Source organism: Anoplophora glabripennis, unplaced genomic scaffold (genome assembly GCF_000390285.2).
Source record: "Anoplophora glabripennis isolate ALB-LARVAE unplaced genomic scaffold, Agla_2.0 scaffold5, whole genome shotgun sequence".
Taxonomy (NCBI): domain Eukaryota; kingdom Metazoa; phylum Arthropoda; class Insecta; order Coleoptera; family Cerambycidae; genus Anoplophora; species Anoplophora glabripennis.
This window is the reverse complement of record NW_019416525.1, coordinates 566-112,263: the sequence shown is the minus strand read 5'-3', so window position 1 is coordinate 112,263 and position 111,698 is coordinate 566. Positions and strand designations below refer to the sequence as shown.

Here is a 111,698-nt window from a genome sequence, read left to right as displayed (position 1 = left end):
CTCCAAAGCGCACATCCAGACAAGCATAATGGGTCAGAAACGTCGATAACCTTCCAGTACTACGCATGCAACGCGCCTAACCCATACTATAGAAAAAAAAATGTGCATGAAAACAGCGTTTGCGCAACCTCGCCAGCGTTTGTGAAGAAATATTTACCTATCCTCGTTATGTAACAGCTTGTGGTGTGTGACCTTAAAATCTCTGACGGTGTCATTTCCATTTGTGAAATATGTTTGTATATTAAGCCGGTTCTGCTCGCAAAGGCCATAATTACCAGTTGGTTCGATGGGCAGCAGGCATGGGCGCCGTTTTGGGGGAAGAGCAAGGAGAGGTTCAGCTCTCTCAAAAGATATTCAGGATATTATATTCAGAACGCCTTTTACTTCTTCAAGCATAAATATGTAGCCTTTTTTACTTTGAAATATTGAAACCGATTGAATATTATTTTCTGATCTCGACAGACAACTTCTGTCTTTCGGGTGCAAACAAAAAACATAAAGGAGGTAGAGCCGTTTCATACATGTCATACCCTTAACTCAACCATGCTAGTGTGATATGTTTGTTATTAAACCAGATGTAAGTGCAGCGGAAGCCATTAAATAAATAAAAGCTATGTTTCCTGTTTAGATTTGTGCGAATAGATCTGTTTTCGATATCTGTGTACAGCAATTACAACACGTGTGGGAGTACATTTTGCTGTTTGCGTCATATTACCAACCAATGCAATCTTTAAAATATTTAATACAGTATATATATTAAATATCAAAGTGGAAGCGTACACATTGCTTTGTTATGAAATCAATTTGACGAAACAAATAAATGGGTAGATCAGAAAGATTTAACAATTCACGTCTAAAATTATGGTAACGATCGTGTACTTGCTGTTTGGACTACAATTTTTCTTTCGGCACGCGGATTTTTTGCATGTTGCCTTTACAGCCGTTTGTTGACGAGTCCCTCAGCAAAGTTAACGTTACTTTCCAGTCCGTAGGTACTCAAGGAAGGTACGTAAGTGATTCTTCATTCGTTCACGTACTTCCAACTCCAGGCAGAACAGGCATTTCGAATGACAAGTGCGTATGCTATCGATGACAGGTCCGCTTCACTTCAAACAACGGACGGTCGGGGTGAGTGCCCGCACGGCCTACTAGGAGGTATTTTGAATGGAGTTTAAGAGGCCTACGTTTTGTAATCGGACGCGAGATAGCCTCTTACCATTTAATGCACGGCAATCTTTATTCATTCGATATTCAGTGTGGTAAGGTGTAATTTTTTTTTAATTATATCAAACCCTTTCCTGATAATTTTTTGGATTCTAGTGCTCATACCTGGTGCATAGCCCTCTTAATGTTGGGTTCAAGTAACTAACATCTTAAAGAAAGGTAATAAATAGCCCTTTTGTTATGATGCAAGTAAATATTTTCTTGTTTGACTTGATGGTTGATTAAAAGAATAATGAAGTTGTTAAAACTGTTTCTGTGCGCCAAAAGTGTCATATACGATTGGTAGAAGGGAAAAATTATGCATATTTATTTATTTTGAGGCAGTAATCTATTTTTTTTAATAATATGGGCATTTAAAAATTATATTAAATAACAAGCACTTAATTGCATGTTATATATTACAGTTAGTTATCAAAAACGCCGTATAGAAACCTTGTACTTTCTTCGATAATAGACCTGCAAGATATGTTATGCTGTGGGATATCTACTCGAGGCTTGATTATATGTTGTGCAACTTAACCAGTGTCAACCACAAGTTGCGATAAAGTAGAAAACGATGCCAAATCAAGGTTATTCGTCGTAAACTAGGGAAACAAATACAATTTCTCAACGTATTTGTTCGAGAACTGGTTCGTCCCTGTGTACATTTGAAGAAATTATTTGGCTATTGACTAATATTCGAAGTGATGTTACATTGAGTCACCGCCTGACATCATAAATCATGCCTATTTTTATCAGTTGGCACTGCACGCCCATAATTATTACGTCAATAGTCCACGGAATGGGAAAAATAGACAGCGCGGTTTCTATTGAAAAAAGACAGTTGAAATTGTTCTTTGCGAATCCTAATAATAGTAAAGCTTATTTAATATTTTATCATTTTCTGACAAAAAGCAAGAACTAACCGTATCTGGTTCGAAACGATTGTTCTAGCTCGTACTATACCTGCCCGTCGTCGATTTATGGCTGGGACTGTACAAGGGCAATTTGTTCAACAAACGTTAATCAGCAAATTCATTACCGTATATCTTGCCGTGTAATTACATGTTAATTGCGATGCTGATTAGTCATTCATGAGTTAGCAATAAATGGCACCAAAGATAGTAGGTACATGAAATTAAAGTATGAGAGTATGATTGTTTAATATATCTGATAAAAGATAGAGATAAACGCTGTAAATCGTATGTCATGCTTAGATGCAGATGCTCGAAATGGTGGAATTTGAGTTGTTGACAAGGTAAAGTTGATTATTAATGCACACAATTCATTGGAAGGTTACTATGATGTTTAACAGCTCGAATTTTATTATTAGTCCGGTCACTGAAGCAATTTGGCTACCAATTTTTTCGGATGGAATGGATTGACGTGAAATTTGAACTGTGGCTAGAGTATAGCCCAAGAAACAAAAGTTATATAGTGCCGATGTGTGCTTTTACCCTAGGGGTAGATGCCATCTCTTCTGGAGGGTGGGAATTTTTTATTAAAAATAACCTCGCGATTCGATAGAGGGACGAATTATAGGTAAAAAATGTTCTATAAGAATATTTGTACATTCAATACTTTTTAAGTTATTTGCGCCTAAACATGTTCGTTGTAGCCTAAAAAATGCATGTTTTTGAGCTATTTTTCGCGAATATCTCAAAAACTACAAGTTTTATCAAAAAAATGATCATAAGCAAAAATAAAGGTAATTAAATAGCAAAGAGACTGCTTTTTTATTTTTGTAGGTGGTACATATAGAACCCGAGTTATGACTCCCAAAAGTTGAAGTCAATTTCGAAGGAAGCTATAATTGAAACGTTCAACGTTCTGTAGCGGAAAAAATAAAGGTTTTTCGAGGAAAACATATATAACACCTATTAAAGTTCTTGAAAAAAACCTTTAAATTGAGTGGCGGTAGAAGTCGTTAGCATGAAAACTGATAATAATGAATAAAATCATTGTCTTGATTTTTGAGAACAAAAAATCGGTATTAAAATTAATGACTTGACGGAAAAAAAGTTAAACGTATTCCTGCTGCTATTTACTTTATTTATGTACTAATAGTAGATTCTGGGAATTTGAACGATTTCAGAAGCCTAAATTTAAAAAAAAAAATCATTTACTTTTGAATAAAATTTTTAAATTTTTAAAAAAATCGCCTATCAAAATATTTTAAAAACTAACAAAGTTATAAAAAAATATAGAATCAAAAATTGTAGGTTTTTTCTTACTGAACAATTTGCTTTTCTTTAAATTTTCGTAGGACAAAATTTGACTGAGTTGTGAGTGTTAGAAGCTCAAAACTAAGGTCCAAGACTGCCTTTCCTGAGCCCTTTTAGCTTACAAATCTAAAAAACGAAGGGCCCAAAAAAACTGCAAATCAAAGAACTTAAAGTGCTTTAAATTCCCTACAAAATGTTTTTTTGAGTAAATTTATAACTTTAAAATTACAAAAGTTATGGTAAAAAAATTAATCGCATTTTTTTCGGTAAAATTTTCGGTGCGGGTAAATTACCATCATCTTTGTGTATTTTGGAGCACTTGTGAACTATAATTTTTAGGAAATTTTTCTATAAGGGTTAGGGTTTTCTATAAGGGTTTTTTTGGGTGGCTGAAAAGTTGGAATATCATAGATCATTTAAAAATCAATAAAAAGTTTATAATTCAACATATATTATGCATACCATTAAAACATCTCAAGCTTTCAATAATATTTTATTTTATTATAAGGGATGATTTTTAAGGATTGCAACTTTGTAATGAGTCGTAAGCTTTCTAATGAATAACAAAAGAAATGTAATACATTGTGAATGGACCAAAAGAATATTTTAAACTTTTAAAAACTTTTTTTTCTATTTTTTTTGGCCATGGAAGAGTAGTTTTTAAGGATTTTTAAGGGTTGAAAAGTAAATAAATTTCATAAATTATATTAAAAAACATGAAAGGAATTTTGGCCTTATTAATAAATTTGTCTGCATTAACTACACATTTTTTGTTTGGCTTCGGTAGAAATGTACAACGATTTTATTAAAAGTTGGCCATGCCACGAAACTGAAACAAGTGAACTGTTTATTCGGCTAAATCAAAGCTGCTGTGCAATTTCTAATCCGTTCCGTTGCCTCAATTGATTCATTGTCTTTTTAGCAGCTTTCATAGAACTTTGATAATAATAAAAAAACAAGTATGAATCGATTATAAGCGAAACTTGTTGGGAAAATATAAAAGTAATCTGCACAACACTGAACCAAATGCCAAAGAAAATGATGTTCTCCTTCGTTATTGCGGGCGTAAATTGCTTTTGTGCTTTTACCTTGATACTTGACACAATATAAGAAGGTTCTTAAAGTTTTTGTAACATTTCAGATACCAGTATTCGCTAAATCTTTCGGATGCCGCATTTTCTCTTATTGCATCAATAGCGTTTCAGTCACGGGATGATTTTTTTGATGCTTCTAGAACACTTGAAAATCCAATAAATGTTTGTGAACGAAAATTGTTTTAAAAGATTAAGTAAAATGTTTGGTGAACGTATTTTTCATTGACAAGTGTGTTGTTTTTCCGAAAATATAGCAGTTTGCGTCATAAGTGGGTATCAGTAATTATATTATAGACTGAAGTATCGGTACTTAAATTTAATTTTGTACATTAAAAATTTATTTTGCACAAAGTATACGAAATGATAGAATATGTGTGATATGTGCGATGGTGGTGTAATGGTCAGCATAGTTGCCTTCCAAGCAGTTGATCCGGGTTCGATTCCCGGCCATCGCATTACTTTTTTTTTATCACGCTCTCAACATTTACACTTAACGTCCATTTTGATGGATTACATAAACGTGATTTAAAATTGAACGTGTATTGTTTAACTTGTACGTTTATAAACAAATACAAACAGTGACTAATTATCCCATTTAATAAAACCTGTTTCTAGTCGCCTTTGGGAAAGTACCTACGCCGGAGCAGGTGTATACTTTTACTTTTTGTTGTTTTATTACTGTTACGTAGTCAACGTTGATGTGATTATAGCTGCTAACAAATATCAAGCGATTTAGCCGTTATTTAACTAGGTATATTTAATAAGCGATAATTTATAAGCGAGCGGTTCACCCCTAAAAAGATGCTTCTAGATGAAGGTAACCGACTAAATTTTTAAAACAAAAACCCACAGCATGAGACATTTTTATTTCATAAAGTGTATTTTTCTGATAATTTACATATTTTTTTTATATTTTTCGGCGTGGTCAGTCAATTATTATAAACAAAAAAGTTGTAAAAAAAATTACTCGCCGAATGGCTTTGAAAACAGTTTTTTAATATAAAATGGACCAAAATAAACATTTTTTGTTCTTTCACAAAAATTTGAAAAATTCTTCGTTTCCGAGATATTTACAATTCAATGTGGAAAAAGTGACGAAATCAACAAACTTTCGGAATTTTTTTCTCAAAAACTACTGAACAAAGTTTAATTCTAAAAAAGTATAATAATGGGCAGATCTTCTACTTTAAGATATATTTTTTTGGTGTAGGTCAATTATTTTATTGAAGGTCTAAAGCGAGTAAAAAAACAGTCTACAAATAGTGAAATTTTAACTCTAGATCCATCGACACATGGATGGAAAATCGAAAATGGTTGTTTGGATTTTAATTATTTTGAAGGAGAAACTGCGTTAGATATGCTTCAAAAATATTTTTGTTCACGTAGTGGAAAATGTTCTACGAAAAATTGTAAATGTTTGTCATCGAACCTGGAATGTTGTGCAGTCTGTGGGTGCTCAGATGAATGTCATAATGTTCCATCCAAAATTGATGATAAAACGCTTAATTCAAATCAAGAACTTGTCGAGAATAACGAATAACTTATTATTTAAAAATTAAATAAAAAAGAAATTAATATACTTTTATTGCTCTTGATATTTTTGTAAAATAAAAATAAAATAATTATCCTATACAATAAATTATCCAATAACTTTTTTATTTTTCGAGACCGCTAGATCAATTATTATTATTAGGTTAATTTTACGATTTAAAAAGCTTATTTAGGTTAGTTTTGGTATAACTTTCAAGTCAATTTTAGCCATTTATAAAACCAAAAATCGAATATTTAAATTTTACTAATTATTTGCAAAAACCTTACTCCGGCTACAGAACCAAACAAAATGATCTTTTGAACATTTGTAGTGTTAACATAAATCGATTAAAAAAATCATAATGTTTATTGTAAATATAATCTAATCCAATATTTGTAAAAAGAAAATTTCAATTTAAAGTGATAATTTTCTTTAAAAGATTTTTTACTCGCTTTAGACCTTCAATAAAATGATTGACCCATACCAAAAAAATATATCTTAAAGTAGAAAATCTGACTACTATTATGCTTTTTTTAGAAATAAAATCCGTTCAGTAGTTTTTGAGAAAAAAGTTTGTCGATTTCGTCACTTTTTTCACATTAAATTGTAAATATCTCGGAAACGAAGAATTTTTCGAATTTTTGTCAAAGAACAAAAAGTGTTTATTTTGGTCCATTTTACAAAACTATTTTCAAAGCCATTCGGCGAGTATTTTTTTACAACTTTTTTGTTTATAATTGACTGACCACGCCAAAAAATATAAAAAAAAATATGTAAATTATCAGAAAAATACACTTAGTCGTTTCATGCCTTTTTTTAGGGGTGAACCGCTCGCCTATTAGCAGCAATACTAGATAAAAAAAGTAAAGATTTTTGTGGAAAATTTTATATTTTATAAATAAATGTGGTGAAGTTTATAAAATTCTAGTAGAAACATTTTTAACAAACCCTTGAACACAAAAACAAAATAGAAACTATTGCTAGAAACTATTGGAGGGGGTATAAATGACATCTATATGGAAGTATTAGTGTAAATACGAAATTTTAACAAAATTTTAAGTTATTTGACAAAAGGAAATCATAATTTTTAATCAAAGTTGCCCTCTAGCGGTTAGCAACTTTGAATAGAGATAAGTTCAGTTAAGCTTATTTTGATCCCATGGAAGATTGGAACACCCTGTATAAATTTATGCTAATCGTTTAAATGCAAGTCCACAATGACTGAATTTAATATTTTGTACTTTTTGTTGTACAAAACGAACGTACATCAAAAACTGACGAAATACATGTTGGAAAAGATATAAAAAATAGGAAACGACTCCATTCAACGGTGAGAGAAGTAGTACGAGTAGTGGGTACATGTATCAAATCAGCCTTGAGTGACCCGGAAGACTTTTCGCTTGGATATATCTGCTTAACGAACTAACTGTTTATTGACGAATTATTCCGTAATTCGTAATGAAACCAGTCACGTTTATAAAATGTTATTACTTCATCGGTAACAGAATCCCACTGGACTTAGTCTCCTTGACTTTAACATACAAATTTAACGGTGAAAGGACGTTACGTCATGTCATTGTTTCCTTTTAATTCTAGAGAGAGGATGCCAAAGGTGAAAACGGAACGCTGTGGCGTCCTGTTTTGCCGAAATAAACATTACTCTTTGATCAAAAAATAAGTACATTTATAACAATTATAATAATGGCAACCGGAGCATTTTTCTCCGCCACGCCTATGATTTTAATCCGAGTGATGTATGGTGGTACGCTGATACAAATTTAACCCACTTTGATGAATTACTCGAAGCAGAGCGAGTGACTCATCCGGCTTTTTACGTTATTCGCACATACTACATACATTAAAGTTGGCCGGGAAAGACAGTCGAGTAAACGAAACAAACGCACGTCCAAACACAATCCTATCGCGTTGTTATCTCTCTCGGCATAGTACGTCGCGGCACAATTGCGCAACGTCCCTCATCTAACAATATACTACGTTCCCCTGAGCGGCACACATGGCCTACTATTTGCATAACCTACATTTTCAGGAAAAATAAGCAGGTTGCATAAATTTGTATTTAAATTGTTAATTATGAGGATCGAATACTTAGCGCAGTGTGTGAGTGTACGCTTTTGTGTGTGCTGTAGAATTATTATGACCAGTTGGGGAACTAGCGTTAGAGTTAGAGGGAATTGGAAAGTTGTAATATGCGACCTTATTTTTCAGCTGGTAGTCTTTTAGAACCGGCACGTAGAGAATGGTCGCCCAAAATTGGCATCAACCTTTTAAAACATAATGTAAATCCACGAATCTAAGCCACGGCGTGTGTAAACCAGCAAATTCAGACGAGCGGAAATCGTTCGACGCGCATAGAAGACGGCGCATCCTTTTCGATCTGTAGAGACCCTGCACAATTCGCCAGATATGTATAACAGAGCCGTATTTAAAAATTTTTAATTTTAAGCTTCTATGGATTCTCTAAAACCATAAATAAGAACAACATATACAGGGTAGCTCTTAAGTATGTTTTGATAACAAATGATAATCTTCAGGCAATCGGTACAAATTTAGTGGAGCAAAAAAGTATACAAGAGGCCAAACAATCATGAAATTGAGAAATTGATCATTCGTACGCCCCTTGGAACATATTTCCCGGCGCCTATGTCGCATAGTAAGTCATATCATGAATAATGACGTTAAATTAGTGAAACGCTGTTACAAGGCAACGAAATGCTAAGTGAAATTGATGAAGATATTCCAACGGCCTGTCTTCGTTTCCATTATATTTCGACAGTTACAAAAGTATGTCATGTCTCTGAATAAATCCTACTAACGCTCTCTATTTTTTTATTTTTTTCAAATACGGATAATTCTCTCGTCTCTATTCAATGACATTTGCTAAAAAGAACAATGGCAAGTGAACAAACAGATGTGGGCGTTGCTTTAAAGCGGAAAAATTTCATTCCGAGTCTCGCCTTGTGTCAAGTAAGTCCCACATTACGCACAAAGCACGTGAACAACTACTTTCGGTGTTTACCTAGTTATCAATATTTGAAAGACAAGAACGCGAGTTGTAGGTTGCTACATTGTAAACACTAGAGGATAATGAATACGACCGCCCACTCCTTTAAATGATATCATACCGCGCCGTCAGACACTGCATATGGAGGAAAACGGAATTATGATGGTGTTTTCGAAATAGAAGAAGTATTTTTGAACTGGCTATACTCATCACTTAAGTAATTATTAACTAACTTTCATGAAATATGTTACATAAATAAAAATTAAAGCTATTCTCACAAGACAGTTATTCCAACTTCTCCAGTTCAAGGAATGATAAAGCTCTGATAAAATCAGAAGATAGGTGATTTTTTTGAACATAAATAGCATAATCTTGGGAGATTATCATGTAATTTGCCAGAGTCATATGACGTTTTTATTAACATATCAAAAAGTCTGCCCTAAATCAGATGATTCTGGTTCGAGTGACGTGTGGAAAATTAATTTGGAGAGGGAAGTTCTATCAATGGAATAATTGATACTTTAATAATAGTTACTTCGGTTATTTTTGATATATCGGCAAATTTTCCATGAAATATTCAGCTATAGCTAAATCAGCATCAATATCGGCCGAATGACTAAGGAAACAGTCCGCTGAATAACAATTATCGAGTGATGTGGAATATTAAAGAGATAGTGGAATATATACATACAATCAATTTGACCGGGAAAAAAATCCGTTCGTGGAAAAACAGGAATCAGAATTGTCTATGAATTATACAACGAATCAATTGAATTAAATCAGTTTGTTCCTACTTTTGTTTACTCGAACAAGGAATGCTGTTTTTTTTTGCTGTAAATTCCACACAAGCTAACAAATACAATTTCATTAGTCAATTTCATTCTCAATTGGAAATTTGCAGCTGTTCTAGTTTAGTAGGACCTTACAGAGAAACCAACCAAGGCATTATTCAAACGTGATTTTTGTACTTCTCGTATGAACATAAGCTTTGTATCTTGTCAGCCCTTATAGAGCAGACGCTGATAACAGTATCTCATATAGATCCAAAGGAGATTGAAGATATATAAAAATAATGTTGTAAGATTTTCGAAGAGCAAATAAGAAAGCCAGATAAGAGATAGTGTTGTATCAGTGATAAAAAAATCGTAAGGCACGTGTATCAATAATAAGTGAAAATTAAGAACGTATTTATGACCGATTAGGTGATTTGTACACTATTTGCAAACATTTTTTTCACCAACGACGCCTATTTTTTTAAATTTATACAGGATGGCAGTTTTAACGCTGGAGTATGTGAAAAGGTAGATAATTTTCAGGTTCAGTACACTTTTAGTTTGATATAATACATTTGCTTAATATTTGATTAATTTGGTTCAGTAAACATGTTTATCGTAAAATTCCTTACTAAGAAATGAAGATTTAAACAAAAATAAAAAATTCTACGAACTTAATGACGTTTTATTCTTAAAACGTTTTAAATTCTAAATGTCTGTTTCAGAAAAGTTGCCATCATATCTACTCCACCATATTTTGAGTTCGACAGTCTCAAGAAATGAGCTTATCCCTGGAATACTCCATTCGGCTTCTGTCTTCAGACTTACCAAGTTCGTCTCAGTAAGGAAACATCCTATACATTCATTATATCCAATGTTATAAAAAACAATCCTCTACGAGTTGTTTATCATGACACAAACATGGACCTCGCTTTCTTGTGATGCAATAGGAAATACAATTCTTTCTGTGGAAACTATGCACCGGTCAACAGTCAACTGATTAATGGTGGCGTAACTGTGGATTGTTCTTTGACCCGTTGCCACATAGGATTATCTAGATTCTCGATAGCTTTTTCCCTTGTGGTGTTTGAGAAATATGTGTCGCTTTGGTTTGTGGAAGGTTGTTCTGGTTGTAAGTTTCCTTGGGCTCTAAACTTAAGCGTTGTGATAATGATATGATAATTACAGGCCGGATCAAAGCGATTCGTGACGTCGGGGACAGGGTCGGCGCTAGGGGGCAGCTCACAGGGTCGTTTTAAATAATTTCTATAAAATATTTCAACATAAACGTTGTAGATATAGCTAACCACTGCCGTTGGCCGATGTTGGCTCTACCGACGTAATAAGATAAGACAGAATGTCTTGAAACTTAATTAATTAATTTATTATACAACATTTATTACTGGGAATTTATTTTTTAAAGAATTTTAAAGCTCTAAACATCAGCAAAATGTTTATGCTCTAACAGAAATCTAGTTTATATTTGAAAAAAATACGCAATGAATATGTAAGGTCCTTTCATCGATATAATCAAAGTTAGAGGAGAAATAAAAAGTTTCTCTAATGTGACACCCCAATTTTCTTTAAAGACTGTTGGTGTACCTGTTGTCAGGAATAATTGAGCTTTAAGTACCAATTATCTGGTCATAAACAGATAAAATGTTTCTCTCTTATGTGAGGTGATGTATTTGTCAACATCATCTGTATTAGACAATAAAATTTATTTATAACTCCTAATTACTAGCGTGAGATAATCACTATTTTTTATTTTTGTGTGTTAGATATCCGGGGAAAATTTTCAACCACTTGGAATAATAAACTTAGGCGTAAATTTTGTAGAGATGCTGTTGAGCATTTTAAGATACGGGATGTTATAGCTTATTCATGTTAAACAATTTTAATAGACTCGTAGAAATCTTCATTAACTAGTAATTGCAATTCATACAGTACAACCAGACTAAGGAACATGAAATTGTCTACAAGGCTATGTCCGAGCACAACTACATCGTGACGTCAATTTGCAGATTTTTCCTCCAGTTCCAGGGACCCTTTCAGTTAAATTATTATTTGTTTATTTCGCATAATGGTTTAAAGCCATCTGCATAGTGCATACATTAAATGGTGTACCTGTAAGTCAGCCACGATGTCATTTATAAACAAAACAAGAAGTAAGGGTTCGAGTGTAGAACCTTGGGTCACGCCAGATATTTGATGAAACTTGTGCGACTTAAAACTTATTCTGTAAATATGATTGCGAAACTTGCAATACTGAGTAAGACACACCGAATCTATCCAGTGGTTGAGTCTGCCAAAAGCCTTAGTGAAGTCGGTATCAGATAATAGTTGATCTGCCTTTAAAGAAAAAAATTGGCCTGTAATGATGCAATGGACGCACTCTAGATAATTTCCAGGATTCAGGATAACAGGAAGTTTTTATTAATAAATTAAAGATAGTTGTTAACGGGGCAGCAAACGCAGAGGCACAGTCTAATAAAAAAAAATAATTAAACATTCTAATTCTTCGGAAAAGTCCATTCCTGTGCATTCAACAGAAACGTGTGCCCTACGCGACCTTCTCCTGACGCATAACATCTCCAGCGATCAGTCAGCCCTCCAAGGACGTCAATCGCACGAGGCAAACAATACATTAGGAGTTGGTAATTATAATGTAAATTGAATTTTGCATAACATATTGTTTTTGTTCAGCAACACGCCTCTGGATAACGTCTAAAATGGGAACACTGACGGAGAGGCGCGGTCTGTGCCACAAAAAAATCCGTACTAAGTTGGTTGAAACTAAACGAACGCAAATTAATGTTTCAGCCTTTACAGAAGCATTAGGACGTCTTCCATTTCACGTAATAGTGGAATATTGATTACCACGGCAAAACGTGATGGCATTTTAAGCAACGTACAGTAAATTTTAAGTGAAAAGGAATTGCAAATAAACCTAGAGACCTTACAATTCTAGAAAAGGCCGGAATTATTGGGAAAAAACTGTTTTTCCAAAGAAAAAATTTGGAAATATTGAGAAATTGAATATACTATAAATAAAAAGACTTGGAAAATTTTTATTAAAATATTTATCCGGATATATTTTGCTACGATATTTTTGGTTGTGCCAAACTAGTTTTGGCACAAGGGTTATTAATTTTTAAATTTATTAATAAATAAGGTGGCAAAATATCCAATAAATATACAAAGAAATATATTTATATTTGCAAACATAGTGGCTAGAAATTTTAACGAATTTCTTCGTATTTGGTTCAAACTTTTCTGAGAAAAATCGGTTTTTTCGACGTCCAATTTTTGTTTCTTTTTATAGAATCAGGAGAGAAGTGAAGTAAAATTTATTTGGACAATTGTCAAATTTGAAAGATAAAGCCTACTACTGACTTTTTTATTGATTGATTATTTTCTAATGAACACTTATAATTTTGTGATATTCATTATTTTTTATATTCAAGGACTGTCAAGATTGGAACTTGATAAATGCAAAAATACTGTTTTGACCCTTCTGGGAGACTTTCCCACCGACGCCTATGTCTGCAAATGACCTTAACTCTATTACATTATAAAAGAAACAAACTTTCAAGGAGCAGCGTAATATTTCTCTTCCTATTTACGACATTTACACACGATAAATCCCATTACTACGAGGCCTTGCTCACTCTTACATTATCTTGGATCTTAATATAGAGATGGAGTTGTGGCACTCGCGTCTCGCTAGCGGTAATTAACCATTTGTCTATTATACCTCGGTGTACCGCGCAAATATTTTGCTGGGGATACAACGATGGACCTGATTTTTCAATTAAAAAAAAATGAATACCATTTTCCAAGTTCTTTTAAGGCAACATGGGTGACTAAACGTTGATAGGTCCTTGAAATTTCGATTGAATAGAAAATAATAGTTTTAAAAACATGTAAGCCCTACTATTGCGCCTTGAATTGGAATCAATGTGATTTTCTGTTCCCATTTATCTATAATTATATTTTTAACATCAATTATATCCACTGAAACGTTATTTCCAAGATCACTTATTACGCAAAGCCGCCGTTGATCATTAGACATAACTAATTTATAATGAAGATAATGATACAGTTCTGTATATAATACATAAATCATTTTCACCCACTACTTGAGGTTTTTCCATGCATAAATACAAACCGTATGATAAAAAAGCGTTCCTAAAGCTTTTTTGGGTTGGTTCATCTACTCTTTTGTAACGTACGTCACTGGAAGATTAAATTCCAAGGCCCAAGTCATCATAGCAGAAATAAATTATTTATAATTCATTAATTGCAGAACATGGACATGAACTTACGGAGTTATTATTGCCACAACCGTTGCTGTATCTTGGGTAATTAACGTTATTCTCCAAATAAATATGCGGAGACTCGTTTTAAGAGTTCGCTTCATATTTATATCGTTAGCAGTAATACTGTAATAGTAATTAAATACGAATATGAATACATTTAACACTGAAGAATGCATGAAACGTTGGTAAAGTACTAAATTAATATTAGAAATAAATATTTATCTAATAAGCAGGTTATTTTGACTACACAACCAAAATAAGAGGACAAGAAAATATCTTGCACGTACTTAAATTGTTTCTAATACACAAATTTTTAAAATAAAAGAGGAAAATTGATTTATACCGATGGTTTAGGAGTTTAGGTGTTTATATTTAACAGTCAAAGCAAAGAGTTAAAATGAACAGGGAACTAACGGTATTTTACTTATTTTTGTTGTTTTTTTTTATACGATTTTGGTTATTGACACCCTGTAGAAGTTTAGCACCCGGATTAAGGAACACTCTTAACACTGAAAGGTTTTTATAAATACATAATAAAGTTTCCCTGTCATTAACGAGTAAACGCTAGAAACAAAAGTATTTTTAAAATACTTAACAAATCCGCCATATAATATGTTTTATAAACATCTAAACTTCTCAAGAATCGTCTGTTATTCAACGGAATTTGCCCACAGGAACAGCAAATGGACGCCGATCTCCCGCGCTATTTCTAGGCGGCGTTGCCACTTCGACAAAATTTCCCTAGATCTGCTACAATTAAATAACGGCCATGTAAAGGTACTTAAGTTACATTTCAAACTCGCGCGTTCTTGGAAGTTGGCAACACTGTCGCCGCAGGAGCGTTTGCGTATTCGCACGTGATATTCGCCGAATCCAACCTTGAGAAGCGTTCCGTTTCGACTGAGGCAGCGGATTCCCGCCAAAAACGACTGCCTGCACCGGCCCGTCAGCTCCAGGAATCGCTCGGCATAAATATGCAACGGCTCGTATCTGATGTAACAGCGGCCATCGCGCCAGTTGCTCTTGGCGGCGCCCTTCCTCCTTCTACAGGGTGACCGCGTATTTTCCGATTTAGACCACCCGTCGCTACCAAAAAGACAGTGTCTACTGAAATATGCAGTGCACGAAATTAAATTTACAGGTCCACTAAATAAAGGTGGCGTGTCAAGAAACATCAGGCGTTGCTTAAAATCTCTATCAATAAAAAATATGGCAAAAAACACACATACTCACATTTGGCTGTTCCGAACGGGTCTCAGCTGGTGGGTCTCAACCATCATTTATAAGTGATTTATTTTTGCATTCAATATTTAGTTAAATAAAAACCAAGTCTGAGTGTAAAATGATTCAATTTTAGTTAAATTTAAATTATATTAGAGAAAAAGTCAACTCTAAATTGGTTTTATAAACTCAGAATAGAGTCAAAAGTCGCCCTCTTGATAGTTAGCAGTAACTCGGATTTGGGTAAAACTATTGTATAAGTAAATATATTTACAAACGAAGTTAACGGTTCTATAACAATTTCTATTTTTCAAACTCCATTATTAAGTCAAAAAAATTGCTGACCCTGTAATTTCCTGTTTGACCCTGACCAAACCGCAGATTAGTGAGATCATTTCTTATTAATAATGATTCTCTTATAGATTACCAGAAGCGTATGAAAGTAGTCATAATAACCAACTGTATGACGAATTATTGGTAGGGAAAGAAATGAAATAATACCTGTTACATTGCTTTCTAATATTATTTGTGTGCTTAACATCACGTCCTGTTATGTAAGACATATGCAAAATAACCTGCTGAAAGCTAAATAGTGAATATTTATAGCAGATATTTCTTTTATTTCCACTTATGGATATACAGATGCTTGTCGGACGGACACGAATAACTTTGAACTATAAATTAGGGCAAGATTTCAACAAATTGCTTTTTATACTCATTGTCACTGATATAACACGAATTGGACACGCAGATTTAAAAACGCAAAGTGTTTTTACTCTTGCGATTTGGAGATCTTGAATAACGTCTCTATAATCGGCAATCAGTGTCAATTTCCAGAAAACCGCAATTATAGAAAAGCGGTTGCACCAACCAACAATTACGTATACTCTCTAGTCACTCTATTTAAAGAAATGATTACATATATACATACATACGTATGTGCCACACAAACAATTCTCAACGTTTACAAACAAGGACAGGAGACGACTGTGTTGCACTATAATTTTTATAATTTCCACCTACCTGAAGCTACTGTATAAAACGTATACTCCGCAACAAAGCCAATATTTTTGAAATTACACCCCGCACAGGTCCAATTTAATCTAGTAAACAAATTTGCCACGTCAATGAGTGCATCCTTGTTTGCTATTTCATGAAAAAAATTCTCATTCCACGCAACAATGTCTTAATTGTGTTTTTCTTTGAAAACCTCCGTTAGTAGAGCAGATAGTCCCTCAAGGATCCATGTCAGGGCCTGTTTTACATAATATGCTACAGTACAATTATTTTTATATACAGAAAAGGATGATACAAATTAAACAGATAAATTATTTCTGTAATATAATAACGAGAACTAAAAAAATGAATATAAGTTGATTTATGCGTACAGTGGAATATATAAGTTGAAGAAAAAACATTGTAACTCATTTTTAACGGAACTCTAAACACCTAGAATTGTGACCTTGAACGGGCGACAGCCTTCCTCTTGGTTAAATGCCTTAGCCACCTCTGATCTAAAGCGAAGAATAAGAAACCGCATCGATCAATACTTTGATTGCGCAACAAGGAAACGATTTATAATGGTCGTACCTTGTGGAGTACCTGTAAATGATTTTAGCCCATAATTTTTCATCCAGTGTCGTACTTCAGGGTAAATGGAAAGGTAGAGATTAAATGGAATAAAAAAACAGTAACACCAACGTGTTTATTCGTAATAGATTAAGAATTGAAGACAATAAAACAACAAATGTGACCTATTTGAGAACAGCAGCAGATAAAAAGTACAAACAAACACCTAAAACATGCAACCGCATAAATCAAAGTAATATAACAATGTTTATGGTATTTTGTACCTAAATACGAGTATTTTAAAGGCCTTGGAATATTTTGTAACACAATGTCACACGGTTATCGTAATTTCTGAGTAAAATATGGCAACAGTGTACATTTTAATTAATTTCTTGTACGTGAACAGGTGCGCCACTGGCGCTGATATATGGCACAGCTAACAATTCTGAGGTGGCCGTAAGATTTGCAATTGTTACTGAAACCCGTTTCCTTTTTTGCTGGGCTTGTAAATTACCGAGATAATATCTAAATTTCCTGTGGCCTGATGGCAATTTCTGCAACTATCCGCGTTTCGTACAATAACGCTGGGAATTATTAGCCGAGTCGGCAGTGGCAGAGTTAATTAGAGGTACGCATCGTGTTCTGTTGGATTATATTATTATAATTGAACCGCAGTTGCCGTTACTGCGAGCTGGACAATTAAAAATTGTGTGTTTGAGTTTAATTAGACTTTTCTATTAACACCACTTTCAATATATAACAATTTTAGGCAACTTCGACGTAGTTAACAGTATCAGTAGTGCCAACAGCATTGTTTGATATTGATCTCAGCTCTCAGCTTCGGATGCGCAGTAGCAAAATATGCTGCCTACATTTCCATCTCATTTTACGACAAGTCGCTCTTTCTTTTTCTTTTGCGCATTTTAAGGTTCAGTAAGTGGAATTTCTCAAGTAATATTCTGACGCAGTCTGCCGCGGATATAAAGTGTATTATATTTTAAACGTCATGTTTAACGTTTTGGCTCGAGTCAGTGCCAAAATTTCGTTCGGGTAAAGTTTTAAAATCGGTAGAATTAATTAGAATTGGGCTTGGACTCATACGTGTCATTAAAACAAGAGAAGGATGCCAAGTTCTCTTCAGTCACTTTGAAGTGTAAAATACAAAAGAAACAAGTCAGCATCTTGCTGACGTTGAAAACAAACGAACTTCAAATAGCTCAAATGGAAACGTATTGTATAGGAAGTATATTTGATTGACAGAAATCTATTGAGACTTCAGTTTATCAACATATTAAAGCACTGTCCTTAAGGTGAATTCGATCATGGTTTCTATTCTATTGCTCAAGCCTCGTATTTCAAGGTTTGTATAAAGCCATCCAATACGTCTTCCCATAAAGAAAATATTTACTGCAGGAATTATTTTCGCTTCGTTTACAATTTGTGGAGGATCATAATTTACACTGGTTTGAAGTAAACAAAGGTCTGGCGTAATGCATAATACAAAACACCGTTGCCAGTATAGCGCTCGTACTCAGTCGAATTAAAGTTTGAAAGTGAAAAAATTATTAGTAGACATTTCATTGCACTTTATGACGGGGAAGGATATGTAGAAAAAAAGTAACTCGAGAAAAGTGACGCTAATTTGGCAAATTTACGTGTTTTTTTTTCATTTTTTTTACTCTCCACGAAAATCTAGACGACCTATTGGAAGATTAGTCATTTTCTGCTGTAGGCAATTTAATTATCTAAAATTTAAGGTATCTAAGGTCATATTTCACCAATTTATTAACTGATGTTGATGAAATTTAGGAAAAGACCAACATGTGTGTCAAAGGCCGAATCGATTGACCTTGAAATTGTTGCTTCAGGTATTTGTTAACTAATTTAGTTCATTTTTTTATAACTAATTGTTTAACTACTAAACGTTAATTTTAGGAATTAATATCATAGATATAGGTTCTAATTGATTCAAAGAAACGTACCTATCTAGAAAGAAAAATTTAAAAAAATTGAAACGAAATAGGACGTTCAAAACAGCGTCATAAACAAATTTGTCTCAGGGTTACGCAAAAGCCGCTCGGGAATTCGCTCTTTTTGCAAAAACGAGGAGTAATCTACGCCTCTTTGTTTCCAAGATAACTTTTTTTTATAATGTTAATTGTTAATTAACTATATTGGATGCAACTGACCAGGACTTTAGAGATAAAGAAAGGGTTAATCTTTAATTTTCAGAAAGTTCAGAGACCTCATATAATAAACGCGCTAGCAGCAGTAAAAGTTACATTAATGAACGGGCATGTGGAAGGAGCGCCGAGTCCGCGCATGCGCGTGAACATCGCTCTCGTCTCGCGCGAGATTTTTGACTTGAACATTTCAAATTCAACCAAGGAGACTGCACTCTCTTTACTTAAATTAAAAATAAGATGTCATAAAAGTTAATTGAATAGTTTTTTGAATCACTATATACTAATGTTTCTCTTGACCTAACTATGAAAACACCAGTGAAAGTAATAATATGCTTATCACTCTCAAAACCGTGAAGCCGCCATTGGTAGCACGTCTAATTATTATTGACATAAACCAAATATCCCGCGAATAAACTCTCTCATCTGGGCGTTCGAAGCGGTGATTCGGAAAAGTTGGCAACACTGGAGGAAACAACGCCCGCAGTTTTAGGCACTCTACCAACGGCTCGGCCTGTAGAACGTCCATAGCACTGCCGCATTACATAAAGCCGAGTTCCATTGTTTTTTTGCACGGTGACCTTGCCTGGAAGTCAGTTTGTCAGCTCAGGCCTGTCGGACCGGATAAAAAATTTATTTGATTAACAATCCCAATCCCACGCCACTATTATGCAACGCGGGATCGCCACGAATTTTTCAGGACAGTGGCGCCAAGCCGAGGGGTGGAATTTCATCGACACCACAAAAAAAAATGTGAAGTTTCCTTTCATCCACCACCACCACGACCACATCATTTTGTAGTTGAACAGCTTAGCTGTGCAATTAAGTACTATGAGTTTAGTTTTAAAATAATAATACCCCCACCTAAGTCACCTAGTCGCGGAAAACGGCAGCCTTTGCTCACAATCAGATAAGTTGCAGTCTTTGTTCCCCGTTCAACCATATTGATACAAATAGTAGTGTGTGGTATAATGGTTGTCGTACGGAAAAAGCCGAACAATCAACATATGTAAATACGAAATATATCCAAAAGAAAATATGTATATTTGTTAATGCTGTCTACATTTCAGCTAGTGTTAATAAAAGAGCTGGAATCTATGAGTAGATAATGAGCGTCAATTTAGCAGAGTTCATGCTGGGTAAAACCAATAAATTGTTGAAAGAGAGCCGCTAAAAATGCTGACTAGCTTTTGCAATTAACTTGGTAATTATTAATAATTGATATCTAAATGTGTGGGATTCTTAATCAATTCTAGATTGAAGGATAACGTTATTGCAATTTTTATAGCGTTGTGAAGTTACAAGTATTTTGATTCAAATGTGATTGAAATTCCGATAATGATAACAATATTAAAGTAGTAGTGATGCATTTTGCTAAACATTTTTGCAAACTTACCGTTACTAAGCGAAACTGTTTATAAATTCATCGTTCCTATATTATTATTAATTTAAAAAATTTATTGAAAATATTAATCAGATTGTAATCAGGGCTGCAAAACTTGCTGAGACGGTCCTGATTGATCAAAACAAGCAATTTTAAATAATCTGGCATAAGATCAAAGTACGTAGTATTTTTCAGGAAAAGCGAGCACTAGAAAGGACTGTAGTTCTTGTAATGTAACAAAAATGTAATGTTCTAGCTCGTTTACGAATATAATGGATTATAGACAGGGTCGGCTTTACAATTTTTAGACAAGACAAATGAAAGTAAAGAAATTATTAGTTGTCCACGACTTCTAAATTAAAAAATAAGTACCCACTTTATTTTTTACCAATGTTGGTTGGTTACTTATGTAGTTACAATTCGATATAAAAGCTCCAGAAACATACACATTAATAAATTTGGACAAAATACAACGCAGTTAAAAGTACAAATTTAGTATTTTATACCTAGATATATTAGAATAACAAAATTAAGTTGCCAGTGTTACTCAAATTAAATATTTACAGAACTTTTAAACTTCTAATTAAATTTTAATTACGTACTCAGGTTTTTTTAGTCACATGAGGAACTAGTTTAACCACGCGTTTTTATGCGGGTTAATGGAAACCGACCAGATTTTTTTTACTGATGTACAATTCCTTCGCGAACTCATTCAAGGACATCCAACACGGAATATACCAGAAGTAGACTTGGAAGAAGAAACAAATTAATAATAGGAATCACACAGAGAATCAAATAACGCCACGCCACCCTAGATTGACGATTGTCCAAGAAAACATCGATACGTGATATAGTGTCATGAAAAAAAGGCTTTATTGTACATCTTCCCAGGTAGTATTGTCAATTTTTTCAAATGATTTGGATTAGAATTGGCGTGTTGCGAGTAATTGCGCTCCACATCAACAAAAAGTCCCTCACCTAAATCTTTTTTCGTCTATTTTTCACGTAATAAAGCATTGTTTAAACCATTTATCCAAAAATCGATTTGCCAAGTGTTAATTTTAGAGAGGGCTCTGCATTTTTCGTGAGATACCACTGTTTGTGAACACACCGGAAGTAAAAAAGTGTATCACGTTTATTAGCCCTTCCGCCTTTCTATAACACGTCATTTCAACCGCAGATCATGGTGATGATAATGTATGTGTTGGGTTACTATGATATAAATATTACGGTTTCTGCAAATAATTATAACGATGACGAATCATAGTGACAACATTTTTAACCTGCATGGGGTATAAAGAGAAAGATATTGTCTATAGTATTTGCTTTGTTGCTAAAATCTGACTAGAGGCTACTACTATACTCAAAAACGTAGCCGGTTTATAACGCAAGTAAAAGTTCTCTAAGGGCATTAAAAAGAATATAAGTTTATTTTTAGATTGCGTAACTTAAAAGAAATGCAAAAAATTGTAGTCTTGAGGTGTAGTGACGTGAAAATAAAGAGAGCAAGAAAGAGCCAAACAAGACGACGCCGGCAAAATCAGGGTAAGCAACTTGAAACAGCTGCTTTTAATGGATTTTTCCTCTTCCGTCATTTTGAAGTTGCCTGTAGCAATTTATCTCTATCTTTCTTTCGGTTAGAGTTATACTGGGTGATTTTTTAATTATTTGTATGTTATCCAGTAGCTGGGCCTTTAATGTCGTATTTAAAGAAAAAAAGTTAAATTTAACAGTATTAAATGTCTACATATTTTCACTAATTTAATTTATTACGTTTCGGTTTCTCCCCTAACAGAATCTGTGAAACAAATAACTTTATCAAGTAATTAATCTCCAAATCTAGTAGGAATGTATTTAATCCCTCAAACGTAGAAAAATACTCGTGTCGACGCCTACTTCTTTAAAAAATCAAGCGGCCCACACAAATTTTACATTGATTTATAATTTCATCTACGCCAAAGCTGCTTATTGCAGGTTACAGGATATTTCTCGCCTATTTTTAACTATTGATGCGTAGTTCGTGGAATTTGTCCTTTTATTCATTTCCCGTCGAATTCGTAATTTCGTACTACTGCAAATGCGTAGGCAGAGTTAAGAGTAAATGAATCATATGGTCATAAAAAGATTTGTCACATATGTATCATGCACGATGTAGTCGCAGATTGAGAAAGTGACACGATGCAGGATTAATAAAAAAACAAGCCTTGAGGATATTAGTTAATCTTCTAAGGATATAATACCAGCACATAAAGACGTTGTTCAACTGTAGAATTTGTCCTTGAACTGTCTTTTTGAATTAAAAGAACGATTTTTTTAATAACCCTGTATCTCGAAATCCAAGCATTTCCGGACTAGAGATTTAACAATTCAAGGAAAAAACTAGAAGAGAAGTGGTTTTCTTTCCTCTTCGAAGCAAAAAAATTAAAAAATTGGAACAATTAAAGAAACTCGAAATAAAACATTGGAAAAAATATTTTCTCAGGTATATTTTGCTAAAAAAAAACATTTAAACTGTTTTTTAACTAAACTTAAAAACCTATCTATGAAAATTCACTTCAAGGAAAATCTTCAGGTTTCAATCGATGCATACTATTCTACATAGTTTGCAACGCATCTAGAACTTTTATATTCCGAAAGTTTTTAGAATTACGCGAAACTAAGTCTAAATTTTTAATTGTAGACTTGGTTTTTCTAAACCGATATGTTCATCAAACGATAATCTAGCGTCAATGTAACACTAAGGTCAGTAGATTGTGTAAATATAAAATGGAAATTCACTACCTTCGTAATAAAAATCTAGAATAGTTTTGTTTCGACTTTAGGACATAATTTTATAATTGCTTGCATTCAGAAGTAGATTATTATTTGAACATAAACTATATATGTAAGTTGTGAAGATTATCTATACAATCAATAGGTTTAATTTACAAAAACAACTTAAGGTCGTCCGCATAAAGTAAGTAATTGACGTCAAGACATTCAGTTCGAACATTGATAAAAATGACAAACTACAGTGGCCTTAGGAGTGACCCTTGCGGAATCCCTGAATATTGATGGAAAGCACGAGATTGGACAAATGATATCTGTTACTAAAATAGGACTTAGATAAATACACTAATGCAAACAATTAAAGGGTTAAAAGAATTTCCGAAATTTTTCCGTGATTTTTGACAGACTGTATTTAGGTGAAAAATGGTCGTATCGGGAATTAAAAAACGCATTTTGAAGCTCTAAGATTCTAGATTTTTGATTTTTCGGTCGAAATTTTTTAGGAGCTACTGTTTTCATGGAATTCTAGGAAATAGCGCGACAATATTTTGCAAAAGGACTTGGAAATTTTTTTTTCAGCTAAGCCATTGCATGGACCAGATAGCTTGTTTATTCAGCTTCAATATCCTTTTTTTTTTAAATTTCGATACGACCATTTTTCATCGAAATATCGGACTTTTAATGGAAAAGGATCCTTTTGTCTTCAATGATCGACATCTCGACGATAAATGGTCGTACAGGCAATTGAAGGACAGTTTCGAAAACTGGAATAAATTAACTATAACATGCTGGCGCAACTTTTCGGAAAATTTTTTTTTTCATCTTTTACACAAATTTAAAAAAACAGAAAAAAAAAGGTAAATTATGGTTTTCTAGAAAATTGACGGCTAAATTAGAAATATTCACGAAATGACTAATGTTAAGCATGACTTTTACAGTTCGATATACACAGAAGAACTGTTTTGTTTCAAGCAGTCAAACTTTTGAAAAAAATTAACGGGTTACGTTTTTTCTTTTTCAATAATTTCAATGGTTAAAAAGATATGGAGGGGCTTTGTTAGGTCACGTTTTAAGTCATGTGACTCTTTAAACAGGCGAACAGCCCGTAACTTTTTTATTTCTCCACCTAGAAGGGTGCGGTTTGGTTTGCTGGAATCCTCGAATGAAATGCTAGAGGGACGCCAGAATTAGTTTTTCGATATTTTCAACAACGGTTAAAAAGATATGGAGGGGCTTTGTTAGGTCACGTTTTAAGTCATGTGACTCTTTAAATAGGCGAACAGCCCGTAACTTTTTTATTTCTCCACCTAGAAGGATGCGGTTTGGTTTGCTGGAATCCTCGAATGAAATGCTAGAGGGACGCCAGAGTTAGTTTTTCGATATTTTCAACGGTTAAGTTTTTCGATATTTTCAACGGTTAAAAAGATATGGAGGGGCTTTGTTAGGTCACGTTTTAAGTCACGTCACTCTTTAAATAGGCGAACAGCCCGTAACTTTTTTATTTCTCCACCTAGAAGGGTGCGGTTTGGTTTGCTGGAATCCTCGAAAGAAATGCTAGAGGGACGCCAGAGTTAGTTTTTCGATATTTTCAACGGTTAAAAAGATATGGAGGGGCTTTGTTAGGTCACGTTTTAAGGCATGGGACTCTTTAAATAGGCGAACAGCCCGTAACTTTTTTATTTTTTTATTTTTCGACCTAGAAGGGTGCGGTTTGGTTTGCTGGAATCCTCGAATGTAATGCTAGAGGGACGCCAGAGTTAGTTTTTCGATATTTTCAACGATTAAAAAGATATGGAGGGGCTTTGTTAGGTCACGTTTTAAGTCATGTGACTCTTTAAATAGGCGGACAGCCCGTAACTTTTTTATTTTTTGACCTAGAAGGGTGCGGTTTGGTTTGCTGAAATCCTCGAACGAAAATCATGATTAAATTGGAAAAAAAATGTTTGGAGGTTTTCTCACATTTTCCACACACACACACAAAAGAAATATCTGTCAAAAATCATGGAAAAATTTCGGAAATTCTTTTGACCCTTTAATTGTTTGCATTAGTGTATAACAGAGCAATAATATATTACATACTTATCAAAACTATTTTTTCGGACAACCAATTTTTTCCAGAAACCCAGTCTACACGCTTACAGGCGTTTATGTGAATTTTTCCGTTAATTTGACATTAAAGTTTAGCGAAGGATTTTATTTACACCATGTACAATTATTAAATTAGTGACTTTAGGACTACATCCTTCACGTGCCACAAAATACCTCCAAACATTTCAATTTTTCCTACCAGTTGGGAATATTTCCGTAGGAATGTCCAGATTGCCGATAAAGCTAGCGATTTTTAGGATTAGCCTGTTACGAAGGCTACAGTTACGTCACCGCAGGGCAAGGCGCAGATGCGACAGCCTTGAAATTATTTTTAGTGCATAATTTCGATGCACAAATAAACATAGGAAACTGGTTCTGTGCAAGTCGATGCGGCTTCATTTCTACTAGGAAGTGCTCCAGTCGGAATATTTCGATGGGAATGTTCCTTTTCATCGGCCAAGAGTAACGGTTGACCTTACTCGAATGACTTTCTACTTTACGCAATTAGGAATGGTGTGTAAACGTGTAACTTTGCTTCCAAAACACTGGCACGATCGATTTTGCCGCAAAATTGCGTCCCCCGGTGCCCACTTACTTCTAGAATTATCTCTCCACGAGCGCGCTTTCGAATTTTTGGGAAGGGGTCCGTAGTTCGCGAAAAAATCGGGACAATTTAGGAAATCGCAAAGAACTGTCAACTAAATATTTCTTAGAGTTGAGGTCTCCATGAAGATACAGAAGCTTTTCACAATTCGGCATACGAGTACTGTCAAGACCATTAATAGAAAAAATAGCGGACCCAAATTCGAACCTTGAGGAACTCCCGATGCAGCTTCATAGGCATTCGATGTGATACAGGATAAATGTGACATATTACATTCTATTATGAAGCACTCCATAAATTGTACTCTTGATTACAACATAAAGATTCATTTGAATCCAAGTACCCACATAATGACATATTCTGTACAGTTTTTCTTCAAGAATTTAGAAGAATTTCGATGAAACTTTAACAAGATCTTTGGAAAAAGTGTTCAACGCCACAGAAATTTTCAAATAGAATAGAAAAATCCTAATACGATTTCCGAAAACTCAAGACGAAAAGAAAAAATATCAAGCTTCATGGTGACATCAAAACTATGACACTTAGTTCTGTAGACAAATTAAGACATCAATAATTTATTCGCTGTAATATAATATTTGTATTATAATTGTGTATTATAGCATTGGTGGGCAGGACGCTATAGGTGCCACTTTTTTTAATGGGACTCGTTAAATGCAATTGCGATCCGCATTAAAATAACTATTATATAGTCGTGACTCACGCAACTGTGAAATTTTGGCAGAAACTTTTTGCCAGAAGTGTAATGGTCGACAGCTCGCCGCGGAGTTGCCACGTTGCCATCCATTACCTGGTAGAGTCTTTCCGAAGTCAGTGAACGTGTATAAAAACGCCTAGCAATAAAATTCAGTGAGTTTCATAGGCGTCCCTAAAAAAGTTTTCTGCTGAAAGTAAAAAATTATAATAATTTGTGTATAACGTGTAGAAAATTTCTATTATATGTTCATTTGATCAACAATTTTATTATATTGATGGTAAATTTCGTTTTGTTCCTTTTCAAAAGGTTATTTCTCCTTTTCGCAATAATTATAATATGAATGATTAATAAAAGGTGCCTATAATAAATTAAAATACTTGAATCACACCAAATTCCGCATTGTTGCACTGCACTGATAGGCCATTTGACGACAACTGAATTTATGGCCAGGTCGTCAAATGCGGTAGTGTTTGTGCCGCGTTTGCCCGCATGCTCATTCTTCAACTGGGCGACCAGACTTGTATATGGGTATAGCTAAATAAATATGGGAGCAAGTTTTTCAAATATTTCAATGCCGAATTGCTGCGTCAGCGACCGAACCTGGTACATACTGCCAACCTCTTGGTTCTTCAATTGAGATCGGAAAGACTATACCAACATATTCGGAATTTTTTCAACGTCACCAATCTAAAATAAACCTAGAACCTTCTAAAATGGACAGAAATTCCACTTCTTCTAAAATTGCAAGCGTGTATTTCATTTGGAGGAATAAAAGACAGTTGCTCTGTAAACTTTTGTATCTCTTACCGTTTCCAAGATTTCCCAGGTCTAGAGAATCGGGACTTCTAACAGTAATTGCTGTCGGTTGGCTATAAGACGACATTTGCAGTAATATTATTGCTCAAAGTTAAAATTAAGGTCATTTGTTCATCACTGATCCTTGTCGTCACAGAATACAGAAAAATTTTGTCGATTATTATGTCATTTTAACACCCAAAACGTTTTTACCTTTTACCTACAAATTGTATTATTGTAAAATACGTTTAAAAAGAACTATGAGCTGCAGTACGTTCATATATTTAAATCTCTGTAAGTCGAGGAGCTGGCAACGCCGCGATCGTGTGTTCGCTCGTTTCAGCATGGCCGCCCACCGCCCGGCAATGCAATGATGTCATCCTGACGCTGACGTCACTCCGTTACGCTAATTTTATACCTACGATCGAAAAATGGTGGTCTATTCATCCTCGGGCCCGTTTTTCTAGGAAACCAGATAAGCGGAATGAAATGGCGCGAAGTTCTATTGCAATTCCCGCCTAATGGCAGAATGGGAGATTCGTGTACGGGACAGGCTTATTGAAAGCAATTTGTGGCTGCTACCCAGGAAGTAGATTCTGTGTGTGAGCGCGAATTGTTGCAATCTCGGCGAATTTTTATACTAGAAACCGCGTTCCTATGGAGTTGTTCACGCAAGGATAACGCTGATGCAAAGAATTTGAAACAAAATTAAGAAAATAAACCAATATACTGTAGTAACCTGATTTAATTAAATATTTAAAAAATCCCGCGTGATTCGGATAAGAAGAAGAGGAGATCTGGAGATCTTAGGCTTATGGTTAGTTAGGAAAGAAAGAGAAAGAGAGGTTATGCATTATTATGTTATGTGTGAAAAGAAGCGTTGTTCAGATTTATGTATTTATGGAACAAATAAAGTTTTAGATAAAAATATAGTGTGCCTTCCTGAAACAGCCACCCAGACAGAGCTATGCTATTGAAGAGAAACAGTAAAAAATAACATTTAAACGTTTATTTCCCGTTTTTGACATGTAAAAAATCATTATAAATAGCTGAACCAAGTCAGCTTTCTGTTCTTGGTACCTACATAAATGGTGACGTAGTACATTAGATTCCATCGACGTGCTTTATCTGGGTCATGACGAATCGACGTCGTTTCATATTTTATAAACGTAATTTACTAAGTACATGGATATTAAATTGTTATTGATTGAAAATGTAATTCAAGTTTTATGCTGGTCTTTCCAATGCCGTTGTAGAAACACGGTGGCACGCCATGTACCTTCCCGAAGTATATACAGTTTTATTGACGGCTAGACGTTATAAAAATGTAGTGAACCCCGGGGCTAATTCAACTAAAAGTTTCAGGTTCTGTACCACATCCAGGGAAACGAACAGAAAAAACAAGTAAAGTCATGAGCGTATCAAGAAATTTAGAAAAAGATGATTCAATAACGGCAAATGAAAAACGAAAGAAAGGTTTTCCCTTCGACTGGCCTCTGCGATACGCCACTGATGACCCCTGTATGGACGAGGTGAAGAGTCAGACGGAAAGATGAGTTCACAGCAACAACGAATTTTACGTGAAGGTCACGCCAAGGGCACAGCGCGATTTTTTATGTGCAGTGGATGAAAATTGAATAAAACGCAGTTTCCAGAACGTCGCCTTTTCGTTATTTGAAATAAACCGAAACCACACATCATCGTTTGTTGATTTAAGTCACGTGACGAGCATTCAGACGTACGCCAGAGGCGTAACGTCGAGGCACAACCAAACGTTTATTGTTAACAAATAAAAAAGCATAGAAATTGTTAAAAATTAGGAGGAACAAAATTTCAGAACAAATTAACTCTGTTTAATTTTGTGGGGTTTATAAGGGGTTATCTCGAAAACTACGCGAGGGTGTGTGCTCCCTAACCTCAATTTTAGAGAATAAAAAACAGAGAACCAAAAAAAACAAGGCCCGTCTATTAGATCGTTTTGTGTACCATTAGATGTACCAGAAAACACAGTATTTGCAATAAAATAGTGTCAGTTATTTTATATCGAAGATGGATAGATTTAAAGGCCTGTAGGCCAATTTTTTGTTGCTCTTTGCTTGTTTTTAAAGAACACAGTGATGTGTATAAAGAATCTATCTTCTTCTATAACAAGATGAAAAGAATTTCAATTTTTTCATATGTTGGAATAAAATCAAAATTACACCAATATATTGTTAGAATTGTTTTGTCTGTTTTATTTTCTCCGTATACGGGCAGTTTCGAGGAAAAAAGCATTTGAAGCTTTCAAATCTTTTCAGAACACAGAACATCAGTTCGATTTGTCCTAATGTAATAAAGGACTCAAAGGAGTCTAAAAATAAAGCAGTGAACGCCTAAAGCGATGAGAAAAACCTTTTACAGTATTCAGCAGATTGTTATATTGAGACGTAAGTTAGATAATGCCTACGAGATTTAGAAAAAATTGGATTACCATTTACTTTTCCGAGTCAATTTGTACGTATAAAATCTTATGAAGAAAACTTTCGGTCATGTTTGGAACGTACGTTTTCAAAGTTTTAGTTGTTTTCAACACTTTCATTTACATTTGTTCTCTCCACAATTCAACAAAGTACCACTATTGTTGGGCTCTGTTCTGCTGAAATAAATGAAACAATGCCGCGCAGGATGATTTGATGGCATGTCTTGTAGCCACATATCAAAAGTTGAGGCGTTTCATTCTCCAACTCACAACAAAGGGATGTTACAATTGTGGAGATATTTCAAGAATTCCCTAACCCAAACGTCAGCTGCTTGTTTCCCACTATTTCTCAAATTATTTATAGGAGTTTAATCATTGCCGGGAGCAACAGTTAAGGGTCCTGCACACTACACCGGCCGTCGATCCGAGTCAATTTAAATATTTTAATTATGTATGTTGCGAAATCTATCTCTACAGGATGTTACAGTGAGCGATATAGCGACAAATTATCAGATTATTTTATGTATGAAAGTTTAAAGTACAAATTTGTTTAAAGTTATTTTATTAAGTAAAAGTTAGGACTGACATTTGTCCACAAATTATGACACTTGTCAGGATCCAGAGGGCATTGCAATCACCTCTGTTTGAGGTTCATGGCTCGTGGCTGCTGCCACCTAGCCGCCAACGGCCTGACTTCCTCTTGTCCTGAATCTAATACTCCCAACGATGTTTATACAAGCCCTTAGGAATAATTAATTTGACGAAAAATCTCTACGTTTTGAAGAGAGTAATCGGTTCTGAAAGTTTTCCATAACGACGCCGTTACGATAAATGCATAATAGTGACAGTTGCAACCAATTCTCGCTAATTATAATTTGCTTCTAGTGAGCACCCATTCGTAGGCTTTTTAATGGGACGCAATCCCTTAAAACCGCTAATGCTAAAGGCTCCCCACCTGCCCGGCAGCGCCCGCTGAAATATTCATGGAGTCCCTCTCGCGGGCTTATATAATTCAGGGTGTCAGTGTGTCATGCCAGTAGAGTGGGTTGCCTAGCAACAGGCGCGCTCCGCCCGGCCTATTTTCGGGCTTTATTGATCGAACTGGCTCGCTTTCTTTCTCTCGGGGTTAAATCCAGGGTCGGACTCTGGCGCGCCACGTGACGTCCGCCACTCGACCTTGAGATCGCCGCAGCGGCAGCCGCATTTTTGCCGGGGGACGCTCGGAGCGGCGGGGCGGAGCGGGGTTTTGGACGCACCTTTCTCTGTCCGACGTTAGGTTAGATTAGGGGATTTATTACTCGGGAAAAATAAAAACTGGGGTGGCCTTGCTGAAATATACGGCGAATAATAGTCGGGGATTCTTTTTTCGTTATTATTTTGTGCATGTTTCCAAAAGAGGAAATTTACGATACTAATAATATACACTTTTTTGCCTTAAAAACGAGAATTTGGAAAATCAGGAAGAATGGAGAATGAAAAAGTTTGAGAACAACCATCATGACGAAAAGTGATAGGGTTTTTGAGTAATAGTGACAGATATGCTTAATAACGAGCGTTCAAATAAAAACGTGGTCAAGTTGGTTCTGAAAATTTGGACGTAGGGCGTAGCGTATAGCAAATGAACTTAAACGTCATCTGTCAAAGCGCTATATCGCCGCTATCAATTTGAATATTTTCGTTTTAAAAAGCGTTTAAAATGGTGTTTTCTCAAGAACAAAAAGTGTTTATCATAGAGTCCTACTTTAGAAATGGACGCAAGATTGATGGAATATGGAAGTATTCTATTGAGGAATGTTTCATAGAATTTCAAAATCAATTTCCCGGCGTTGTTGAGTACAAAATTTTTCAAAGTGCAGTTCAGCGTTGTGTTAATGTTTTTCGTGAAACGGGCAGTGTAACAAGAAAAGAAGGAAGCGGCCGACCTAAAAAGCGGACTGAAGAATTAAAAGAAAATGTCCAACAAATAATGGAAAATGCGCCAAGAACTTCTGTACGTGTTTTATCACAAATGGTGGGAGTATCAGTCGGTACCTGCCACACAGTGTTAAAAAAAGATTTGCGTTTGTTCTCCTATCGTTTAACTTGTCAGCAAGAACTTCATGAAGTTGATTTTCCGCGACGGGCTGTATTTTGTGAATGGTTTTTAAACAACTACGGTGAACTTCATAATATCACCTTTTTTTCTGATGAAGCCTGGTTTCATTTAAGTGGTTACGTAAACTCACAGAATATGAGAATGTGGTCTTCTGAAAAACCAGATAACTTTTTTGTCGAGGGCCCTCTACACGCTCAAAAAATTGGAGTTTGGTGTGCTCTCAATCGAAGGAGGATTTATGGACCTATTTTTTTTAATGGTACTCTTACTGCGCAAAGGTATAGAGAAGAAATTATCGCTCCTTTTGTTAACCAGCTGGAAGAAAACGAAATTACAAACTTTTACTTTCAACAAGATGGCGCAAGGGCACATACGGCAGGCGAGACGATGAATATGTTGAGGGAAGTTTTCCAAAATCGACTAATAAGTCTCAATGCTGAACATGAATTTCCACCGAGGTCATGTGATATTACGCCGTGTGATTTCTTTTTGTGGCCTTACCTTAAAAACACTATTTTTGAACTGCCTATTCCTGATTTAAACCATCTGCAGGCTCGACTTATAGACAAGATTCGTGAAATTAACAATACCCCGAGCATCTTAGAAAATGTCTTTAATTCTTTGAGGAACAGGTGTGAAAAGTGCTTGGAACAAGGAGGGGGACACTTTCAGCAGCTGCTTTAATTTATTGTTATAACAAGGAGGGGGACACTTTCCGCAGCTCCTTTAATTGTTTGTTATTGTTATCACGATTATTCTTTAAAATAAAGTTATATAGTCATTAACGTTATTGAAACTGACAGCTGCTATACAGCTCGTTGAGAAATGAGGTTAAGTTGGTCGCTATAAGCTACTCCCTACGTCCAATGTGTCAGAGCCAACTTCGACCACGTTTTTATTTGAACGCTCGTTATGTTTACGTTGCAGGAAAACAATTATTTAATACAACGTTTTGGCAAAATTACTAAATTTCTTCATGCAAATTATATTTGAATGATGAGCAAAAAGCAATTTATACTTGAACGATTTTTATATTTAGGTACCGATTTTCTGATCACCCTGTACATGCAAGATTTAAGTTCTTCGTGCCAACCGCGTTTTAAAGACGAGCAAAAATTTTAATCAAGAATGCCTTTTTGTCGTAAAATGAACAATAAAAATGTTTTATTACCCATTTCTATCAAAGTAGGCTGATTCATACACAAATTGAAATTATAATAAAAATTTCTGTTCTAAGCAACTTTCCTTAATAATATATTTCTGTATTGTTAAAACAAAGGCAGTTTATTCTTGAACGATTTTTATATTTACCGATTTTCTGATCACATGAAAGTTTTCCTTGCCAACCGGAGTATTAAAGACCAGCAAAAATTTTAATGTCTTTTTCTCGTAAAATGAAAAATAAAAATATTTTCCCTCTTTTCCACTCTAACCGTGGACATACTGTATATTATTTTACATATGTATATTGTTAAATTCGTTAAAACAAAGTTAAAGAATTTAAAAAAATAATGTACAGAGTACAGGTACTTTAAATTTAGGATCAAAGGGAGGGGTAGATAAGTATATTTAGTTATCTAACGTGATTTTCTGCAACATCCCCTATATCCTATATTTGAAAGATCAGAGGGCGCAATATAATTCAATATTTATTTCAAATCACCCCATCACCTATACGCTACATCTCTGCATCAAAGAGGTCTTATATTTGATGGTGCCGATTCCACTGCCCTCTGATTGCGGACGGCCTAACTTTCTTTAAAATTAATGTCAACATTTAGACAGACCCTCGTGTTCTTTATATCTTACGTGCGAAGGTGGCTCGTGATTATGGTAGGTACTTTAAGGGCCCCATATTCTTTAAATAGTGTTTTCCGCAAAGACAAATAATTTCAAACATTTAATAACTGAATAATCTAAAGCTTATCAAATAATAGGAATGTTATGTCATACCACCTGAGTATTTTCAAAGACGCCGCAGTAAAACGAATAAACAGGTGCAAAAAACGATCAAACCGTCAAGGTTTTAGGTACTGAAATCTACGAAAATACTAACTTTTTTATATATAACTCCACATGTAAATATTCTTATAACATTTACTTGCTTAGTCCTACATATAAAATTGTTTACTTTTATTTATAAGTACGTGAAAATAATTCTTAAAATGTGGGGTTAGAATAACAGCAAACGCATGTTTTACAAACGTTTTTTTTACTTATTATTTTATTTGAGTAAATTTAAATGGTAACAATCAATAAACAAAACATCAAGGATTTCATTTTTGTGCTTACTTTTGTTCTACACGTTTTACTTTTAAAGATTTCAGTACCTAAAAACGCCAGAAATTTCACTATTTCTCGGCCAGGAATATGGCCACCTTAAGAATCTGGGAACAGTGATTAAAGTCCCTAGATTGACACAACTGATTTTTTTCGTTTGCTCAAGCGGTTGATATAAGTATCTGTGCTATTTATAAAAAAAATCAAAATTTGTTGTAATGTAAAACTTTAGTAGTATTTTAGATGAAAATCTTGGGTTATTGCGTAATAATCTCTTCAGACTAAGTGAAAATTGAAATTAATTGCGAAAAAACGCATTAAAAATTCAAATTTGTTTTATTGCTTTCACCGGTGTAATTTTTCACGTGATTCCATTCCACCAATCAGCAATTGCATTTTGTCGAGCGTAGACGCTATCATTAATATCGGTGACGCTAAGAATTAGGTATTTTTAATTGACGGTACCAGCAGCGCAATGTTGGTTGCCTAAGCTAGGTGTGACTTGTAATCATTAATGAAAATTCTGTATAATTTGACCCTAAATTGACCAAGTACCGCAACGGACTGTTTCATTTGTCCCAAAAAATGGCGGTTTTACATGTTAAATTGTTCCATTTCTATTTAAAAACCATCAAAATTTGATTGTGGTATTTCAGAAGAAAATATTGGGTTATTTCATTCTTCTCAAATTAGAGTAAAAATACTGCCAATAAAATATATATTTTTTAACCGATTGATCGCATGCGAAATAAAAGAAGCCTTTAATAAAATACTTTTAATGTCCATATTTACAAATCCGTAATATAACTACAATAAGTTAACAGTCACACGTGTTAAATAATAAAATGTACAGTGCTCGTCACGTAATCTAACATTAGGCGATGAACTGAAATGGAAAAAAAAACTACGATATGCTACGTCTCTAAAACAAATCTTTGTTACGTTTTATAAAACTAACATGTACAAATATCACATACTAAACAGTATACAGCGTAAGACACGATACACTCAAAACGGGAGTCGGTTAAAACATGTGTTCGTTGTAGTAAACGGGACTAGTCGGGCTTGTGGCGACGTTCATGGGGTGTCTGCGTTGCATGAAGGTTTTCAGACGGGACGATGGGATGACGACGGAGGAGTCTTCCTGAAAATTTAAACATTTGGTTGAAAAAAATCAAAAGTGTGCCCTATTCCATAATTGAGGCGGTAAATCCGCTTTTGGTGGAGTTTTCTTTCGGCTAAGGTACATTTTCAGCAACTTTATAGCCACTTTGAAAATGTTGGTCTCGTCTTTTTTTCAGCATGAAATTTGAAAAAATTTGCGCATTTTTTATTTAAAATTTGACTATCCTACTGAATTCTACACTTCCTCACCGTTTGTACCGTATTTCGTGAAAAAGTATTCATTGGGATAAACACATAACTGTGTTTTTCTGTAATGTGCAGTTTCAAATAATAAAAAATAAATGTAAGGTTATGGTTCAATTTATGTGTACGTGTTTATGTCATTATTAGTATGTTTTTTTTTTGCGTTATTCGTAATCGGTTCATCCTTTAAAATTAAAAATTATTGAATATTTCTTCTCAAAATTTGGTACAATTCGCATTGACAGGATAAAGAATCCAGTGGTGTAGTCAGATTTCCGTGTTCGATTCAAAAGTTCCCGGCTTGAAATCTTAAAAATGAGAAGAAATATAACTGTCATGCAAAAAAAATTTTATACGGCAACTGAACTTTAATTCTAGCAAAACATTTCGATAACAGGACCTCTGAAAACTGGAAAACCCATTTTAAGCACCAGATAATTCTTGCGGTGCTAAAATTAAAAAAAAATCGCATTTCCGAGATATTTGAACCTAAAAATATGTTTTTGAGGAACAAAATTTGTTGTAATCAAAATTATTAAAACAACTACTCTGCCGACTAATGCTCCGAGCAGCCCTGATTTATATACGCAATGCCCAGTAAACAGCTGTGGTGGTTTGGCCACTCGAAGTCCCAAGCACTGAGTAACAGTGACCGTTCCTAATACTTTTCCCACGACGAACCACAATTTATCTGTTCGTCTTACCTTCTTCATCCACACGGAGTCCAGGCAGCGGTCCATATCCATCCTCTGCGACGGCACCAAAACCAGCATCTTGCCGATCAGTTCCTTGGCCTCGCCGGAAATACCTTGGAAATACTCGTCGGGAAAACAGTAATCGCATTTGAGGATGTTGGCGGTGGTTTCTTCCATCGAGTCGTCGAGGAAAGGGGAAACCCCGCTGAGTAGGACGTAGAGGAATACACCCGCCGCCCAGTAGTCGGTGTGTTTCCCTACGGGCTGGCCCAGGACCAGTTCGGGGGAGGCGAATTCTAGGCAGGCCGGCGGTAAGATGACGTTCTTCGAGGTGTTCACCGAGTCGCCGAAGTCGACGAGTTTTAGAAGAGGGGCGGGCGGGGATAGGTCGACCATCACGTTTTCGGGCTGCGTGGAAAATTACTTTAAAGCATGCTGCATAAAAATGAGTTATATTCATTCAAAAAAATTACGTAGTGCTGTTTTGATTAAATTTCTTAATGAGGATCTCACAATATTAAGGTTCCTTGACAGTTACTTACATAAAAATATAAGGAATTTACCTTCACATCGAGATGCGCAATATTGTATTGGTGTAACCAGTGTAAGGCTGACATCAACTGACGACTGTAAGCTCTTACGTCTGCTTCGTTGTATTGGTCCTTCTCACAAATATATTTGAACAGAAGTGGCCCTTTCACACTAAAAATGTGGAAAATTATGAGTTCTGGATTTACAGTTTGCTTAGAAATTTGAAACTTAAGGTTCTGATCTTTGAAAACCAATATAGTTACCCCAAAAATGATTGCCGTAAATTTTGCAAACGGCAAACACTGAAAATAAGTTAATTTCAATTTAAAATANATTTGAAGAGAAGTGGCCCTTTCACGCTAAAAATGTGGAAAATTATGAGTTCTGGATTTACAGTTTGCTTAGAAATTTGAAACTTAAGGTTCTGATCTTTGAAAACCAATATAGTTACCCCAAAAATGATTGCCGTAAATTTTGCAAACTGCAAACACTGAAAATAAGTTAATTTCAATTTAAAAGATACTAAACACTTTCAAAATGTGTCTAATTTCTGCATTAACATAGACAACATTTTTGGGACTGCAAGTAAACGTAAAAATACTCACAGCTCTAAGACGATGGTATCGATCCCTGGCAACGGCGCGTTATCGAACAAAGCCAAAGACCTAATAACATTAACGTGCTGCATCCCCGCCAACAGAGAGTACTCCGCTTGGGTAACGTGATGCGGTTGTTTCCTTCTCGTCACTTGCTTCAAGGCCACCTCCACACCGGTACCCCTGTCTCTTGCCAAACGAACCACGGAAAACCTCCCCCTGTCGATCTCCTCGAGTTCGATGTACCTCCTCTTGAACTGCTCCTGCTGCCACCTCAGGTTATCCGCCAGGGGCAGCGTTACCGCAACGCTCGGCAAGCTAACGATCTTATTCTGCGTCGCCATTATCCTGAAGCTGTAGGTCTCGCCCGGGATCAAGTTTTCTACGGTGAACGATTGGCTGTTCACCGGGTGGCTGTTGTTGGGCGATATCCATTCGCCCGTTCCGAGCCTGCAGTACTCGACCACGAATTGGGTGTAACTCTCGCTCTCCCATTCGAGCAAGACGCTGGTGCAGGAGATAACCTGAATCTTAGGCTCCGGCAGGGGTGGGTAGTTATTGGTAACCGTTAGGACGGCGGAACAGGACACCGAGCCAAACTCGTTGGTGATGGTAAACGAGTAGGTACCGGAATCCGATACTTTAACGTTCTCTATGCTCAAAATCGCCACCCCTTCGTCTCCCTCTCCTTCCAGGAACTTCCCGTTCCTCAAAATGCACAGATTCGGCTCCAACTTTTTCCAATTCTGCTTCACGACTTGCCCGCAGTTCTTCACCTTGCATTTTAAAACTACCTTTGTGCCGCTTTGAACCGTTATGTCCTTGAGCCTGTCGCGGAATTCCGGTAAGGCACCCTCGGACGAGGAGTTTTCTTGTATGGTGGTGTTGTCGATGAGACGTCTGCTGTTTTTCCTGAACCTGAACGACCAGGGTTTACGGTTGTAATTGGATAATACGTGGGCCGGTACCCACATCTCCTCCAGGGTAGCGTTGATGCGGACAAGGTAGCCTTGCGTGGCGTCGTAACGGACGATCGTTACTATTTCCCCCAAGTTTAGGTCTGGCCATTCACAGACTAGGCGAGCTTGGGTGCCCGGGGCCATTACGTGAATGTCGCACTGAAAATGTGGTCGATAAAATACATTTTACGTTCAATTATAACTGTTTAAAAACAATACAGGGCACACACACAATGTGTTAAAAATGAGGCTGCGTTTTTCCCATTCAAATTTAAAGATATAAAGTACATTCTGATGTTTACACGGGTGCCCATGTTTTCCAGGACCTTTTACCACGGAATATTAACGGAATCCTTCCTTGTATTTCAACGTTTGTATAGTTTAGATGGATTTTCTTGTTTTGTCTTTGTTTTATTCAAAGTATGATTTCTTGTCTATAAATCGTCAGCAGTAGTACCTTTAAAATAAAGTAAAAAGGAATACGCTCTTTCATTTTTGGCACACAATTGTGTTACACCCTGTATATTAAACGTGAACTAAGTTGCGTTCTAAATTATATTAAAATGTGTAATGTGTATGAGTAAAAATATATTTTGTGTTAAACAGAGCATTGCAAGCGATAAAAAACAACAGTTAATTAAAATACAACCCAAAATACAACAACCCACATTCCAAACTACCAAAGATGATTTAAGTGAAAAGTGCAAATTATTACTCTGCATTGAAAGAAAGTGTTAATTAAAAAAAGCCCCTCACAAAATGATATGATCTCAATTACTTAATATTTTTTTTGTAAGTTTGTGTTAAGTGCAACGATTCTTGTGAACGGATTAGGAACGACAAAAAAAAAGCAAACAGAAGCTTGGCTATCATGCTCACCATTTCGATCAAAATATGTAGAGCGGCATTCCAAAAATTCCCATTTCAATTCGTTACGGTTGTATTTTAAGTAGCAAATAATTATTCACGACGTATTTTTTTTACATAAAGTAATATCACAGCCTTTGTCAATGGTTAGTTTACTGGTTTTTTTTTTGAAGCTTTCATTTATAACACCTAGAGAGAATACGAGTTACAGTAATAAGGAAAATCATCATGCTTCAGAGTCAAACAGGCCATCGTTTGAATTCGAGAACAAATCAACTTTAATTTGGATTTTATAAATATATTGCAAAGGAAATGTTGATTTGTTCGAGAATTTTTTTACTCAAAAACAGTATCGAGTGTTAGAAAATTCTTAAAACGGGGATATCGTAGAGATTGTTTGTTTTGCATATACAAGGTGTCCCCAAAAATAACCGAAACCTTCGGTAACTTTTCAAGATTGAGTTCTATCAAAAAATTTTGAAATAAAAGTTATACGGCATCAATATATTCAAAATTAAACCAAGATCAACAAAATATTAAATGGGACACCCTATTTTTTATGCCAGCAATCGACAGAGCCTCAAATTAGATGGTGACCTTTGATTTGACCTTCTCAAGTTGCCCTAGAAGGTCAACTAAAGGTCAAAATAATTTTTTATAAAAAATAATGGATATAAAAGTAAAATAACATAATATACACATTTGACTGAAACTAGTAATTAAAATTTGACAAAAGGCCACTCCATATCATCAGCTTTAGGTCCAATCTAAGGTCACTATCTAATCTGTGATCCAAAATACTAGAAACTTTGCTCAAAACGTTTTTGAAAAAAATCATTCCCGAAGAAGTGCCTAAATAGAACTAAACATGCTTACCGTAGGTTGGGCGTTTTCCGACCACCTTCGATGCAAGTCGTTCTTGTCCCCGTCCTTACCGGCATCCAGCATGACGGTGTCGCTTTTGTGTTTATTCCTCAGCGTGTTTTTCAGGCCCCCGAAGATGTTTCTCCTGGGTCTGTGATTGACCCTGGTATCGCTACCTTCGCTTAGCTCGCTTTCAGAAGGGATACCGATGGTATTCGCCTTGTGAATGTAATGAGTGTGCTTTCTTTGGGTTTGTTTGTTGGATTCGGATGGGTCTACCGGTGGGATGGCTTTTCTGAGGGCCGTTGTGTCCCACATTGATATGTCGGATAGGGAACTGGGGGAATGTAAAGAAATAGTGATGAAAAAAAAAACGTAAAATAAATCTAAGAGCGGGAGGGTCAAAGCAGTGCATCGAGTTCTGTGAAGCCAAGCGGTTAAAGCCGGTGGTTTTGTTAATGGCTGAAGGGAAATGTTAAATGTGAAGGAAGTTTTTAGTTTGCAAGTAATTTTGTTCTTATGGATTTTTTTTTTGAGTCAAGTACTTTATTTTGATTTTTATCGTGTTTCCTGTGAATGTGGGGATATTAAAATGTAAGGTAATTATTTTTCTAGCCACTTACATTGAGAATTTTTCAATTATTTGTAAATTTCGAATGATTTAAAAAAACATACACTCATCTAAGGATGAATTATTTGTACTAAAAGGACAGCCAACTCTTGAGCGTTTTTAGATAATACATAAAGTTTAACTCTTGAATTTGCCCAAAGTATAATTTTTATTGTCCTTTGTTGTGAATTAATAAAACTTGTGAAATATTTTGTGTTCCAAACATCCAAAAAATTAAATTCCACATCCTCACATTAGTAATTATTGTTAAAAGTTAGTAGCATCTCTCTCAAGCAGAAGTAAAGGCAAAAGCAAAGCCAAAATCCAAGCACGCAACCAGAAGAAAAGGCAAAAAAAAAATTGTAAAATAAATGGTTCAAACAAAACGATAAGCGGATAAACGAAAAGTGAAAAAAACTGGGAACGCATGATTGGGGTTTTCGGTAAAAAAAACCATCTCGTTTGTTTCATAATTTATTCTGTTGAAAATTTGTATTCCATCGCTTATCAATGAATATGTTTATGTACAAACATACATTCTATGTACATGTATAACTTATAATTAATACAATAATAATACAATAATATAACACATATCTCACTTGTGTGGATTTTAAAAAGAGTATTATTGGCTCATAGCTGTTTTACATTGACAATTTATTGGTCAATTAATTCATGAAGTCGCTTCATCGAGAAATTGGACAAGTGTAATGCACCAAATCTGCTGTCAAATAACTTCATGAATTTATTCATCAAGTTCTTGACGGATTGGAGCATGTTCTAATTTTCGTCAATTTCTTCGTGAAGTTCGGAAGTACCAAATGAGGTTATGTTATTGGAATATGTAAATAATTGTGTGACGTACTAGTTTTGCATTGTTTTTACTGATTTGTTACTTACAAAAACTAATATTTATAACGACCGTTCAAATAAAAACGTGGTCGAAGTTGGCTCTGACACCACATATCAAGAAAAGACATAGATAAATAATTCAGGGTATTTGTTTGAATCTCAAATGATTCATGTTTATATTTACTATTCCCCGTGTTGTGATTGGTTCATTTAAGTTTCGCACCACTTTTACGCTCAAATTTTGACATTTTCCAGAAAATTCGAGTTCGCCATTGTTGTGTTTCGTAGTGTAATCTAATGTTTTTGCGTTTTTAATGATTTCGTGCTTGTTAGTAAGATTTTTTCCAGTGAAAAAAGTGTTGAACAATGCCGAAGAAGTGCTATATTTGCAATATGTACCAAATGAAACAAAATCAACGATCGTTCCATAAGTAACAATAATCATAGACGTAGCAATAAAACAAGCTGTTGGGGTTAAATTTAAATATTTCGCTTTGACAAAATTTAAGTGCCAAAAAGCATTAGTAAATCAGATAAACCAAGGCGTAAAACATTTAATAGATTTTTTTATATGTTACAGATTTCCGAAAAATCTTCTAATTAGAAGACAGTGGTTTAGAAGCTTAGGAATTCCATATACAGAAACAATATCTATATATACCTATATATGCTCTGACCACTTTTGTAATAAAATGCAGGATAATATTCTTAGGATAAAGCATAAGTTAACAAAAAATATTTTATTTCATAATCAATAAATTTCTATTTGAGTAATATGGTTGTCTTTTTTCATTCATAACATTCATTCGATAGAGACAACCTAAAAAATAAACCAATTGACAGCTTTATTAGGGACAAACTTTAACTCCAGTAATATAGCCGTAACACGCAATGTAAAAATCTACATGTAATTCTATATAAAATATATATTTAAACCTGTTCTAATTTTTAGTTTTTTATATAAATTCACACATATGTGTTTGTGATAGGAAGGGTTAATGGACCGACTCTATAAAAATGAATTATAATTTTAAAATATGGTCAATCTTTTAGTTTCCTATATACAAATTTTATAAATTCTATGTAAGAGTTGATACCAAATTTTACACCGTGTCATAAGCTATTAAAATTAAAACTAGGATATACCTACCCAAATGGAATTTAAATACTTTGTTTTGTTAAAATCTCGTGAAAATCATATTAATTAACAGCTTAAGAGTATGATGAAATGTATCATTATAATTATAATTATTAAACTTGTTATTTTAGTTGCAATCAGCCCCTATAAAATGATACGCCACTGCCCTTGAGGGAATGTAAACACAACTTCCTCACCCTTCCGATGAACTATTTTGGCTTCAAGCCACATATGTATAAATTATGTATCTATGGTCTTTTCTTGATCTGTGGTATAAATTATGTATCTATGGTCTTTTCTTGATCTGTGGTCAGTTTCAATAACAAAGCGGCGATATAGCGCTTTGACAGATGACGTTTAAGTTCATTTGCTACACGCTACGCCCTACGTCCAAATTTTCAGAACCAACTTGACCACGTTTTTATTTGAACGCTCGTTATAATATGTGTCAAAACGGTACCGCTGTCGTATCACTACACTTATGAGTGGAAAGGTAACATTTTTGAAATTCATTTGCTTTGATTCGTTGGTAGAACTGATTCATGCGTCAAAAAACTTGACAAAGCCTGTAGCAGTGTAAAACCACACCAATAAATTCGTGAATTAATTCATGAAGAACTTCGTCAATTCATTCATCAATAAATTGTCAATGTAGAACAGCTACGACGAGACCTGCGAGACACCAGTACATCAAATTTTCCAAAAACGTTGATCGACATCGTCGAAATGCGAACGAGTGACGTTTGATTTGGTATCTCCTACGGTTGTGAATTTCGAGACACGAGTGTGACCGGACGACTTGAAAAATTTGTGAATAACCGGCGTTTCGCAAGGCCCCGGATAAAGGTGGCATAATACCAATGGCGTGACATGAAAAATGCACCAATACGCTCATGCTCCCCAAAGTTACAGCTAGACAATACAATAAAGGTACAGAAAAATAGTTTTTGATTCGCCTAACCCATCAATAAATCATCGTATATCAAAAAAATAAAAACATTTACATCAATTTTATTGATGAGCGCTCATCTATGACAGCGTTATATATATATTATTTATGTATTTGAGCAAGAAGATCAAGTAGAGGATCAAAACGAAAATGGTAGAAGATAGGCGGCGGCGCAATCTGCCGATTGGAATGTATGTTTCCCCTCCCATGTTCGGTGCCAAAAAATCAGAAGGAATATCATCGCGACAGTTCTTTTTTTTTTTGGATGTATTTGTAACACATGATTGAGAGCGTGGGTGGGAGAGACGAAATCGGATTTTTCAACACGGAAAGTGGGCGAAAAAAAAATGGAAAGACGCGTTTCTACCATTTTCTTCCAAGGAGCAGAGCATGACGTGATTGTAACCCGTGAAGATGTAGAGGTGCCTACTTGAAAATTGCAAGATTCGTAAGTGGTATCGTACATGTAGAATTTCATCGAATCCAAAAATTAAAGTAATACATTACATAACAAACATGCCCTTCTGCTCGTTCACAATATCGAGAAAGAAATCAATTTAATTGTCAAAACAGAGCGGGTCGACTGATTCTCCTCGTTGGGCAAGTGAATATTCGGTACCCATCACCGTTTCCCGAATCTGGTGGTGTTCCTATCGCAGTAACTGATAGGCGCGTCACTTGTACACATTTATTTTACAATTTAAGGATGCTTCACAACGGATTCTGATTGCAGATCACATGTTAGGATGGCTCGTTTCAAGCAAACACAATCCCCACCGAAATTTCTATATGTTTTAAGATGATCTTTAATTGAAAGCATAATTTTTTTAGACATCTACAACAGTTATAACAACAATAGCGAAGCCTTTCACATTTAGAACCCATTATTAATTCCTTCACTACCTCATTGTTGTATTTTTTCAATGTCATTCTCAACATTAACATTATTATAAGTATTCCTCAACTGCAGATATAAGATTTTCCTTGTTTTGATTAATTGTTTAAATATGACATTTTGATTATTATAAACTTTTGATTTAATCCCTGCAGAGTTATTTCTTCAGACCAAAATATATAAAATTCATAAAATCCATCATAGAAAAAATGCATACACTTTGTAGGTTTTAAAGCAAAAGATTAAGATTTTTGTGTTCAATTTTGTACGATTTCTCATTTTGATTTACGGGACCTCAACACAAAATTTTTTTGAAATTTACCAACTTTTATTTCTTTTTAATGACTTCATTATTATTATTATTATTATTATTATTATTATTATTATTATTATTATTATTATGTCNTTATTATTATTATTATTATTATTATTATTATTATTATTGTTATTATTATTTATGCAGGGTGTAACTAAATGAGACAGTTTTTTAAAGGTGTGTCTTACTAATTGATTTTAAATATTTTTCAACATTTCAAGTTTTTAACAAAAATTATTTTAGTATTTTTAAAAACAGTGTGTTTAGTTTGTGAAATTTCAGTTGACAAGGATTTTTGACATTGATTTAGTTTAGGTGATATCGATCCGCCTGATGTGATATAACAATAGGACATCGGATGGGCAAATTCTGCGAAACGAAAATGGTCGAAGTGACACTGCTTTATTTTATTACATTTGTTTTAGTTTTTAGTTTGTGTGTTTAGAAGGTTTGTAGTACGGTAGGCAATTTCGTGTCATTCTAAGTGTTAGTTGGCATTGAAATAGAATTTGTATAGTACAGTGTTATTTTATTGAGATTGATTTTATAGGAAAATTTAAAGTTGTATTTAATGAATTGTTTTGTGTAGTGTTAAGTATATAACCTTATATTTATTTATTTCAGTATTTAGTGACGATACGGTGTCTTTGTGTGTCTTCATTGTCAAATTTATGTACGATATTATGAAAAAAAAACATGTAAACCAATCAGAAAAAGTGAGATTTGACAACAACGCATACCTTATGAATATAACCCCCATTCGAAGTTACACCACGTACAAATAATTTCTTATTTCGATTTACGGAACCTCAATCCGAGAGTTTTTAATTATTTTTTTCGTGTCTCTTGTGAAAATATGTTAGTTTATCATGTTTTAAGAGCCCCCTCAAAAAATCAGCTAAAAAAAATTTTTTAGAGGTCGCTCAAAATTTTTAAAAATTGCCAAAATCGCCAAAAATTGAATTTTTTTAAAATTTTTTTCTCGTTATATCATTTTTTAGGTTGAAAAAAATCTCGATTCTGAAAATTTCAAATCGATATTTTAAGGATCTCATTATTTTAATTCTCATAGTGTAAAAAAAATTTTTTTGAGCTGATTTTCTGAGGGGGCTCTTAAAACATGATAAACTAACATATTTTCACAAGAGACACGAAAAAAAGTATTCGTTTTTTTTTGGGCCACCCTAATGTGTATACAGGGTCGGAAAGTCCCCATGGTTCATCGGCCGTTACGTGAGAGCGATAAAGAAAGTCATAGAAATCCGTGCGATAGAGAAAGATAGCTATAATGAAGACGTCTAATAGTCACCGCCCATTTCGCCCTTCCACAAATAAGATCCACTTCTTGGCAGAGTCGCCATCTAGTATTTTAATTTCAAAGTACCACTGATTATTTTGGCTATTGAAGCATTAAAAGCAAGCGTTTGTTAAAGCTTTAGACATACCTAAACTCTGTCAAAAATGCTTAAAATTTTGATTTATAAACCAACAAAATAATTTACGTGAATTTGCAAATAAATTAGTCTGTCCTTTAAAAAAATATATTCTAAGGATATTGAAAAAACTATATATCTCAGACTCAATTCCCAACGGAAAGCCCCCTTTCGCGTTCGTGTTTGTTTGAAGCGAGCGTCGGAGCCCCAGGCGCGCCTCCTTGTGAAACACCCCCGAACAGGTCAGATCTTTAAAACAAAATCACAACCAGAGTTAGTGTGTCAAACTCATCGCAACGTTCCCAAATCCAAATAGGCAAGATTGCATACTCACGCCTCTTTCGTCAGCTCTTTCTGGTACGCTATCGGACTCTGGATGGCCTTGAGGAAGTCCCTCTGCGTCTGTAGGATGTCGCGGATCGTCATCAGCCACTGCTCCTGCAGCTCGTCGGTGGCCGCTTGGCACGTGAAGCCCAGATTCGTGTTTTTGGGATCGGTCGATTCCAGGATAAAGCAGTCTTCTTCGGTTTTCAGATTCATTTTGTTTACCTGAAAAAGCAGACCGCGTAAACATGAAATAGTTCGAGGTCCCGAAATACGCACTTGTAGGTGAGCTTTGTAGATGTATTGCGGACTAGTGAACTGCGTCTTCTTCCCGACTACTTCGGAAAATATTATGCTTTGTTCAAAGAAAAACACGTGCAGATCTTTGTTCTTCCCCACCACCGAGGTCTGACCGTAGTCGGATACCGTTAAGATACCATGAAACAGTAACTTTCCTTGCGCTGTTATTTTACCCTAAAAAAAAATTGTTAAAACTTATCACTTCCGGTTATAAACGAAGTAGGTATACCTCGAATCCTTGCAGTCTACCCACATCCATCATATCATTGGCCGTTTTCGGTACGACAACCATTATCTTGTAAGCTGCCCTGAGTGGTTCGATTTCGGCCGTCAAACCGGCCCTTTCCGTATATTTTAGGATGTCCTTGAGCATCAGCTGGTACTTCATTATCCTCTGGACGGGCTTTATGAGAAGGTCGCACAGCTGAAGCTTCTGTCCAAGTTTCACCCTCAGGTCTTCGAAGTAGGTCTCGAGGTACTCGGAGACGACGTACTCCGACACGTGCTTGTTCTTGCAGTAGATGATGTACATTTGCAGCTTTCGCTCGTACCGTTTGAACAGCGAAGCCAGCTGTACCGGGTTCTCTACTGCTTGCTTCAGCGATTTTAGGAAGAAGCTGGAAAAGGGCATCATAAAACATTGGCAAATTATGAATTGAACAATTTGTTTGGTCAAAAATAGTATTATTGCTGCTTTTCGTTAATGATAAAGTGTACTGTCGACCTCCAATATACGTCTATGCGAAGGATCTAGTCGAAAGTTCATGTCACCACTGAAATGACGTCATGTACGGAGTACTGAGGCTTTATAATCGGTAACGGTGTTGGTTAATCATTAACAGTCGTTTACATTTGTCAAAGAGCTAAGTTTACGTTAAAAAAAGTTAATAAGTAATTAACAGCGAGCATAGCATTTGTGACTTACTTTTTATGCCAGTCGTATATGACCTCGATATTCCCGAACACCAGCTTATCCTTGCCGTCCTTCAGGTCCTCCGGCATGACTATGTCGCAGTCGGGATCCCTTATCGCGGCGATGTACCCGTCCACTATCATCGAGAGGTCGCGCACGTACGCCTCTTCCGTATCGATGAGCTCTTGCAGCACGTACTGTCTCTTCTTCAGCAGGATCTCCGTCTTTTTAGCACTGTCCACAATGTCCTCCGACGGTTTGTCACTTTCGTCGCCACTAAACGCGAGCGCGGTCGCCTCGTTGGAGGAGCACTGCGCCGACAGTTCCCGGTGGGCGTTGGAGTTGTCCCCGTACTCGGAGATGGCGTTCTCCGACTTGGCGTCGCGCATCAGGGAGTTGCGTTCTTGGTTCTCGGAGTGTTGTTCCTGAAATCGGTTACGAGCGTTTAGAATGTGAGGGATGCTACAAACGTTCAGTTGAGACTAATTTAGTTGGGTGTGCGTTCTACTGGATGCTTATGGAAATAAAGCTAGTTGCCGAGTTCTTTATAATTAATTGTTCCATCTCTGATAACTTTGTTCACATTTGAACTGGTAACTAGCTGTGGATTCACCAAAAATACTTGCTCATGCAAAAATATTTATATACTTAAGTGAACTCCTAAAACATAAATTATGAAACAACACAGCATAACCACAAACAACGCGAATAATTTTCTTTTCCTAAAAAGCCATCGCTACTTTAAGTTCCTCGGGAAAATTGCACAAACTTGCCAAAAAAAATCTCTACTGGCAACCTGAAAATAACAGTTCTCACTAAACCATTCCAAAAATCGTACAGTGGTGAAACTAACTCATGCAATATGGGTGCAAAAATAACAAAAAATAAAAATCTGAAAAATTGTAAGTGATTCGCACCATTCTTTCCTTTACAATTTGCTCGATTTCGGCCAAATCTGCCGACGTCGCGCCCTCTAGCGACTTTAAAGTTAGGCTAGAGACCTGCGGGGGACAAATTGTTAACGTGTGATTAGAAACTTGTAAAGTTACTTCCTTCCTGTCATATATAGCAATAAACATTAAACTATTGTTCATATGGCAAATAGATTTTAAAGATAGTTATAGTCAACTGTAACTCACCCTCTTGCACGGATTTTCTTCGATATCGGGCACTCCGGGAACTCCGGGGGGCGGCGACGTGACTAGGATGGGCTCCTGGATGGGTTTCATGGGCGGCGGTAGTTCCAATTCCTCATCCGCGTCCTCGCCCCCGTTGGCTAATTCCGCACCTAGGGACTTGGCGCCCTTCAGCGACAGCGGGGGTCTGTCTTCGTCTTCCTCGCCCTCCGACACCGAGGGCTTGTTGCCCATATCGGACGGTACCTGTAACAATAACCAAGACAACTGTAATTGCGCCTTAAACATAAAATGTTCCCGCCTGTAAACGTCGCTACCCCACGACATAAACCGTTTCCGCCTGTGATAGTCGTTACCCTGCGATGGACATCAACTTTTTAACTTCACATTAAAAATTGGCTTTTATAAAGTCAGTGACTTGTAAGGTAAGCATCTTGTCTTGGGATGCAAATGTTGTAAGGTAGTATACAAATTTAAGGCAAAAAATAAATTTAAATCGGACGTATATCAATAGTTTAGGGCCGGAAAATATTTTCTTGATAATTAAAATTATATGCCTATGTAAATATTTGTTTTATATAGACATTTAGATAGATATATGATGTCACTTACTTTATTTATGTCGCGATTGCGGTTTTAGCAACACTTTTTAGTTGATAGAAAATGAATAATAAAATTATAATATAATAGCTAATAATAAATTCAGGTCATTATGAATTTGAATGTCGAAATTATTTGTAAGTACTTATTTTAAAAGTATAAATGGTTTCTAATAACGTATTCTAAATAAATATAACATAAAAAACATTTATATACAAATTTTGGCAATGTTTTGATAGAGGAAGTAACTTAGGATTCTTTGCAATCAGTAATTAGTTAGGTTAATGTAAATTTTATGATTCTGAAATGTAATATTTATCTAAATAGTAAGAGATATTTGTATGATCTACAAGTAAGCGATAAAGGATTTGGAAGTGCTAAAAATATAATCACTTGGCTTCCGGACTATGTTATTTGTTTACAAGACCTTGATGTTTCGACAGGACGTGACTGTCATCTTCAGAAATTACCAGCTAGTCCAAAAATCATCTAACAATTAACGAATGCTATGATGATCTCGATATTTCCTTAGTTCTAACATGACATTCGATAAAAGCTTTAGTCTCTGTATTGTTATTCGTACTGGTTATTTTTGGGGGCTTCCCCACAGGTCAATAACAAAAATCTGTAAGTATTGCCGGAACTAAAGAATTAGAATTTCTATTTAATATTTTCAAGTAAAACGCGTTTCTCAACCACTTCATACACCTTAAATATAACTATCAATTTTTCTGTGACGTACATTGTTCAGCAAAGACGAAAATCGTCTAAGAAATTTCCTCTTCATCGACATAACCTAACAACGCACTTCACTAAATTACACAACCGACTGATATCGAACAGTAAAATTAAATTAAAACCTAGTACTCATCGAAACAGGGATATCTCCGCGGTTTTCACTGAAAAAAGATAAGTTGACTCACCAGCCTAGCGGAAGTACGAGCGATAAGCGCGGAAACATGTAAAATCTGGTGCTTTACAATGTTTAATCAGGCCAAGCGTACCTGAATTCCAATCGGGGGATTTTAATGTGATTTTCATGAAAACTACTAATTCAAGTGAATGAATATATCCGGGTCGAAGGACCACAAAACCAACTTATTTAACATTTCACCGCAACTAACCTTAACTATTTCTTACCGACTCAAAAGAAAAAGATATATTTCATCGATATTATTAAGTTTAACATGTACTTAGCTTAGATTTAAACATAAGCTTTGTACCACTTGACTTTTTTTTGCTTTGGAAACACTTGGCAAGAGAACTACAAACTCAAGATCGTCTAGACCCGATTGCGGTGCATTAATATGAGGCGATAAATTGTAATTTATTGCACGTAGGAAATTTTAACGCCAAATCGCATGCTGTTTATTACTTGAATGGGTTTTTCGCATTCACATGCCGGTAGGTAAGTGCGCGTTATTATTCCTTGGGGTATGGCGTTCGTTCTTTATGGAAGAATATCGTGTACGCAACTGGGTACGTATTTTAATTAATCCCATTCCGATAAAGTGAACCAGAGCCGGAATTAGAAATTCTTCAAGCTTCATCGAAGCAAGTCTATCTCTGTGTAATGAATAATACCTATAAAATAATGTCAAATAACATGACCTGACCTGCCTGACCACACCGGCGAGGTACACCACACATTTCGCGAACGGAAACAGATACACCAATTTGTCCATCGGAGGCGGCGGCGACAACTAACAACATACAGACGACAATAACCGGGGCACAACCTACCTTGATCCTCTTGTCGGAGCCGGTCTTCTTGAGCGGCGGCGGCGCGGCCTGTGTTTTATCCACTTTGCCCTGTGACAGCTTCCGCAGCGGCGGCGGCAGCCATTTCCGCCTGCAAGAACAAAAGAAGAGCGGTTTGAGTGACGTGGTCAAAGGGAGGGCAGCGCAGCGGAGTGCCCGCCGTGTGACAATTATCGGACAAAGCGGAAGGTGCACCATGGCGGTGCACGGGTGCACTACCGGGGGAGTAAGGAAAGTTCCGTGGATAGATACGGGGTGGGTGAGACAGGTTACAATGTATTAAGCATAAGAGGGAAGAGTTAAGAGAATCAGGAATATTTCCAAGGTGTTATGACGTCGTGTGGAGACTAAACAGCTATTTGTGGATTTTGTTTGCGTCGGACAGTCACTGTGGTGAATTTTGACATTATTGTGTATTAGTAACTACGTCTTGAAATGCGTTGCTGCAAAACAAATCCTTTGATAAGGATTTATCATGTTTTCCAAGCCTGTTTTGAATTTATCACTGGAAATGATTGAATTGGTTTTCGCATTCTAAAATATCGAACTATATTCATAATTTGCTCCAGAAATTGCCATCTTAAAAAAATAACAATACGTGACACCGAATAAGGCAGTACTTAGTAAATTTCTTTCAATTGATTTGTCAGATTCTAAGAAAAATTCCGAAAAAGCAGTACAAGAATAATTTATTATTTGTAAAACAGAGGCACGTAATTATTTTGATTTCAAAACCATTTTTATTTACTAGATACGTAACTGTAACTATTACCATAATTTCATTAATGAATCATTTAAACTACTCTCCGTGTGACGTCACGCGCAAGCGAGCCGAATTTTGATCTTTGCTACGTTCTTGGAACTGTTTTGTTAAATACAAATTATACAACTGTACGGTAATAAGGAGTAGGGCGATAAGACAATTCTCTTTTTATTGCAATCCATTCATTTGCTGTAGAAACAAATCGTAAATATATGTAAATAAATAGTCCTGCGCAATCGGAATATACAGGGTGTTTCAGAAAGACCTCCCGTAAATTCAAGGGGTGATAGTACGACAAAAAATAAGAATTTTCTGTCTTATGAACTATATGTCTGTTTCCTCTTGTTTTCGAGATACAGAGCGACAAAATAAAATTTTTTAAATAGAATTTTTACGAAAATTTCCAAACGGTGCGAAATATTTTTATGAAATTTGGTATTCGGGGGTTTTTAAGGACGCCAAATACGTTGGTCTAATTATTTTTTGGATATTTCATAGAGGGCGCTAGTTTTCGTAAAAATTCTATTTAAAAAATTTTATTTTGTGTCGCTCTGTATCTCGAAAATTAGAGGAGATAGACATATAGTTCATAAGACAAAAAATTCTTATTTTTTGTCGTACTATCACCCCCTGAATTTACGGGAGGTCTTTCTGAAACACTCTGTATAATCAGAAAAACAATTGAACACCAATTTAAACATATATGTCCGAAAAAACATTTTTTTTAAGAAAAACTTCAGAAATTGATTTAAGATTCTATTACAAACTTTTCGGAGTTATTGATTTGTTTAATTTTTTTTGACCGGAGTCTGATTTCACCAGTACTTATTTTTGACAAACCTTTTTGTAGTTGCAACAAATAATATTTTTAATTATAAATTTAAAGATAAATAACATGTTAAACTTTTATAGGTCTAATAATACAAATAATCGTGTTTAACTTAATACAGGGTAGTTTTATTAATTTGGAAAGTGTGCTTTGGAAAACAACGTTATCTTTAAATGTTAGTTGTTTTCCAAAGTTTACCATTTGAAATTTCGAAATTTTTGTGATATACAGTAAGTATGAATATTACATTTTTTTCGATTATTTTCCTTAGGATATGACATATTAATTAATATAAATAAATCACATAGATATATCTGTACAGAGAGTGTCCTGTTTGTTTTATTACATTTTTTAAATTTCACTCTGTACAAATATCTGACTACTATTGTAAAAAAAAATATTTGAGCAGTTGTTTTGAAAAAAAAACTATTGTTAGAATTTGTGAAAGTGTTCTACATCATGGCTTTAACCCTAACCTTTATGTAATTTCATAATCTTGTGCCAATTCTCAGTTTAACAATATTGATTGACGATTATTTTCGATGACTAGTTTAGGAAAACAGAAGCCTAACAAGGTTTTTCCTATTAAGGCAAGACAAAGTCAAACTGGTTAATTTCTAATTGTAGTGTTGATTTTTTCTGTACGATTAAGATACAACAGTTATCGGATAGCGCTGGATATCATTATTAATTCAAATTCATATATGACATATTTAAATACAAGAAACTAATATTCAGTTCTATATTTTGCTCTGGGTAGTAGAAAACCTATTGCGTGAATGCTTTTTTTTTTTTGTAAATTATCCAGCTGTTTTTTAAAGCGTTCGGGGTACCTAATAGTAAAAATAATCACAAGTAATTTCCAAGAATTGATTTGATAGTAAACAAAGCAGTATGAACTTATTCGTCACGGTTGTACAAGGTTAAATAATAATAACTAAACTAAATTGGGAGAATACTAAAAGCCCACGTCAACCAGCGGTCCAATTAGAGCAACAGCGTTGCATATGAGCTTGGGTTAAATCAGCAAAAGCGGGTGAGTAATAATCAAAGCATATGAATATCACATTGCTGATAGCACATCATTATAATAATGAGAGGCAAATGCGCTTTGATAAACGTGCAGCTCATATGTGGCGATGTTTAGTTGTTCAAATATTCCGGAAAGGAGACTAAATGTTCATTATATTTGATTGTGAAAGATACCTAGACTTAGAGGCCGATTTTGTGGTCTTATTAGTTGGCCTCCAAGATCTCCAGACCTCACAGTACTAGATTACTGTTATGGGGCTCGTTTAAATGTGAGGTGTACACAGAGCCATTGTGGTGTTTTCATCACAGAACGCTATGATTAATAGAATATCAATAAATTAATATTTTTTATTGAAATCTACGTCATAGGTTGAACACAAATGAAAATCGTATACAAACATTGGAGTTTTTTCTTATTATTTGACTTGTAGAATTCATTCCTGGAGTTTGGTGCGATTCTGTCGACTCACTCTGTATAAAAAAAGTAGCGATGGCTCGTTTATTTACGATATAAATTAGTGTCATAATAATTTTCCTTCCGTTAACAATTGGATAATTGGAAGTCGGACTTTCCCATAAATATTCAAATTAAAGTATTGCTGGAAATTCACATTTTTAATATCTAAACTTGCGGTGGGAAAATTAAACAGTACGCATGCTTTTAGATCACTTGCGGTAACAAAGCGTTTTTGATAAAATATGACCAGGATTTATTTTAATGTTACGTAACAACACATTTAACATATTTATATTAAATATACACTAGTTCGCACTTTAGTGTTAAATCAATTAACAAAATAATTTTTAATATGATCCACAAAGGTCAGGTTTACATATTTGCATTCTACTTGACCCGCTTTGCTTCATGTATACAAGGTGTTCAAGAGTCCAGACAACAAATATTTCTTAACATGCTCCTGAAGGAGAGTCTGTATTTTCTTGCAAAAAAAATCTACTCCGTTTTGCTCCAAAATGGTAAATAACATAATATTTATATTAACAAAATTTACTTATAGAATTCTACTCGTATAGGTAGACAGACCATCATGTCTAGCTACAAAGACACGCGCACAACTAGTAAATCCCCTAGCTTAAAGGTTACATTTATTTGTTTACTCAATTTTACTATTACAGCATGACGTCAGTATTCTGTCAGAAATATTTATAATGGAGACGAAGTTACGTGACAGATAAAAAACATACCAAGAAAAACGCGTATTCCTTTCAAAGCGTCTTCTAATTATGATCAAAAGAAAACTAATACTTTAAACGAGTTGGAATGTATAGACTGACACTTGGCAAACTTACTTTTTCATGCTCAAATCACAAGAACTGCTGCAATCGCACTTGGATTTTTTACAGGCGCACAGATTTCGAAAAAATCGTTTCACCCGACCCATAGCGAATCGGTCACGACACCCCGACGTACTTTGAAATTAAATAAAACAATGCAAACTATTTTTGAGCAAGGTGCGAACCGAGTCGTAAATATATCTAGAACACACACTAGATAAGATAAAAACCGTCACCTAAAGGTGATTTCATTAAAAAATAACCAGAAGATTCGCTTCAATACAACGTATATCAAGTACAACTTGAAATCAGTTCTTGGAACATGTAGTTTTATCGAAGGTTTTAAAAATGTTCAATAGGATTCAGATCGGACAGTTTGGTGGCTATTTCACAACTTTACTTTGGACATTTTTAAAGTGTGAAGGTCACAGTGTCCTCTTGTATGACATTATTTAAAAAATATAATATCCTGTTTAATTTATTATTAAAATTCAGGACGTACGCCAGCTTTGTGTATAGAAATGATACTAATAGCACTTTTAATATCAAACCAATAATTAGATATATTTTTATGCTGACTTATCCACTTAGGCGTCTAATTGATTTAATTAGAAGTCTATCGCAAAAATAATACACTTATAAAGTTAAAAAAAAATTAAACGCAAGAAACTTCATACGGAATGTACTTTTTAACAAACAAACACAGTTTTCTAAGATCCTGAAATCCATATTTTGTTCACAAAGTCCCATAATTTTTTCATGGCAAATAGATAGATACACTTTTATGGAGCAAAATGAAACAAATGTCATTTTTTTACATTAAACAAAAACCTTATAACCCCTTGCATGTTTAAGCCAAACTGAACAAATCCTCGTACTTAAATCAAAATTCAAAAAATTGTTATATCGATTTAATTCTTTTTTTATGTATGTTTTTGAATCATATTTGACCTTGCAGATATACTCTTGTTAATAAAGATATTCCAAGCGCATTTGAAATAAATAACCGGCACAGCATCCTGCGCGACGATCGAAAAATGTTGGCTAATTTCTTACTTGTCATCGGGGCATGATCTTGTTGCACTAGCAGCGAGAGAATGCACCTTCCGATACCGCGAAAAAACCGCACCGCAACCAGACGAATAAGCGACAGGTAAGAAACTGCACAGACGAAATCTATTTACCGTTAAGTCGCTTCCTTTCCCCCCTTTCCCCCAAGGAAAGAAGCCAATAAACAACGCTATTATCCTTATCCGCAGAAGGCGCACATACATTCATTACATTACAATGGCGAAGGATATTGAATAAAGAAACACGAGCCGTAACAGTCCGCAGCCTAATAATGTTAGGGAAAGCGGCGTTGCCAGCTGCTGTTCTGCAGAAACAACAGAATGTACCTTCTATTGAACCAAGTACACTTTTAAAGAAGGTTTTGAGTCTTGGAACTGACCGAGACTTGTCAAAGTCTATTGAATTCTTAATTCTATTCGTTTTAAAGCTTTTTCTCCTCAGCATTGCACATTCTTCTTGATCCAAGTTGTTCTTCAGTGTACTAAGTATCATGTTAACCTACCTTAATAGACATTTGACAACCTAGCCCCTCAAAAAACCACATTATTACGTTATTCTTGTTCCACCAATTATCCAAACCGTTTTCTCAAAGGCGAAATCATTATTTTTTTGCAGAATTGGCACACAATTTGATTAGACCATGAACCATCTTTTGGAAATTCAAGACTTTTCGTTGTGTGGCTACGTCGCCGCCACCAAATCGACACCAGAACGCGGTATCGCAAAAAGGTCATCGTCAGTTGCGTGTCTGTGAAAGTAGCATGCCAGGAGACTGCTTAGCATATCGCGCGACCGAGTCTGATCTGCTAGAGAGATAGCCCGGCTCCACAGAGCTACAGGTTACAATCTACGGGAAACAACAACGCATCAGTCTGTCGGAATTCAACAGTCGACGGGGCGGAAATTTGGCTCGCAGTAAAGACCGTTATCCGAGAAAGATACTCGAGCTTCGCCTTCAGTCTTTGGACTGACTTGTTTTGGTAAAAAGTAATGCAGTCATATGAAATTCTACCAATTGCAATAAATTAGTTCGATTTCTTATTTGATTGTATATAACGCAAATAAGAATTTTGTGTTGTATTACATATACTGGCCAGGCTTTTATAACAGGGTCGACGTTAAATCACATTCCTTGATGGGTCCGCAGAGATGTAGGACCTCTCCAGGCCTAAAGCGGACTTCACTACTGAAGTTTTATTGTGTTAGTTGTGAGAGTGTTGCAAGGAGGAATAAACTGTGTCTATAAAGTCCAGGAAACAGGATGGAGCAAAGGAAACTTAAAAGTAACATCTTTCAGTACTCACCCGCTGAATCCCCTTCTTTTGTTGACCGGGGACGAGGTATTGACGGTTGCCGGGTTGTCGTTCACTGACGCTGTGGCGGCTGCGGCTGTGTCTGCAACAGAAATTAACGCGGTTAGGAGAAATCAACGCAATGAATTATGGATCTCGATTCGCATTCGCAAAAACGCGTATCGGGAACGTCTTTATTAATATGTACGTTGATGTACGATGCGTCGGTACTATAACCGGAATCTGGCAGAATAAATCTCGTTTTATGTTGGGGAAAAACGCGTCAAAATGGAAATTGGTTTTCATAAGTTTATAACGTATTAGTTAGTGATGAAGATGAGCGAACTGAAACGTTTGGTAAATATTTACTTAGATTGCAAAATTTTTCTCAAAGCTTTAACCTGTAGTAGAAAAAATTATTCGCTTTTTTATTCGATCGAGTCGGTAGTTCAATCAACTTCTTGGTGTTTTTTCTTAATGACTGTGTCTTGTGTGTACACGATGTCTGCAGTAAATAAATTATACACTAATGCAAAAAATGAAAGGGTCAAAGAATTTCCGAAATTTTTCGGTGATTTTTGACAGAATGTAATTTGGTGAAAAATGGTCGTATCGAGAATTAAAAAAAAGCATTTTGAAGCTCTAAGATTCTAGTTTTTAGATCTTTCGGTCGAAATTTTTTAGGAGCTACGATCCACGATCTTGGAAAATTTTTTTCAGCTAAGTCATTGCATGGACCAGACAGCTTGTTTATTCGGTTTCAATTTCCTTTTTTTTTAAATTTCGATACGACCATTTTTCATCGAAATATCGGAATGGAAAAAGGATCATTTTGTCTTCAATCATCAATATCTCAGTGACAAATATTCGTACAGAGAATTGAAGGGCAGTTTCGAAAACTTGTATAAATTTCCTATAACCGCAATTTTTCGAAAAAAATTTTTTTCATCTTTTCCACAAATTTAAAAAAAAACAGGAAAAAAGGTAATTATCGCACACTACGAATAAATCATTACCATAAAAACAGTAAATTTTGTTATTGCATTTGGTGTTTATTTTACTTGAAATTATGACAATTTCATGAAAATCCACATCATTTTTCTTTCCGTGAATGAAAACTTTGTAGAAGACTTGCATTATGTGCGGTATGTCTTCGTTATCTAAACTCTAGATCATATATTCCTAACGGCTTTTAATCTCCTGTGTCTCCTTTAGACTCCTGAGGTTTATCCATATCAGACGCGGTAGCTGTCAAATGCATATGCATATTCGAATTCGAGCCCACTTACAATAAAATAGTTTCTTTGTAGACAGTCGCAAAGCTGCCAAGTGCAACACGCTTGTGAGCTGACAACGCATTATTCATTCATGGTTTTTGGGGCACTGCATCAGCGCAGTGAAACGGAATGAGTGGGATATAGTACGAAACTGACTAAATCTTTCTGTAGGCGAATATTATCAGAACTAGACTTTTCTACGATTTTATAAAGGGAAATATGCTAATTCGTTTAATCAATTTTGAACTTTGTCAACGATGGGATAAGTAATAAAAAATTGTGTGGTAAATAAAGCTGAACAAAACAGAAACATGTTAAATTTGACACTTAGTCATTTAGCGTTATAAACGTACATACCATTGCGTATAATGGAGTTCTCCCTATGAGGTGATGGTTATGAAATTGACGAAGGTTTGCCCAACTGTACGTTCTTCGTTATAAACGTGGAAGTAGGGCTGTTCTTTGTTTTATTTTATTCGTAATCATGCCCTCAATGTAGGGAAATGTCAGAGGTCACTACTCTTCAAAGTTCAAATCTGGATGGCTGTTTCGGGTTTAATATTCATCAAGAAGGGTGTAAGTGCTGTACAGCGCCACGAGCGAGAAATGTAATTAACAATTACGATTATGAGTTTTCTCTACAGCGTGTTCTTTTATGCCACGGCAATATTGGATTTTACCTCTACCTATTCCGTCTGTATACCATCATTTTTTAACGCGTGCTTATGGAAGTTTAACCTATTTTACTCGAAAAATAAATTTTATCTATCGCATTTCCATGTTTTATCAGCTGGTGGTCACATTTCTGTTATAAGCTATCGATATGTATACTTTGCTGTGTAAATAATCAAAACTAGGTCAAAAATGGAATCGTTGCATTACAATAGGTGTACTAACCTTACAATTTAAAAATGTCAATGTCAAATTTGACCTCCGATGCGATGATTTCAGTTTTCATAATTTTTACCAATGTTTCGAATCATTATATTTTTTGCTTTACTAAAGCTCGTGGCGACGAGTGAAATGATGTATATTCCAGTCTCGTAGAAAGGTAATAAATTGATAGAGAATCGATAGATTTGATGAATAGTTTGTGTATGCAATACATGTAGCGTAAAAGGCGTTTCATGTGACAACAAATGAGCTATCGATTGATATATACTCCTTGCATTAATCGAGCGTGTTTTGTGCAACTCGATTGCGGTGTAACGCATACATAACTGAAAAAAACTACAAATTTCAGATCGGTTCCGAGCGTGTATACATTCATACATTTTAATGACATTCGATCTGGTTCTAACGTACTTAACAGATAGCTGACAACTTGGACGGTCATTTTTTTATCTAAACAGCCCATTAACATGCGATTAAGTGCTTTAATTGACAGCCTCGGCGATCTATTTATCTTGTAATTAAGCCTTTGTTTATACAGATACGATTTGTGAGGTCCTCACCAATCATTGGTTTTTGGCGGCGTCAAGCGTTGCGTTGCGTCTGTCAATATTTAAACATCCATTTTGGTCGATATTGGAGAAGAGCTATTTCCTGTTTCTCGTAGTCTTGAGGATGTCTCGATCAATACTGTCATTGTAAATGCAATAACAGTTTCCTTCGTGCAGTAATCTCACGATTTTACTAAATTAACTTTTAAGTACCTAAAATATTAATGTTACATAAATCATATTTTTGATGCGTCTAATTTAAGACGTACTATTTTAACAACTATTTTCAAGTAATAACCATTAAAATTTACACAATCTGTAAGAACAACTAAACACGCCTCTTCATAAGGTTGGCAGGATTATCGGCTAAACAATTAAATCCCCACGCATATACATTTATTACGCAGGAAAACATTTGCGGAAAGCTAAATAAATATTTTTACTTACGGTTCTATATAGGTGACAAAATCTCGGAAAGAGTTTCCAAAGTATATCCCCGTGATTACGTTGCCTAACGATTGAGAACTGTGGATTTCAATATCGTGGGAAATACTTCATCGAATTAAAGCGTAATTTCGTTACAGCTGGTTTTGGCGTGAAACTTCGTTTCGTGTAGGTAGTACTTATTTATATAACGACATGCATACATTGTTGTTTATGTTGCAAAATTATTATATGTTATTATCTCGAGCGGAAGCAGTAATACGCATAAATTTATCTACACGAGATTACCGGCCACACGTAATTTTTTCAGTATACCTTCGGTATAATAATAATAATAGTTAAAAAGTGATTGAAGTTTTGCTAAGCATTTTAGTTATGCCCTGTCATGTAGTTTGTGTAAATTTGGCTTTTGTTTTTCGTTTTAAGCTTCACATGAACTAAAAAGCGAGAAAGATTATAACTTCTAGTCATAAACCACTACTTTTAGGTCATGTTTGTGCTTGAACTAATACTAATTAGGTGAAATTTATCGCAGGAAAAGTTAAAAAGTGGGTAAACAGGATTATGTGACTTTAAAATCTTTTCTCTTGGGAAAACATGGATTTTACATTCGCTTAGGTATTTTCACAGCTTTCTAAAATGTCTAAAAATGAAGTGTCAGGAAGAAATCAGCGTGATGCTACCCATTGCGATCTAGAACTAGTGGATATTACCTTCAGTGAAAAAAAAAGGAAATCCAAAGTAATCCGACACTCTGCAAAGCAAACTATTATATCAGAAACAAATCTCTACGCCGGTTGATATCAAGCACAGTATACCTATACCAGCAACTAACACTAAATATTACTCAACGACTCCGTCGTAGGGTTCGCGTAACGACGGGGAAAGAGACAGCGGACTGAGTCGTGGTGTCTGGTTTCATCTCGACGGTACTCCGTGAGTATTCACAGCCGGCACAGAGTGGAAACCGAGCGATGACATAAAACAGCTGTGCTTGAGTTTAACTTTTTTTCCAAAGAACGTCGCAAATATGGCTTCGATTCAGTGCCACCAAAGGCAGAAGGGAAACTGAATCAGCAGAACTTAGGAAGGGAAAAAATTCTTATAATTTTGGACACCAAACCCCAAAGATTTGTAAAATTAAACAAAATGTATTCCCCTACATATCTGCGCTTTTTTTTCTGATAAGTTTAAAGCAATTATACCGATTGTAAATAATTTAGATCTGACTGCTTTAGATTATTTGAAGTTTAATCTATCAACAACCGATTATGATTATCAAAAGTTGTATGAAGTACCTAGTCGTATTATTTGAACAATTCTTAACCCAATTCTTAAACAATGATTTCATTCATTGCAACGTACTGTTGATATTGACATTGACGAGCAGATACGGATCCTTGATCTCATTTTTATAAAAATATGTGTACCGAAATACATATTGTATATGTATTTCTCTTTGTGAAGCAACATGTTGAAACTCTAACTTGTTTCTACATTTCTACACAGAAAAATGATGTAAAAATTTTATACTAGATTATGTACTATCATATCATGCCAATTAGTGTACATTTGTTGTATGTTCAGAACTTTAGAATTGAACAATTATTACCGATCTTTTGTGGGAATCTTCACGGTTATATTCCAATTAAATTCGGTTAAATCTTACCGTTCGTGGTGCAATATCCCATGTGTGTGTATGTCGTGATCGAGGGAATACCTACGGTGGTGTAAATATAGATTTGTCGCAGATGCTTTCGGTATTGACATAAATGAGCAATTTCGCTTCTTGGAAAAAAAACGGGACCTGGCATGTTACATTGAAAGATATCCCTTTGATGACACTATCGATGACAAAGATCGGAGATTCAGCAGCATTACTCAGCGGGTTTAAATATGCCAGTCCGATAGTTCTCAAAATGCTACCAGATGTGAAATAATTTTTTATATCTACCTCGCATATGATCCAATTTAGAATATTGGAAAATTTCCCTCCGTATCAACTACTAAGCCGTTCATAATAGAAATTTACGACGTGAAAAATTCGCCGCTTTAAAACTGTCAATTTTATCTGTGTTTCAAACATAAATTTTATTTATCGGTGTCGAATAAACACTAGTAGTTTGTTTATCACACTAAGTAGATAAGTAATTGTGTGCCATAATTTTTTTTTATGTTACGCTTTATAGATATAGCGCAGGACTGCTATCGAAATGGTGTTCCTAACAAGGATTTTTAAATAGAACAGACCTGCTAATATATGAGTCATCAATAGAGTGTTTTTGAGTTGTTTGAAAGGTTTCTATCCAAATATGCGAAAATATACAGCGTGAGCCAGGTATTTGTAGTAGAATTTGTTCGATAGGTGACTTCGTTCTGAATCATGTTCATATAAACGTGGAAGGACGATTGGTCTCAAGTACTATCCCAAACTTGGGAAATGGGTTAATATGATTTGCAAAAACCATCTTCCATTCTACTGACCCGACATGAACAGCATTCTTTGCATTTCGGCAGCTTATCTCGATTCATTAATTAATTCCCGAAGATACAACTGATCGATAAAGTATTTATTAATAAACTTCGCCGACAAATGACGGACTGAAGAATTCGCTAATATTTTCCATTCCTAACTGACGTCATGGAAATTATAAGTAGTTGTAGCAGCATTTTCAACAGCCCTACGTTACTATAGGTTTCGATTATTTAAAATGTCTGCCCAGTTTGAGTTAAGAAATTACATAGTTACTCACATTTATATACATTGCTGACTGTTAGCATCTTATTTCTAAAACCACTATAACAAAATTATTTTTCAAATTAAAAAAATTGGAGCTCTCGACTGGACTAAAACTCCTTATTAATTCTGCTATACTTTCGAATAGCTGTACGCAGTTCACCACGCATACCGCAACTACTACCTCCACTTTTAAACGTATCTCTTGAAAATTTAAGACGCCTGCATGTGTCCAAAGTGCTCGACAGACGCCCGAGCTAATAACCATTAAAATCGTCTGGCAACTATTTGAAATACACCATCGCGCAATTATTTATTTTTTTACGAACGTATTTAACGTTGGTTCTAACTTTAAAGAGGAAAAAAGCCGCGCTTGACTTGATTTAATTCATACGGCGTCGCCAAATAAATTTCCATCTAAAAATTAACAGGCAGGGCCGGATCTAGGTTCTCCTAGATAGGGTCGCTTTTCCGGGAACTTACAGTAGACAGTGACGATATGGCAACTATGGGATATGGTAATTTTATGATATGCGACTCTATGGGAATAACAAGGTTGCAAATGTCGTAGAAGTTTGAGAATATAACAGTCAATTATCAATATTGAAGAATAGACCTTGGAACAAGATTCAGGAGGAAAAAAGCCCTTGAGTCAGCAACTCTAAAAGCAGCTAGTATAGGTTCAAGTATGTTGTTGATAATTATAATATTTTTAAACTACATTTCATCAAGAATTGGAAGGGAACTATCAAGAAGAAACCGAACAGTGCCATGGGTATGCACCATCTTTGATCCAGAACAGTTCAATAAGAAACTACATCACTTATGGAGGAGTTTTTGGAGGAAATTAATATTGAATGACACCTGAGAACCAGGATAATAACAAAGATCTGGCAGTCAACTATCTGATGAATACAATGCTGATAAAATAGCCCGTGTCTTAAGAGAACGATGTTAATAATGCACAGAGATAAACAATTTAGGTCATATTGAGTAGATCTAAGTTATATGTACCAAAAGTCAAATAGGAGAGAGATTTTATCCAAAATTCTACAGAGAAGCAAGGGAAATCCAGAAAAATTAAAATTTCAATGTAGACGAAGGTTTAGAAATATCTGAAATATCAACTGACTCTACTAAATTAAATATGAAAGTAAATCATTTGACAAGAAGAAGCTTTTAACTTCAGTCACCAATCCTTGCACAGTTCTTTTTACTCCAAATGTTTTTTTCATGCCCGATTCCAGTCTTTCGACACATAATACGTTCGGAAAATCCGCCCCTGCATTCGATCCTTTTTTCGAATATACAAATAAGCGTCTCTCGACCTCAACCAGATATTGGATGGAAAACCTCCGCTCGGACCAGAGCTTAATAGCTTTTTTAATTGCTGCTATATAACATGACTGGTTTGCGATTGTTCGGCAATCATCACTGACCCTAGTTCTTACACGACGGTCTGTTTAAGTGGATAACGAGAGTCGATGAAATGAAACTGGAAATAAAGGATTCAGTACGAGCGGTTTCCTACTGTGAGCCATTTTTTTACAATGAGAGACAAGCGCACGATAACGATTGAATTAGATTACTCAGATTTGACAGAAACTACTGAACAGATCAAAGAATGCAAATTACATAATATCAAACTATAAAAAAGATTCTGAGAAACAAGCAACCGAGCTATCTATCTCGTCAACTGATCAGTTTTTTTTAATTACATTATGTCAGACAAAGGCAAAGTAGATTGTGGTACTGATTTTACAATGCACACAACTACAATAGAGTTTCAAGGTTGCTGTCACTAGACGTTTATAAATACAATTTGGATTAAAACAAAGTGGCGTGGCATTAATGTTTGTAAACTATTTAAAAATATCTTTACATATAAAAAAATTTACCATTACTATTTTATTTGAACACAATTGTTTCTTTATTATTTCAATATTATAAAATCCAGATAAACACGAAGTTATATATGATTCTTTAATTCAATTAAGTATAAAATTTTTATTAAGAAATCCGCGATCGAGCTATTTTCGTACATAAAAAGCGTCCGGTGTTAGAAACTTCGACAGATATTAGTTTTATTTATAAACGGCGATCCTTGACTTTGAAACTTAAAAGTTAGCTCTTCCATTCGTGCGACTTATTTTAGAATAAATACTCGAAATAATTGAATGTGCTCTGATTGAAGAAATAAAAAGCTGACTGACGAATTGAATTCGAAAGAACAGACATTAATTAATTACAAATTATTTTATAAACCAATAACAGAGCAACTGTACAATTGAAAAGAAATAACCAGGTTGTAGCAGCGATCTATTCTGGACGATCATGGTTTTTGAATCCTGATTCACACAGAAAATATCACGGTGATAAAGCTTTTACTGGTTTTAGCTACAATCGTTTTAACGTTAGTAATGTCTAACAGATGTAGTGCAAAGTACAAAAATAAGCATTTTCATGTAAAAGGAATATGTCTCATCGAAACCACAAATCCTTGGAACTTTGATTACCTAATCAGATACATTGTGTGTGTATTTCAACGGAAAGTATCAAAGAAAAGGGGGAATCTGGAAAACTTTATAGATGAGAGATACGGATACATCTTTCGATTATTAACTTATAGATAAAAAAATTTACCCATAAAACATGTATTTCAATGCTTGCGAGCATCATGATCGTAAAACACAGGGAAATGTAGGCTAAATCTTGACCCGTGCTAACCTGGTGCCATATGGTATCGCCGCCCACACCATGAATATGTATGTATGCATTCGCGAGCGAATAAATACCCATATCTGTAGCCTTGGGTGTACGTCGGTGTGTACGGGCGCTAACAAAGAGGTGAGGAATGTCGACGCGCTCCAGAAATGTACTCAAGGATAGGAAAGATCAGGGGTATCCTTTACGCACAGAAAATATCACAAATGCCAGAAAAATAGGTGTTTGCTTAGTCAGGAAAGAGTCAAAAAATCATTGGCATGAAGACAGTTGTTGCTCTGTATTTTGCAATCTTTGTAGATGTACATGTTTGTGGGACAGTGGAGTATTGTCGATTCAAAGTAATAATAAGGTGAATTCCAAAATTGTTGGACATTGCTTAGGTAGCAAAATCCTTCGTTTTCGGACAGCATAAAGCACTTAGAGCGAACAAAAGCAGTGCCTGGTAATTTAATGATTTTTTTTGTACTGTTATACCAATTAGTTTCTTTTGTTACACCTTCCAGTAATAATCTGTTTCCATTTTTGGACGTAGGTAATTATAATCGATTATTCCCGAACAGCAAGTAATGTTTCAGTTTTGATTCGTTGGGACGGCTCAGCAATCGGAGTTGTAATAATTCAAATTGATTCTCAGTTGGCGTCGATCGAATCATTAATCATAGGAACCATGTACGCGCGTTCGAACAACATTTTTGGTGTGACAAATCTAGGACAGCGTATGCTTATTTACTACATTCAAAAACAAATGCAAACACTACACCAATGAACTTAAAAGCTTCTGGTTTTTTGAGCACTTAAAACGTTTGATAACAAAAATATTTTTAAAACATGAAATCGACTATTTCTCACAACTGTAAGACAAATGCAGTCAAGAAAGTCCTTGAAATTTGATATCTACAAGAAGTTCCCTTTATACAAATTTCTAGTTGCACAAAACTAGTACCGAGTACTTTTAGGAATTGTATTGATTTCTAAACACACTTAAAAAAATCTACGTTCATCTACCTGTCACAACGGCAACAGCGCATTTGAAAACGGCCTGTATATTTTCACAACTACTGAATAAACTTTTGGATGCCTTCAGATACATATCACTCGATGCACTTCACTGGTAGAACGTAGGAACGAAACTGAAAAAATGTAGACCTGGACGTAGTCTGTGGTATGCAGTAATCAGTGGTTGTCCAAGAAAAATCCGTTTATCAACGGACGTGAAACCGAAGTGATGTTTGGAAACGCCGTTGGATACAGCGGAGATAATTTTAGGAGTAGTGTCAATTTTTACTAGGAAAGATACGGGTTTATATAAACAATTTTGCATAATACTACGGAGATCTATCGAACACAATTCAGACTCATATATTTCTTGTTTTATAATTAATATTGCTGACTTAAAACTAAATTTTTAATTCCAAACAATGCATACGTCTTCACAGATTTACAAATTGTTGTTTACGTTTTATATTATAGGTCATGACTAAAAGGAAAGTAAATTTTATTCGTTTTGAAATACAAATATCTGTGCTTTATGCAAATGTTGCAAAACTTACCCGCTACCAGTGCTTTTGGAAATTTGTGAGACTCACCTGAACTAAGAAAGAAAGGTATTAAAACAAATTAGTTACTAGCGATATAATTTGATTAGTACATAACATTGCATAATGTTCCATAGAATTGCAGTGTGGTTTTTGTATTTTATATAACACCACATGGTTTGTTAGAAAAGGAATCAATTCATTTTTTTCTGATAGGTATTGGTTTTAATAATAAAAAACCACAAAATAATTTATTGCGAAATAAGATTTGTGTATTTATTAATAATTTCACATGAATACTAAACAATTTACACCGCAAATTTACATAAATTAATTCATTAATTCCAATGACATTTCTTTATCAACTATTTTTTGTTCATTTACGATTTTCAGTATACAGGGTGTCTAATAATTAATGTCCAATAATTTACCACTTGATTCTATTGCCAAAAATAAAAATATTTTTTCATATAAACATATTTTTTTAAATATTTCCGAAATGAGTTGAAGGAAAATTATGAATTTTGACATCGTGAACGCTCATTAAGAGTCGAAATAGATCATCATGAAATTTTTCAAAAATGTTGATCAGGGGCGTCTCAATGGGGGGGGGGGGTCGTCGGCTAAAATTTGCCCCAATTTTTTTCGCTTGATGAAATTTTCAAATTGAGACGCCAACACATGATAGACCCTCATTTCCTCTACAAAAAAGGTACTCTTTATTTTTTCGATAAAATTATCCATTTCCAAGAAAAACGGATCTAAGCATTTCATTATAGATTAATAAAATTAAAAAAAAATGATTGAATAGCTAAAATAGGTACATGTACCTTTATGAATTTTGATCTGTCATTATATCATTATACATTGTAATAAACAACGTGAAAAGTTCTTAGAAAACTTTATTATCGGCGTCCCAAGAAGGGGGGAGGGACTCGTGTAAAATTTTTTACATGTTCCTATTTACAAATTTAAACAGTAAAATTTGATAGATCTGAGTTTTCTATTAAAAATGGTAATGTTTTATATCGAAAAAGTAATCCGTTTTCGAGAAAAATCGGTTTAAATATGTTATAACACTTTCCAAACTGTGCTTTTCTAAGCACTTAAATCCTACATTTAAATAGATATTTATTTTATTTAATAGGCAAATCATCATTTCATCAATCGCGACTATATAGGTTATGTTAATATCCGTAGATTTAATGCTTCTGTTTGTTGCCTTACCGAACCGCATGTAGGTCGAATTTCGAGAATCGAATCGATCGTCCTTTGGAAGCACTCGTAAATGCAATTTTTTTCCCCAAGGCTCGCGGCAATAATAATGAATAAATTAAGCGATTATTTAATTTTCCAGGTCATGAACCAAGCAGTTAATAAATGAGATCGTAAAACGGTGCGATTATATTTAAATTTTAATTACCCTGTTTCTGGCATCAAGATTTACTTGTCACAAAAATCGCCATGCGTTGTTAGTATTTGTTTGTAAGTCTCAATTAAATTTTTAGGTTATCTGGTCTGGTGGATAAATGAAAAACAACGGTTGAAATTAATTGCAATTAATATCTAATGATAAAACAGAGGAATACATATTGAACAAGTTATTGCAATGTTGCATAACAAATAACAAATGAAATTACCGAATTATTACTGGTTCATGATGAAAATATGACCTAATAGGCATGTGAGGTCGAACAGAAAAAAATATAGATATTTTTAGTTGCTCTACTTCAATTCGTGCAGATTTACGTACCTATTCAACTATAAATAACAAATTTTAATTATAATTTGTGAGGTAACAGCGCATTGCATCTGTTCCATATGTTGTTTTCATTGAACATCAGATAACTACAAATCAAAGCAACTATAATTGCAACACTCGCGAATCTCGAACTTTTTTTATATGTAATATTAATTGCTTAAGTAGGTTTTATCGCAGCAACATATTTCAAAGCAAAGAAATTCTGGGATCGGTAACAATAATATTTCACCTAACTTTCTATTTTTTCTAGTACATGTCTAATAATAACTAAATCATTTTTAATACACTGCAAGCTATTACGTAAATAAAAAAGTATTTTAACGAATATCATCTTTTTTTCTTATGATCTGCCAAGCTTTATATTAAGTAGAGGAGCCCTATTATAAATAGACCTCATGCTTATTTTTAGTTGCACGGTACTAATTGAGAAAAAAAAATCGTACACAAACAGCCAAAGTTTACTGGTTTTTCACAAGATAAATCCTCGATTTATTAAGTCTCGGTATTCCCTCCACATTATCGACTACTAAACCTTTCAGTTCTTTGATCTGGTAATGCCCAATTAAAATAAAAACAGACCTCTGTGTGTTTACTATAAAACATTATGTGTAGGTAAACGCGCTCAATGAGAATGTAAATATTTTGATGCATTGTTTGAATTCTTTCAGCTGTGCGGACAGATTGAAAAGCTAGAAAGTTAATAATAAGACCGCGTTAAAAGAATATAATCCAAAATATGACAGTTAAGGCAAACTCCAGCACATACGAAAAACGTAATCTATGATTTCAATCATTCAAGGCTGAATGGTTTCTAACACTCTAACAATGCAATGATTTTGTAGAGCCACGCGACACATTTGAGTTTAAATTTTTTTAGAAACTGCGAATGGTGTTTTCTGAAAAACGTCACGAGAACAATGCGTTTTCCACAGACTTAAATGTGACTTGCGCACTGTACTTTTACTTTATTAATGGTTATTTGTATGTATTTAAAACATCGGGTATATGCTATTATATACTTGTCAGTTTGTGAGTGACTAAGATTACAAATAATTTATATAGGTAATATTTTATTTAATTTCGCAATAGGTGTCAAGAACTACGTTTCGGTTGTAAAATGGGATTTCGATTATTTGGCGTGCGACCAATTTCACTTAAATAATTCTAACGTGTATAGCGCGGCCAGACAAGGGAATTAATCAAATTAATGTTGGTCATTAATTATAATATGCTTAATTTAATTAATGAAAGTGTTCCAGAAGTATACTTTCGATCTAAAAATATTTCTCGCCTAATCTTACCGCAAATTACAAACTGGCGGTTGGCCACGTGTTTTTTTTTATTTGTTAGATAGGTTGTTTAAAACAGAAGAAATTATTCACGCAAAAAGTAAAGAATCATACAAAATGGAGAAAATCTTCGTGGATAGAAGCAATTCATCAAATTGAAGAAAAAAAAAAAACTTAAGTAAAGCACATTCTCATGTACCGTGGTGATCTCGGTTATCTTAAGAGATACAAAATAGTTCAAATACAGATTTTTTTTTACTACTAATTGTAAAATATCTTATAACTGGAGATAGAACAATCCAATTAACCGAGGAAATATCAATTCACATTTAAAATTTTTTCCAAAAATGTATAAAAGTATGTTTCTAATAAGATGCATAAAGTATCTACAACTTCGCTAATGTTATAGGGTTAAAATTTAGCTTTACGCAATAGTCCGTAAATTGAAATACACTAGTATCGAAATAAATAAAATAGACCCTTGAGTTTGAAAACCGATATTAAGAAAACGTAGGGGCAAAAAAATTTGCACCATATATAGCCTCACTATTACTCTATTGTGTGTTAAATTTTCAGTTAGTTTCGTTATCCCATTTTTTAGTTATTAATAAAAATGTTGAAAAAATCACAGTTTTCTTCCTACAAAATTGACTATAACTCGTCGTAATTATTTTGTTAATTGATAAGACAATTCCAAATTTTTACTGGCGATAAGTCGAACTATTGTCTTTAGTACAGTGAAGGTCATTTGTCTCAAAAGCTCCTCCTTTTTTAATTTTTAAGCAAAACAGAAGGGAGTGCTATCTCCGTAAATATTGCGTTCTTTAAAAAAGAAAAAAAAACTGACAGGTAATAAATAACTGTAAACAACTGTATTATTTTAATAATTTTTTACAGATAGTTGTTACAATTATTTACTACTTGAGTCTTTTTTTAAATAATGCAATATTTACGGAGATAGCACTCCCTTCTGTTTTGTTTAAAAATAAAAAAAAAGAGCTTTGAGACAAATGACCTTTACAGTACTAAATACAATAGTTCGACTTATCGTCAGTAAAAATTTGGAATTTTTTTATAAATTAACAAAAAAAATACGATAGTTAAAGTGAGAGGTATCAATTTTGTAGGTGATTTTTTCAACATTTTCATTAATAACTAAAAAATGGGATAACGAAACTAACTGAAAATTTAGCACACAATAAAGTAATAGTGAGCTTATATATGGTCCAAATTTCAAATTTTTTTACATCTACGTTTTCTTAATATCGGTTTCCAAACTTCATTTATTTCGATAGTAACAAAAATTAAAGGATAAAAAAATTATATTTTTAGGTGATTTTCAAAAAACAACGAAAAATGGCAGTACAACAATAAAAAAAAACAAATGGAAGTTTAAAGTTTGTAGCTTCAGGATCTGTAAATCGTTTAAGAAATCCAACGGACAAAAATTCAAAATTTTTGGTCCCCTTTCAAAAGAGGATAATAATTTTTTTCTTTGGGATATTTTGAGGTTAAAAAAAACGAAAATATCCTTTGTCTATTCATTATTTGTAAAGTTATCTCAAGTTTAGCGAAAATCCTTTTCCTCCTTTTTTTGAATCAAGTTTCTGGCATGGAATTTTTTTTTTTTTTTCAAAAAAAACTACGAAAACATCTTATAGAGAAGTCAAAAATGTGAAACAACATGTGGAGTTTTTAAAAGGTGCAGGCAGCTTGAGAGAACAACAAAAAATTACTTCCAGAATCCAGTGAATATTGATTCAAAACAAACAGTTGTATTCCGTGACATTCTCAGGAAAGTCCTGCCAAAAAATATGTTAATAAAAAACCTACGACTCGGGAATTATTTATAAATTAACAAAATTCGCTGTCCTAGTTTCGCCCGACCGATTTTCGGCATAAAACCCCGACACCCCTCGTCAAAACCCGTACCTTCGGCGAAATACAGGTGCACCACCCTGTCGCACACCTCGCACACCCTCCTGAAACTAGACTTCCTCCTAGGTTTCGCTGTTGACGTATCCATCCTCAGGTGCATCTTCACGCGGTGCACTTTGAAAACACTTACACTAACATCTACCTACACGCGCACATCATCGCACTGTTCGCGCTTGTTTAGAGTCTGACGCGAAGCCGTAACCGTAACGAACTCCTGGTGGAGTGAGAGGCACCCGGTCTTTTACAATGAATAGAGAAACTCTCCCGCGTTGTGAGTCACGAATCGCCACCTACGACTTCACGCACCGGCTAGTGTGCGGTTCTGGGGGTACCTGCGGTACGGGACCTTGCACCAGGGGATTTGAATTGAAATATTGATCCTTTTATCTCTGTGAATCATTAAATTATAGGTGAAACGTCAGTAATAGGCAATAAATGTTCGCTACTAAGCGTTTTATCAATTTACACACGTCGCTTTGTTTGTTGGAAAATATGTCATCTTAATATACTGCCTATTTAAATACTTTAACATGACTTAACCTATATTTTTAAGAACAATTCATGTAAATATCTATCAAAAACCAGATAAAAATGTATTAGTGGCGTTTTAGTGCAGTCATTGAAGCTTTTCACCTCCGAATTCTTTGAAACTGAACCGATCGACTTGAAATTTGGCAGATAGTTAGAGAAAAGGTCAATGAACATTAGTGACATAGCGCCGATTGACACTTCCACTCTGTTGGGTTGACACCCCTCTTCGGGGGTGGACATTTTTTTTTTCAAAAACAATGCTGGACATCGATAGAAGAATTTTTTTGAGAAATCAATGGTTTTTTAGTTATTCACGATTGAAAACTTTTGAGTGAAAAAGAAAACACTTTTTCAAAGTACTTTTCTACGCATTTTATTAAAAAAAGTGTAATGAACAAAAATGTAGCTTATAAATAAACAAAGAAAATTAAAATGTTGTACGACCTGTACAAAGCGAAATATGGTTAGTGGGGAGACCTCGAATCGATGTATTCAACGTCAAATAACGGGAAAAGGATTAATTTTACGTGTATAACGCTCCATGAGTTTTTTGTAGTACTCAAAAAGAACTTCAAAATGAGCATTTATAAAAGTTAATTATAATCAAAAACAGATGAGTGCTCAAGGAAAAATGAGCAGTAAACGCTGTACCATTTCCATCAGAATTAAAATTAATCGTAGACCCTTTACAAATAGTTTTGTTTTAGTGTTTTTCATACGATCCTGACGTTAGACCAGTTTAGAATGCGTATTTTTTAAATAATGTACGGTAAAAGTTGAAAACGTATTTTTCATTATTCAAAAAAATTGCTTTATTTATATAATAACTCTGAAACTATGAAAGATACGTAAAAAATGATTGACACCAAAAATGTAGCTTTTTTTTCAACAAATATTTTGCTTTTTTATCCTATAGCATAAGAAAAAAAACAATGACATATTTTCGGAGCAAAATAGGCTTTCTCATTTTTATATATTATATATTATATTATACAAATAATATAAGTAAAAAAATTAGTGTGATTATTTATATGCAGTGTAGCAATTTTTTTTTTCTGATTGATTATATTTAAAAATCGATTATAATAAATATATTTTACATTAATATTGGTAAAATGGTAGTTTATAAGAGTTGAAAATGGCGAAAGTTAAATATTCTTTCATAAACAATATAAGGGAATTTTTACTTTAAATTATTGCACAATTATAGCATTTCAAGATTTAAAACGTAATTTTTTATCATTTTTTTAGCACAGGGGCGATTTATAAGGGTTGAAAAGTGATATGAGATACAAATTCTTTCATAAGCAATGAGGGAATTTTTATTTTAAATAATTGCACCGTTAAAGCATTCCAAGCTATTAAAAAGTAATGTTTTATAATTTTTGTCAATACAGAGGTGGTTTTTGAGGATTGAAAGGGAAACATTCTTTTATTAGCTATAAGGTAACTTTTATTTTAAATAATTGTACGATTTAATCATTCCAAATCTTTAAAAAGTATTTTTTTATTATTACTCTTTGCATAGGGGTAGTTTTTAAGGGTTAAATAAAGGGTCGAAAAGATCAAATATATCATAAAACATGTTCGAGAACATGGAACATTATTTAATCTTTGTGCTTGAACAAGATTTTTATCAATAAAATGCTTAAAACTTATTTTTTTCATTTTTTTCACTTAGGGATAGTTTTTACCCCTAAAAAACAAAACGCGTCAATCGGGCTTATATCACTTTTGAACTTGAGCCTAAGATGAGCCTTATTCTAAATTTGCATGCAAATCCATGCAGTTTCAAAGAATTCGGAGGTTACAGCTGATTTTCGGCTTCGATGGCTGTACTATTTTTTTTAACACAAATCTCCATTTATTCTGATAGTTGACAGTATAACCGTAAATTAATGACCGTCTTTAATAATAAACTTATACAGGTACAGTTAAAAGTAATTTGTAAAAGATATACTAAATTTTCTAAGTTGATTTACAAAAACATCCTACACAAAGATTATGTTGCAATTTTTTTTATAACAGTATACTTTTGTGTGTACTACTACAAGATGCTAAAAGTCTAATATAATATTTTTATTTCAGTGTTCCGTAAATGCAGCCTAATAGGACATCCACGATGGTTTAGGGATGAGTGTTAGTGATAGTGACTAATCGGAGTTAACTTACGTTGATTCCCGTGATCAACTCATTGACTAAATTCGTTGATATCCGTTGATTGGTGGGTTGAACCAGGGACGAGTATCTTTAGAAATATTCGGTAATTTTCGTTATCGTTGTATTCCTCGAGCCATAAGGCCCTAATTGTTTTCTTGGAAGAGGAGACCTAGGTTTGAGACCACTGGGATGTGGATCCCGGGTGGGTTGAATCTTCTGAGAAACCAATTGTAGACTCACCAATTTCGCGTTTCGCGAGTGAATGTGCCAGGATATGGTCGGGATTCTTCGAGGGAGTCAGTCACGCTGGTTGAAGTTCAGTGGTAAGTTTGTAAGCTTCCTTTTTGCATGATATTTGAATATGTGGAGTGACAAATTTCGTAATATTTGTAATTCCATTGTTTGTGTTTAATTCCTGGACAACAGCTCAATTTATAAGCATATTTCAATTCATCTTATGAATACTTATGTTTTTTTTTATTTGCATGAATAACTTTGAAACTGCAAATACCAAAAACTAAATCGAGCTTTAAACTTTCAGGTATTACATAAACTAACATTTCTGTTAACGGTAGTCAACTTTTGTTTCTTATGCATGAGTGTCATTGAATTTTTGCATTTATCTTATTTTCCGAATTTCTTTATATTGAAAAACTGAAGAAAATCAAAGATAGTATAATGAGTATTTTGGAAAAGGTGCCATGATTTCAGGATCTGATAACGTAAAAAATAATACGATATTTACCTGTGGACTTATTATTGTTTGTTTTTGAGATACGTGTCGTCAAAACGATGACTTTTTTAAATGAAATTTTAGTCGTATTTTTTCCAAAAGACAGAATATCGTATAAGTAAAATTTCATTAGTATTTATTAGATGCAAAAAAAATGCAGTTGACTTCTCATTTTTAGACATTTGCTATTTTTACTCGAATGACTCAATTTTTTAAACATTCACAACACATTTATTTGGGTGGTAAATACCAATTGGTGTTCGGTACTGGTAACGGTAATTACGGCTGGTTTCGAGATGAGCGGTATTAGAATCTTGCGAAGTTTTGTGAAATTCACTTCCAAAAAAAAACAAACCTCGCATACAAACACATTTCTTTCTCTACTCACACTAGTTTTGGTTTAGTAACATACAATATCGACATTGGCCTAATGACCCATTTATGAAATTATTAAAGGAGTATATTTAGTAGAGATGTCTCAGAATTCCATGCAAAGAAATTAATAAAATCGTGAAGTAAACAGTAGGTGACCTATTTGGCACGGAAGGTAAGAAAACAGGAAATTAATGTTACACGTGGTTTCATCCCTGAGAAATCGTCAGTTTCAGTAGTCTGTATTCTGATTTAAGAACTTTTACATTAGTAAACAAAATTTACCCTAAAATGAAAGTAAGATGATTGCTATCCAGGTGCATGATGTCACCAGTTGAATAAATTTTGTTCCTTTGAGTACTAAACTGACAGAAACCTGCGAATAATTCTTTTAAATTTTAATTTTGTTTTTGGATATAGGACAGAGTACGAATTCTGATCGCTGTATACATATTTCATATCGATCTGGTCAAGCAATAAAAGTAATAACTGTTAAGGTTGAATTATGCAAGACCATATGTAGTTTTTATTATCCTCTCGTCCTCTCGTCCTGAAGCAACCGGCGCCAGTCGAAACCGCCTTGACCTGCCGTAAGTTCGAGAAAGATGTCGTCGTTGTAAAAATAGATGGAAGTCTACTCGAAGAAGCGCCGCTATTTCGGCCGCATCGTTCCATTCGAAATACAAAGTTGTGCGAACTGATTTCGGGAAATATAATTTGTTTTGATGTTTACTTTATTAACACACGTATAATAAAGCGAAACGTTACACTGAAGGAAAAGCTTTGGTTTTTTTTTTGAAAATATCAAATATTTATTTTTACATTAAATTTCGTATTTATTACAACTATTTCAATATTAATGACTGATATGAATCATAATTTCAAAAACAAACACTTACTTCCAGGAACGCACTACCGCTCAATTAACCGAACGTGTAGAGTAGAACAGCATCAGCCATTACTGAGCTTATACAGGGTGAGAAAGTAAAATAACTCCCTTGTTACACATAATACAGAAAAAAACTTTATATAAACGTTATACAGAATCAAGAAACCTAAACTACAAAATTAATTTGATACATACAGGGTGATGAGTAAAAACGGGACACGCCAAATATTACATATTTTAAATGGAACGCCCTTTATATTTTTACACATATGGATTTCCGAGAAAATTCTATATATGGCAATATAAACGGTTTATCATTTTAGTGCGGGGTTGCCAAGTTATGTAGAAAATTCTTCGAGTTTTGGAAAAAACATGACCTCGAAGAAGTTGTATTAACTTTCAGCTACTAACACTTGGGACAAAATAATTAGACAGAGTTATAGGCAAATATTAGACAAAGGCTCCTATATTAGCTAATATCGATATTTCATTCAGGGCGTTTTTTATAATACGATCATTTTTAGAAAGTTTAAACTTGATTTTCTAAAATTTTTCAATTGGAACACCCTGTATTTTATTGTTCTATTTTATTCACATATCGGTCGACTTCAACTTTTATTATGCATGTTCTGTATATAAAATTGCTATTTTTTAAGATATAGCAACATTTCTGAAAAAACTTAATTTTTATTATTTCATAGATAGATAGATAGATAGAATACCACAAATGAATATTAACTAATAAAATTAACTCAAAATGGAATGATAAATTATGAACTGCCAAGTTGACACAATGTGTCAGTTTTTTCCAAAGCCATTTCGTGCGACCGAAAATAAAAATTAGGTTTTTCCAGAAATGTTGCTATATCTTAAAAACTAACAACTTTAGATGTAAACATACTTAATAAAATAGAACAATAAAATACAGTGTTCCATTTGAAAAAAAATTTAGAAAATCAAGTTTGAACTTTCTTAAAATTATCGTATTATAAAAATGCCCTGTATAAAATATCGACATTAGCTAATATAGGAGTCTTTGCCTAACATTTGCCTATAGCTCTGTCAAATATTTTTGCTCCAAGTGTTAGTAGTTGAAAATTAATACAACTTCTTCGAGGTCATGTTTTTTTTTTCAAAATTCGAAGAATTTTCTAATAACTTGGCAACCCCGCACTAAAATGATAAACTGTTTATATTGCCATATATAGAATTTTCTCAGAAATCCATATGTTTAAAAATATACAGGGTGTTCCTTGGCCTTGGTTAGGAATCTTTGACCTGCCTTTATGAAAAAGTATGCCACACACTTGTTTGAATTTAGCTGTTCCAGTTTCCTTATGTTTTTCAAGACAGTTTCTGGAATACTGCAACAGGAACTATTTATTTACTGTCAAACCCGTTTTTGTTTTTCTCCCGGTTAAACGGGTCGCTGTTAACAAGCAATATCCCTGTCCCCGTACTCAAACAGCTTAATATCGATTAATAAGCAGTCGCTGCCTGTATATTTGTTTCGGCCCACTTTGGCAGGAAGTGACGGAAATGGAACTTCCTTTGAATTGAATCGGGATCGCGACGACTGTCTCGGAGAATTCGGTTGTTTAAAGACACAGCCTCCTTTGTTGGGTCCTAGGTCTTCCAGGCCACTGTAAAAGCGTACCAATTATGCTGTACCATTGTTCGAGACGCCATAGCGAAGCGAATTAATTATTTTATTACTGCCTGGCAGGTGTTTTATCACGAAATGTACATTGCGTCCCAGTTTCTATGTCACGTCGTTGCGTCTCGGTTATTATTAGGGTTAGAAAGTCAAAACAGATTTGGGTATGTTTGGTAGTTTAGAAGTTAAGCTAAAAAATCAAAATAAAATAATTTTGTTGACACATGAGTTGACAAACTCGCAATTAGTGGACAGACGTTCTCAAAATCTACAACAAATTTAGAAGTGTCTTTTGGCACTTGGGCCACACTATATATTTCTACGCCAATTAGTTATTTTATTACTTTATTTGTCTCGTTTCGATTTTCCGATCAAGTGGAACGGCGAAGCGGAAAATCATATGGCGTACGTAGGTGGACTTGACGTCACTATTTACCAGCCTTTATCGGCTAATCCCGTCGCGATGTAATATCATATATATGTGGTAGAAATTAGTGAATAAAAATTATTATCCTAGAACAAAGAACAACAACTTTATCAAAGCCCGATTAACTAGAAAACAAACCGACACTCAATGTAACGGAACGAAATAAGATGACGTGCGTTTCATTCTTAAAACGCTACCTATTAATCCGCAAGCAAACGTAAAACAATAGGTTCGCGTAAATTTGAAAATGGAAAATATTAGTTCTCACTAGACATTTCGGGAATTGGAATCATAAATACATTCAATAACGTGATGCACAACTTTTTTTCACAAAAAAGCTATAAAAATTGAAAAAAATCGGAAAAGAGAAGAAACATTTTGTTTATTTTATGAAAAATGTTAACTCTGTTTATTAATATACAGGTTACAACGATACATGTAATTTGAAAAATTCCGAATAGATCTGAAGCTATTCGAAGAAAACCGACTTTATGCTATTTCTTTTTTTAGTCGTATTTCACTTGTTTTTCAAAATTTGTGTACAAAAATGTGTAGTATGATATTAAATGATGTGAGGAATCGATTTTCGCTGTCAGTATTGACGTATCTCTAAAAATGAGTGGTGAGCGGTAGTTAACTTTCGTTTTTTTTTTATAAATGCCATATTGAATTTTTGCCTCATTAGAAGAAAGGGGAAATTCTCTTTACAACGATATATAATTTCTTTAGTTTCCATAAATAGACTACAAGCCTATCGGAAATTTTCAAGGGATCATTTGACCCAGCATAAATTACTTATAAATCAATATTACAACATACAGGTTCGGAAAGTGCCGATGGTCCATCTGCCGTTACGTGAGAGCGATAAAGTAAGACATAGAAATCCATGCGATAGAGAAGGATAAGATCCACTTCTTATTTGCGGAAGGGCGAAATGGGCGGTGACTATTAGATGCCTTCATTATAGCCATCTTTCTCTATCGCACGGATATCTATGACTTACTTTATCGCTCTCACGTAACGGCAGATGGACCATCGGTACTTTCCGACCCTGTATAACAATAAGTTTAGAAACTATGCCGTCAATTCTTGTTGTCCACCAAGGGGAGGGGGGGGTTTCGGCAAAACAATTTTGTACGGCATTTCTTAAAGTATATAGGTTATACAAAAAAAAATGAACCTCGACCGGCCCGGTTTTTGGTGAGTACGGCATTTATACTGCAAGTTTCGGATTGATACGTAAATGATTTTTTTAGTGACGCCGTACATATCTGCTGATACAGGGGTTAGAAATGCAGGGCTCAAAAAAGCCACTAAAAAATGTACTGCATCGATTCCAAATGATTATTTAACTCAACTCTCCAAATAATTCTTACCAACTATGCCGTCTGAAAATTATGGTTAATGCAAAAGTTTATAAACAATTACTTGTATTTTGGAATTAAGTTTTATTTTTTTCGATAAGATCATTAATTCCTGTACGGCAACCACTTTTTTGATAAAATATAACCAAAAACTATCGCCGGTTATCATTAATGGTACAAATTAAAAATTCGAATTAAAAAACAAATAAATAAATTTTGAAAATTTACGATATTTTGATTATTCCTTGTTAGAAACTGAAAATGTTATAGGTATTCAAATTATGGCTGTAAATGACTTTTCATAAGTAAAAAAAATATTTTACATAGCTGATACTTTTCATTAAATTTTTGCATTTGCCATAACTTACAAGAAGGCACTCAGACTTGCTACCTGCTTTGGAGATCGAACTGCGATACGTCCAACAAAGAAGAAAAGTGGATATCAAACTCTAATTACAACGGAGTCATCGCGCTCATTAGCCGGCGTAGAAGGATACGCCACGCAGATAATCATCCAGGGCACTCCGCTCTCGCCAATTCCAACTCTCCCACAAATTGGCGCTCTCGCGGAAAAGCGCGAAGGATAATCAGTTTTCTTTCTACCAGGAAAATAACCGGTTCTCCTTAAAACTGAAGCGATACTAAAAGTGGACGGTCTATTATGAAAACGGATCAAGCTGGGGGAAGTGACGCCGTGCCAGATATCTTGGAATCTATTCATTTATTAGTGATGTGTGCGCTGGATGCTTACAATGGGATCCCGCGAATAAAAGGCGACAGGAGCGAAGCTCAGTAACTGTAATACTGTTTTACTTCTACTTTTTATCCCGGAAAGCGCTTCGTTGCTGACCTAGATCGGAAAAGTGGCATAAGAGCTCAGTAAAGGAGCTTTGCTGACCTCTTACGCCAAAAAAGATTTAAGATTTAACTAGAAAAAAATCGAGTGCATCTGATTTCCCAAAAGAAAACGTCGGCGCACTTCGTCACCTGAAGTAAATCACGTTCTATCTCCTCCAATTTAACCTCTTCCCGATTTATTTATTAAATCTTCCCAAAATATTTACAAGAACCTTTTAACGCGTCAATTTCTCGCTTTCTCGGGAGTGGGCGAGGCGTTGCATTTCTGGGGCAATAAGAAAACTAGGAGTTTACCAGAAATGCGGGACGTTTCGCGAACGAATAGTGAACGATATTTAGAATGGAAGACGCTATTAATCTTGGGGAATATGCAGGAAGCTTTGCATAAAATACGGCTGTAACGAGGGCGGATGTGAAAATTGCTCGGATAACGTGAAGACTTTTCTATCGTTTCGTTTTATTTTAGAGGTATTAGATTAGTTCAAATTAATTCTTTTCTCGACATCCGAGGGGGCTCATTTTAATTTTTTATTTCGCAAATTTAGTTCAAAATTTAACAAAATAATTATTATATAAATGATTCATTAAAATTTCTCTCTGTTGTAGTCATTATCCTGATTTTTGTCAAGGATACCGGTGTTTACATTTTTCTTACAATTTTATGTTCCGAAACTTTCAGTTCAGCAGTAAATCGGATCGAATCCAAACTATTATGTCTAGCGACACTCAATGAACCTAACGGCAGCCAAGTTTATGTTTATTTTATTTACTTTATTGCACTGGACTTTGGCCAAGAGATTTCCATAGTACACAGCAGCGGACTGTTGATGTCAATGTTGTGAAAAAAAGAAAAATGATTTATGTCACAGTGTGGCACACTTGAAAGAACCGCGTCATTCCGTGATGTCACTCTATTTTTCAGCTGAGTACCTACTAGATTTCTGTAAATAACTTCTCTCTGTGACGTGAACCATACGCTTAACATTTTCGAAATTATACTTTGTCGATTAAATCGGAAATGGCAAAATGTATACGTCAATCATGATTGTATAAAAAACTCTGTGAAGCGTGTCAATATTTCTTTACATTGAAAATCTTGAAGAGAGAAATAAATTACAGTACAAAATCGCTTCTATTTTTTTTTTTAACGTTTTCTGCGTGTTTACGATCATTTTACCATAAATGAACAAATTGCTATTAAGAAAAATATATCAAACTGGTTTTATTTGTGCGGTTGCGGCCATCCTACGTGTCCCTTTCCATATAGAGAAAGATTCAAACCCAAGCTGTATTATATGAAGCCGTTTACCTATGCCCAATTCTGTGACTTGATTTTATCTACAACCTACACACTTCCTTTAGGAATATGTAGGTACTAAAGCATCAAACCCACCTGCTGAGCATCTACAGCCCACAAAGAAGACAAAAATATACCCTTTCAGCTTACGACAATTTGAAAAAGGAAAATCGTAGCACAGAATTTGGTTTAATTTTTAAAGGTGAGCCTTGGAAGCGGGAATATTTGTTTGACCACTGAAATATCTTTAATTTTCGCAAATTTCAAATTAAACTTTTACACTATTGAACATTTTTCTCTTTAAAATAAAAAGTGTAAAATATAATCGATAATATACAGATGTAAATTAGATATACAAATGACTTCTTTTCTTTATTTTTTAAATATTTTTTTGTTACATGAGACATTTTAAAATTTTCTGTGTTGGTAGAGCAACTCTACACAATTCCCTATCAACGTATGCGTGTGTTCATTTTATGTAGGAGATTTTTACGTGGGCTTAAAACGGACAAAGGCAGTGAATGCAGTTCGGGTAGGTGTCTGATATAAAAGTCTACAGTTGTTATTTACAAAGTTATCGGGCGCAAAGTAATGGTTTTCCATTAACTTGATTATTTTTTGTGTCCTAAGCGTTTTACTGTCTTCTGACTTTTACTCTAAATGTATAGTTACTTTCCACCTCAAAAATTGAAATTTTTATTTTAAAATTTGTATTAGGACATTATTTGAGGTTATAAACAGATTTGTTTTATAAAAATGTTGTATAAAATAATAAATAATGGTACTTCTGTCTTGAGTATTTTCGTGCTTTTTTAATTTATGAGCATCTAATCTAAGATGTTTGTGTGACAGCCTAATTTTTTCTAGGGGCAGAACTTTTTTATAATGAGTGACATTTTTCGATAAAGTCAAAAACAAAAGAGTTTCTCCTCTTGTCAACTCCATCCGTGGACACACTGTATGTACATTATTAATAAACTTTATTATACTTAAATTCTCAAGTTTTTACTAAATTATGTTATTAAAAAAGTAAAAAAATTAAATCTTATTTTTTGCTTTCTTTAAAATTTTGTTTATTAACGATTTTTTGCATAAAATTTTCCTTTTACATTTTTTAAATAAGCCATTTCGATGAGAAATTCAATTCGCTACAAAATTTTTCCTATGAACTATGCCGAAATTTTGCTTCGTTTTCGTGCTATATTTAAAAAACTGCAAAAGTGCTTTTTCACCCCTATCTTCAATTTCAACCCTCTAATTTAATATCACCCCTAGGTTTTTTCATTTTTAATTACCCTTCGAACAAGTCATGTGATGAAAATCCTTGAATGTCTTATCTCCGAAAAAAATGACTAAGTTTGAGCGGCCATAGATCAGTCAATTTTCATCCAAAAATACTTTACAACCTCTTGTTTTAAAGGAAATTTTATCTACTTTTTTTTCTATGAAGTAATGCCTATACCTATCTTTACTAAAAAAAAAACTAGAGGCAAGAAAGTAAAAAAAATAAAAAAATCGAATTTTTTGCTTTTTTTTCAAATTGTTTACTAACGATATTTTTGCATAAAATTTTCCTTCTAAATTTTATAAATAAGCCATAAGCCAATAATTTTTCCTATGAACTATAGCGAAATTTTGCTTCGTTTTCGAGCTACAATTAAAAAACAAAAAGGGGTACATTTTCACCCCTATCTCCAATTTCCACCCTCTAATTTAATAGCACTCCGCTGTTTTTCATCTAAAATGACCCTTTGAACGATTTATACAATAAAATTGCTTGAAGTCAGTTCCTTTTAACCCTGTTTTTTTTTTATATAATCAATAGCCTAATAGTTCTCTATGGAAAATGACGGGTAGTTATTGTAAACATAGGATGATGAAATATTTGTCCAGTACCGGTAATATGGTTTAATCTACAGTGTTCCATGTTCTGCCAAAAATGTAGTGTACATTAATGTTAATTATGAGTATAAGTTGCATTCGTTTTCATAGGTTACTGGTTTCAAAGATGTTACAAACTTTTTTTGAATAAATGTTTGAGTTTTTAGTTTACTAAACTATATAAAGTACAATCGTAAAGTATACATTTTTACCACGATAAAAATTTCTCGGTTTTCATGAATGTAATCTTCCTTTGTTTTTTTATTTGATTTAATCTTAAGTACAATAGATACAGAAACTAGAGTAATTCTACCGTTTGGAAAAACAATATGGAGAAAATAATTTTGACAAGGACAGAGTATTACACGAACTATCATGTTTACGTTTATTGTTTTTTCAGGTTTCAGAAATACATAGAGCACGAAACATCCTAGATTTTGTCAATTAACGAGAAAATTATCTGCAAAGCCCATATACTTAACGTCTCAGAAAAAAAATGTATAGGAAAGACCAAGTACATATAAGGCAAAACAACCAGTGCAGTGCAGTGACCAAAGTAATAAAATAAATCACAAAGTCATTAAAACAGAGAAGGAAAAATTTCCCTCTTACGTTCGTACGATCGAGATCGGAGTGATACTATGCTATTAAAAACAATTACGGAGATTGTTTTAGATATGGGCTGTATAGCAATAAATTGTGTTCGCGAATCGTTTACGCGAAACATCATGTATTATTTGTTTAACATGAAATATTTCTGGCATAATATAAGCGTTATTTATTCTGTTAGATATTTATAATACCTGTATATACGCGAACGATATCACAGTCAGATAAGAAAAATCGGTGCGGGCAATGAAAAATATTTTTATTCATCAAACTGGGGCACGGAATGTATTTTTTCTAACGAGAAATGTAAATATTGAGGGTCTCGGAAAAATCCATAAAATTTTCACCATCTAGTAAATCAGTCTACTACGCGTAGTAAAGCAACACATAACGCTCTAAAAATAAAACCATATATTTCACCGATGCCTAGACAAAATTTTGATAAAATATTTATGTGTTTTATTGCGGTTCGTAATAGCTGCGAGCCACTCTCCAAAAATAATCCAATCGTAACGCGTTTTCGATTCCAATTAATTGATATATAATTCTACTCACCATGTTTCTTGTGAAAAATGAACATTACAGAATATTGCTTATTGATTACACGGACATCACTGTTAAATATCACTCACGCTGTTACGCTCATAGCGTCATTGAATACCCGTGGATTTATCTAATCATTACTGGCGAAACGTAAGACGTTGAGTATGATCGAGAAGGTATAAGGACTGATAAAAATTGAAATCAAACATTTATATTTAATATAATGTCAGCAGAAGGCTTATCTTCGATAAATATTACAAAAATGGAATTGTGGAAATAAAAATAGGTATTTTGCCAAGTCGAACACTGTGCAATGGTAATTTTAGTTTGGGAAAGAGGAAAATGTCAGCAAGGCTTATATACGGCGAATACGGTAGCTGTTAGATGACATTTGTTGAGTTTCCGATCAAAAATTCATTCAAAATGATCGCTTTCTGTGATGGTGCATTATCGTGGTGCAAAATCCAAGAATGGTCCTTACATAAATTTGGTCTTCTGCGGCTGATTCAAACGCCTCATAACGCCCAGATAATATTCTTTGTTGACTATTTCCCCACCCGGAAGGAATTCTGTGTGAGCAACACCACAATAGTCAAAGGAAACAATCAACTTGACTGATTTTTATCTCGTCACCCATTCCATGACTATAGAATCCGAATCGAATTTCAATCGTATTTTCAGCTCTTTTGGAACCAGCAATGCTGATTCGTGAGATATGTTTAGTTCATATGCCAGCTCTCTCAAGCTATATGATGGTTTGCAAGCACCATTTCCTCCCTAAATTATCATTTGTTTATCGAAGAATAATGTAATTGATTTGAACGTTCGAAAAACGAAAAGGTCTTTATTTTATAAATTAAATTAGTATAAAAGATTACTTTCTTAGGGATACCAACACGGAAGTTGGTAAGAGGTACAAAATTCGTTTGGATGTCAAAACATTTTTAAGTCACATTTAAACAAAACATAATTTTTGTATAGTTGGCTAAGATCAATGTTATAACAAAAAAAATTCTAATATAGAAACGACTAAAACTGCATGGTTTGACTTATTGAAATCCCACCCTGTCTCAATATCCAGTTAAGGAATGTCAGTGCGTGTCATAAGCGAACAAGTGGGGAAGGCCTATTGTTATTTTCACATTATTCCAATTTGTTGTTAAAAATTAAATCAGGGGCCAAACTGACAATCATTTTTTTTTCATAATTCCCAAAAAATCCATTTCTACGCGGCTTCTTAAAGGATTCTGCGTGACGCACGTGTCGGGTACCCGACCGCCGCTATCTCCGGGCGCATCCTCCGGCTCGGCGTGCCCGAGCACCACGTGAGCGCGAGGCTACTCGGGAGCGGCGTCGCCGCACCGCGGGATCAATAGATTGGCCGCCACCACCGACCTTGACCCGACCTCCCGCAGCATCGCAGGAGATGCTCCTTACGCGCTGCTGCCGCTGCGAGGGAGTTCGACCCGTCGCCGTTCCGTATAGGTATGTGTGCGGCTGTTTGTTTTCGGTCGGGGGCGGGAGGGGGGCGGAGGGAAGGAGAGGGGGACACGCGGATAGGCGTACGAGAAAACCCGCTCGGGGTGGATGTAGTAGTCGAAGTTAAATAAGGCGGCTAATTGGTCGGGGAAAGTGAGGAACGCCGGGAAGTCTTGATATGTCCTTCGGTTCGGTCATAGGAGGGTAAATAGCGCGGAAGAAACACAGCGGAACTTTTACTTGGCTTTGGGTTATTTTTAGAGAGGAATGCTTTATCGAAATTATGATAAAACTGTGAATCAAAACTTTTATAAAGGAAACTATTTCAAAACTTCGATAAAGAAAGTGTGAAGTAATACCCAGGGAATTTTCAATTTTTTTTTCCAAATTGTTAAATCTCTACACGTCACATCGTCAAGTTTAGATTAGAGTTTTTTATTTCTTTGTGCAGTTGCCAAAAAATAGAAAATTTAAGTACCTAAAACAGGAATTGATTTTGATTGAACTATTCCCGAGTTTGTTGCCACGTCATCGGTTCAAACTTCCTTGAGTTTCAAAGCTTTTTCTGAAGAAGTGAGCGGTATATCTTTGCTTTTCAGATATATCACAAGAAACGTTTTATACGTTAAAAATTTGATTTATGAACTACTCACCGATATCGTGGTCCGGTGGGGGCGGCCTCCTCGAGGGCGAACCCCTCGGAGCGGGCGGCTGCTTCAGCACCGACAGGGGCACCAAACCCTCGGGCACGGCAGCGGCGTCGTGGTCGGTACCCCTGGTGGGCATTCTCACTAGGCAGTAGTCTGGCTTCGAAGAACACACTTCCACCACCTCCACCTGCTGGCCCTTTGTGACGCTCAACTCGGAGGGGTTGGTGGCTGTGAAGTCGCTCATCACCCAGGTCATCTCCAATACTCCAGCCTGGAACAAGAAAGTATCATTAGATATTAAGTATATCTTGGTGTTTGTATATTATTATGTAAATTTGTTTTATTTTCATGCAGTTCTTGCCTTAAAAAATGACTCATCAGACTATGTTCCTTTAGGACACTACATTTGGCTAACTCATTAATTTTAGAATATTAAAAAGGCATGAAAATAACATTGTATACAGCTTAATTAATAAAGGTCCCAGAATGGAACCTTGAGGGATTTCTCCACATAAAAATATTCTTTGGGACTCTTATCAGTATTGCGAAATTTAACCACCTAAGTTTTTGTCATCTAAAGCACTGACTTCAACAATGCTAGTAACACTGAATTATTAACAGCGTCAAAGGCCTTGCTAAAGTAGAGAAGTACCAAAACTGTTATCAAATCTCTATCTGCGGCTTAGTTATGTCATTACATTAGTCATATTCAGGAGTGCTGTAGTACATCTAGTCCCGATGTCAGATGTCTTTTATTAAATCAAAAACCATTTCTTCAATTTCGTCCTCATTTTTATGTCCTGAAAATGATGTTTCTCAATTAGTTAAAGCGGTTTGGCGCGTTCGTTTACAACCTATTAACCAAAACTACCATGCTATAAATATAATGAAATCATAACTTCCAGCATAAAGTAGTTAACGATTTAACACTCTACGACAACTGATATAGAGCTGTGGTAATTTCGAAACAACGATGGCCTCACGTACTGTTTTATTGACACACCATTTCTACATTAAGTCTGGGAACAATACAGATATCGGAAAACAAAACGATATAGAACAGAGTTTCTTCCCTTCTACTAGAAAACTTTCAAAATCCGAAAGTTGTTCTTTATTATCTCACTCAAATTGATATAATCAACCAGTTTAGTTTTTGGCAGTGGAAGAACTTTGGACTGGACTAAGAAAAAACGATAATATATTTCGCTGTCGCAGGAATGGCGAGTAAAGCACTTTACATTTTTTCGGCGGGTATTAATACGTTTTAACATTTGGGACAAAGCGGTGGTGTAAATCTTCCGATAATATGTCGGCGAAGTATGATTACGCGACAAACAGGAAGTCCCACATTTCCAAACCTAAAAATATAATTTTCGCTGCCAGAATAAATCCAGTAAAAAAAGGCGCAAACCAAACGTGAATGAAGTTGACGTAAAATATGCCGAGTGCGCTGGGTACCGAAATAACTATTTTTTCGGTATATTTAACTGGTTCAGTTAAAAACAAATTTATATTTATAATTATTTTTCCATGAAACACGTTTATTTTTGACTGGTCCAGGTTTGCGACAAATGGGATAGTATTAACGCCTTGGAATAGTTCAAATGCTATTTTGGGTAACTGCAATAAGAAAATCAAATTATTTTTTTACGTAACGCCACACAATATTGTATTTACCTAACCATCGTTTTGTATAGAGAAAAATGAAATTTGAACGAAAAGTAAATGTCTCACTTTATACATGTTTGTTTTTTTTACAACATTTATAGTGCTTCTGTGTTGACGATCCAGTCGAATGTAAATAGACCAGGAAAATAACGGAAAAAAGTTGTAAGCGAAAAACGTGAATTTACGTAAAAATGATACAATTAACCACCCTGTAAATAATCTTCCCCCCATTTTTATGACTGTGGAAGCTAATATGTTATTGTACATAATATTTAGCATCTATAGTGATAAATTCAGCTTGCCGAAACAAAAAGTCGCGCCCAACTCTATATTTCCTGGAGTATAAACATATCTAAAAGGGTGCAATATCGAATCAAGGAAAGAGAACGAAAATATGTATTCATTGGAAATTCCGATAGAATCAATACAAGTTCTTTTAGGTGGTTGCCGGTATCTGTCATTAAGAAAGTATTTAATTTTCTAGGAATATACAACTAGAAATAGGTACCTAGTTGGTATTTTTTTAACTTTTCTATGCGAGCACATAAATCATCCTCTAAAAACGGTATGAGTCTCATTGTCAAAATATGATGACTTCAACTTTTTTTCTTTTTTGTTTTAGTGTTGTATTATTTTTGTATGTCTATTTGAATTAACTTTATTTTTATTTGTTTCAATGTCGTCTTGAGTTGCGCTAAGCAGACGCCGCGCGTGCAAATTTCATTGTCGCGATACATCGCGTTGCAAACGAGCATTCGAACACGCCGCTGCCAGTTTGGTTGAGATATTGGCTTGTTCGCAGGCTGCTTAATTACCCACGCTACACGAGATGACGCTTTAATTAATCAGTTAGCTGCATGATATCCTGCTTCAATTTTAATGCAATTGGATGTGTTTTCGGTCCCCTGGCGTACCGCACGCATCGCATTGAAATTTCATGAGCGCAATTCTCGGTTCGGTTTAATTAACAGAATTGTATTATAAGGTAATTTGTATTTTAGTTGCCATACGCGAAGTTGAGATGTCATCGCATTCGAAACAAAGGTGAAGAGCCAGTTTTAAAAAGATTTAAAAGTTTTGTCACCTCGAATGGGTTTAATTTATTCTGCGAAAGTCACAAAGCATATTCTAATGAAGAAAAAAAGAAAAAATGTGTTTCGTAATGTTCAAATAAATACAAATTCTTATCTAATAAAATCGAAAAAATGTCGACGGTTCTCATCATTGATGCATAGACACACAATTATTCAGCGTTTATTTTATCCTTTGCTTTTAAGCCGATTCGAATCGTATGACGTTGATTTACTCCACTTGAGTTTCCCATCTCTAACGGACGTTAGAGATGGGAAACAATTACAGTATAATCCAAGGGGTATTAAAATATACACTCGAACAACGCAATGAGCTCATTAAAAACGAAGCTCGGAGAAAAGGTGGTTTTTAATGTTTTCCATAAAGTAAAATGTAAAATATATATGTATGGGCTCTTAAAAAACAATGACTTTGTTTTAAAACAAAGAAGTAATTATATTTTAAAGTGTGCGGCACATTGAATAATGATTCGTCTCACATAAGTTTTCGGATTCTCTCTGGGGTCACTTTCTTGCGATTAGAAAGAGGGGAATGTTATTATTCACTATAAGGCGTAACTCTACAAGATACAATATTTTATATATTACATAGAGACAACTACTCTGGTGACTAAAGCTCCGTCAAGCATTCGACAGTAGGATTACCAGATACAAACTAAGCGGTAGAAGAGATTATCGACGAATGATCTAGTTATTTGGATAGTTCACAGTACGTACAGATTAGTAGGTCGCTTTCTGCCAGCAGGTACAAAGCAATGCTTTGTGTCAGAAGATATTGAGTAGTAATGGCAATTAAGACATATTGTTAATTGTTATATCTCACATTCATAACAATGTGTATATGTATATTAGGGTGGCGCAAAAAAAACGAATATTTTTTTTCGCGTCTCTTGTGAAAATATGTTAGTTTATCATCTTTTAAGAGCCCACTCAAAAAATTAGCTTAAAAATCGCTCAAAATTTTTAAAAATTTCCAAAATCGTCAATTTAATTTTTTTTTCTCGTTATTTTATCATTTTCTAGATTGAAAAAAATCTCGATTCTGAAAATTTCAAATCGATATTTTAATTTCTAAAGGTCACTCATAATTATTTTAACTTTAAAAGTAGTGTAAGTACCTAAAATGTTTTCCGGCGACCTCTAAAAATAAATATCAACGAACTAATAATTTTTTTTATTGAATTTGATGAACAAAAGAATAGAAATAAATCACGACACTTAAAAAATGTTAGTTCGTTGATATTATTTATTATTTATTTTTTGAGGTCGCTCGAAAACATTTTAGGTACTTACACTACTTTTAAATAAAGTTAAAATAATTATGAGTGACCTTTAGAAATTAAAATATCGATATGAAATTTTCGAGATTTTTTTCAACCTGGAAAATGATAAAATAACGAGAAAAAAAATTTAAATAAATTGACGATTTCGGAAATTTTTTAAAATCTTGAGCGACTTCTAAAAAAATTATTTTTTAGATGAAAGAAATTAAAATATCGATTTGAAATTTTCGAGATTTTTTTCAACCTGGAAAATGATAAAATAACTAGAAAAAAAATTAAAATAAATTGACGATTTTGGAAATTTTTTAAAATCTTGAGCGACCTCTAAAAAATTATTTTTGAGCTGAAAGAAATTAAAATATCGATTTGAAATTTTCAGAATCGAGATTTTTTTCAACCTAGAAAATAATAAAATAACGAGGAAAAAATATAATTTTTGACGATTTTCGAAATTTTTAAAAATTTTGAGCGATATTTAAAAATTTTTTTTTCAGCTGATTTTTTGAGGGGCCTCTTAAAACATGATAAACTAACATATTTTCACAAGAGAAACGAAAAAAAATATTCGTTTTTTTTTGGGCCACCCTAATGTATATACCTAAGAAAAAGTAAAAGAAAATTAAAAATGATTAAATTCTATATTCAATAACTGTAAACCACTGATCTCACCTAAACTGTTTTTTTTTTTGTAATTTAAAACATTAACATTTTCATGGCTTTGTTTCATCCTATTTTCACTCCGACTACAGAAGCGTCTTAGTCTGGTTTCCTTGTTATTTTCTAATAGGCCATAAGACCATCATATCAACCATTATCATTTTATTCGATTCTTGAAAGCTTGAAGGAATAAAACTTTTATACCGCCTTTTATATTATTTACCCTACCCTTAACTTAATTTCGATTTAAAGGGGTACTAAAGAATAATTTTATGAGCCTCAAACCTATAACCCTTAGGGCAGGCGTTATTTTGACACAGAACGTCTTTTAAACCAATTAAAGAAAATAACCAATAGTTGTCTCACTCTCTTGCAATTTTTTTTAATGTGACGTGTTTGAAATTCTTTATTTACACGAAATTAAAACTTGAAAAAAGCATTGTGGTATAACAACTTGGGCAAAATTTAATTAGGAGCCAAACGATACAACACATTTCTTCGATATGTAGGAAAATTACATACAAGGTGATATTTTTGGGGGCTCCATCCATTTGTATGTATACATTTAAAAAATTTTTCTTCGACATTGAGGTTGGGGCGCTCCCTAAGCATTAAAAAAGGGTTTTTCGAAAAAACCTCACCGGAATATGAAAATTCAGATTACCACGAGATTATTTAAAAAAAAATCACGACGAGACGATGAAAATCGGCGAGTGGCGAGAATTTTGTCCAATATTTCCCACCGTGCGACGCGGCGTACTCCTCACTCCCACCCCGCCGCCCCCCGACACCGCCGCGAACTTTTTTTAATTCAATTTCCCGACCATCGATTTTTCGCGCGCCCGCCCCGACCCAGTTTCCTTCCTTCCACACAATGAGCCCGATCGCCGTGCTCGATCCGGCGAAATGCACTAATTGAATCAATTCATTAATCCGCTAATGGAAGAGAATATACCTCCTCCCAGTCTGGTCGGAACGGAACGGATTTGGAGGGGGGGCAGATGGAAATTTTTCCTGCATTGTTTTCACCATTAAAATGGATGGCGAAAAACGTTTAAAGGAACGTCCTAAAACTGTTGGATCGTTTCAAAACTAGTCAAACTGGCCATCAGAGTTAAATAAAATCATAAATAGTAATAATTAATAATCATAATAATAATAATGATAACGAATGTAAATTTTTGCGCTCTCTGAATCTAGGGTAAAAAATAGGGGTTCCTATTTAAAAAATTTGATTTGGCCTTCAAATGTCCTTGAAGGTCGAGGTCAAATTGAAGGTCACCATCCGATGTCCCCTTCCGAAACCAACAACTTCCTTAAGGGTAATTTTCAGATTGGTGGCTTCCCTTACAAGATGTTCAGGTCCGTAATTTAAAATATTGCCCTTGAAATAACCTTTAAAGGTCATTCAAAGAAGAGCCGTAAGTAACCTATCTCAACGCAAAGTTTCTTTCTTTCAAAAATAGAGGTTCATATTTAAAAATCATATTTGACCCTCAAATGGCCTTGAAGATCAAGGTCAAATTGAAAAATGGAGGTTCCTGTTTAAAAAATTAGATTTAATGTTCAAATGGCCCTTAAAGTCAAAGTCAAATTGAAGGTCACCATCCCGATATCTCCCTTCGAACCCAACAACTTTCGTAAGGGTTATTTTCGGATAGATTCAGGTGAGTAATTTAACAGTGTGTCTGCTAGAAAATAGGCCAAACCTCTATTCACCTCTAGATTTTACGGTGAAAATTATTGAGAGTAATGCGTACAGAGTGTTCCCGTAATAAGTGCCAAAACTTTAAACACCTATCAAAAGCAACTACTTTTGACCATTTTTTTTTTGAAAACTTATTTTTCAATCGTATGTACTGAATGCCCTTTTGCTCAATTTTTAATAGTCTACAACAATTTCCTTCATATCCCTACCAGATCGATAAATTTATAAATTAAAAAAAAAATGGCAAAATGCTTAACAGTTAAACAAAGCCGTTGCAAGGTTTCGCACAAATACTTCCGTACCAACATAATTCAGAGTTACGGAAGTAATCTTCATTCTACCGATAGGATGGCGGAACAATCACTAATAATTCACGTTACATTTTCCATCCCTGGTCCCGAATCAGGATAATTTGACATTATTAATGCAGAGAAAAGCGCGACAGACAAATTGGGGTTGCTGGATGGATTTCTATGCGGTATATTGAAATTGGCACCCCATTAATAATGTATATGGGCTTGTTGAAGTCGAAATGCGCCCGGTAGCGTATCCGCATTCACTTGAGCAAAGCAGAAATTAATTACAAGTCGTCGAAATTGATCGTGATTTTTTTTAAATAATATTTTTCAACCAATTACAACTAACATTACTTTGTTCTTTAAATTTTTTCAATTAGTCAAGCTTTTTGAAATTTTACTATTTTTTTACTCGATATCGACAGTGGTGGCGGTAGTGTCCATTGCTACTTTCAAATCATCACCATTTGACCTTTTTTCAGGTGTGCCTCAAGGCTCAAATCTTGGGCCACTTAATTTTTTGATTTTTATAGACGATTTAATGAAGGAAATAAAGTGCGATAAATTAATTTATGCTGATATTACGATTTTTATGAAAATGAAGTTCTTTGATGTTCACTCATCAATGCGATCATAGCGAATTGGTGTGTCGATAACAGATTTCAACAAACGTAACATCGTTAGCTTTCACATAAACTGTAATCAGTTACATCGATTATTACCTTTTGATTAACTTAAATTTTCACATAATGTTTCTACTGTATATAGAACAAATTATCCCTGCTTTAAAAGATTTTGAATACTGCAATGTCTAGACAGCTATAACAGTATGTCTATTAATTATAATCAAATTATATGTTCTTTGATTGTTTTTTTTTGTATTTTTAAGTATTACTATTATTTATTTTAATGGTAATACTGATACTATTAAGCAAGCTACTAGCACTATTCTTATTTCTTGTAACTGATTGTAAGCTACTGGAAATAAATGCTATTAGTACAACTTGACAACAGCCACGTATCAACTTAGCAGTCGTTATTATTCACTAAACACTAAACCATAAATAGTTCAGCTATGACATGTTTATAATCTTTTCTCTTTGTAGAAAACACTTTTTCATGAGAATAGAGGTTTTTTAAACTCAAAATTTGTTTGTACTTTCAGTAAATACTCGCACTGCTTTTATTATCGCACTGTTAGTAGTTCTAAATGAGTACGTGTGCTGTTATTGTTAGATCTATCTAATTACTCATAGCTGGTAGGCGTATTTATCCTAGCATCCTGCAATTTCCTGTCGTTATTCCGTCCTGTGATACGTCCCGCTATGTCCGGGTTTCGATTAATAAAAATTTCAAGAATCCCCAGTTTGTTTTGAAATTTCCTCATTCTTTGCGCAAAACGTCCGCAGTACATTCGCCAAGTACATAATACTCGGTTTATCCAGAATACATCAAAGTGGATCATAGTGTGCGATGGAAATAATTGGAGCGTTGACTGGTCGGTTTACGTACACAGTGTATTGATGTAACGAAAGCAGCTGTCTGTCGATGTTTTGGTATATGACGATTTTTTAATACACCGACCAAAACGAAATACTCACGTCGACATATTTATTAAAATGAACTATGCCAATATCGCTGATACATTTACTAAACAGAAAAAAAATGTTGCGACTCCCTGCGCGCACACTGCTGATAACGTTGCCCATTCACCAACTGTTTGTACTAGTACATCTAGATAAACATATATCTCTCGTTTTGAAAGCTTGCCACATGTTATAGATAATCAATTTCGCGGTGGCTGCATTCTAATCTCGTCGTCATCTGTTATCTAAGCCAGAGTACTCGAAAAAAAGTAATTCGCTGCCAAAATTTATTGCAATGGATCTAGTCGGACTCGTTTTGTGATTTTAACCGGTATTGGAATCACTATTTCTAATTTAATAACGACATTACATTAAGAAAAAACTATTTTTTAATTAAAAATATACGGAATAATGAATCTGAAATAAAAAACAACTATGAGAAGCCGAAGATGATATCCAGATATTAGATAGTAGATCTCAGTTGATTTGTTTGATTGATCCAACAGCATCATCCTCTGAAACGTAGCGTCTGCGTTATTTAAGCCAAACGGTATGCGCACAAATTCGTAGTGTCCACTTCCAGTCAAAAACAGTTTTCCGAATTGTGTTTTTACCACTTATGTGAATTTAAGGATAACGCTACAATTTTGTTCGATTGAAGACACTTTTTAAATCGATTTTATGCAATTTTATAGCAATAACAGACAATTTTATATATACAATTTTTCTGTTTTTATTAACGTTACCATCTTGGCAGGAATTTTTTAAAAAACTTTTTAAACAAGAGAAACAACAATTTTGAAATTGAATGTATTATCAACAAATGTACTTTCTCGAAATTCGATTCACTTCGGATTGTTATCACAAATACTTTCGCCTAGCCCACATTTAATTATTCCAAAACTTCTTCCTAATTTCCCGTAATTGCTTTTCTTTATTTCTTCTATGATTTATACCTAGACCGATGGAAAACGACTTAATTGTCGAGGTTGTAGTTCCGACCTAATTTACCGTCACGGACATATCCTAGTACAAATATTTACGTGCCGCATAAATATTAGCACAACTAGTAAAATTATCAAAACACAGCGGGTTATTAATTTTGAATTCTTACGTCTTTGATCTACTGCGTGATATATCTATGATTCTTTTATGTGCACCTACTTCGCTGTTACTGAAAGCAGATATTATTTCGAAAATATTAAAAAAAACTACTTAGGTATTTGTTACATGACAAGATTTTTGAGTTTGAGTTTGTACGTGTCTTTTAATGCTACGAATCTAAGTAGGCTTGCAGCTTTTAACTGAACAATAAGGCACATTATGTCCGAAAGAGAATAATTGTTGAGCTTGTACCTAGGGTGCTATATGGATAATAATTGTAGGTCTATCGTACTGTATGTCCAACGTAGGGGGTATTATTATCCTATAACACCCGTGATGCTTCCAAGATTCAATGTCAAACGAGCGAAAATTTTGCTACCTTTATAAAAAAATGTTACTTGCAATTTCTTACATGAAATTGATTTATTCCCAATGTAATGAGTTTTTAACCTCTGTAGTCGCGCTTTCATTACTAAAATTAACAAAATAGTATTGTGTTTCTGCCATGGTAAAACTCTCTAAGTGACTGAAAAGGTTATTTTAGGCAACCATTCATTATAAAGCTTGAATACAAACATATTACGATTAGGACAAACTTAACAAAGATGTTTGATCTATTTATAGACAATTATTATAGGAGATACAAATAAGTAAAGTGTAAGAAAATATTAACCAGAGCGGTTTGGCTGGGCTGCCGCCTCAGCAGCCTCGCTTGGAAGCTGCTGGGCGTATCGATGGTGTGCTGCCTGGTGAGCGTAGGATGCGACTTCGCCACCGACCCCTGCCTGAACCAGGGCAAGGAGATCTTCCTCTTGGCCTTCTGGCTCTTGGGAAGCACCCCAGTGGATGAGTTACTTCCGCTGGGACTAGACATGTTCGATCCCGCACTGTTACGCACTCTGATACATCACTATAAACGTGTCTGTGTCGGGTTTTAGCCCGGTGCTAGTTTTCACCGAACAGGGCGATTCACTTTTTTCGGCAAATATGTATTAAAACACCAAAAGCGCACGGTTAATAGTAGTTTACATCCATTTTAATTCAAACCGTTGGTGTATTAGAAAAATATTCTAGTGAAGCTTGGTGGAGCTAGGAGTAATAATGAGTTTGTATACGGGGTGTTTTGTAAAAAGCGTCGGGAAGCTGTAACTTAGTAATTTTTGGTCCTATTAAAAAAAACGAAGGGTTGGCGTTAACTGCTCTAAAAATGCTACAAAGTTACTTGGTATAATTTTTTGTTTCAATGTAAACGTTAATAATAGGTGATTGTCATTTTTTAAATATAATGACATATTCTTTCTGAATCAACGACATCTGATTTTAGCGAAAAATTTGCTGGAATAATACTCAAAATAGTTATAAATATTAATTTTGGCTCTCCTTTCAGATTTTAAGCTTCTCCTAAAATTGTAGATTATTAAATCGACAAAAAAGCCGATTCATTCCGATAAACACGATCTTTTGTTGATTTTATAACATGGAACTTTTATTTTAAAAGCTTCTGTTTTTTAAAATCAAACCAAAAGGCGGGGTTACAGCTTGCAGCGATTTTTAGGAGACACCCTGTATTATAAAGTACACTCGGTCTACCTCTTTTTATAGCGTTTTTTTTTTTCATAATATGGAGATTTTCATTACTTAAAAGGGTTTGCTTGGATAAACACATTTCGTCTAGTCATTTTTCTCTTCTCATTTAAACATTTTGCTACATGTGAGGAGATGCAAAATTTAGGTTATTTTTATGAAACTAGTTTTGCTCTCACCCTGAAAAAAAGAAACAGACAAATAAATAATACACACCACTTTGTCACACACTTCAAATTGTCAATGTTTCGAAAATTGATCCGTTTCCTCAACAATGACATTTCATTTTTAATTAGTTTTGACAGTTGAAAGCGAAACGTCATTACCAGTTCTGAAAACGAAAACGGATTGATTTTTCGAAACCTTAACAACTTGCTGGAGTGCAGGACACAACATTTCTATTCGTCTGTTTTTTTTAAATATTTGATTAAGCAAAACTAGCTTCATAGGACTAACCCTTGATTGATCCCTTTGGTCAGGTGGCCAAATATTTAAAAAAGACTAAAACCGTACCACAGATATGGGTGAAAAATTAAAAATGACTAGATAAAATATAGTCTCTACTAATAAATGTTTCATTTCAATTTCCTAATTAATAATTGAGAGGAAATTTGGTATATCTTATCAAATTTGGAATATAATACGGAAACCCTGTATGATGGGGAAAAAAATGTTGAAACGAAGACCATAGGGGGAAAAAGGAGGTATATAATAGACAAAATTCTATATTTTGCTGTAAAAACAATGTTATCATCTGGGGGGGAAATGGGGAATGCGCAAAAAGATAAATACGATATATTTTTTGCCTCCAATACGCGGCTTGTTTTCCAGAATATCTGCAGACAGTGTACATTATTTTCTTTATAAAAAAATTTCAACAAAGTCGGTGGTTTTTGTAAAAATTAATATTTTTGGAAACTATGACTTCGTGACAAACCTCCTTTTTCCCCTGCGGTCTTCAACCTTAAACTTCTTCGATATTTTCAAATACTTAATACTGAGTGAACGTAAAATTCCCGCCGCGACTCGGGTTTTGCGGAAAAAAGTGACTCACCCTGTATATACCGTACAAGTCACCACTGCATAAGCATGTACCTTAGAGCTAGTTAAAGCGATCGTGCAGCAGAAAAAATGCGTGCCCTAAAGCTAATTTAGACTGAAAATACCCGTATCGAGTGCAGAGGTTGATTACAATTATTAAAACGAGAGACGAGACGGTCGGTCGAACCGGGGATCACGGCGGCGTGCAGGGACTCGGTCGGCGGCGGACGCGCGTCTTTTGTTTCTTCCGCCACGGCTGCCGCAGATCGGCAATGTCAGTCATTGTTCGCGGCGAGCGCCATACGACGCTGGGCGGCTACATGGCGGCGGGGGGCCCTCCCCGGTGGCGGCGGCGGCGGTGTCGTCGGAGCGGTGGTGTGCGGCTCGGGATCTGCCCGGCATCATACTGACGGGCCGCCGCAGCTCCGGCGGCCCGGGCGTCGACGGCGCCGGTCCGGGATATCACTCCTCTTCGGCGCGGTTCTTCTCTGTCGGGTTTTTTATGGGAAGATTCGCGAGGACGGCGCGCGAAAACGCGTATTTTTACTTTCGGAAGACGCCCGCAGTCTAAGCTTCGCACTTTATTTATAGCTGTTATTAAAAATAAATGCGGAAAGTGCCATCATTAAGCTGGCACCGGCAAAACTACTCATTAAGAAGATCGAGGATGATCGCAGGAAGTCTAGCGTCCATTCTTGCATTTATTCCGAATAAATTTTATCTTACAAAGTTTTAGTAACGCTAGTAGCGCTAGTGCTGCTACATACTGGTGATTCCCAAGACCGCTAAAGAAGTAAGTTGCCTTCAAATGTTGACACTGACTCGTCCAATGGCATTGCTGCACTTTTTAGGCGGGAATACGTCATCGGTATATCAATTTGATCTCCAAAATCTAACTCGACATTCAATATTCCGGAGTGAAGCCTTTTTCCTCTATCTTGAAATTGAAAATAAAACAGAACATAACAAGATGAAGATGTCCGCCACTACGTAGTCTAAACTTTGCACTTATAGAAATAAAAGCGCCTTCATTGTGCCAGCACCGACAAAGTTACTTATTAAGACGGGAAATCGAAGGGTGCTTAGATCATGGATGACCGTGTGGAGGTCTAGCGTATATTTCTGCATTTCTTTCGAATAAATTTAAAAACGCTATCCTCTCTACATCGATATAATCGATTAGTTGGCGCTGGTGCTGCTCATATCGGTGATTTCCAAGGTCGCTAATCAAAGTGTTTAATTTTTATTATTTGCCATTCTTAATAATTACATTTTTGGTAAGAAATTCGCGTTACCGACGCTTATTATCGATTTCTCCGCACGCGTTCGCCTATAACTATTACCTCACTCTCGTGTAAAAAAGCAAAAATTCCCGGTAGCCCTCGTCAACCTTTCCGTCTGCTTTTAAATCGTTATCATCTAAATATCCGTAAATATATTCCGACCGCCTCTAGCCACTTTCCAGGAAGTATAAATACCCGACAACTCAACCGCGGCGGGCGGCGTGTCGGGAGAAGCCGACGTGGCTCGCGTTTACCCTGAATCCGAAAGTGGGCGGCACGCGACCCCTATTTGACCAGGTCGGACGCAGAGGAAGGTAATAAAGTAATTGCCGAGCGTAATGAAAATATATTAATAGCGGCATGGGCGGAGACCGAGAGGGTACGAGTACACGGTTATAGTCTTTCCGATATCAATTGAAGAACCAAGAGGATGACAGTATGTACCAGGTTCGGTCGCTGACGCAGCAACTCGGCACTGAAATATTTAAAAAACTTGTTCTTTGGCCGTACCCATATACAGGTCTGGTCAATCTAAACGTGGAGGAGGTAGAAATGTATACGCCCAGTTGAAGAATGCGAGCGCGGACAAACGAAATACAAATACAGTTGCATTGGGCTACTGGGCAATAAATCTCAGCCGTTGACAAGTGGTCGACAAATCGCCCAGCAGTGCAGTGCAGCAATGCGGAATTTGGTGTGATTCAGGTAATTTTAATTCACTATAGGCACCTTCTATTATTTTTTTTAATTGTCAGTGTTGCGAGAAACAACTACTCCGAGGGCTATATGTCCCTACCGACATTGAATTATACTCGCAACACCTAGTGTCGAGATTCAATTAATTCTGTACCTTCATAAAAAAACATCAAGTACTAACGCCCAGTTGTGAAAAGTCTACTAATCTGTCTCTAATTTATCTTCTTTAATTTTAAATGTTCTTTGACAGTTGATTTTCAGAGATGTGTTTCGAACAATGTTAATGATCATTGTGTACGTAGTACATAGTACTGTTTAATTTGTATAAGTTTAATTTCCCTTTTTTCAAATTGTACTTATTACGCCTATGGAAAATGGCCACTGGAAAAAGTTATTACTCAAACTAGGCTTCATTATTAAAATAGTGCCGTGGGACGGAATGTAAACATTTATCGCGGCAACACATGCGAAATTTCGCCGGTTTTTTAATATTAAAAAAGACACGCCGCGTTCGGAATCCAGTTAAATCCGGATACAAGTCTTCTGCGTTGTAGACGAACACTATTAGCATATAATTTGTACAATGTTGTTCATTGTAAGTGTCCTTAGGGGATAAAAAATGCATACATAAGCGCTGCTTCACTGGTTTTAAATTTTTTATATTAAAAAATGAATGTGTTGCAGTTCGATAAACCCAGTGTTTTATAAAACACCTAGATGTTTTGTAAAACGCCAAAAAGTTTTATAAAACGAAAAAATGTTTTATAAAACGCCAAAATGTTTTATAAAACGCCAAAACGTTTCATAAAACGCTGAAACGTTTTATAAAATCTTAGACATTTTATAAAACGTTTAGACGTTTTATAAAATGATGAGCCAGATATAAATTGTCGCAAGTTTTGACAATTTGTTCGCCTTTTATAAAACGCTTAGGAATTTTATAAAACGACTCGTCTGAACTTGAATAGCTTGAAATTAATTTTTTGCGTTTCGCTGCACCTTCGAAAAATCCGTGTTCGTTTTTATGTCCCCGGTGCATTTTATTACCGCTGTTACGGGTGCTCTTTAGGCTTTTTCGAGAATATAACTGATTGTTCATGCTGAAAAAAGTCGTATCGGTATACACCTCCTGATCTCCGATCTCCGCCCTGTTCCAGTCCAATCGCGGCTGAATGTCAGCGGGTCACGACCTGCCCAAGGCCCGGATCGGAACAGGGCACCCTGGATTCGGGTTTGCGGTATTTGCGCCAAGACGTTCCCCCTTCATTAGGGCTCTGTGCACGTCTTCGGCCTCTTCCTGGTGCCTTACTCGAGGCCCGAGAGCCGCAGGGTCGGCTGTGAATTGCACGCAAATGCGAGGATCGGCAAAAAATGAGGAAAGGGTGCCAATTGCGATGAAATTATTCATTTTCGCGTTTTCAGAATGAAACCACAGTATTGGAACAAGTATACCGTAGATTGTTAATGAAATTATCGTTTTATCCATGAATTAGTTTGGTGGAGAAGGCACCGATTTCATTAATTTTAACAGATGTGAATAAATAAATAATTGTAACTACAAATTATTGCTATTGTTTACTTTTCCTTTCAATTTGTTGAAAAAACCCGATTTATTATTATCACATAACAACAAATTACTAAAAATTTACATCAAGTACAATATTTACAACTTTGAAATATTTTTTTTTTTTTGGAATCTCGCAAATTTTACTTCAGTTGCAGCGCAGAACTTATTTATTCTTTATTTCATTGTTCCTGTAACACAAGAACTGTTTAGAAACATGTGTGGAACTGGTTTGTAGTCAGTTCTAACAAAACAATTTTTGTATTGAATCATTTCGTGCCAAGTAAGATTCCTACAGAAAAAATGGTATTAATTAAAAAATAGTATCGACTCCATAAATTACCAAACAAATTCTTGCGCGAAATCACTGTTAAACGAGCCATGAAAAATTGAATTGGTATCACCAAAAAATTAACAAAATATTTAGATTTCGAGAAAAAAATGTTAGAAGTTGTTACATTTAAAGTTAGTGTGACTATTAACGTGTATCTTAAGTTTTTCTACAAGTTTTTTATTTAGTATTACTGTGGTTTGTGTAGTGCTCTTATTACTGTGGTTTGTTGTTTACATCAGTCTCTTCAAATGTGTGTATAGCAATGCAAAAATGGTTTTTTGATCAAGCAAGATCAAATTCGTATCGACATATCGCATGAATGCTTTTCAGTACTTCGAATTTTTCCTTGATTAAAATACTAATTCACATTTAACACCAGGAGGCAATAACAATTAAAGGCAATAATTGTAGCAATAACTGTGACAAAATTCCTTTTATTTTTTTATTAATTTTTTTCCTTTTTTGAACTTTTACCTACAATATTTCCACTAATCCACTACTATAAATCCCATATTTTTTTTTATGGATAAGTTACTGACTCACAATAATATTTCTGTGAGGTCAAACATTTATATTTCGTTACAATGACTTTATTTTCAAGAAGAAAGGGAATCGTGCACACTTACCTTATCAGAATCAGTGGTGTTGCCTGAACCAAACGAGGCAAGCGAGTTACGATCCAAATTTTCTACACTTTCGTCTAACGAGTTGCATTCCTCCATATCCCTGAAACGACAAATTCTCCGTTAGTTCCCACATTTTAAATCGTTGTTAAAACCACGACACAAAACACTTTGAAGTTTGTTCATAAACAAAACAATTAGCTTCAAGCTATTATTCCTACCTGCTGGATCTCTGGCTTTGGGGTTTGAGCTTGGCGGGGCTCTTGGGTAGAGACAGGGGCAGGGCCCCACTGAAGTAAGTTTCCTGAATGACTTCCCTGAGTTTCTTCACCCACAGTTGTTTGGTGTCGAGGGACGAGGCCCTCAGCACGATCCGGTAGTCGGAGATGGGGGCCCTACCAGTCCACACCGCGAACTTGCACTCGTCCCCCTCCATGTGTTCTGTTACCCCCAATTCCGAGGTCTGGAAAAATTTAAAACATGTCAGAAGCAAGGATGTTGGAAATTGATGCTATTTTGATTTTAATTTTTTTTTAAATCAAACTGTCACATTTTCTATAAAATTCAATGTACTCCAATGAAATTTGGTGAAGTTTTTGAGAATGTTACAAAGTTTTGTTAGTTTTCTACTACCTCGTACATGTCACTAGCTAGGATCCTCTTCTACGAAACTTTAAGTTTAATGGATAACATTTTTTGAGGTTAAGTATCCACATATAATGTAAAATTTCATGTTTCTCAAAAAAGTACTCCGGCTGAATTTACTGAAAATATGCAATTGCTTTTAGAAAAATTCGTGAAACACAAAACTGTTATGTGAAAAAATTGTTGGATTAAATTTTTATTAAAACACATTTCCTGACAAAACAATCCCTTAAAATCTTTTCTATACATCTTAAACAATATGATACATTTAGATCTCCCACTTTAAATAAGCGGTACCTGTTTTACCGACCACGTTAGTTATTTGGGAGTAAACTACATTACCGACAAACAATTGAATGTTTGCCTTGGCCAGAGACATTGGGGGAGCCACTTGTCTTTCAAATGTCAGTGATGTTTCAATTTTACCACAATGAAAACTACCTTCTTGTATTACATTGTGATTGAAATCTGACATCACTGATGTTTTTAACACTCCCATAAACTTACATCTACCGAATTTCAAGGCAGTATATTATATTTTGTAAAAGATAAATCAAAATTTGAAAACGCAGTTTGGAAACATAGACCGACGATAACAAGAATAAAGTGAGAACATAAAATTTAAAAAAAACATAAAAATTTAACATTTAGGAGTCATGAAAACTCTCCATTTTTATTAACTTTTTCAAGATGTCACTTACCATCAACTTATTCTTGTAGATGTACTTGACTTTGCCGGCGGAATCTTTCACTTCTTTGGTAAACAAAAGGTACATCTCGAAGAGAAAAATATGCCTATCCCTGCCCTTTCTAATGAGTTGTTTGGGATCCCAAACACTGAAAGCGTCTTGCAAGACGACCTCACCCAATTTATCCGAAGATACGTCACAACCCTCGAGTAGAGACAAGTGCATGGCGTCGTTCGCCTTTTTCGGAACGTTCAGCATCACCTCCAGTCCATCCTAAAATAACAATAAAAATAATAATAATTATTAAATCGTTTACGCAAAAAAATACAGACCTTAATTTCGCCCTGACCCTCCTGACAGCAGCTCTGCAGGTCCTTCAACAGCAGCTGGTACTTGGTGATCCTCTGCACGGGCTTTATCAGATAGGCGGCGATGGGGTGCTCCACCTTGTGCTTCTTCTGCAGTTCCTCGTAATAATTCCCGCCGTGCTGCACCAGGAGGCTGTTCGACTCGGGCTTGTTCTTGCAGTAGTGCACGTACATGTCGAACTTCTGAGCCCACGTCACGAAGCAATGGCCCACGTCTTCGGGCATCGTCTCGTACTTCTCCAGCTCCTTCAGGAAGATGGAGTTGTGGAAGTTGTAGATCTCCTCCATGTTGCCGAAGATGACGTCCTCTTTGCCTTGCAGGGCTGTCGGGCAGGTGGACGTCCTCATCTCCTGTAGGAAGGAGTTTATGCAGGTCTCTAGGTCCTTGACGTAGGTCCTTTCGGTCTGGAGCAGTTCAGCCATTATAAATCTGAAAAGAAAGTGTTTTGTGTTAGTCGTACAGGGCCTTCATGAATGATTACAAAGCCACGTGACCTGTAATTTTGTTTAGAACCGTAATTTTACGTTGGCAATTAAATTTCGGTAAAACAGGGCTATAGTCCGCAGAGTAGTTGTTTCCCAGAATAATGATATTAATAATTTGGGCAGTTTTAACAAAATTCAACTGAATTTTACAAATTTGCAATTAAAAAATACTATATTTATATTTTTTTATTTGGCTTACTCTTTTCTTCTAGCAGACCTCCTCTTTTCTTCGTTCAACTCCTTGAGCTCCTTGGCGGCAGCTTCTTTCACCTTCGCCTCCAAACTGGGGTCCGAATTCCTATCGATGGACAACTCCTTCTTCTCGCTCTCCTCTTCCTGTATACCGAGCGTCTCCTCCAGCTGTTGCCTGTATTGTTCCATACGGGAACTGAAATCCTTGTATCTGTTGTCCACCGCCGCCACCCACTGCTTGATGGAACAGGCGTGGGCGTGACCCTTCTCGACCAAACTGTCGGCCAGTTGGATGAGTAGCTTGACTCGTTCCCTGGTTTCCTTGGCAGTGGCTTTGAATTCGTTGTGTTCTCGAAGCAGGCTTTCCGTCTCTTCTATGTTGTTGCCGAGGTTCGTTGCGTGGGTGGTGAGATAACATTCGCCTGGAAGAAGTGGCGAAATATTAGTACAGATATATAAAAATATGTGACGAAACGCAAAACTTGAGCTTTAATGATTTAAGACAAACAAAACATTCAAGTACACTGTAGGATGTGGGTTAGCATCATTTAGTCGTTGCTCTCCGGCTATAATTACATATCTATCATCTAGGGTCTCAACTGAGTTGGAAACCTTATCATAAGTAACGGTTGAGTTAAAAACAGCTTATTGGCAAATATACATCACCTTAGGATATATCAGAGCTCAAGGACCTACCTGTTTCATGAATCCACTCTATAGCCTGCTTTGCGGATCTTTCAAACAAAACAAACTGCTGGCACTGGTCCAACCTCTTCTTCCTCTGAGTCCAGTGTTCCAAGACCTTGTTCTCCTGGCTCAACAGTTTCTCCAAAATCCCTTTCACCCTCGTCTCGTGGTTACTGCTCGTGTTGGGATAATTGTAGAACTGCAAACTCCTGGTGGTGTACTTCAAGAAGGTCTCGGCAGTCCTCCTGGCAAGAGTACAGGCCTTCAAGAAGGCCTCCTTCTGTTCCTGGTGTTTATTTATCAACTGGGAGATCGCGGTTGCCTTATCGACGTTCTGCTGTCCGGTAGAACACCAGTCCTCATCTCTTCTATATTCTCTTTCTAGGCTGTCTAAGACAGAACAAACTTGTTCCGCTGTCTTGTAGAAGTTCAAGCTGGCCGTTACGAGTTTATGTCTTTCTTCCGCGCAAGTTACGAGTTGTTGCCATCTCTTGGTGACCTCTTCGGAGATGTCCCTGATGCTCTGAGGGTCGTAGTGGTTGCCGTTGATAAGGGCGTCAGCTCGATGTTTGACCTGGAAAATAATGTCTTTTCAATCTGTTCATACTATTTCATTTATAGTGCTGGCCGTAGATTAACGTATTTAAAAAGTTTTTTGCACTTACTTGTACCGCAGAGGTATGCGTCTTCTCTATGGCAACTTGGAACTGCTCGTGCTCCTTCTTCAGCAGCTCGGCGTCCGCCAAGCTATTGGGTATGGTAAAACTGGCCATCAGCATCGACTCCCCATTCCTAATCCAACTTATGACTTGATTGGCGTCATTCTGGAACTGCCCCAACTGTATGCACTGTTCCAATTTCACTCTCTTCACTTCGGCCAGGTCCTCCAGGTCCATCTCCCTGTCGTGAAGGAATTCTAAAAGCACCTGAACTCTAGTCTGGGCGTTGTATTGGGCGTCGGCCATGACGCAGATGCCGGAATTCTCAAACACTTGCACTAGTTCCTGCCCTTGTTGCAGGACCTGGTACGTGGTGTTCTGCATCTGGCTGACGCTCTCATTGTGGAGGCGTAAGAATTGTTCGGCTTTGGCGATGTCTCTGGTCAGTTCGCTGTGTTGCAGTTCCTCTGACCACATTTCCAGTTGAGAGGAGACTTCGAGGGCGTCCCTTTCGAAGAGGCGCAACCTTAGGCACAGGTCGAGACGGAGTTTCCTTGCGGCCCAGAGCTCCTCCAGGTCGTTTCTTTGTTTGGCCAGGCGGTCGAGAGCTGATTCTACTGCTGAGACGGAGCCAGTTGAGTCCATTTCACCAATAGACCTGCACAAAGAATTTGTTAGTAATTTTAATAATACCATTAAATATTTATTTATACAATTATGGTTTGATGCAGCTTTTACGTTTCATCAGACTGAACAACTAATGATTTTTTCAACGTTAATGATTCTTTAATTCGACAGGCTCACTTATGCGTTGACGAATGACGTGGCAACATTAATTAAATGAAAAGGAAAAAAGGGGCTGAGTGTGATTTTATAATTATTTGAAATTGTTCTTAAGAACAGTAGCTTAGCTTAAGATTACGGTGAGATATTTCTTCTCGATGCCAATGTTTTATGGAATATTATTACATATTACATAGTTTTAATAATACAAGATTGTGACAGTTTAATTCTTTATTGGTCCATAAAACTATGTCACAGGTACCGAACAAGACGAAAACGGAGCGGCGAAACGCCTATACTACTATGCAATCGCTCAATATACAATCAGAACCCCGTAAACGTAACGGCGGTCCCATAAAACAAAAACCCCTTAGCGCTATAATCTCTCTGGATGAGGCGATTAAATGGCATATCCGAGCTCGGCGAAAGAAGGTATAAAACAACATTGTGTCTACTCTATGTCACAAATTATATGTCGTCTGAAATGTTTCCTTCCTGTTAGATTGTTTCTGTTTCATGCGCGACGATGCGAAATGCGGTACAACTTCGATGTACTCTATTATTGCAACTGGAAACATTATTTTACCGAAAATACCAGACATTTTTTTTAGGTAAAAGAAAGTTTTTAATTATGTAATTAAATTAAACTTAATTCTGTGTGCTGAAGTTTAGTAAAAATTAGAAACTAAGAAAAATTTGTTGAAGGTACACCCTTAGCTTATCACACGTTCCGCCACTGTTTTAGAACCACTCGCGGCCTTCATAAATAATGTATATTTCAGCGGTGTCACTTCTACAGGATTTATGGTACTTCCTGACGCGAGACATTTTTTTAAACAAAACCCTTACGCTCGTTTTTTGAATGGGGACATTATTTGATGCAGTGCGTTGATCCCGGATTTCCATATAAAAAAGTTTTCCTGATTCCGGAAAACGCGGAAAGAACGTCTACTTTACGTAAGTAAAAAGAAAACGCGTTTAGTGGATTTGACTCAAAAATTTCAATTTCCTTTTAATTAAAAAATGCACCATTGACAGTGAACTGTAATTTTCTCGGGTCCTGTGGGGCCGTTGCCCGGAATCTAATTTAGATATAATCGGTAGATGCAGTACGTACAGAAAAAGTTGAAAAAGCCAGTGGAAATAGCGGTACGCAAGAGATCCCTATCGCTCCAGTGGAAACTAAAACGAAATGTCGTCTGTGACCGTTTGTTAGTATCACCAGCACGATTTTAAGATAAAACTTAAAATAAAAATATAGTTAAAATGGATATGGAATTATAGAAACGTTTTGATGTAAAGCGAAAGATAAAGAATTATGAGTTCGTGGAATGACAGCACTAAAAATGACGGATAGTTCGCGTTACGGATTATATTTGAAGAACCACATCAAATATTGACGCATCAGGTCACTTTCCTTTTGACTACTTAAACCGTGAGTCAATCCAATCATCCCAAAACGGTTTACAATGTAGATTCTTTGTTTTGAATGACAAATTACTTAAATATAATAACCTGTTTCTTTGGAAACACCAACAAAGAATAAATTTACATTAATGGCTAACAGAATTAAAATCTATATGCATATTGTGAAAAAATTATTAGAACCCAACGCGTTCTTTTCTCAAACCACTATTAAAACATTATCAGCTACCAAATAACTACCAAGTTCTCGAAAGCCGGACATCTTGTAAATTTGTTGCTATCTCGAGTCTCGTACAGTACTGTAACGATTCTCATGTTACATCAATTAAACGGATAAAAGACAATTAACGCTCTTAAAATTCCATCAGAATTCGCATTTTTAAAAAGCTGAAGAGACAGATATCATTCAACCCGTTGTTATTGCTAGTCCGACGACTTTAACGACATACATCAACGAAGCGATTATTAATTCTCGTCATAAAAACGACATATCTTCACGCGGAACATACACAGAAGGATAAGTTTCCGAGATAGCATTATAATAACCTTATGAAAACACTGACAGTGATTAATAACTAGATCTGCGTACATGGCTGTGTCCAAGGAATGCACATAATAATATAAATATGCGATAAAAATTACAAAACAGAGTCGGTAGGTGGTTCTTGATGAGCGGGTTTCTATCCTGGAAATGGAACGAAAGATTACGAACAGATAGAGGGGTTCGCAATGGAAAACAATAATTATCTCACCATTTTCTTGTTATGGGAGCCGCAGAAGCAGATTTTGCATAAATATAAATATTGCGTGTAATTATGGAGATTTCGAATATAAATCAGAGTGTAGGAAAAAAATGTTCGCCGGAAATGATGTTTACGAATCTAACCACAGAGTTAACCTAACATATACGAAGAAAGGGCGCGGTGT

General features: G+C 35.1%; 1 protein-coding gene, 1 long non-coding RNA gene and 1 other non-coding gene across 3 annotated transcripts; 2 read left to right on the top strand and 1 right to left on the bottom strand.

Moving 5' to 3' along the window:
* The first annotated feature begins 4,905 nt into the window (after positions 1-4,905).
* Trnag-ucc lies at positions 4,906-4,977 on the top strand. Its single transcript has one exon. It is a non-coding gene; the product is annotated as a tRNA-Gly (tRNA).
* A 30,114-nt stretch (positions 4,978-35,091) lies between these two features.
* On the bottom strand, positions 35,092-109,217 carry LOC108907445 (triple functional domain protein). The gene is made up of 20 exons (XM_018711127.1): positions 108,570-109,217; positions 107,914-108,478; positions 107,225-107,639; positions 106,504-106,969; positions 106,184-106,444; positions 105,059-105,300; positions 104,841-104,940; positions 88,323-88,590; positions 57,731-57,821; positions 51,421-51,529; positions 49,081-49,323; positions 47,954-48,366; positions 47,258-47,645; positions 47,008-47,202; positions 46,739-46,953; positions 40,224-40,548; positions 37,531-38,639; positions 36,958-37,096; positions 36,404-36,802; positions 35,092-35,475 (listed from the first exon to the last, which is right to left on the bottom strand). Exons 1-20 carry the CDS (start codon positions 109,206-109,208, stop codon positions 35,356-35,358), a joined length of 6,702 nt encoding a protein of 2,233 aa, XP_018566643.1. The 5' UTR covers positions 109,209-109,217; the 3' UTR covers positions 35,092-35,355.
* On the top strand, positions 41,706-42,447 carry LOC111691670. The gene is made up of 2 exons (XR_002763016.1): positions 41,706-42,104; positions 42,254-42,447. It is a non-coding gene; the product is annotated as an uncharacterized LOC111691670 (long non-coding RNA).
* Positions 109,218-111,698: the final 2,481 nt, after the last annotated feature.

What these genes read in the sequence shown, in the direction of transcription:
- LOC108907445 (XM_018711127.1), bottom strand. Translation starts at nt 109,208, where the DNA reads ATGGACTCAACTGGCTCCGTCTCAGCAGTAGAATCAGCTCTCGACCGC. An exon ending in CCCACCGGACCACGATATCG is followed by an intron (nt 57,822 to 88,322) that starts GTGAGTAGTTCA and finishes TTTCTGTTGCAG; the next exon opens with ACACAGCCGCAGCCGCCACA. An exon ending in AAGAAAATCCGTGCAAGAGG is followed by an intron (nt 48,367 to 49,080) that starts GTGAGTTACAGT and finishes AACCGATTTCAG; the next exon opens with GAACAACACTCCGAGAACCA.